Genomic DNA, 109,899 nt, shown 5'->3' with positions numbered 1-109,899 from the left:
ACTGTTATGCTACCTGTGACATCCTCCAGCATGACCTGTTTGGTGGTGGGTCAGTGATGATCTGGGGAGACATATCCTTGGAGGGTCACACAGACCTCCATGTCATAGCCAACAGTACCCTGACTGCTGTTAGGTATCAGGATGAGATCCTCAGAGCACTTATCAGACCTTACGCTGGTGCAGTGGGCCCTGGGTTCCTCCTGGTGCAGGACAATGCTCAGCCTCTTGTGGCCAGAGTATGAAGGCAGTCCCTGGAAGGCAAAGGCAATGATGACCTTTTACTGGCCCTTTCGTTCCCCCTGACTTAAATCCAATTGAGCACCTATGGGATGATATGTATCGCTGCATCCAACATCACCTAGTACCGCCACAGACTGTCCAGGTGCTGACTGATGCCCTGATCCAGGTCTGGGAGGAGATCCCCCAGGACACCATCCACTAACTCATCAAGAGCATGTCCAGATGTTGTCAGGGGTGCATACAGGCACACTGGGCCAAACGCTCTACTGAGCCACATTATGAGTTGCCGTGAAAAAATTCACTCAAGCTGGATCAGCCTGTGATTTCATTTTTTTACTTTGATTTTCAGTGTGATTTTGAATACAGCTCTCAATGGGTTGATGGTCGTGGTTTCCACTGACCATTGTTACTTCATTTTGTCCTCAACAAATCATACAATGTACATCAGTAAAGATTTTCAACTTAAATAATTCGTTCATCGGGACCTGATGTGTGATTTAAGTGTTCCCTTAATTTCTTTTTAACAGTGTATTATGGGCCAATATACACATCATATCAAGGTGTCATGTTTTCTGCATGTTAAAGATTCACATTTTAAAGTTCATAGAACCCATTCATGCTGCTCACATTAATCAAAAATCAAAGGTAAGGAAATATACAAATTAATGGATGAATTGATAAAGCAGGAGTTAAACTGAAGTAATTTTATAATCCCATAATCAGAATGACTTTAAAACTACCTGGTGACTGAATAAATTAACTGACATGAAAATGTATGGTGGTGTTTACAGTGCATGCCACATAACCTTCTCATCATCCCCATTTCCTGTCTGCCTCTTCTCTGTGCATTTTCCAATAAAAACAGAAAAAAATGAAATATCAGCATCAGAATATACTCAAAAGACCCAAAAGTAAAAGTACTCTATGCAGAATGGCCCCTTTCAGAATGATATATATTTGGACTATAATTATTGATGCATGAATGTGTTCATAACTTTAATGTTGAAGCTTGTAAATTACTTTATATACAGCTGGGTAGTTTTATCTGTACAATAAATCATAATTTATTTGTTGATTTGTAGTGTTAATAATCTGAATCTGTAAAGTAGGCCTGACTAAAAGTTTAAAATAAATGTAGTGGTGTAAAAAATACATCACCTTCTGAGATGGAGTGAAGTATAAGTACAAGATAACATAAAATGGAAATGCTCAAGTTAAAAAAGCACTGCAAAACTGTACCCAAGTACAGTACTTGAATAAATGTACCGTCTACAGATCAGTGTGTCCCTCCCTCCACCCTCCTCACCACACCTCCTCTGACAGGTGGCAGCTCCTCCCAGCTGATCCTCCTCTTTGAGCTCCTGGAAACCTGTCCTCACTTAACACTCCCAGCACACATATACACACACATGCACACACACACACATACACACACCTACATATTCACACACTCTCATACACACACACACACACACACACACACGTACACACACACATACAGGTGAAGCATGTTAGCCCTCATTGCTGCAGGCTCCATCTTCTTCCCCGGACTCTTTCTGCTGTCCAAACAGAACCTGAAGCACCTGAAGGGATGGAGCGAAGGAGACGCTGCCATTGTGTCCACACGGTAAGAACACACACACTCACACACACACACACACACACACACACACACACACACACACTTACTTACATTAATACCCCGCAGACTTTCCCCAGCCTTGTGGGGTCCTCCTTTTTGCTGGGAGCCTCCATGATAAAATCTCTCTGCACAAGCCTGAAAACTGACCTAAAATAAATAGTTTACTGCTCTTGAGCACTTTGAGAGTGATCACAGTCCTGATCCTGGTCTCTAATGACATACAGGCCTCTGTAGTTTATTATCAGAAAGTCACACTAGTTCTAAGTGACACTGAAATTTGAGAATGAAAGACTTACAGAGGTACAGTCATGTCTTAAAAGTTTCTTTCAATGTTGTGCTTCTGTTATAATATACAATCCTGCTACAAAACAAGCAACTTGTTGCCGTTCTACTGGAACCTTAAAAGTATGGTGGCCCTGAGAGCTCAATACACTGCAATTTAAGAAAACACATAAATGGTTTATTTGTGAATTTGTTTTCGTAAACGAACTATTCCCAGGCAAAGAGACAAATCATCACAAGCAGGTGACAAAAAACAATTTGCAATTATAGAAAACAGAACAGAAATAGTTTTTAAAAAAGCAATTTAATTCACTTGTTAGAAATCAACAACCAGTAATGTACTCTTCTTGTTTAAATGTTACAAATTCATGACTGAAAGGTAGGTAAACTAAGGCTGACGTTAGATGAGCAGCAAATATTAGAAATATTATCTGAATCATGCACTTAGAATATTAAAAGAAAACACACCTTACTGTGTTTTCTCATTTTCCAACAAAATGGATAGATCATCAACTTAAGTAGCTTTATGAGCCACAAACCATGGAGACAAGTTATATGCCTCAGGTGTGTTCCTCACCTTTAAGTGTCCCCCTGGAAACTTCTGCTGTCTTCTGCTGTGATCCGTACGACTTGCAGTATTTCTGTATTTGGCTGTATTTTCAGACGGTGGTGGAGGAAGTACTCAGATCCTTTATTTCAGTAAATGTAAAAAAGACTGTTACAAGTAACAGTCCTGCGTAAAAATGTTACTGAAGTAAAGGTATGTTGGTATAATCAGGAAAATGTATTTCAGAAGTAGGATTTTTCTGTTGTAGTTGGTTGAGGTGGAGCTCATTATAAAATTTTAACCAGTAATTATTTTCATTATGGATTAATCTGCTGATTATTTTCTCCATTAATTGATTGATTATTCCTCAGAATCACAGTACAAAAGGGGTTGACACAGATAGAACTGTGAAACTCTGTGCTTTCAAACAATGCATGTTTGTTAAGGTTGACTGACTGACCCAGATGCCGTCCCTCCCAGTCTGTGTTTGCTTGTTAAAGTTCAGATGAAACACCAAGAGACAGATTCTGTACTTTTACAAACACATTAATGATGATCTCCTGGATGAAAGCACACAGACTTGTTTGTTAAACAGATTATTATTTCTGTCCTCTCAGTCTGGTGTCGTCCATCCAGGCCATCATGGCCTCATCAGCAGGATGTATTATTGCCTCATCATGCAGGGATGTCATAGAGGACAGGTGAGGACTTCTTACCTTTCTTCTGCTTTTCTCTCACCTTTTAGTTTTTATTTTTGTTGTCTGTGCCACAGAGCTCCATTGTTGTCCAAAAACTTTTAAAAACACGATTGAGTCACATTGTTGCACTGGGTGACATGTTGCATCATGACCATGAACACTGTATTTATTTTGACTCAATCTCCCACACTCTGTCCTGCTGCCACAAATATTCACTAGAGCACCAAATGTGGATTAATCTGCCACTGAAAATAGTTCCCAGTCACCAGCTGTTATAGGAAATTATCGAGTCATTTTTCAACATGAAGCTTTATATTTGTGTTTTCAAACATTTATGTCCTCAGTATAATGAGCTTTGAGATTTGTTGACAATAAGAAAAATATTAAATATTGTCAGCTTTATATTTTAGTTTACATTCATCACTTTGCATCTGATGGTCCAGACTGAACTATCTCAACTACTGGATGGAGTGTGCTGAAATTATGTGTGCAGTAGATATGCATGATCCTCAGGTCATGATGAATCCCTCTGACTTTTACTCTTGCGCCACCATGGGATTCACATTTGTGGTTTTAACCGAAACATCTCAACATCTATTAGATGTGTTGTAATGAAATGTGGTTCAGACATTCATGTTCCTCACAGAGCAGCTAGTATGGTTTAAATGCATTACACTGTGTTTTCTGTCTGGGACAGCTCTCTGAATGTTTGTGATCATGTTTAGTTCCTTTATTAATAATATAGTTAAAAGTTGAAGTTTTGTAGCTTCTACTGAAAAATAATGATATCAGTAGGCCATTAGAACAAAACATCTCACACTGGGGCTACTTGTGTACATAAACCAAACCTCAGTCACTCTGTAATCTAATTAACAATCTGCAGCAGTGCAGCTATTTCAGTCTGTAAGACGCTCACAGAGATCACTAATCCTGCATGCTGAGGATGATGGGAAATGAAACGATGGAGGAGTGTGAGACAGATGACAGTGTGTGTGTGTGTGTGTGTGTCTGGGTCTGGGGGGGGGGGGACGTGTAAATCCCAGGTTTCCTCTGTTTCATTTCCCAGTCAAAGTGGAGAGGAGGTACGTCTGAGAGACATTTGTTTATCAAATCACGCCACAAACACTGACCTGCAGCAAGCGACTTTGGGAGCAGCTGCTGTCAATCACACTGTGTAGCTGCTAAACTCTAACAAGTCTCTAAATGTATTAGTGTGAAATTTAATCTTTAACACATCAACATGGAAATCTGAAACATGGCAGTACAAAATAGAAATAATGAGATTCTTAAAACTTGATTTAAGATCCACTTTTGGCTCTAATCATGTGAGCTGATAATTTGGCAGTAAGAGAATAAAATCAGTTGACTGACTCACATTCAGACTGGAGCTTGTGGATACAGTCAGAAAACAGTAAAATATCTAAAGGTCCTGTCTCATACTGTTTAAAATCTTTTAAAAAATACTGGATACACAGACACACAGCATCGCTTGTTTCATCAATATCACTGAAATATATTTTGTTTTTTTCAGAACTTCTGCTTTCTAAAAGACAAAAATCAACTACAAAACACTTTCATGTGTGACTGATGTATGCACTTCATACAGTCCTTCAGTAAATATTTCAGGTATTTTACTGGAGTCATTGCCACCCTGATACAATAGGTGCATACAATTTTGGGGGCGCCACTGCAGAGGGGGAATTCAGGTGTTGCACCAAAATAATTGGTATGTACAACTAGAATAAGAGTAGGTTAAGTACAAAATTTGAACTATACATGAGTAATTAAAGAATTAAAGTTAAGTAAGATGTACTACATTAGAGTATAGGATAGGATATAAGATATAGTATCAGGTGCAATGTAATAGTAGAAATAATAATAATATAATTTAAATCAGCCGACAGCCAGATTAGAGTTGATCAGTTCTACGATAAACACATCAATAATCAGAGTGCGTCTTATCCAGCTCTGACTCACTTCCTGTTTCTTCCTCAGTCATTGGCTGACCAACACCTACATCCTGTTTGCCACGCCGTACTTTGCCTACGACATCTATGCCATGTTCCTGTGCTACTGGCACAAGCTGCAGGTCAAAGGTCACGAGGAGGAGGGTGTCAGGTCAAAGAGAGCTGCTGTGGCCAGTTACCTGCGCAGAGAGATGCTCATGGTGCTGCATCACATCTTCTTGGTGGCCTTCTGCTTTCCCGCCTCACTGGTAACTAAGGCAACAGTAACAGTGATGTCTCACTGTAAACACTGAATGTAAAAGTAACCTTTTTTTGCTTACAATAAAACTCCACAAGTGAACTTTATTATATCTGAAAAAGTGACATTTTGCCAACTAAGTTCTGAATTACTCCTCAGTATCACTATAAACACTCAGAGTCCAGTTTATTAGGTACACCTGCCTTTTAGTCCATTTGGTGTATGCTGTCACTTGTGATGGTCTTGTCAAAGTTGTTTGATATGTCTGGACTTCAAATCTCCTGTTACAGATTTCTTAATTCTTCATTTCATCTGTGGCCCCTTTTTGAGATTTTAATATTAATTATAACTGCTGCACAGCGATGGGTCGGGTCCGGGCATTTTTAGGCAATTCTGAGCAACAAGCAGAAGAATTGGAAGACATTTAGCAACACAATCTGCCTTTTGCATCAACTGAGGCTTGAACTCACAACCTCTGAGACTAAGGATCAATTTCTATCTCACTGAGTTAATTAGTCAGTGACAATTCATGTGTAGCTTCACAAACTGACTAAGCCAGACGTGCAGGTTTAGCAGCCATCCATGCATGGAAAAGCAGATTTCAAACCACTGTAAAAAATTCAGTTATCGAAACAAAAATCTGAAAATACACATATTGCATTTAGACAGCATGGAGATGTTGGTAATTTGTTTGTAACAATGATTGATTTGCTCCATAAGTGAAAAACTGATGTTTAAAATTGCCATTTTTACACTGACTCCAATTGTTCACATTAGAGCAAAATTCAAAATGCTGTCAAAAATTCAGTTTTTGAGATAAAACTCTGAAATTTGCCACACATCATCTACATGACTCTAGAATTTTGTCATTTTTTTCATGAACATTGAAGATTTATTTAGCAAGAATTTGTATGTATATGTTTACAGCACTGTTTACAGTCAAACATTTTGATGCACTGTAGGCTCAATTTTTGATAAATCAAAAATCTGAGAAACATAGTTTGTGTAGGACAGTCTGAAGATGCTCTGTAGCAAGTTTGGTGTCAGTTGAGCAAAAATTGTGGGAGGAGATAGGTTTAAGAAGTTTTACAGTTTTTGAAAAAAACAGAGTGATGAACTTCATAATTTTTAAATGTACACGTTTCTTCAGTATTGGGGCTATAGTTTGATGAAAGTTGTGAAGTTGTAGCACGTATGGTTGATTTGTTATGAATTTTCAACGTTTTGAACTTTAGACGCTTGCTGTAGCGCCACCATCAGGACTATTGGCTTGAGTTTACAGCTGAGGATATCTGGCATGAGACGGGATCTTTGTGCAAAGTTTGGTGAGTTTTCAACCATGGGAAGTATGATTTCCTTGGAAGAAGAAAGAAGAAGAAGAAGAAGAAGAAGACCTAGGATTACAATAGTGTCCTGGCAGCTTAGCTGCCCGGACCCTAATAATGTGAGGAGCAATTGGATTAGCTAAAAACATTGTTTCAGGTGCTGTGATTTAACAAAAAAACTGACCACTGTTGGATGAGACTCAAAGTTCTGTGGTGTATTTTATTATTTTACAAGCAGCTGAAACAATGAAAAGTTTGTTGACAAATGTTTAAATGTATTTTCTTCCCTGTCTGCCTCTGTGTGTGTGTGTGTGTGTGTGTGTGTGTGTGTGTGTGTGTGTGTGTGTGTTTTTGTGTGTATGAATCAGCTGTGGAGGCAGGGGAAAGGTGACTTCTTCCAGGGCGTTTTGTTTTTGGCTGAGCTCAGCACGCCGTGTGTCTGTCTGGGGAAAGTCCTGATCCAGGTAAACAGCTAAACTGAAAGTAAAAGAGTGACACACACACACACACACACACATACAGAATAACTGTGATAACAGAAGGCTGTACAGACGCTTGTTAGGGGGGCGCACTTTGATGCAGTCTCCAAAAGAGTTTTAAATGTAAGCTATTGAAAGTAAAATTACTGAGATGGACCACAGTTGATTAAAACATAATGCATGGGTTTCATGTCATGTTTAAGGGCCACACAAAATTTTTCTGAGGGCCACCATTGGTCCGGGGGCTGCATTCAAGCAACAAATGACAAATGACATCATCTGTGTGTGTCCAGGTGTCATACAGAGATGTTAATTCATTTGGAGTTCAAGCCCAAGTATTGCAAATAAATCTAAAATATGTAGCTTTTCCTCTCTGTCGTGGAAAAGTTTACATGTACATTTACGTTTATATGTATGTAAGTAGGCTAAATAAGAGCTGAAATAAACAGACTCATACAAGCAACTATATATTTAAAGTTGAAATTTAAACTAGCTTTTCAAAACCAACTTAATGAATTTAGGTCGTATGACTTCTTTTTAAAAGCTTGAGATGGAAAAAATAAATAAAACTGCTTGTTTTGAACTTTATATTTCTCTTTTATAGTAAAGCCAAGAACAATTTCATTTAAAGTTTTCTCGAAATTAGGTTGTTTTCTCCTGATGAGAATTTATCCCTTCATGAAAAAAATGGCCTTGTCATAAGAAAACAAGATTATTAACTCACCAAAACCACAGCTTTTTGCACATTGACAAAATACAAATTATTACTATTATTTTTCAAATTTGGAGATAACAGGATTAAAAAAATGAATTATCTAAAGTAGATTACCTTTTGTCTCTCGAGAAAATGACCAGTTCTTTTCCTGAGTGAGCAAAAATAATAATGTGATAATATTGTTTGTATTATTATTATCCATCCTTTTTCGTAAACGCTTATCCTCTTGCTGGTCGCGGGGGGCTGGAGCCTATCCCAGCTGACACTGGGCGAGAGGCAGGGTACACCCTGGACAGGTCGCCAGACTATCACAGGGCTGACACATAGAGACAGACAACCATTCACACTCACATTCACACCTGGGGCCAAATTCAGCGGATGTGAAAATCTACTTGGCAGTAAATTTGTTTCTGATTCTGAAATCAACTTGTAATGCTGAAATAAAATGTGCCTTCTCAGCCTCCGTGCTCTTGTCTTGCTCAGTCTGGACTGTCTTCTTCTCTCATCAGTACAAGCAGCAGCACACTCTGCTGCACAAAGTCAACGGAGTTCTCATGTTGCTCACCTTCTTCAGCTGTCGGGTGTTGCTCTTCCCTTACCTGTACTACGCCTACAGCAGGTAACTGAGTACATAGATACTTGAATTTTACATGAGTATTCCCATTTTCTGGGACTTTATAAGCCTACTTCTACTCCACTACTGTACATCAAGGGATTTATTGCACTTTTTTATAGCACTATATTCATATTGTTACAGATTTAATGATTATGCAGATTCAGGTTATGAATACAAAATCCAATCCACTGATAGATTATGATGTGTTATTATTGATTAAACTACTTAGCAGAATATGAAGTCATTTAACGTGTACATAACCTGCCATGAGTGCAGAGTCTGATCATTTTTGGGGTTATTAAATGTATCTAAATCAAGCAAAAACATAATTATCTTAATTTCTTTTTTTGCGTGTAAACTCTTACGTGAGTTAAAACTACAGTACATCTCGTCAACCAAAATTAAACACAGATGAATGCAGTGTGTGCTGGGGCAGAATGACATATTTAAGTAAAATTAAAAAACAACAAACAAACAAACAAACAAACAAAAAAAAAAAAACGCTTAAAACCGCCTTAATCATTCCACTTTGTACACACACACACACACACACACACGTTTCAAATGTTATATCTTAATTTAATGCTTCAGTTTTTCCTTTATTTGCCAATTTAATAAACTAAAATATATTACTTTTGCACATTTTACCTTATTCATTTTAGAAACCTTTGCACACATGTATTTGTAGTATAATGAAATAGATACAGATAAATAGATATAATATGAGAGATGATTTCTAATTTGGCCCTTTACAGGGAACCTTTAATTAGAAACGTGTATGAATAGTTAGTTTGGCTCTGACAGCTTCTGCTGTATGTTTAAGGTATGCATCCATCCCAGTGTACATGGTGCCATTGGTGGCCCCGTGGCAGTGCAACTTGGGGGCTGCTCTGCTGTGGCCCCTCCAGCTCTACTGGTTCACACTGATCTGCAGAGGAGCCATCCGCCTGTCCACCACAGGATGTTCAAAACCATCATCCAAAGCTGACCATGACGGCTGCCTCACCAAGCGTAACGGCTGCAAGTCGCATCAGGAGGACTGACACTGGAGGTGAAGAATAGAAGTGACTTCAACATGAGCCAAAGCAACTCACATTGCATTTTTTCTACAGATAAAACATGTGACATGACAAGTGTTTCTCATCTAATGTAAAAAAAAATCTGAAGCAGCGAATGTCAGAGAAGAGTTTAATGAAAGGAGAGAGAGGTGAATAAAGTTGGTGGTGAAGGCCTCATAGAACCTCCAACAGTCTCAAATGGAAAAAGTCACAGAAAGTCTGACTAATGAATTGAAAATGAAGAATGATGAAATGAAGAACATATATCATGAACAAGTTTCACCAGATGAGGAACAGCGAGAAATCATAATTTTATTAGTGTTCATGTTGACATGTTCACACAGAGAGCAGGTTTCTCTCCCCAAACTGTTTTTGATCATTGGGATCAATACTGAGTGATTTTTATTAGTGAAAACAGGATGATGTGAGTGTATTTGTTAAAAAAAAGGAAAATGCTTCTCTGTCTAGGATTAATTTTTGTAACAATGTGATTACAAAAATGCTGTAAACATTCAACATTTCTTGAGAGTGGATACGACTCTTTATCATGCTGATTTTTAATTGGTTCAGCTGATTAACTCAAATAATACAAATAATAATCCCAGGCATTTATGTATTTCTCAAGACTAGATTAATATAAAACATTATTGTTGCTGTATTCAGTCATTAAAGTTTAATGAAACCCTTTTAAACTACCTTAAATACAGCTGTTGTCTTTGTGCGTTGAAGGAATTGTATTGTTCTGAAGCACTCAGATATGCAGTGGTGGACTGTAACTAAGTACATTTACTCATCAAATACTGTACTGTATTACAAATCTGTACTTTTCTGAGTTTTTTTTCCATGCCATTTCATACTCCACTACATATATCTGACAGCTTTAGTTAGGGGTGATCCGGGACGGTTATAACACTTTTTGTTCGGCACCTATAACTCGTTTAATTTTTGTGTTAGAGCTCTCAAATTTTGGCCCAAAGTAACCTCATTTCTCAACTACAAATAGCGACTTTTTCAACTTCTCCAACTATATCACAGAATTAATTAACTGATGTCAAATACAAGGACTGCCATTGTCACAACCTGCCCTGCTACCAGGGTAAGCTGTAACACAATGTGGGGTGAGTAGTAACATTAAGAGTGAAGAGCTAAAAATTACACAATAACAGAAATTACACACACATAAACTGAGAAATACACTGATAACCAATCAAACGAAGGTTCAAACTCACTAACCTGTACCTCTCAGATGCTTAGTGCCTCACATGGACTGAGTCTAAAATACAGGTCTGCTGCCTCAAAGCAAGTCTTACTGCACATTGAAGACCTTTTGACAGCTATTATAGCACACACAGGGGTGCTGTGCTGATCCTCTTTCTCAGACAGTTTGTATTTTCTATACATGTATATTTTTCCAGTATCTATTCGACGTTTCATGGCCAACCCGGTCGAATTCTGAAGTCGTCAAATACCAGCGTATGGTCAGTCAGCGTGTGGTCAGTTTCGTCAGTCAGACACTGACGAAAAAAGCCATCCTTTTACACCGGCATGATACATAGCCAGGCGCCATCAGTGTGTAATAGTGCCTGATGGTAACAATGTAAGTTAAGGGGGCAAAAAGTCAGAGTAGGGTGGGGAGAAGAGGTGTTGAATGGGTCCAACAACCACCAGCTTTCACCCAAGAGGTCAATGCTTGCTTCTCGTATGAATGTAAATCCAAACCTTGTTATTTAAAAAAAAAATTGTAACCATGTGCTTTTGTTGCCTAAACACAACCAAGAGGGTTCATTGTTGAAGGAAAAAAAATTCACTTTGCGATGTAGTACCTACATAGTTTGTTTATTTCGAAAGAGACTGTATGCAAACTGTAAATTTCCTATAAAAACGCAAGTGTATTTTGAAAAGACACAATGCATGTAACACGCTGAAATTGACCAGGCATCCTAGAACACCAACAACAGAGGCACCCTGGCTACCTTGCACATCGTATGTCACCATGGAAAGTCCACGACCAAGTGGCCATATGTGACGAGGTCAGAGTGAGAATGTGTTGACATGGCAGATAGCGGATTCTTTGGGGACAGACTTTACTGGCTTTCCCTGCCTCAAGCATACCCCTATCAGTTTTTTTAACCAACTCCAGTGGTATGCTGAGAAAAGGACTAAGATAGAGAAAATGTGTTAAGTTGTCTTTGAGGTTACTTATTATACTTTTTTAAAAGGTGTGACAACTATCCCCGCCCCTGTCAGCCTGTGTTTAGCTAGTTGTAGCAGCATGACTTCTCTCTGATCTAATACAAGTTACATAATTCTAATTTCAACAGTATCAGTGCTAATCAAATAGACTTCATTCAAAAATCACTTTCATACCTGAAAATCAGTACTTTGGCAGTAAAATCTGCGTACTTCCTCACACAGCTGTGAAATTTCACATGCAAAATTTGGAAGAAATGGGTCGTACAATAAACGTAGGCTATTACATGACTCATTGGTCGTCCCTTCTTGGTGAAAATGGTGGTGTTATGACCATCCCTAGTCTACCCTACATAGTTACTTACTTCTAGAAATTCAAGAATTTTGCACACAAATGTAGGAATTTATAAAATGTGTTGTTTTGTTATAAGTTAACCATCCCTACAGTTTATACAAGTAGCCTACAGCTGTGACAGTCAATTGATTCATAGATTAGTTGACTGACAGAAAATTAATTAGAAACTATTTTAATGGTTGAAGTGATTTTTCATGCAAAATTATTTCATGGTTCCAGCTTCAGTAATGTGAAGATTACCTACTTTTCCCTTTAATAATTGTAATGTTTTGGTAAAAATGTTGAGGTTTGGACAAAATAAACACTGTGAAGGTGTCACTTTGGGCCCTGGTTGTTATAACACCATTTTCCCACTATTTTCACTTTATTTTTAGATACCAATCAATCAATCAATTAATGAAAAAGAAAATAATCAGCAGATTAATCCATAATGAAAATAATAATTCACTCTTAGTTCAATTAGCTCCACCACAAACAACTACAAAAGTAAAATCCTGCTATTACATTTATACACGAGTCAGAATAATCTAATAATATGATAAACAAAAGTCACAAGGGACATTTTTCGACTTTAAATACTTTCAGTACATTTTCTTGATTTTAGCCGACTTACATACTTTTCCATAAATAGTATTAGTATCAATAGTATCAATGCAGGGTTTTTACTTGTAACAGAGTATTTTCACAGTGTGCTATTAGTAGCCTACTTTTACTGTAGTTTGTTTGTTTGTTTGTAAGAGAGGGATGAAAGGGTGGGAGAGGTGTGTCGGTGTACTTCTCTGGTTCCCCCGGTCGTACTACTGTTTACCCTCTCAGTTTTTGGGAAACGACTCATCCGTTTTTTTAACGGTAACTGTCAACGAACGGACACCGACCCACCGAATCAACTATCGCGAGGACCAGGGGCAGTGCGAGAAGAACGGGTCCAGGCAAAAGGCATAGCAATATTCATATTTAGCAACAACAACAACAACAATCTTTACGGAGAATGATTATTCCGTTATGTAGACTGAAAGAATGATGAAATGTGTGCCATGTTTTATCACAAAGACACGGATGAAACCAGTGGACTGTGATGTACAGGTAGAGAAAACACACACAACGTTGTGGTGAAGCAATATTGATAGCTAGCTAGCTGGTTTATTAATAGCTAAGCTAACTGGCTAACGGTTAGCTTAGCTCGCAAAGAATTTTTCGTGATAGCTGCTCGCTTGTTGGATGATTTAATGTGTGGCCATCCCGGCGACAGCTTACAGTAGCCACAACAAAATGAGATATATCTAACCAACAGTGCTAAATAACGATGCTTATTAACAACAGGTCTTAAGCAAGCTGACGTTAGTTAGCTATTGTTAGCTAGCGAACGTTAACGTTACACGTCTTAAGAGAAAGCTGAATGAGCAAGACTCACACATTGCTAGTTCATGTTAGCAAGCTAGCGGGTGAGAATGTGATGTTAAGACACATTACTTTAAGTTAGCAAGCATTAATCTGTTTAACAGTGTTGGAGAAAGTATTCAGATCTTTTACTGCAGTAAAAGTACTGATACCACACTGTAAGAATACTCTGTTTTAAGTAAAGGTCCTGCATTGAAAATGCTATTAGTATGTAAGTGTAATCAGGACATTGTAATTAAAGTATTAAAGGGAGAAAGATGCCCCCTGTGACTGTTTTACTATTATATATGATATAGTTTATTTATTTCGCACATATAAGTGTAAATGCAGGATTTTACTGTTGTAGTTGGTTGAGGTGAAGTTCATTTGAACTAATAAGTAATGATTATTTTCATCATGGATTAATCTGCTCATTTTTTCCCCCATTAATTGATAGCTTATGTGGTTTGTAAAAAATAGTGATGCTGTCACAATTACCCAGGCCCCAAAGTGGTATCTTTACAGTGTTTTTTTGTCCAAACAAGAGTCCAAACCTCAACATTATTATCAATACAAGACAGTTATTCAAATGATTAAAAGGCAAAGCAGCAAATTTTAATATTTGTGAAGCTGGAACCATGAAATGCTTTTACGTGGAAAATCACTTCAACCATCAGAATAGTGTCAAATAAATTTTCTGTCAATCAACTAAATTTTAACTGTACTTGTGCATTTTTTATATGTTTTGTTTACAAAAATCTTAATTTGTAATGTAACTGAAGCTGTCAGATAAATGTAGTGAAGTAAAAAGTACAACATTTCCCTCTGAGATATAGTGGAGTTGAAGTATAAAGTGGTTATAGGAGAAAACACTCAGATGAAGTACAAGTACCTCAAATTTGTACTTGTGTACAGTACTTGAGCAAATACATTTAATTTCCACCCCTGCCATTTGACCAACTGTTTATTTACCTCATTTGATAACGATAACAGATATAGAAAGGTTTACAATAATTACAAATAACATTTAACTGTGATACCAAGCAATAATAAACTTAGCAAGGTAAACATCAGGTCATTTAACCGGGCATGAGGCAACTTAAATGTTTCATCCTCAAAATACAACATTTTTAATGCAGGTTTGCTCTCTGTAAATGAATTGATTTGTTTAGAGTATGCAGTAGAAGTAGTAGTACTAAAATCCTTTATTCAAGTAAAAATATTCAATTACAAATAAAGGTACTCCATTAAAGGTCCAAAAGAGTCTTCCTTAAGTACAAGTATCACAATCATGACTATGATTCTGATTGCTCTTTTATAGTTTCTATTGCCTTCTATTTTTATTTCATATAATTATTTATTCCATTTCTACTCCTCTCTATTTATCTGTACTTATTTTTGTGTCCTCGTGGTGCTGCAACATCCAAAGGTCCCCTCTGGAAATCAGTGAAGGAGTAACATATCTTATCTTAAAAAGTACTCATTATGCAGCAGAACAACTTTGAACAACTCTACATGAGATTATTGGATTATAATGATTAATGCATAAACTTGTAATAAGAATTTTGATGATGTAGTTTATGGAGCTGGATCTTATTTTTATTAGTTTTTAATATGCTGCTGTGTAGTGAATGTATTATAATACTTGATAATTGTAAACTGATCATATATTTTGTTAGTCTGTAAAGTAACTCCCAACTATGGCTATCAAATAAACATAGTGGAGTAACAAATACAATGTTTTGCTATATAATGTAATGGAGTAGAGGTAAGAAAAAAAGTACCTAGTTCTGATGGCTACACAGTATCGCAGAGCCACACAGTGAAGAATGTGGCAATAGTTTTTGTTTCCTCTCTTACCTTTAAACCACATATCAAGAAGAATATTAACAAATCTGTCTTCTCCATCTATGTAACATAGTCAAACTCTGTCCTATTACAAATGCTAAAATTCTTGTCGATAAAAGGCATTTTTTGTAGTCTTACAAGAGGGAGTCCTCACAAGACTGAAGAAGTTGGCTTCCAACACAAGCCAGACCTGATTTCAAAATCCTCTGTCTCACAAGGCTCCATCCTTGTCATATATGTTCTCTCGATGCTTTTTCAGGGTTAGGGCCTTTGGAATAAACTCCTACTGCAATTCCGGGAAGCCTTGTTGAGATTTTTTTTTTAAATCCAGGCTAAAAGCCCATCTTTTTTGTTGTTGTTTTCTTTTTGTGTTGTATTCTAATAACTTTCTAAATTTCTCATTCTTAGTCCTGCTGCTGCAGTCTGTTTCATGTTTTTGTGTGGTGTCCTTCTGTTGTTAATATTTGATCCTGTTAAGAATCCAGAGACCCTCTGGGTGATTTGCAGTATAAATAAATTGAAGTTGAACTTTAGTTTGTTTCTGTGTCTTTACAGGATGTGGTCACGCTTCTCTGGATGTATGACAGACGGTGAAGAAGGGGCAGACTTTGTAAATCCCACACATCTAACCACCTCTACTCATCCATCTACTGGCTGTCTGAATCCAGTATTTTCTTATTGAAAAGATAAAGTATTTAAATTCACAAAATAATGTAGCAAAAGCTTAGCCTTGGAGATATTTGACCTCTTTTAACCCCATCTTCCATGGGTCCGGTGCATTTTATGTCTTCATTTTGGATGGGGCTGTGCACAACACTTCAATTCACACTCATTTGTAAATTATTAGACCAATGTGCTGTGTTTGCCCCCAGTCAGTTATCCCAGCTGTGCAATCACTTCAGCTCTCTGTTGTATGTTTGAAGTGATTTGATAGACCATCAAGTCAATCAGAATGAATGGCTCTCTATTAACCCCGCCCAGCCCGCGGGCGGCAAACTCCTCCCCTTTACCTCCCTCACCCTCCCCATCTCCATCCCCTCCATCTCCCTCTTTGCTGCCCCTTTCCCCTCGGCCACCCCCTCTACCCCCTTTGGTGAGCCCTCCACCCCAGGCTCACCCGTCTTCCCTGTCAGACACCCCCACACCGTCCCCCTCGCCTTGCCTGAGCTGGACCGAATTCTGTGAGCTCCATGCCCGCGTTGCAGCCGGTGACTTTGCACGCCACTTTCGAGCTTTTCTCCTGGAAAACCCCCACTACTCCCCAGATTCAGCGGCCGCCTTCTGCCGGCGCTTCACCGACCGCTTTGTTCGTCATTTTCAGAGTGAGCTGGAGGGGGCGCTCCCGCAGAGCTGTGCTTCTGGGAGGGATGACATGGCGAGCTGGGCTCCCCAGTCAGATGCTACTTCCCTGGAAGAGGAAGCAGTGTCTCCCCTGTCAGCGTCTGGGGGAGCTGTCCTCCCATGTCCACCGACTAACACGACACGGGCCTTATCCAAGCCTGCACCGGCACGGCTGGTGTTGGAGAACCGCAGTGGGGACAGGTTTCAAGATTCTTATGCCCACAGCCAAGTCCTGCCTCCATCTTCATCATCGTCATGTTGCTCCTCAGTCGGAGGGAACAACGGGAGGCGTGAGGAGAGGGGGGCTATGATTGCCCCTGGGAATGGGGAAGCACCGGTTGAGGAAGAGGAGGACAGCTGGTTAGGAGTAGCATCTGTGGGGGAAGACGTTGAGCCAGAAGAGCAGGAAGCAGAGTCTGCAGAGGTGGACAGTGCTGACCCCTCCTACACTCCTCAGATTCCACCTTCCTCTTCCTCGGTCACTCCTCCGCCTGACTCCAAAGGTAACAGTACGCCCAACTCCTCCAAAAACAAACTGAAGAAGCGCTTTTCTCTGCGGAGTGTGGGTCGTAGTGTACGGGGGAGTGTCCGAGGCATCCTGCACTGGCGAAGCTCCTCCAGTGACTCAGCCCAGAGTCAGATGCCCTCTAGTTACAGCTATACTATGGGTGTGCAGGACGCCACCTTGGTTTCAACCTCAAAGAGGAACTCTGGTACACAGCCTCCTACACCCACCTCCTCCATGCCTGTATCCCTGTCCATGCCTCTCTCCCTTCCCCACTCCTCCTCCTCCTCGCTGCCCCCCTCATCTTCAAGCAGCGCCACCTCTCTGTCTCTTTCGGAGGCTGCCCGAGATAGGCGGCGGAGCAATGGCGAAGGAGGTGAGAAGGAGAAATGGAGCCATCGTCTGGAGAAACTCAGACTGTCACGATCACCTCCTCCTGTCCTCACCCCGACCACTGCAGGCCCTCACTCCGCCTCCTCCACGCTGCCTCCAAGCAGCGCTGCTGCTGCCAACGTGGGACCTCCAAGGAAGGTGGGCCGGTTGGTGCGGGAGGGTGGGGTGACTGTTAGCTCATCCAGCGATGAGTTGAGCGGAAGCCTTGGCTTCTCTGGCTTCTCGTTTGGTCTACTGCATCACGGTACGGACAACAACAATGCTGCCTCAGCTTCATCTGCTGCAGCTCAGGCAGGTCCAGTGCAGCCTCTGCCCAGCGGAGGGAATGTGCCCTGGAGAGGAGGACGCTGGCATAAGTGTCGGCTGGTCCTCAGAGAGAGGGACAGAGAAGGTGGTGAGCGGGGAGAGGAGTACTACTTGGAATTCTTCATTCCACCTAAAGTAAGTGTGAAACATTAAAACATGTTTTCTAGAGTTGGAACAAGTTTTCATTGATTAATTAATTTATCTTTTTGAGTTGGGACAGTAAAAAAATCTCCCACTTTTTTATTTAATATATTGTTTTTAAAGAAGCATTTCACTGCTGAAAAGATGGTCTTTTCATAAAACTAGGCTGTCTATGCAGTAGAAGGATGTAAATACGTTTGAAATTGGTGCTATTTGACTAGATAACACAGAGGAAAAGGGCTGTGGCATGTGCGCTTGCTTAAGAGGCAGAAAACCAACAACTACCAGAATGCCCTGTGCCAGACCAGACCAGTAAATGCTCCTGCTGGTGTGTGACATAATTTAGCTTGGCTGTTTTTCTACAAGAAACAATATGGCAGCTGGCTTGTACCAAATTATCTCAAATTACAGTTAAACAGTAAGCTAAAATATGTTTCTGAAAACATTTTGGGTCACGTATACAGGCGACATGATAACAGAATCTTGTTTCATATTTGATCCACGCTGCTTAGTTTTACTGGTTCATAGGCCTTTTTCACAGAGGACATTTTGACTTGTCACAGTAGGAAAAACACAGGTGTGAATAATGAAATTAATGATGGCTGAATTCCATTTAGCTGCTTTTTTTCCAGGTTGCTGGTCTCTTGCATGCTTGCTACCTGTCATACTCACTGGAACACCTGATAGGGCAGAACCACCATTAGTGTTATAGTAACGCCTTATGATAGCTCAAAATGTCTGCTGTCAGAAAGGCCTATGTGACTTTGGTCTGCGTTTGAGAGAGTGAGAGAGAGGGTTGGGTCTCTCTCTCGATCTGCTTCTATACTCTTTGTGTCTGTGGTGATGGGCATCCAAAAATATGGAGGTACAATCTGTAGTTCAGGCAACAGCCCCAGAGCCAGAGAAAATTGCATCATATAGCGAATTTGAGTTAAGAGATGAGCAGGGAGATCTGGGTGCTGGTAAGATGGACTGAAGTTTACCACAGTTTATTTATACATATTCATATTACACACATTATTTTAATACAGAGCTGGTTGAAAATGGGAAAAGTATCCCTTTCAGTATTCCCTTTTCATAATGTTGGTAAGTATTTTATAGGTTTTTTTGTTCTTCGTCCTTGTCTTTTTTGCTCTATCCCAGCTGACATTGGGCAAGAGGCGGGGTACACCCTGGACAGGTCGCCAAACTATCACAGCGCTGACACATAAAGACAGACAACCATTCACACTCAGTTTCACAATTATTCACCAATTAACCTATCCCCAGCCTGCATGTCTTTGCAGGGAAAAAAGAGGGCCCAGTACTGAGCCCTGGGGTACCACACAAATCAAAGCAGTGACTAACAGTGTGTCACATCTAATGTATTTGGTTCGGTTAAAACAACCTCAGGTTCAAAATTTAAATTAAAAAAAAAAAAAGTAAATGCAATATAAACAGTGTAGCCAGATTTTCCATTTATGAAAGAATTATTTAAGTCACCCTTACAATTAAAATGCAGTTTTCTAACAACTTGAAAATTAAAATGAAAGTGTTATTGACATTTTATTTCTTACAAATTCAGATTTGTTTTTTTAAATTACGTACTTATTCAACATATTTGTCAGTAGTGTCTAAACAGAGAGACAAGCAGACACATACACACACCTGCAAGCAGACAGACAGGCAGAGACCGAGCTCTAAGCTGGTTTCAGCCTTGGCCTGGCAGTAAATGGCGCACAGCTTGTCAGACTCTAGTGGTTCCGCTAGTCTAGCATTTATAAACAAACATAATATGTTATTCACGTTGACATATTGCTTATTACTAATGCCATACAAGTGCCAAGCGCCATGACACTGTCCACACAAGTTGCTGAAGTCGGTTATTTTTTATTTAGCCACAACATTTCATAATGACAAATGCCAGTTCAACTGGTTTGCATGAAATCAAGCCAGTTTAAACTCGTATACTGGTTTGGACTTTTGACTCTGTGATGTTGTGAGGGGCATTTTTTATTTTCTTTTACATTTTATAGATTAAACAGTTAATGACAAAATCCCTGGTTGGCAAGTGTCTTTATAGGAGTAGTTTGACATTTTTAGCGATTTGCTTTCTTGCAGAAAATTAGATGTTCAGATTGATACCACTCTTGTGACTGGATGCTAAATATCAAACTGCAGCCAGCAGCTGGTTAGCTCAGTTTAGCATAAGACTGAAAACAGGGGGAAACAGCTAGCCTGACTCTGCCCAAAGGTAACAAAATCCACTTACCAGCTTCACTGAAGTTCACAGTTAACATGTTATGCCTGGCTTATTTAATCACATAAAAACAAAGTGTAAAAATAACAAGTTGTAGTTTTACAGAGGGTTATGTGTTGTACTTTTTCTTGGTTGGCAGCAGTGACTTCCTTGCAAAGACAAAAAAATTTTCCAGCCCATGACCCCCCTGTATAACAGCTATGTTTTTTACAGTTCAGTTTTTGTTGTGATAACTAAGTAGTAAACTTTAATGGAGGAACAGCAGTCGCTGATTTTGATTGGTTTGCCTCCCCAGTCATCGAAGCCCCGGCTGACTGTCCCTTGCTGCTCAATCGTGGATGTGAGGAGCACCACAGCGCTAGAGGTGCCTGATAAGGAGAACACCTTTCTGCTGCAGGTAATCACCTCTTCATCCCTCCATCAGTTCTGCTGTCTTACTTTTCTTCACCAATTACATGTGTTATTCTTCCTGTACATATATAATCCATTTACTCTAATTTACTGATACATATTTTGTATATACTCAGTGTTAACGCCTTATTTTGAAAAGCTTACCTAGTCACATTTATCCCTGGCCCTTTCATTGAATGCCAAACTCAAACTTTAGCAGCAGCTGGTTTGACCACAGAGATGCGAGTGACAGCCAGTTCAACAGCAGTCTCGCTCAGTTCCTGTGCTTCTCAGGTGGTCCAGAGGCATTGCTGATGTCTCTGCATTGTCTCTGCTGTCATGTTGATGGTTGTCGTCTCTATTAAAGAACTGAAATATTTTTGACTTCCTTCGATTTTTGCTAGACACTAAATGGTTTTTGGAGGTGTATCCTGCTGCAACTCCGTATGATACAACTGAAATAAATAATATGCAGTCATTGAAAGATAAAGAACAATGAAAAGATAAACAGTCAGATAAACAGAACAAATCTAACAGAATAATAACACCACACTATGAGAAATGCAATACTTGAATGTTACATGATTAAGGTACAATATTTCAACCTTATATGTCAAGTTTATTTATAAATACCTATGTATTTATTTTAAAAAGCAAATAAATGAAATCAGTAATTAATGCCAGTCTGGCTGGTTTGGCTAGCCCCCAATATAATGGTAGGGGAATTGCTGTGTTAGAATATGAACCAACTAAAGCACATAACCTGAAAATACAAGGATCTTTGGGTAAAAGGAGATGCAGTTTTACAGTCAGTGCACTTAGTTTAATGATGGACTGTCCACTAACCAATATCAGCTTCACCCCTCATTTTTGCCTTCTTTCTTTTAATACTTTCCAGCTGGAAGGGTCGGCACAGTACGTGATTGAGACACGCGATGCTGTACAGATGAGAGCCTGGCTGAGTGACATCAGGAACGGCATCTGTCTCAGGTACTGAAAGAATGACTGGGTGCACGTGGGGCATTAATGTTTGGGACGAGCAACGTGTGGGACAATATTAGGTTACTACCTACTTTCTCTCCACCACAGTGAACAGGAAGATGCTGAAGGTGTGTGTGTGGGGCCGTTGGACATCAGTGGGACGCCTGAGATTGTTGACCGTCTTTCACAAGGTACATCCGTGATACTGATACTGTGAGCTTTACAGTGTGTTGCAGTACAGTGGGGCTGCAGTGTTTAGAGAGTAACATAAACTTCCTTTTATTACTAGTGACACATAACATAAAAAAGTCATTTTGCCAACACTTGATCTCATAATTAGCTAGAAGATTCCACCTTGTGAATGAAACAAGCACTTCTTTAAGATGTTTTTGTTAACATGAAGGCTTTGTGAGAGAATATACACAATTTGAAAGCAGACTTGTGAAGGTGTGGCAGGTGACTTAGCAAGATCTGTGAGTAATAGTGTACAGTAGTCATTATTGTTCAGTTTGAGTGTCTTTTGTCTTGTTAAATTACCAGATATCTGGCTCTGAACCCTGGTTGTGAGACTTGTAATTGTAAACTACTTAAGCCTGGTTTGTAGCTGTAACATTTAATTCGTTTATTTTCAGAGACAGTACACATTGATCAGCATCATTGTAAATATACCAGTGTTTGCCAACAGGCACTTTTTCCAACCCTTGTCCCTTGGCCAGATGTTAAATTAGCCAATAAAACAAGAATTAAACACACAACATGTAAAACTAGAACCAGAGAAAGCAAAACAGGATAAAGAGTAAGGCAGCATCATGCAAAGTAGGACATATAAAATGCAAATGTTAAGCAGACAGTCATCAAAAGCAGTTTACATGACAACATAAAATCACATTACATCACATAAGAAAGAGGTAAAATAATGAAGGGACAAATCACAAACACAAAAAGTCAAGTAAATGGCATCTGTATGTATGTTTATCTGCTTTATGATGTAGTTTACACCTCTCTTTGGTGATTTTTTTGTTGTCTCAGTGTGTTATGGAGGTATTGGAGGCTCCTCACCTCTGATGGATCCTCTTCCACCCGAACTACCACCTCGAGCCCCTCTCGACGAACCAGACAGTCGGATTCTTGGCGGAGGTGGAGCTAGTCTGGGCACACCTTTTGCCGAGACGCCAGACGCCACAGGTGACTATGATCCAAAGACATTTTATTTAAAGAGACAGTTCACCCCCAAATGAAAAATACATATTTTCCTTTTACCTGTAGTGGTGCCTATCAGTCTAGATTGTTTTGGTGTGAGTTTTTGAATGTTGGACATGTTGGACACAACAAGGTCTGTGGATTGTCTTGAGTAACTCTGAGTGCCATATATTTTCAAGAGAAGGCAGACATCTCTTCAGCCGATATCTCTAGCACTTGGATACTTGCTTGCTTTTAAAATCCTACATGAACCATCTTTTAAACTTTAAAGCACTAAAATATTATATGTACCATTCATCCATCCAGGATCCTTCCTGTTCTCGGAGGTGACCACTGCAGAGGCAGTAGAGCACCCACTCAGTGAGTGTCAGTGGTTCCACGGCACCCTGTCCCGTCTCAAAGCTGCTCAGCTGGTGTTGGCCGGAGGCCCGGCGAGCCACGGTGTCTTCCTGGTTCGCCAGAGCGAGACAAGGCGTGGAGAATATGTCCTCACCTTTAACTTTCAGGGCAAGGCCAAGGTGAGTCCGGGAAGTCAGCTGTGTGTGTTAAGACAAATAAGTAAATGTTCTGAAATTTGTCTTACTTTGTTTTCTTCCCTTCAGCACCTTCGTCTGTCCCTGAATGAGGACGGTCAGTGCAGAGTGCAGCACCTTTGGTTCCAGTCCATCTTTGACATGTTGGAGCACTTCCGGGTGCACCCGATCCCCCTGGAGTCCGGTGGCGCCTCAGACGTCACACTCATCAGCTTCGTGGGTGCCACCGCTGTTCGACAGCCAGGTACGAGTGAACTCCACCCTCCAAATATATAAAGAAAAGATCAGTCTGTCCGATCAGTCTGTAATAATAGAAGAAAAAAGTTGTGCTGGGCAAAAAAAAGATAAATAAATCAGACCAGGACTCCCTCCTTATGTTTCAGCTGCTTGGATTATGAATATCTTTATATGCAGCATGTAAGTAAACAGTTTCAGCCTCTCGTAAACAGCAAGCAGAGTTGTGTCAGTTCATCAGTGATGCAGCCTATGAGAAAACAAAACACACTTCTTTCTTAATGTCATTATTTTCCAACCTGCAGCTGTTAATCAGCAGTGAGCACTGAGCATTGTGGCTCTCTTGCAGTCAGCAACTTTGCATAAATGAAGAAGCACATTTTCATAAAACAAAAAAAGGCAGGAATTTTTTCTTTCTTTAGATAAATAATGTGGTAATTATTAATCCTTGCGATCTGAGATTCAAAAGAGGAGATGTCTGTCATTAAATTTAAGCACCCATCAGAAACACCAACAGGCTTTGTTTGGGTGACCCAATAGCAGGTTAGTGAAACAAACGCCCTGGGCAGTGAGTCTCCAGTTCATTTCCCAGCTGGCTGGACTGTTTGCTGTATGTCATTCATTCCCTTTCCATACGTATCCTGTCTCTCTCCTCTGTTACTATCAAATAAAGGTATAAAATGCCCCCAGATTAATTTTGAAATAAAAATAAACAGGCTTTGTCTAACTCTTCCAGTGGAGAAGAACATCATTTTTGTTTGGGTATACCTGGTGGGAGGAGATAAACACAACTGGATAGAAGCTGTAAGGAAAATTAATTAAGTTAATTTTATTTGCACATAGCGTTGGTGCATCAGAGGTTAAGAGCTTTGAAGCACAGGCCACCAAGTTGTAGCATGAGTAGAAAAGTATGAAGTAAATCCACTGTAGTTTGAAACTGGTCAAATTCTGTGTTGGCTGGGCATGGGGCATATAAAAACAATATTTAAAAATAATGTGCCATGACCTTTTAAAGAACATAGTACTGAAAAAATTAAATTTTAAATATATGTGTTTATCTGTTTATTATTTTCTGCACACATGGCATGGAGCACGGGTAGCAGGAATACTCAGGGGGTTGCAGCAACTCAACAACTAAAACTAGGTCAAAATCATCAATTGAAATAGTGTAAACCATGGTTTTTCCTCTTTCTTACTGGGATACAGGTTACATGTGTAGTGCACAAGTATCTGGTGGGAAAGAGGATTTGCTTGTGTTTTTTTTCTGTTTATGTTTATATGTATTAGTCCATAATTAGTTTCCTTGCAATGCGAATGACAACCTTGAGTTGTTTAAGGTGTCAGTCTCCCAATGAATCCAAGTAACAGACATCAGGGACCAATCATCCTGTACAGCAGACCCCTAGAGAGAGTTCAGTACAGTCAGCTATTAGGGTTATAACTGTACAGAGAAATCATGGTTAGGTGCAAGTTCGGTACAGCGGAAAATGACCAAATGCATAAAGATCCTTTTTATTCATTTTGAGCAGACAATAGTGCAAGTGTCAAAGATAGACACGATCCTCTGTAGTAGCTGAAACCTGCAGGCGGGTCTCCCAAATCCGCTGTTTCATTTGTGCTTGACATAGTGTGACTGATTGCTAATCAGTTTGTTGTGCTTACTTCAGCATATGTTGCAGACTGTCTAGGCTAAAAGTTTCCAAGTGGAACTCATACTTGTGAACTTTGAGTCTACATAATGTGCATCAATCAACCTACTGTTTTTTCTGTGTGTGGTTCAATCCCTCAGAATTACAGCGGGCGAATCCATGATTTTTTTTCTTGCCCGAGTGTCCTTGTGTAGCAGTCTGTTACCTCTCTAAATTTGGAGGTTTTTGCAGGTCTGCGAATGCAGCACAGGCAGAACTCTTCTTTTTTCCTTAGCAACAGCTTTTAGAGTTTTGAGTTGTGGGATGAGTAATTGATCAGTTGATTCAGTCAGAGCTGATCAGATCAATAGACGAGAGGAGCAGCTCAGCAGTGTGTGAGTGAGAGCAAATTTTTAAACCAGTGCAATGTGCGTGTAAGTTTCACTTTCACTGTGTTTGATGTTCTGCTGCCCCATTTGCGCCTAGAGTATGCTTTGCGCTGCGACAGTGTGGAGCAACTACTGACAGTATTCCAACAGCGCTCCTAATGATCAGTCCAGCTGCAGAAATAGAAAATCAAATGTGGTGGCAGATGTTTTAAGCTTGGCAGGCCGCCACAAATAAATTAATGTGTGGGAAACCCTGAACTACATACACAAGTCAGTCAGTTCAATTGTTGTTGTGTGTTAGCATGTGCTTAGTTGGAGCTAGTCTTAAGGTGTTCACTGCCTGTAGAAATCTGGGAAATTACTATCAAGGTGTGTGTGCTCGATCTAAATCCATCAAATGTGTTTTTATCTGTGTGCACATGCATGCTGGTCACATCTTTCTCTCAGCTGTTTTTACACACATACTGCATGATATCTAACAGAAGACACCAGCCACATCTTAACTCTTTTTCCTCATCTCTCATGTCATCCTTTGCTCTTCCTCTCTTCTCCATGTAGCTGTAGATCTCAAACAACATCTGTTTGTTTATATAAGAAGCATCACACTGTGCTCGTTTATTTCTTAAATAGAAATGGCTTCACAGTAAAAGTTCAACGTGTGAAATGTGTTAAAAGTGATTGTTAGTAATAGAAACTAACCACAAATATTCACACTCACACGCAGCATTCTCCATCTGCTCATGTGTTACAGCACCCATCTCTGTTCTGACCTCTCTGTTGTTGTTGTCTGTTGTATCCGTTGGCTCATCCCTTGCAGGCCGGGACAGGGCAGGCAGTCGGCCTACAGTCTGTGATGCCATCACTACGCGCCATCCTGACTCTCCATCTACCCCCATCTCTGACTGTGTGTAAGTGAGACCGGACTCGGCTGAGAGAGAGAGCAAGAGAAAGAGAGAGAGTTTTTGTCTGGGAGTGAGTGGGTGAATAATTAATGTGCTTATTGAGATCAGACACATTGACACGTCAGGTTTTTTTGTTATTTATTTCAACACAATATGCATTTAAATTTGGCAATGTGATTCTGCAGGACAGAAGCTGATATAAATAAACTACAAAAATAAATAAAAAATGAATAAAGAAAGAAAAGAATAAATAGAGAAAATAAGACTTAAGTGCAATACTAAAAGAACTGATTGATCATTGATTACTCTTTTATTCTTTTTTTTAATCTAGAAAACTTAATTTTAATTTAAACTTGCCCACCACAGAGTTGGAACTCACCAACAAGCTGTGCAGATGTGACGTAGGCTGAACATAATGTCTTTTTCTGCACAGTGGAGAGAAATGATGGTCTGATGCCAACAGGACTGTCACTTTTTATTTCAAATTCAGAATACCGTTCAAACCTGAAAAAACTTAAGTATTCAGTCTGTATGTCACTGTTCATCTGATGCACTTCATGACCTGTTTCCTTACTAAAAAGAGCAATTATTTTTTTCTTCAATAATGTGGAGTAGATACTTATGTGAGGAAACAGTTTGGGTTGCTATAGTAATCCATCTATAGACAGTTATCTATGTGTAGATAGAGAAATGACAGATACTTGTAAGGGTGTTTGCTGCCTTACAGACTATTGTACAACTTTTAATTTAGAATTACGCTACTTGGGTTATGTTTGAATTAAACATAAAAATACTTTTTGGGTTCAAATATGTTCAGACTTAATCTTTTGAGCAAGTGACTACTTTAGAGGCCTCTTGGTGAAGGAAATTAAATTTAAAAAGCATATTCTTTTTCTGGTTATCGACATTCCGTATTAAAAGTGTGGTGGCTTGCCCATTCCCAGACATTATACTGTATGCTGCGCCTTCTTTCCGTGCTCCATCTTGTGGACAGTTGTAAATTGGAGTGATAAATTCATGCTCTGTGATTCTATTCCCCAGTGCCCCCAACTCTACATTGACTTAGTTGAGTAAAATGTGTTCTCCATCTGACAGTGACAGGCTCAGCTGTAAGTCTGCCCCTTTATATGAACAATGCTCTCCCGAATTTAAAAACAAGGGTGCTAAAACTGAATTTGTGATGTCATTAAGTATAAGAAGAAAAAATATAAGTATGAATAAGATTCATTGTCTGTGTAGCAGCTCCAGACTTTATACTTGATGACATCACAAGTTTGAGACTTCTCTGGATACTGCCGTTGAAAAAAGACCAGCTCATGTTCACAGATATTGATTAAATATTCTTGGTCATGTAAATACCATATTGGAATTCTTAATTTAGGTTTCCCTTTAAAGCTCTTATTAGTAAATGTGAAGTGAATCTAGAGTCATCGATCAGTAGATTACCTGCTGACCTGAATCAAACACATCAGTCTCATCTTACTATTAATTTAGCTGCTAGCTTTTAGTTTAATCAATTGCATATCTTTTTTTCCCCTGAAGTTTAATATTTTATCAGGATATTTAAAAGAGACATTTCATGCCCTCATTGTAATACACGCCAGGAAATCCTGGATTTAAGCATAAATTATTAGTTGGTCAAACTATTTTTATAATCAGTACATTTTTAAAGTCACATTTTTTTAAATTCTCCTGTTCCAGCTTCTCAAATGCGAAGATTTGGTGCTTTTTTTGTCTTTTCTGATGGTAAACTGAATATATTTTGGTTTTGGGCAAACAAAACAAGTTGTTTGGAAGACATCACGACGAGTTCTGGGAAATTATGAGGGACATTTTTCTGATGTGAATGAATTAATTAAAGAAGTTATCAGTAGCAGCCCTGCTCTGGATTGTCTGTGTACATCTCTACTATGGATTACATTGCCTAACAGTGTTAAAACAGTGTGTGTGTGTGTGTGTGTGTGTGTGTGTGTGTGTGTGTGTGTGTTTGTGTGTTTGTTGAATCGGACTGCCTCCATGACCCCCATGGACTCCATGACTGCAGACTTCTTCCACCTAACCAGCCACTCACTGTCACTTTCTTTTTTTCTCTCCTGCCTCTCACCCTCCTCTCCTCCGACTATGCTGTCACTTCACTCCTTCACTACACTTTTGGCCTTATTTCCTCCTCCTCCTCTGCCTCTCTTTATTTACACTTTTCTCTCATTTCCCCCTTTTTTTTCTTTCTTTTCTTTTTCTCTCATCTGTTTCTGCTCCATGCAGACTTGACCAGCAGACCCCGTAGCCCACCTCAGCCTCCTCCACTGCCGCCAGGCCGGCCGCCGCCCCCAACTCCTCCCCAGGAGAGAGGAAACGAGATGGAGGCAGGAGGAGTAGGTGGAGGAGGTGGAGGAGGAGGCGCGCCAGTGGTGACGATGGCGACGACAGGAGGAGGAGCAGGAGGAGGAGGAAGTGGAGGCAGCGGAGGTGGTAGCGGAGGAGGAGTGGAGGACTGGGAGGAGAGGGACAGGGACACTCCCCTCCGCCAACTAGAAGCTGTGGAGGGAGAAGAGAGGGACGGAGCGAGGGCGCCCCGTGCCATCGACAACCAATACTCCTTCTTCTGATGAAGGGAAGACCAGGAGGGGGAGGAGGAGTGTGTATGTGTGTTTATGTTTGAGTGTGTGTGTGTGTGAGCAAATGTGAGATTGGATGAGGCGGCGTACATCATAGCCATTCATAACCAGTATTTTTCTTTTGTTAGCAAGGTGGAGGAGAAGAGGAGGAGGAGGAGGAGGTGTAAAAGTACTAACACTATACGAGAGAGAGAGAGAAGACTAAGCAGATGGAGAGATGGGTGAGAGCAGCTTTACAACACTAACTATAGCGGTACATTTCTTTTATTTTATTTTTTTAGTCAGATAAGCTTTGTTTTTGCCGGTACGACTCACAGTAGCAGGCTCTTTCTCGTACGTGAACAGCATTGAGAGCTCGAGCGCTGTGAAGCCAGCAGTCCTGATACCTCACAGTGGTCCTGCCAAGACAGCACACGCTAGCCAGAGGCCAAACATACTCTACAGACATCTGTACTGTGGCAGGTAGACCCAAAACTTTTACTCTTACTGCTACAGAGACCACGTCTCAGCAACCTCTATTTAAAAGATTATATTGTTTCAAAGGTTCTACATGTAGCTTATTAACATCAATACATGGTTATGCTCGTTTGATTGGAAGAACTACAAGGCCAAACTGAAATGTGAATTTTGAATAAACACAATGTATGGTTGAATGTAAAATAATAATAAGAACACTAATGTTGATTTAGGTCTTAGACTGTACATAAAGATGGACGACGTGTCTCCACTTAACTCCACTGTACAAACATAAAGCCAGAATATTCTGCTATCTTGCGCTGGTGATGTCATTTGGAGCCAGAGTCTGCGCAGTAGCGATCTCCGCCGTGTCGTGTTACCACCCAAACACCTGTCCGACCAATTGTGGATTGAATTGATTCCGAAAAACAAACACTTGAACATACATCAGTATAAACATCATAAAAACTACCTAAGATTACATCATAAAAACTACCTAAGATTACAGAAACCATGGGAAAAAATTATTTGAGGTGTACCTTGAAGTTTAAAGGGATAGGGCACCCAAAAATGAAAATTTAGCCATTATCTACTCGCCCACGTCCAATCAGCTGACTTGAAGGGGGCAAGGTGTATGACCTATATTGTGGTGATCAAGATGTTTTGGCTTCATTTCGGGGGAACTGTCATATTGTCCATCTTCTCTATACAGTCTGTGATTTAAATATGTTTTCATTTATCAAGCAAAAAATATTTGTTGGATCCAGATTGTGAAATGTGAGAATTTGCTGCTTTTTGATTTACTTGATTGTAAATTTAATATCTTTAGACTTTTGTTTCAGATAAAATGTTTTGAAGACCACACCTACAGCTCTTAGAAATTTTGAACAACATTTTAAGATAAGATAAGTCTTGGAACCCATTGGCTATTGTCTGATGACGACAAAGCCTCTGGGAGTGAGGGCCAGTATTTCGGGCTGATTCGTAGTAGCCAGCGGATATTGGGGCCAACATTTCTTCCTTAGTGCTCTAGTCGTTTCGGCTAATCTCTAAAAAACAAATATCTGCATATGAATGCTGCCAATTTTTTGAAAAAGCTAACATTAACCTAACTTGTTGTTAAATGATAGCCGATGGGTTCCAAGATAGCATTTTGGCCAATGTGTTCTGCTTCTCCATAAGGACTGTTTACCTTTTGTTAAAACGTGATTGGTCAATACTACTTGGACTACAAACAGTGTACAACTGAAACCAGAACACTTCCGACACTAGACTATTGTTCCATCACCTGCAGATTCTGCATGCATATGCAGACATCTGTTTAAAGAGATTAGGATATGGTAAACCTCTATTAATCGCCAGAGGGGAAATCCAGCTTTTGCAGTGGCCCAAAGACAGCAATAGTACATATAGATTAAGTAAAAGAATGACTAAATAGAGATATATATAAAACTAAACAAGCAGAAAACATTTGGAGCAAGAAATTGCAAGTTCAAGTGACTGGTGTGTGTGTGTGTGTGTGTGTGGTTTTACACTTCTCTTGCATTTGCTAGACTAAACAATTAATAGCAAAATAACATGATGTTAGTTGCAACTCTACTGCCCATTTTCTTGAATATTAGTTGAACAAGATTGTGGTCAGATTAAAATGTTTTAAAAAGGGATTTTATCTGTATAAATGTTTCTCAAAAGAACACATTTTCCAGACAGCATAAAAGTGACTGATTTTTCAGTGGAGTTTGGTTTGACATCGCAACACAACAGAGAAATGTTTTGGGTCTAAGTGGCACATGAAGTAGAGCAGGCAGGAAACATTTACCTCAGTCACACTCAGCAGCATCACTCAGTAAATGTCTCTCTTTCTTTCTCTCTCTCTCTCTCTTCTTTTTCTCTCTGACATTAAGAAAAAAAAAGCTGAACTGGGAGAGAAATTATTGATGATACCAATAACAATAATATTGATGGAAATAATAATAATAATGATAATAATAATGACGGTCAGAATAATAGTATTAATTTTATTTGTTTTTAAGACATCTTTTTATTTTGTATGCTTACTCCATGTAACACTTGTTCCGACTCCATCTTGTAATTGAAAATGTGTTTGTGCCTTTTTTTATTTTTGGGATAAAAAGAAGGAAACAAAAATATATATAAGATTTGCTATAATGCCTCATTCTCAAGGTTACAGTATCCTCACTCTTTTCATGCTGTCTTCTCCTCCTCAACCTCATCCTCCATTCATCAAGGGTAAAAAGAATATACAATTAGCAGAAAATGTCAGTGAAAATACCTACTTTTTCTACTTGTGCCTTTCTGTGTCTGTCGTCTTCGTCATCAGCCTGCATTTGTGTTGCCCTGTCTTCATTTATCATTCAGTTTAGAGCTTGCCTGTTTCTTTATGCACCATATAACCCACCCAGTCATTTCTATCAGTCTTTTCTTTGCTCATGTATTTGTCTATATGCACCTCAACACCCCCACCCCCCCCCCCACCCCCCAGCTTAATCATCATGTTCAGTGTCCTTTTCTCAGTTTCAAAACTCTTTGTGCCTTTCTCTGTCTCTTTTCTCTCTTTGCTGGGACCGTGTGTTGAGGGCGGGCAGTGTTGTCTGTCCACCCTGTGTGGTTAGTTTCAGGTACTACATTGAATTTAATGATATAATATAAATATAGTGAAACATACAACAGCGTGTGGTCTTTTTTTTCTCACTCTCAAAGATGGAAATGTTATTTGTAAATCACATACACTATTAGGGATGCACTTCTGTTGAAAAGTTATAAATCAGCTTTTATATTGTCATTTTTCTTTTTTTCCTTCAATAATAACTATTTCACCAGATATTAAAAACAATGTAATTCACCAGTTGTATTATTCAGATTTAAAATCGTTTGGGCTCCAAAAGAAGAATGAAATGATTCAAACTTTAATTAAGTCGATGTCCCCACAGTCTTCCATTACAGGGGAAAATACTGTTGGAACTTGGCTTTTATATTTATTTTCCAATCCAGAAAAGTGTAAGTGACCCTCTGGCAACATTGAAGGATAATGGTACAACTTGACTAAATATTGAGTCTGTGCAGGTTTTTTTTCTTTCTTTCTTTGTGGGGGCCCTGTGCAGTCTACCTCATGGTCAGATTGAAGAGGTTTAGTGGTTCGAGTTCATTTCATGGATTAAATAAACAACAATTTAAACTTAAAAATCTACGAGATTTTGCGAAATACTATAGGCCTATTCCAGACACTTTTTTAGTCATTTTTGAGATTTGGTCGTCAGCGTAAAATTGATCACTTTTGCAGTCAGTAACCTGATCTAGAGCAGGGCGTCTGTGTTTATTGACAGATTGACTGTGTGAATAACACAGTAGGTCAATGTAGAGTTTAATAGGTATTATTCATAATCTCAGGGGCAAAAGGTCGTGTCTCACAAAATGTCACATTCATACAACAGCCACTGGTTTGATGTCTGGCTAATGAGGGAGAAGAACAACCAACAGACTGCCTATTCCTTGTTGTCTAAAGCTGTTGTAGTGGCCAAAAATTTAAGACTATAATGAGCTTTCAACCACATTGCACTGTCTTCCTCTGCATGTGAAAACGGTGAGATGTGGTTGAAAGATAAGGATAAAGCTATTATTATTAAAGTTATTATTTGTCTCTACTGTTTCTGAGGTCAGGAATGACATTTTATGCTGTTTTAATATTTAGTAAAATAGTAGCTATGTACTTAAAACACTTTATGTTTAGTGTATTTATAGTTTTGTTTTTCTTGTTGCTGTATTTCTTCTTTTTTCTTCATTCCCTTTTCGTCAGTTAAGAAGGAGCTTTTAAAATATTTTCTATTGCTTGTCATGGGGATAAAACTATATTTAATCCAGCTCATATTTGTGTCAATAAATTTCTAATTCGTAATTTCCTTTCTAAAACTAATGAACAACATTCTCTAGCATCAGTTTCCTCACATGACCTCTGTCAGGACAGCTCGTCGGATAAATGATTGACATGAATCTAAACCAATAAGAGAAAAATGTCAGAAATGACTGACAGGAAGTTTTGTCCAGTCAGATTTAAGATTAAATCAATAGGCGGGGTTTGCGATTGGTACGTTGGTTACAGTACCTCGGTTAAGCCCGGTATTTTTCGACTTGCACTTCATATGTGGTATGATTCCGATTTCGGCAGTACTTTCATCGTGGAAAATGGCCATTTTTAATCATAATTAAGTATTTTGTAAGTACATTTTAATATTTTCGTTGCTTTCTAACGCCTGGAACCAGCCCGTCTGCCAGAGCCGACTCGTATCACATGTACAGCAGTTGCCGGGTGTTGCCAAATCAAACGCACCTGTCGCCGTGTTTTGTTGTTTTTCAGCGGTGTATCGTGTTTTGGCCTGTCAAAACGTGTGACTTTTCACTGAAACGACGAGACTGGAATAACAGGGATGCACATGACTAAAAAGTATAACTTAAATACTTAGACTTGCTCAGCTGTCAGTTTCTAATGTGATGCCGACATCGTTTCTTGCGGTTCGTTTGTGTCTCTGTTGCTAAAAGTCGACGTCTACGCTAAGCTAGCGACGTTAGCTGACTTAGCTAGCGGATTTTTACTATTCTGTACAACAATAACATTTAGCTTTTCGTACTTTATCTTTTAGAGAGACAGTTTAGATTATAATAGCTGATTTAATTTGCACCAGATCATGCAGTGTCAACGCTTGAGGAGCTCGCATGTTAGCTAGTAAGGCTGTGGTGCTGCCTGTTTGAGGCTTGTGTTTATTGTTCTCACTGAGGGAGCAGTGGAATTGAAACCTTTTAGCTGATGTTTATTTGTTTCTCCCCCCCTCTGCAGGACCAGGAACACAATGAAGCCTCCATCACAGTCAACTCCTGTAAGCAGCTTAGTAAGTGGTGACAGCTCAGTGTATTTATTCAGAATATAAACTTGATTAATCATTTATCACAGCTAGGTGTTGTCATGTTTTCCAAGGATCCATGTGAAAAGTGAGAGTGATTTTTGTGGTCAGGGAGAATAAAAAGCTGCAGATCGTCCTGTAAACATCCAGTTCTTTAGCTGTTCTCATGACTAACAATGAAAACCCAGTCTGCCGAAGTGTCCTAATAGGCACAGTCCGTGCATCAAATGTAAACAAAAAGATGGCTTCTAAAACTGCCATCACGCCCTAAATTAATGACAGCGATCAGTCATGGAAGAAGTATTCAATTCCTTTACTTAAACTGAAGTGGCAATACTCAAGTGTAAAACGTAATTGCAAGGAAAAGTCCTGCTCATTAAATATGTAAAACAAAATGCAAGTAAAAATGAAATTCTAAGACAAATAGTGCAAAAGTTAAACTTAAGGTATAAAATGTAACATAAGAAAAGTATAAAATAAAACTAGGTATTTGTGGTGGATAGTAATTGCAGAAAGAATAATCTGCAATGTAAATAACAATTTAGTACATGTATAAGCAAAAGAGATGTACATTGTGCTGCTAATTCTTATGCATTAATATGAAAATAGCATTTTACTGTTGTAGTTCATCAAGTTTGAGCCAATTTTAATTATCTCAAATACTTTTTTAATGGTGATAAACCTCAGGAAGACCAACAGACAACTGACAGACATGCAGTATACAGAGCAGGCAGAAGTGACAAATCATAAAGTCTAAAAGAGTCTTGTGGGAGTGCAAAAGTGTTTGAAATTTAAAAAAAAAACAAAACCGTCCTGTATCCTAAAAAACAGACAAAGCACATTTGTTACATAATCTCTAACTTAGACTTATGTGTACATTAACACCTGATCAATTACTGATGACAGATACTGATAAATATTAGCTTGTGACAGATGTACTGGTATTGACTTAAATGTCAGCTGATAAGACAAATTACAAGAATTGTTCAGAAGCTGTCTCAATTACAAAGTTTGTCCACCAGAGTGTGCTGACAAGACTATTTTTACAATGTGAAGTGTCCCCAACACTAGATCTTGGTCACAATTTGTTGATAACAAAATCGGGGCTACAACTAACAACCAATTGTCATTATTGATTTATCTATAAAAGGTTGGAACATTTCTTGATTTGTGCAAACAACAGTTCAAAACCCAAATACAGTGTATTTGCTCTCATAAATGAAAAAAACAAAACTAAAAATGTATGAGGCTGGATATTAGCACATTTTGATTTTTTTCCCCCTTGAAAGATTACTTGTGAAATAATAATATAACAAAATTGCTGCCAATAATTTTTCTGTCAACTGACGAATTGATTAACAAACTAATTGTTTCAACTCAACACTTAAGTAAAAGAATATAAAAGTGTTTGCCCCTTTCATTAAAAAAAAAAGATGTTTTAAACTCTCAAATATTGTCATCAGTATTGGCCTAAAAAAGTTTATATTATTTCATTAAACAGTGTTATGGATGCTACAGAATTCTGTTGTAGCAGTTTGTTGCTGCAGTTTCTTCTCCACTGCACAACATGCTCACATATCACCTGTTCCTGCAGGTATTTGAAGGCGTCTACAACAATGCCAGAATGCTTCATTTCCTCACAGCAGTCGTGGTGAGTAGTGTACTTGTCTGTCTGTCTGAAGTCTTACCACCTAAGTCTCACCACCTACAAACAGACTGAATCTTTCCTCACTGCTGGTTTCAGGGCTCCACCTGTGATGTGAGAGTGAAAAACGGCACAGCATATGAAGGAATCTTCAAGACTTTAAGCTCTAAGGTAAAAAGTCTTGTTAAACTGCACCGATTTTCTCGGAATCCTTTACAGAAATGACACGAGTTCTCAGAGCTGCTGCAGTAACTGATATATCTGTGTGCACTCTTCTGTCTATGATCAGTGCGAGCTGGCTGTGGATGCTGTTCATAAACAGAGCGATGGAGGAGGAGGGGGGGGAGGTGAGGAAGGAGGAGGAGGAACCCAGTCCTTCCTACCCAAGATTGAAGAAATCACTGATACCATGATCTTCAGCCCCAACGACCTTGTGACCATGACCTGCCGCGATGTTGACTTAAACTTTGCTGTCAGAGGTAAACAGACACATGTAGGGGTTGTTGATCTTTATGGTGTGGAAGTAAAGTTGATATTGAAAAGTTAAAAAAGGCAGAATAACCTCCAAAGATCACCAATTAACACTTTGTATCTATTTTTTCTAATCTGTACATAACAGGGTTAAAAAAAAAAACAGTTTGTGGTTTATAAGGAGTTACATGCTGAAACCATTTCTTTGTTGTTTTCTTTTTCTAATGAATTTAAGTATATCCATGCGTCCAGTACTTCTGTCAGTCCACATGAAGTTTAAGAACTATCTTTTGATCTCACTCTTGTAAAAAAGAAAAACAAAGTTGAACTTTTCCTTTGAAGGGAAACTGAGACTGCTTTCACTGACTGCTGATGATTTGTTGTACAATTTAAAAATGAAAACATTAGCCATCTTTAGGTATAAAAAATATTTTGAGAGATGTGTCCTGGCTTTTTACGTTTTCCCTAAAGTCAAATTACCCATGAATGATTATGAAGCAATATCATGTTTTGTACTGAATGTATTATTACCTGCAGTTTCATCAGATTACACCTCCATCACACTCCTTATGAAAGAGCCAACAACAACTGTGTGCACTGAAGCTGTACAGATGTTTTTGTGTAGTTTATTGGAAGTGGCAGTGTAACAGTCTCTTTGAGAGTTAGTTTTATTTATTGTTGACCCATGTGTGTATACGTGTGTCTGTGTGTGTGCTTTCAGACACGTTCACTGACACGGCCATCAGCTCGTCGCGGGTAAATGGGGAACACCGGGAGAAGGTCCTACAGAGGTGGGACGGAAACGGGAATGGAGAGAACTTCGAGCTTGAGGCAGACACAGTAAGGACATGCACAAAAAACACACACACACACACACACGAAGACACGTACATATTACCGTGAAAGGAAGTCTGACTTTAGCCCCTTTCCACTGCACAAAACCCCCCCACTATTTTGTCTTTTTTTTTTCACAAATTTCACACATACAGACGACAAAGCAAACATTCACAATAACGCACATATTTAAAAAAATAAATAAATAAATAAGTTACAACAAACAAACAAAATGAAACAAAACACATCAGATTTGGAAAAAAAAGGACAAAATGAAAGATGATAACACCATAAATACACACAGCTATTTCATATTGATTGTGTTCCCCGATATCTAAGAAATTCGACTTGCACCGATTACAATTTTTTGGGCTGATACCGATTTCTGATTTTCAGAGTGTTTGGACGGCCGATTCCGATTTCATTTTTTTCAAACCACTTCACAGCACACAAGATATTGCTGTATTTTCTATCTTTCCTTTATCAGAACATTTTAACAGGAAAAAAAACATAAAATTCACATAGGGCTTTACATCTACAAAATGCAGTGTTAAGGACATTCTTATTTTAACAACACATTTGAACAGGCTGCCATGGAACATTCATATTTGGTGCACATTCCCCGAGGGAGTAATAAAGTATCTACCTACGTACCTACCTACCTACATTTGTACAGGCTGCCGCTCCCGTGAGAATGCTCTGGTCAGTAAGCGTGCGGATGCGGATGCGGTCCGCGCCTCGTCAGTTTCAAGCGCTCCGCTCCGCTCCGTTAAGTTTAACACGGACAATTAACAACTTTCTCCTTCTCTCTTTTGATGTGTGTGCATGAATGATTAAGGTGAGAAGCCACCCATGTTTACAGATTGTATATGCATATTTGTAAGAATTGAGTGTAAAGCTATTTTTCCTTTTGTTTATTTCAGAACCACACACACACGCTACACTTGTGAACCTCCTGCATTGAAAATTAAAGTATCCTCTCGACCCTGATTCTCTGGCCGGAATCATTTACTCCATAGTTGTTCTATTCACACCAGTGTGTCCCTGAGGCCTCCCTCCTCACATCGCTCAAGCCTGAGCTGCACTTGTGCGTGTGTGTGCACTGCTGATATTACGCGATGTCAATCATGCGGCGCGGTGGGAATTTGACCAGCATTTTAAATTGGCATATTTTAGACTGACCGGCTGGTCGGCGGTCATGGCCGATCACGTGAAACCGGCCCGATTCCGAGCACTGCCGATAAATTGGTGCAAGTCTATAAGAAATTCCAATAAAGGTTTCCATAGTTTTTCAAATTCTCCTGCCCTTCCTCTAGTTATATAAGTCAGTCTTTCCAATACGACACAAAATGCCATCTCCCTCACCCACATGCTTCTCGAAGGTCCATTTTTCTCCAAGATAGAGCTATCATTCTCCTGGCCTGCAGGAGTCCAAAGTCAATCAGAATTGTCTGTTGTGAACTAGTAGCAAAGTTCACTGGATATATGCCGAGCACACACAATTTTGCTTGATGAGGTACCTTCAGTCCAACAATCTCAGATTCAGATTCAGAAGGTTCAGATTCAGAAAACTTTATTGTCTGTTGTAACAGAAAATCTTCTTCGACGTGGCTCCACATACAAGACAAGACAATACACTGATTAGAAACAATCGCACAACACAGATTCTGAAAGCACACACAGTATGTATAGATCTTAAAAACAAGTATAAAATTAAAACTGTAAAAAAAAAAAAAAAAAAAAGATATAGTACCAACAACTGTTTTCCAGTATTTCACTATTTCCTCTCTAGTGGGAAAGGTTACAATCGGCATTCACTCCTGGGACAAATGACTCTACAATTGTAACAGGTGTTACCACCATCAGCTTCAGCTAGATTTGCTCTGATTGGCAGGGATGGAAAAATGACACCCTGGTGGACGTGCAAATTTTCGCCCATTTTCAGGCACAATGCAACGATGTGCTGCCACAAAGTCCGTTTGTCTCCGTCCAAGCAGAGCTCAAACATCATTCCTAAATTGGTCTGCTCCAAATTTGAGAGAGAGATGGAATAAGTAACTGATTCAGCTCTGGTCTACTGACATATCACTGATTTTTAGCAGGTCTTCCCAAGTCTAATAACCTGCATATATGCTCTAATTTTGGTGGAAACATGTTAAAAGTCTTACAAGCATTCTGCCTGCTGATGGCAGAATAAAGTGTGTTGCAGTAGGATCAGTGTTTTTTAACTGTGCCTTTCTACACTGTGTCCAGTATAAAGATGACTGCAGAGAGAGGGCACCTTCCATGTTTTCATTGTGTGCTTTCTTTCTCAGTCAAACGGCTGGGACGCCAACGAGATGTTTAAGTTTAATGAGGAGACGTATGGCGTGAAGTCTACCTACGACTCCAGCCTCTCCATGTACACGTGAGTCAGAGTTTCACAGTTTAATGCTTTTATGCAAAGTGACTTTATCTAGAGTAACTCGCAAAGAGAATTCATCCCTCAACACTATTACAAACAAAACCCGACTTTTCCTCCTGGGTTTATTATTTCATTGTTTTCATAGTTTACCAAATGACCCCACTTCTCACTTGATTTATTACCTCAGTAGACATTTTCCTAATGAGTATAGGGTCTCATTTACTTCTAGGACTTATTTTTTGTGTCTTGTATGGTCTCCCAGCATGCCTTTGGAGAAGGGGAACTCAGACGTTTTCCGACAGCGGGAAGCACGAGCAGCCCGCTTAGCCAATGAGATTGAGGGCAGCCTGCAGTACCGCCGGCGGGTGTCTTTGGAGAATGACGAGGGCCGGAGCGAGGAAGAAAAATACAGCTCAGTGGCTCGAGAGAGGGAGGACAGGGCGAGCCCCGGGTTCACGTCCACTGGCAGGCAAGAAGAACATACACTGATTTTGTCTGTGAGAGATAAACTTTGGAGCAGTCTGTGCCAAAAGTCCCAGAGGAAGGGGAGCAGGAGTTATTGACTGACTTAAATTTGTTTTCTTTACCAAACTTGTGATTTATAAGGTTAGCATTAATAACATGTGCTGTTAGATGACCTGTGTGTTTCCTCAGTTAGAAAAAGGGGCTGGTACAAGAACACAGATATAGAGCAGTAATAAAGAATCGTCCCATAGAACAAGAGTTGATTATGTGGTTGTCTAAATATTAGGGCTGTCACTTTATTCAAATAAGCTTAAGTTAAAATAACTCACAAAAAAATGTTTAAACTGACGTGTAGCCAGCGTACCATAATATGTATACCCTAAGCTTTTTTGTAGAATTCATCTGTTTCTGTCCATTTGCAGTGCCTCGTTATCATGTTAGCATAAAGCATTTTATAAAGTCAGCAAACAGGTTCCTCATCCGCAAGTGTTCCATTCATATTGTTCAATCTAAAATCACTCCATACATGACTTTATAGGTGTTTTGGCATCAGCACGACACCTTTTCCGTCAACAAGGAGAACAACACTTTCGTTTACTAAGGGCAACAGGACGCCAAAAGATCAGAGTGACAGTGCATTTTATGACAGCACACCAGTGAAGTACAAGGCAGAGTAGGTTACACTTGGGAAATTGTACAGATCATTACAGATTAAATATAATTTTAAAGCGAATTAATACGACCTGAGGCCTACAGTTATTTGATAGTACAGAATAAGTCTTATTCAGACAAGAATTCTTTTTTTAGATTGTCTAAATGCAACTTAGACAAAAGTTAAAATAAAACAAAGATTTTTATGTTGAAGAAAAACATTTAAATATATCAAGAGAACTTAGTTCATGGCACCATCCAGAAAAAGTCTAAAATTATATTCCTGTCTGTTTTCATTTTGAAACTTGTTCTGCTGGCTGTGCACCAGATGCACATAAATTTCTCTGTGATCAAAAACAGAACTTTATCCCATCAACTACCCAGAATTCCTCTCACTGCCTTTTTTCCTCCATCTGGTTTTCCAGGGAAGGTAAATACATTCCTCTCCCGCAGCGGGCTCGAGAGATCGGTCTGTCTGGCAGGGCTGGCACCTCCGGTCGAACTGTTCCACCTACCTCCTCCAGACACCCACCGCCTGGCTCGTCATCCCCCAAACCGCCCTCTGATAGGAGCAACCCACTGACCATCAGAACGGCCTACTCTCCTCACCAATCACAGAGCAGCCCGCCAGCTGCCGGCAGCCCTCCCTGCACCAATCACGTCCTCCCGCACTCCGTCTCCCACCCACAGGCACTGGCCGACTCATCTCGCTCGTCTGTTAACGGAGGTAACCTAAATATATATGTACATGTTATTTTATTTAAATAAAGGAGCCTCACTGTCGTGTTGAAGGCCATGCAGATCCACACAGTTAGACCTCTGCTCACCTACTCGGGTCACCAGACTTATCAAAGGTTTAAATTCTTCCGCCCATACAGGTGCAGTCAGAGATATGTCAAACACAAAAACTGCAGGAGCTAGCCAGGCTAGCAGGCATGAAAGTGTAGTTACAGTACCAAAAGGAAAAGTGCTCATGATGCGGAATGGCTCATTGCAGAATCATAAATATTATATTCCTGGGTTATAATTATTGATGCATTAATGTGTTTATCATGTGTGGAGCTCAGTTTAATTAGTTTATATACTGTTGGGCAGTTTAATCCATAATAATAATACATCATCTTTTTTTCATCTGATTATATTTTGTATTAATAATAGAAATCTGAAAGTAACTTAAGTTATCAAATAAATAAAGTGGAGCAAAAAGTACAGTTATTTCATTTCTTTTTTTCATTTGATCCACTCATGGTAATACACAACACCAGGAAGGAAAAAAGCAACTCACAGTCACAGCACAACTTGATTTACATGCTCCATTACCAACAAGGAGCAGGAAAATCTTATTTTGCCTGGTAAAGAAAGGATCATAGAGATTGATGGGTTTAAAAATTAATTTGAAGTACGATTTATTGTTAGTGTGTGTTAGTGTGTTTGTGTATGTGTGTGTTGGCTTTAACTGCTTTCTCTCTCTCTCTCTCTCTCTCTCTCTCTCTCTCTCTCTCTGCCTCTCTCTCTCTCTCTCTCTCTGCCTCTCTCTCTCTCTCTCTCTCTCTCTCTCTCTCTCTCTCTGCCTCTCTCTCTCTGCCTCTCTCTCTCAGTCTCAGTCTCAGTCACATCCAGAACTTCCCCCAAAGCCCAGAGACTTCAGAGCACCAGAAACCTGCGGACCCCAAACTCCCAGTCCTCACCTGCAGGTAGGTCCAACACACACACACACACACACACACACACACACACACACACACAGAAAGAGAGAAATTTCTTTCATGAATCTTTGATCATGAAGACAGATTCAGTTTTGCCCTCTTTCTCTTCCCTCCAGTCTCTCGTGCTCCAAAACCAGACGCCTCTTCCCAGGACCTCCCCCTGGTCGGCCCCACTTTCTTGGACTCCTCCTCTTCCTTCTCCTCCACAGTCGCCACGGCAACCACCACCACTAAACCCTCTGGCCCCACCCCGCTCTTCCCTGTCGATGGTGAGACAGTTTTTATTTTCGTTTTCAGGTCTAGGGTTATATGTATATTTCGGTAAGGCTTCAAAAAGGTTGACATTGAAACTCAGTTATATGGAGAAGTTCTTTAACCTGAAGAGTTTAAACAATTAACTGTTTGTACTCTCAATATTATGTCTATACAATTACATTTGTTGAGCCAATAGTTGTATCTCCATTTTGTTGTTGGTAAAGAAAATAAGAATTCCCATTTTCTGAATGAAAATGTTAAACCGAACAACTTTAAGTAAGCAAAGGGCTTTTTGGACTCTCAGCTCCTTAAACAACAGAAATAAGAATTTAGGAAAGATTTCATGTGTCTGCAGATAATTTTAGATGAAATAAAAGTGAAGCTCAGAAGCTGCTGTGGAGAAATAAAGTCACTGCAGCAGCAGAATAATAAGATAATTAATGCTGCAAAACATTTAATATATGAATCTGAACAGAGTGAAATTGTATTATTGACAGCATTAGAAATGGAGGTAAAAATAACAAAGAAATGAAAGAAGAACGAATTTAGGGCCATAAATAATTAGAATTTTTTGCTCAGTTAATCTCTTGATAATTTTTTTGGATGTTCAAAGATATTCAATTTACAATGAAATAAAACTGAGACAAGCAGAAAATATTCACATTTTAGAGGCAAATGTTTGGCTTTTTTCCTTTATAACCTACTATACAAAGAATTGATTATGAAAATCAATATCACAAGTGGAAAAAACTTGAAGTTAGAGCATTTAATATGCAGACAGTGTAAAATGTACACCACGACCAAGTCTTGAGAAAAATATAAACAGTAGCATGTAATTAAAAAAATCATGAGACTTCTGCAAAAGGATGAGGTGAACTAAAAGTAACGTTTTGTAAACAAGCGTGCAAGTGCTCAATCCAGAGAAGTTGAAGTCTGCTATTTAACATTTAATTAATAATTATCTGACTGGCTTTGTGGTACACGGGTTTTCTGATTGATGGAGCAGGAGAAAAACAGAGGGGATGAGTGTCTTTCTCACACTGTTGAAAAAAGTGAAAAAATACACATCACTATATTTTTTAGCAAATAACTTGATATCAATATGGTAATGACATTGTAGGGTTGACTATTGGTGCTATCATAAAATGTGTACACAATGAGTTCCTAGTATAAATTCAGTAATATGGATATAATGACTAAGTGGGTAAAGGCAAATAATAGCACAGCCATAATAGTCTACTGTAATTACTGTAATGCAGCCTTTAAAACCAGGAAAAGACAACACTGAAGATATAACAATATCCAAAATGTAAGATGATATCATGTGGTTTTGTTGAAAAGCTGTGAAAAAGTCTGTTTCTCTTAATATGTCCCCTATAAATGGAAAAATGGATGTCTAAGAGTAGTCAGAACTTGAGAATCCACAATGCTGGTATGTTCTACATGTCAGTGTTTTCTTTGTAAGTGTGTTTCAGTCCTCTCTCCATCCTCCACAGTGAATGAGATCCTCAGCACAGCAGCGAAAGAGCGAACTGAAAGTTTGTCTGAAGCAAAGAGCAGCAAAGGTAAAAGACTTGTGTCCTTCACGGCGTTTACATTCGTCCCTTTTATACTTGATGTGAGAAAACACTGACTTTAGGTAGCTGTGATCCGCACACAGTCATTCTTATGTTAGTCTTAAAAATCCCACTGTGGTGAATCTGATGAGTCATTCATCTACTTCTCTGTCTCTATCTCGCAGCTCCTTCGGTCCAGCAGAGATCCCAACTGGAGGAAGAGCTCCGCAAATTCGGCAAAGAATTCAGGGTGAGAATAATGTGATACTGAGGGGACAGGGGTCATACAGGGCTCATGTTCCTGTCTGAGGGTTCAGGAATAAATATGTGTTCATTTATTGATTTGGCAGATGCTGTTTTCTAAAGCGATGTGCATATACAGTTCAATCACAGCCACAGTAGATCAAAGTTAATGATGTTATTTCTTAAGATTTAGAGTTAATTACTGTAAATGTTAATTTATGAGTGAGTTTATTATGTTCAGAAATCTACAGGTGAGGGATTGATGGATTAATTCATGAAGGATGGAGTGGAGTGTTTAATTTTACCATTGCAATCCAATGTGTGTATTATATTTACAGTAAATTAATAAAAGAATGCATATCAAAGAAATAAGACATGGAAAAGATTTGGTTATTTGAATCAACACATAAAACAGTGATTTGGGATGGAGATGTGTGTAAAGCATCCACATTTCGCCCCAAAAATACACTTATTACCTTTCATTACATTCCTTCAAAGTCTTCATTATTACATGAGTCTTGACAGACGTGGATGCAAACTGCACCTTTACTGTGTATCAGAAGAAGTCAGCAAATAGTGAAGTTATAAAGTGTTAAAAAACAGTATCTGAGGTGTCAGTTGTTCATGTTTGTATTTCTTCCTGTATATCTCTCAGCTGCAGCCCACCTCCTCTCCATCAGCGAGCCCAGCTTCTTCAGATCCTCCTCAGCACAGCTCCTCCTCACCTGCTGACTCATCCTCCTCCTCCCCTGTACCGCTGAAACCTCTCACCTCCTCTGCCCAAGATCTTCAGCAGACAGCAGAGGCAGCTGCCCCCACCACGACCCCTGCTGCCTCGACCCCCACAGCTCCTGTCGGCCCCCAGGCCTCAGGGCCAGACGAGCTGCAGCCAGGGACAACCCAGTCGGCCCCCAGCAGTGAGGAGGGCTGTTCAGAAAGCAGTGAACGACCAGAGTCTGCGTCTGCAGCTGCAGTGTAAGTGCTGCATTACTATTACAAAGTTTTCTCTCAGGTAGTGAAAACAGGCAAACATGATAAATGAAAGGAAAGTAGACATGAATGTCAGCTTGTCACTTTCAGAAAGTTAGAGGAAAAAGTTGTAGATATCAGGAAGGTGTGGAGTGTCCATTCTGACTGTGGATCATATTAAATTTGCACAGCCTCACACGTGTAAACAAACCAGTTAGCTACAGTAGCAAATCCAGGGTGTTACTTTCTGTGTTTTACTATCAGTCAGGGTTGTGAAATAATTTCTTTAAAACTAAAGTTTATTTGGAAAACTGGAGACACTTTTCCTGAATCTCTACAGTGAAGATGGTGAAAGTTTGCATAGTCAGAATGTACATAAGTATGAGAATGGGAAACTTTGGTATTTTTCAACTTTAAGAATACCAAAATTTCCCATTCAAAACAAACTTGCTGAATTTGATTAGTGGGGGTTCATAAAGCAGCAACGCCCCAAGGCTGAAAAATTAAGCCATAGTGGAATTGCCAAAAACTGCAATTCCTCTAACGGCTACTTGAGGCTGAGGCAAAAGTAATCCTTTCTGTAACTGCGTCTGATAAACCCTGAAACTCAAAAATCTGTTACTCAAACTGGACTTCCTGAATCATTTTTCATCGTCCCACCCGTACCTTAAACAACATGGCTGTTATTTTTTAGCTGTTTGTTGTTTTTGATATACGTATATATTTAATGACCATTTCTGTTTTCTTTTTTGCAGGCAAGTGAAAAACTCAACACTGAATCCAAACGCAAAAGAATTTCTTCCCATAAAAGTTAACGCAGTCCAGGTTAGTTTGATGGTAAAACAAACACCCACTTTTTGATTTCACTTGTAGTTTGATTGTAGTTTATGAATAATTTGACACTTTAACATGATGTTTAGTTTGATTTCACGATTGTTATACAATTGATAAGTGTTGAACTGCTCTATGTGAAACCTTATATGTAGGGGTTGTATTATAGTCCAAAACTTCTAAATTCAGCTTTAGATTTTCCTCTCTGACAGTATTTCTTTCCCCGTGTTGTGACAGAAGCCTGCGCCGACCCCCACTCCTCCTCGACCAACCCCCCCGAGCCCCTCTTTAGTTCTGCCTCCTCCAGGACAGCCAGGAGGAGGCGCCATCTACAGCAACCCACCTGGGCACTACCTGTCCTACGTCTCCCCCCTCCACATCCAAGGACACCAGATCCAGGTCTGAATCCGTCTTTGTAGTGTCAGTCACCAAGACTGTTATTATACACATATATTCCATTGTTCTATCATTAATCAGATGGCAGTAGAGAGTCATCGTAAAACTTTACACAGCTGTAATTAAAGTTTCTCCCTTGACTCCTTCTCAGGCTCCTCAGATGTATCAGTACACCATGTCGACTGTCAACCAGGGCAAATACCCCAGAGCCAAAGGTAAACATACACACACAATTTTTTTTTATTTAATTCAAATTGATCATTAATGTCTGTGCAATCATGAGAATGGAGAAACGTGAGGCAAAGATACTTTGAGGTGAAAGGGACAGGTGCGTGCAGGTGTTCTAAAAACATGAAATTATTCAACATAGTTTGGTGTTCTTGGCCTGCGTATCACTGGCAATAGTTGAAGCTGCAGCAGTGTTTGTGGAAGTGATGAGGGTGCAATTTGTGCCAAAAATCATGGTCTTTCTCAGACTCATCACTCCATCTGGAGTAAATGTCTACAAATCCTCTTAAAACTGACAGAAATAAGATGGTGCAGAAGTTGCCTGAGAATCATCATGTTTTTAAGTTTTCTTCAGTATCAAAGTAATTCAGTAATAGTTGTGTGTATATCCATGGGCACACTGCAAACAGCAGCTGCTAGTAGCTAATTCAGCATGCTTTGAATGGTGAAGAAAGAGTAAACAAATACAGGCTCCCAGTGTAGCTTACAGCGTAATTCGCTGACTCCACGGCAGCATTATACTTCCTGTTTACATCCCACTGTGGTTCCAAAACATTTTTAATCACCAAGTAGATTAAAGACAAAGACTAATATTTGGAGTGACAAAATCCATTATTGTTCACCTTTTCTGTGATGTACTATCAACATTTCTTTTGACATTACTATCAACATGATTCTTACCTCTGATAGTGACCATGTGTTCTGCTGTTTCAGGTCCGGTGGTGGGACAGCGTCCAGAACACCATGCCTCCCAGGCCTCCCCCATGATCTCAGCTGCAGCCTCGGCAGCAGGACCCCCGCTGGTGGCTTCACCTTACCCCCAGTCCTACCTGCAGTACGGTCAGGTGCTCCAGGCCCTTCCTCCACACTACCACGGACAGGTACTGATATTTGACATAACACTGAAGCTCATGAAGCACATTTAACCAGTGGATCCCAACCTCTTTGGCTCATGGCTCCCTACAAAAAAGCAGTTGGAACTCCTTGTCACAGTTGTAATGTCTATTAGTTTAAAGAGACGTAACATGAAGTCTATTATCTAATCATCTGATGACCCCTCAGATTTATCTGTTGACCCTTTTGAGGGGCCCGACCCCTAGGTTGTGAACCACTGGACTAAACTAGCTTACTGTTTATAAAGTAGTTCAAATTAGCTCCACCCCGAGCAGCTACAACAGGAACATAATCTAAAATTGATGGTTCAGTATTAACTATCAAATAATGTAAATCATAAATATATCAGTCAAGGTAACTTTCTCTTTTACTATTGATACTTAAAGTTAGGGCTGGGCGATAAATCGATTTTATCGATTAATTCGAATTTGTAGTTTAGGCCGATTTGTTTTAATGAAAATCGAGTTTCTATTTAAAATCCGCCACCGCAGCTCCACGCTGGGCTCCTGTAGTTCAGAGTGGGCTCCCCCCTCACCCCCACGTGCTTAATACACAAACAACATGGCAGCGAGCGGGGGAGAACTCCTTCTCAAGAAAGGGAACAAGTTCTTCAGTGTTTTTGTGTGCTCACCTGTGTCCGTGAGTGTGTGTGTGTGCGCATCAGGGCCGAACTCCGCCGTGCAGGACACAGAGAGCAGAGGAGGATTTTAGACGTGCACCATGTAGGGACAGAAATGACATGTCCTTGTGTCAATAAGATAAATAAGTGTTACCAACGCCAAGCTGGCAGACCCCCGAACCATAGTAAAGGGACCTCTGAAGACCATTAGCTCTTTTAGCTTGTGTTAGCTCATTGTGGCAACAACACATAAACAACGGGACTTCGTCTGCGTTAAAGAACGGCACTTTATTTTCAGCACTGCAGGGATGATGCACAGCCTCTCTCATCAGTGTCTGACTTTTACATAGAGGGAATTAACTCAAAAACAGCATGCAGAACTGCGTAGGCTTCTTCACTTTGGCTGCTTGATGTAAACATAGCATAGCACATGCCTCACTTTCTTCCTGGGGCGCATCCGTCTGATGTCACACACCACACCCGGCGCACTAACGTCTCATGCTTCCTACATCAACTACACACATACACAGCTCCACACATACATATACACACACACACACACACACACACACACATACCATGCACATGCCATATGATAAGAAAGGGGTCCAGTGGAAAGCGATCACAGATGCAGTCGCCATGTATATTGCAAGAGATATGGTGCCCATATATAGGCTACCGTGGAAAAGCTGGGGTTTATTCACATGCTGAAAGTTTTGGACCTAGGTATGTGCTACCAGGCCGCAAATATTATTTTTTTTAACTAGGAGGGGGAAAAATCTATTTAAATCGTGAATCGGATTTTTTGTGAAAAAATCAGAGATTTTTTTTTTTTTTTTTTTTTTTAGGCCATATCGCCCAGCCCTACCTAAAGTAAAACTAAACCACTAGGACATTCTACTGTGACTTTGAATGTGATTCTTATTCATCGGCTAAATGTGAGTAATAGTGTGTCAAAAGCCTCTAAAATAAAAAGAAATGTATATTAGGATTGAACCACATGAAGTCAAACTATTCTTTGATGTTTGTTAAATCGTATCTTATGAAACTAAAACAAATATTTTGAGTAGTTGATAAAATCTTTGACTTGACTTTGTTTTTTGATACTCTTGTCTGGTTCTTTTGTTATTTCCAGCCTGTTTACTCAATGCTGCAGGGTGGTGCCAGGATGCTGACATCTGGGGCACCTCCTCAGCAGATGGGTCCTCCTGGCCCCCAGTACCCCGGCCAGAGTGATGGCCCGCCGGGGCCACAACAGGGCATGTATGGTAAGCTAATCTACTGAAAGGTAAAGCAACAAGTTTCCCTTAAAACTCAACAAATCATGAATGCGGTGAATACAGTTTGTTTTGTTGTGATCTGCCCTAATAATAAGTAATTTGTTGTGAATTCAGAACTCTGAGAGGAAAGGATATGATGCAGAATGTTCATGCAACCTGTGTTAGCCTACACCAAAATGTATCTCTCACGTTGAGCTCTTATCTCCATTGTAGGAAATAAACATCACTGCAGTTCTTTTTTTCACTGTGCCGTTTCGGGTTTTGAAACATGATACTCAATAATGATAACAACATTGATGATACAGTGTTTCCTATAGCTCTGAAATATTCTTGTGGTTGTAGCCGATGGAGATGGCCGCCATTACCTGCCAGCACAAATAGTGGTCTACCCGCAACAAACAACAAATCGGCTTTGTGTGACCGTTGACACAATTTTTTGATTTATTCAGTACTCCTATTACTGTTTTATACATTACATCATTATGCTCTTTTCTAATCACATGTAGAGCCAAGCTTATCTGTCACTGTTTTCCTGCTTGTGTGTGTGTGTGTGTGTGTGTGTGTGTGTGTGTGTGTGTGTGTGTCCTCTCATCTCTTTCGCTCTGTGTAGTGACAAGTATGGGGAATAAGTACTCTACATATTTAAAAAAAAAACACAATCACAAATAGCAGAAATACTAGGCTATTTCTAACAGTGGAGGGGCGGTTTTAGAAATTTTAGCACTTGGGAGGAAAAAATGCAACTCCAGGAGAACTGCAGAGAGAGGAGGGTAAATCAAACGAAATGGAAAGATGGGATGCATGTTTTTATCATATTTAAAGGTAGGGTCTGGAGGATTTTCCAGTTGCTGTTTGTAAACACACATTCAAATTTGGCCCCTCCTATCAGGCTCAACTCTCCCTGGTGTACGGAGCCCAGAGGTACAGAAGAAGGCTTCACAGATGAGGTTCAGGCAAGGCTCGCGCTGGTGCACGCTCGGACACGCTCGGGCACGGCACCTGCGCTCTCTCATTGGCTGGGGAAATCTCCGCCCAGAAGCAGTCTGAGCTCACAAAAACATCAAAATACAGTTAAAAGGCAGGAGCTCTGCAAACAGAGTCACCACCACACATGAGTAGAAGCCCATAGGTGATGATTAAGCAGGATTTCATTTGTATATGTCTATATTTTGTTTTGTTTGAAAATCCTCCAGATCCTACCTTTAATAGTAGATTCTGTATATTTTCTTCAGATTCGCCTGCAACTCTCTGAAAACATAGACCAAATGCCTAAACTGTCGCCGCAGATCCTGGGCCTGTGTTGTGTTGAAGACTGTTTCCTCGTCTATGTGTTTCCCCTTACCTAAATCTGAAGTGCAACACACACCGCCGCCGGCGTGGCGCTGTGGCCATCAAGGGCCGCCCCCCAACACACACTGGCAGCAGCGCGCATTGGCACCGTCAACATGTATTTCCCACCCCAGCCCGCTAGGTGGCTGTACCTACACTAGTTGCCAACGGTTGCCAACTGCTAGTAACAGAAGAAGAAGAGGAAAAACTTTGAGGCAACAACAACTTGAATTTCACGGGTGAGTTTCTTATTAAAGTAAAATAGAGCAGTGGGCTGAAGCAGAGCGGCGCGGCGCGTCGGCCGGTGCCAGTGTGGGTTGGTTCATAGCATATAATGGAAGCGGGCATTTTGACGCGCGGCGTACGGCGGCGGTGTGTGTTGCACTTGAGGCAACCCCAAAGGGGGTGCTACAGGAACAGTGTTTGATAGGGGGTCAGACTTAGACACAACACCGTCCCTTTAGGGTGATTCTGCCACGGCCGTGGTAGCAGAACAAGCAGGTACGGGTAGGGTAGACCAAAGGGGAATTGTCCACTAGTTATTTGATCATGGATGGCATCATCCTCTGGCGTAGATGAAATGTAGAATAAATGTAGAAAATGAATGTAGAAAAAATAAAAATGAAAAATGCTGACATGGGTTGCCAGATATACTATTTACATAAAGTCTGTGTGTGAGTTCAGTGTTGTATGAATTTAAATGAAAATATATAATAATATATACTGCGATAACAAGGTCAGTGGGAATGTAAGAAAAAAACAGTACAGAAAGACTCGTCATAGGTAAAGTTGCAGAGTAAAGTTGCAGATTTTCTGAAGCTTAGTTCAGCTCAACAGTACAGTGTCATCTGCATAAAGATGAACAATAGAAATATTGTGATTAAAATAAATGATAAAAAAGAAATGGTCCATGTATTGAACCTTGTGGGATTCCTTTGGTAATAAATAAGAATTTAGATTGAGCATTACCCACCTATATACACCGATGTCTGTCCACAGCTGAGGAAAAATCATTAATTACAATGCATTGCCAGCTCCAGGTTTAACAGTATATCAGACTGTACAGACTTGCATATCTGCAATGTTTTGTTTAAATGTTAGAAAATACCAGACCAGCTAAAAGTTGCATGTAAATGAGCAATATTCCCACTTTTACCTGTATTTTTCTCTCTCAGCTCAGTCGTTCTCTCACCACTCGGGCTCCATCCATCATCCTCAGCCCTCCACCACCCCCACTGGGAATCAGCCCCCTCCCCAGCACACAGCTCCCAGTCCAGGACACACTCAGGTAACGTTGTACTGACATTTACGGTGACTATCAGCTGCCTGGTTGATGAAATATTTTGTCCCTATGAAAAGCCTTAGTGTACTTTGTAAAATGGTCGTCAGTAATTTATACACTCTTTGTAGTAAATTCAAGACAGAACCAGGCAAAATATTATAATAAGATTACCTTGGTCATTATTTAACATAACATACAGTACTGTTCTGCAAATTGTAATCCTTAAAACTATATACAAAGAAAACAATGACAATAATAATAATAATAATAATAATAATAATACACCTTGAAGAAAACTAGGTTGACAGGTGATGTTCTGATGTAAAATCTTTGACTCTTCCTGTTAAATTACTTAATCAAACTCGGGTTGTCTTTTTTTTTTCCTGTCAGTCGAATCAGGCTGCTCCTCAGCCTCAGTCCATGTTCCACTCTGGAGGTTTGTCAGCCCCAACCCCTCCTAACCTGCAGCAGGGCCACAGCTCCCCTCAGGCCTCTTACACCATGCAGGGATACAGCCTCCCCACCCACCAGGCTCTGCCCCACGGCTTCCCCTCCATCAGCCAACTCACTCAGGTGAATATGAACCCTTAGGAAACATCGTCTTTAAGAAAATCTGAGGTGGGGTTCAGAATTTTGGAATGTAATTAAGAACATTAACTCAAGTACTTTACGTAAGTACAAATTCAAGGTACTTGTGCTTTACTATTTACATTTTATGCTACTTTAAACTTCTACTCCACTTCTCTGACTGCTTATTTTTTTAGATTAGAGTTTTTTCATACCCTTCCTGTCTATACTATTGTTCTTATTATTATTTAGTTGTGTTTTTTTTTTTCATCATTCTGTAGCTTCCCATTAGTGAACTTTATATATTAAATTCAAAAATCAAAATTTTGGTCAAAACGCGCATGTTTTAGGATCAAAATACTTTTTCCCAAACCCTTCTAAAACTTTTTCTCATATGAGCTGACACAGGTTTCTGCATGATGTAGTTGCCACATATAAACCTCCTGGCTTGCCTGATGTGCTTATTCATAACTGAGCCAAACCTTTGCGAATTGCGATCTTAAGCTCCAAGTTTGGAGAAGCAGACAGGAGTACTGGCACGGAGCATGTACTACAGCACATTCTGCTGATAATACCTGCGTATTTTTACTTAGTTAAGGTTTTGAGTTTAGGAATTTTACTTGTAGTGGAGTATTTTTACAGTGTGATTACAGTATTTTTACTAAAGTAAAGAAGCCGAATAGTTATTTCACCACTGAACATCCGTGAGGTGTCATTGATGTGTGGTTCTTAAAGCTATAGTGCGTAACTTCTGTCGCCTCCCAGCGGATAATGCGTTATTACAACTAATAAGCCAGCGGCACTTCCATGTACACAGAGTAACACTCGCCACACACCGTACACAGAGTAACACTGGCCAGTTGCCACACACCGTGTAAACAGGGCAACACTCGCTACACATCGTGTACACAGAGTAACACTCGCTTCACGCCGTGTACACAACGCTATACAACGTGGCGAACACCAGGCTGCTAACATTAAATTACGTTCATAGCACCATTTCCAAGAAAATAATAAAGTACTAGGTCCAGTACATGTAACAGCAACTCATACTACTCATAATATAATTATAAACCAAGTCACTTACTTATCCAACAGCAGCAAGCAACCGTGTCTGCCCTCAGCCCAATTTCTTCCTTCAGGGCTCTCCACCGAGGAAAAGCGACGCCAATACAAATCCTTGTTTGCCTTCTCCATCGGTCACTTTTCTTCTTTGCTAATAGACCTTCAGCCGAACGTCCAGGCTTTTTCTTTGTGGTAGGATCCACTTCTGAACTGTGTCTCGGCTGCTTCTCCGCCATGTTAGTTTCACTTTTCACCTGCGCTCTACCTCTTGCTGTGACACTCTCCACTCGTCCTCCCCCTCCCTTCTTGTTGTGAGGAAGCATTTCCTGTGCACCAGCGTGGGAATGTCGTCGGTAGACACGTATACTAAAAATGATATATATTGAAAAATACCGCGAGATGTTAGAGGAGCCAATCGGCTTAATCTGCATTGTGTCATCTCCTCTAGTAGTGGCTTGGGTGAAATGGACATTTACGGACCTGTAAAAGTTATACACTATAGCTTTAAGACATCGTCAGTTTGCAGTTTCTCATATGGCATCTTGTGTGTCCTCTGCAGGCTCATGTCACTGCAGGCATGTCAGGACCTCACCACTCTGCAGGTCACAGCCTGCCACCTGTCATGCTGCACTACGTCTCCCCTCAGCAGGGCGGAAGCTCCAACCCCCAACACGGCCCCCAGCAGGGAGCACCACAACACTTTTACATTGGACACCCACAAGGTATAACACACCCCTGGACACAGACTGACTGTGGTCCTATGGGCCACAAAAAAAAGTTATTATTATTTATTATTTAATGGAGAAAAGTTACTTTTATGCTGTTATGAGATACTATACTAAGACTTCGGATTTTTTATGACATAGTATTCCAACACTTTTTACGACATACTATACTATAACTTAAAGGGTTAGTGCACCCAAAAATGAAAATTCAGCCATTATCTACTCACCCATATGCCGACAGAGGCTCAGGTGAAGTTTTAGAGTCCTCACATCCCTTGCGGAGAGCACACCTAATGGTTGACGGCGCCCCAGACTAACGTCCAAGAACACAAAATTGAAACCACAAAATATCTCCAACATGCTCATCTGTAGTGATCCAAGTGTCCTGAAGCCCCAACATAAAAAGTTGTTTTGAAAAACGTCATATGAACTCTGTTTTTAGCCTCACTGTAGCCTGTAGCTCTGACTACTTCTCTGTGCTCTGCAGTCACGTGTGCGCGCTTACGCGAGACCAGCGAAAGCATGAGCTTTGCTTACCCGTGTTTACATCACGTGACAGTGCACTGCAGGGGAGACAACAGTAACCACAGTAGCTAAAAGATAATTTGCACTACGGTCTTTTAGCAAAAGACAGCCCAACATGTCTGAAGACTTTGAAACTGAGGAGGAACAGCATTTCTTTGTTGAGCCGTATTTGTTTGAGCCTGAGTATACGCACGGAACTCAGGATACTGGACGAAGCAGCCGTCGCAGCTCATGAGCCTAACCCTCAGCCAGCCGCAGAATACCGGAGTCGAGCACTTGAAACCTGGTGGTGTAGTTGTTTCAAATGCAAAGCAATGCCAACGGATGAGGAAAGTCTTTGCTGCTCAGACTGGGAATTGGCGATGCCTGCACTTGAGAATCTGGACATCAGTACTGACGAGACTGCTGCTCTTCAGAGACCGTGCATCACCTGAGCGCGCGCACACGTGAGCGCGGAGCACAGAGAAGCAGTCAGAGCTACAGGCTACAGTGAGGCTAAAAACAGAGTTCATATGACGTTTTTCAAAACAACTTTTTATGTCGGGGCTTCAGGACACTTGGATCACTGAGCATGAGCATGTTGGAGATATTTTGTGGTTTCAATTTTGTGTTCTTGGACGTTAGTCTGGGGCACCGTCAGCCATTAGGTGTGCTAGTCGCTCCCCCTTGGATCTCCGCAAGGGATGTGAGGACTCTAAAACTTCACCTGAGCCTCTGTCGGCATATGGGTGAGTAGATAATGGCTGAATTTTCATTTTTGGGTGCACTATCCCTTTAATATGATTTTTTTTTTATCACATACTATACTGTGACTTATGATTTTGTATGACATAGTATACTTTTTAATGTTATACTACACTTTGGCTATTTATCATATACTATATTGTGACTTTTTATATTTTTTATGTCATACTACACCATAAGTTTTTTGAACATATGATTGAGGGCCACACTGGAAAAGTGCCCACATAAAATGAAATAACGTTCCATCTCACTTCGACATTTAACTGCTCAGTTGTTCTCCAAAATCGCTAACTTTAGCTTACAGTACTAGTATGTATTACAGAAGACAATTCCTGCGACACTCACAAGTTTTCAATTGTTGTGTAATTGAAGGTGTTTGTAAATAACAGCCTTATATTCAAAATGTGTATAAATTACTTTTCAAAAAACCTTTTGTATATGTTGTGTCTTCCAGCTGTTCAGGTTCAGGCTCACCCCACCCAGCAGCTGTCCTTCCACCCCTCTGCAAACTGAACCCACTTGGTCATAGCTGGATTCAGGAGCGAGGAAGACGAGTGTTATTGTCTGATGAAAAGCCCCAGCCCCAAAACCCCAAACAACTTGTAACATTCCCACTTCCTGACATCACATTAACACGTCCTCATTTTTACCCACATCACCTTTTAGACAGAGACGTGTCTGGATTTTAAAATGTAAATACAGACTGCGTCCACACAGCTGGACTGAAGACAATAACTGGTGGAAACGTTTAGACTGACGACAGTGGAAACAGTTTTTCTCCCCGTCCCACCTCCTCTGTCCTTTTACAGACGAAACCAGTTCATTAATAATAAAACCACTGAACTAAATGCATTGTCCCTGGAAGATCATTGTTAGCTTGAACACTTAAACTACAGGTGATGTATTAACTGTCTGCCAGAGATGATCTACACTACTCTTATGTCTGTCTGTGAAATTTAAGACTACAGCCGGTTAGCCTAGCATAATGACAGGAAACAAAGGGAATTGGCTAGCCTGGTTCTACATACATCAACATACACATAAATGTAAAACATATTTTTATGAACTCACAAGCGGAGTACCACAGCAGCCTGATTTGTTTTTCTTTGTAATTTCCGCTAAAGTGTCAAAAATGTCCAAAGAAAAGTTCAGTTTGTAACAACAAAGTAGATGTTACTATGAAGGAACAAAATCAACTAGAGTTCACAGTTTTGCGAATGTTTAATGGAATTGTAGTTACTTAAAAAAAGAATTCTAGTTCACACAAGTGGATTACAGATCCAGAGACAGTGACAGTAACCATGGTAGCGACACATAAATAAACCACAAACATGAAAACGGGAATAAAGACATTCTCAGGAGTTGTCAGTAAATCAAAGTAAAGCTCAAACATGCGTACCCCACACACTGTGGAGGAAAACAATGACAAAAATGATTCTTTAAAAAACTACAGAAGTGAACACTTCTGACTGGTTTAGGAGAGTTAAATGGAGAGAGACTGAAAAGGCTAACAGGAGAAATGATTGTGTTTTTGGGGGTATTTTCATAGCTGTCCTGCTATGTGTAATTTCTCCTTAATTTAATCATTTTTAACAGTTAAATGTACAAGCAATAAAAACAAGGATTAGCCTCAAAAGGTAAACCAAATTTTGTGCAGTAGAAATGTTGTTTTCTATTTTGCAATGATGACGTGTTTGTCTCTTGATCCAGACTAAAACATCCCACCAACTGTTGGAAGGATTGTCAAGAAATTCAGTTATTTTTCATTCAAAATTGTACTCTTAATCGGACTTAAAGGGACAGTTCAACCCAAAATCAAAAAGTACATATATTTAGTGCTATTTATCAGTCTCGATCGTTTTGATGTCAGCGTTGGAGATATTGCCCGTAGAGATGTCTACCTTCTTTCTGGTATAATGGAACCAGATGTCACTCGACTTGTGGTGGCCAAAGCACCAAAAATGTGAAAAACTCAACAGCAATGTCTCTTTCCAGAAATCATAAGCCGGTTACTCAAGATAATCCACAGACCTTGTTGTGAGCAGTTCTATCTTCTTTCTACTACACTACATCCACCAACCGAATCACCACGCAGAAGGAAGCGTGCATCTACTCATAGATGATAGGGTTGTGCTCGGGACAGTGCGAAATGTAAACATTAATGCCGTCCTCCACGGCTGAGCTGTAATGTTACCTAGGCACTACACGGCGATTGTGGTTTGGGAGAAACCTGAGTGCCATCTGGTTCAATTACATAGAAGAGAAGAGAAGACAGACGTCTCTATGGCTGGTATCTCCAACACTCTGCAGCTCATACCAAAACAATCTAGTTTGTTAAATAGCACTACAGGTAATAGGAAAAATATGTATTTTGATGGCACTCAGCTTGTGGTACTCAAAGCACCAGTATTTCTGTCCCTTTAAATACTGATTTAAAACAACTTAAACATAAACATGTACTCATCTTGTCTCTCTTGAGAAAGCCAGTTGTGGTACACAGCGTGATTACCTCTCCTGCAGTCAGCTGTAGATTGATGCAATGCCACAGTCCCACAAGATGTCTTAAAGTGTCTTGTTTTGTTGCTCTTTAATGGGTGACTACAGTATATCGATCTATAGCTAACTGTGGAGGTGGAAATCAGACTGGTGCACAATTTCACTCAGTGAGAATTACATTTAATTATTATGGCTTTTTAAATCTGACAACAAGAGTACAGATGCATTGGTCATAAAACTGAAACCTCTCACTGGCAGAATATTGTTTTTTAACCGCCACAGATCATAAATCAGACAAACTCTGCCTGTTAAAGAAACGTTCCTTCAGCTGAATCTTCAGAAACTGAGAGAAAAACACTCATTCTTCATCCTCAGTTTCTTTTCTCAGTTGTTCAGCAGTTTTAAATAAACACTATTATGAGTTAAAGGTACAAGAAGACATGTAGATGGCATTTTAAAAAGCTCACTGTGGTCATTCAGTCTGTGTCCCACTCTGCACGTTTACGTAGTTCTCCTCATCGTCACTCTCCTCATCGTCATCACTGTCGCTTTGGGTTGACAGATCTGGTGTTGACCCTGCTGGAAAATGTGAAATTAAACATCACCATGAGTTCATCCATCAGATTGTAGTTCATGATAATCTGGTCATTGAATGCCTCTTGTCCAATCAAATTACTAACTGTTGTATATCATAGTAAAACAGTCACAGGGGACATTTCTCTACTTTCACTGAAGTAACACTTTTTATGGCACTTTTTACTTGTAGCAAAGTCATTTTTACAGTGTGGTATTACTATTATACTTAACAGCTCTACTGCAGCCAGATAGAAAACTAGCAGTCTTCAAATGTCTTGTTTTGTCCAACCAACTGTCTGAAACAGACAGATATTAAATAGATGGGAAGAAAAACCTTGAAGTATCTTGAGAACAGCTGTAAGTGTTATTAAAGCAAAGATGGCCTGTATACATGTTTCAGAGACCGGATGCTGAGTTCTGTGACTGAATATGACAGTGACACTTGAGAGGCACAAACTGGGGCTACAGGTGACCTCACAATAACCAGAGCTTCCTGAGTGAAACACCACCGAGAAAGAACATCACACAATGTGGAAACTGAAAACTCCAACTCACTTTGAAAGTGCAGTGGCTCCACATTCAGATAGTCTCTCTCCTCTGAGGAGACAAGAAGACGAAGGAGAAAATTCAGTTACTGTGGTGTTTTAGAGAATTCATAAGTAACTGTATGAACATGTGGAAGACTTAATAAATAGGAACATTCAAATATACAATGTTAAAATGAAGGAAGATTAAAAAAAATCCAAAGGAAATTTTAAGAGGAAAGTAAACACAGTGTGATGAAGTTATTGGCTGTTACGTGGAATTGTACACCTGCAATAAGGAATTGCAAACATGAAAAAAAACCCAACAATGCTCCTTTAGAAACTCACCTTTGCTCTCTAGGACGTTCACATAATCATGCTGAACATCTGTGGATGAAACCAAACATTTGATCAGTTCACAGGTGAGCTCTAACAGACAGGTAACAGTTTATGATCCTCAATGATGCATCAGAATACAACATGTCATACAATTTTTAAATAGTTATTTATCAACTTTTAAAAATGCATGGAAACTCTACACCCTGAGTTTGCATTTCTGTATTCCAAACCTGTACCTGAGCTGGGCGTCGAGGCCCGACTCTGATTGGTCAGAGGTGTCTCGCCTTCAGGCAACACGATTCTGCAGAAACCAGAGAAGATGAAGAAGAAGAAGAGACGATCAGATGATCTGATTTACTGCTGCAGCCTTAAAGGTTCAGTATTTAATTCTGTATAAATATAGTGGATTGTTGAGTCTTGTTCCCAGGTCATCAAATACTGAAGAATTTGGGCTGGTGGTTGGACTGAACCATTGGTCTAAAGCATAGGTATGTGATGACCTGAGACTGAGACTGAGACTCAGCAATCAACTATCTTTCTTCAGAGTTACATACTGCACCTTTAAAGGGTAACCTCTGCATTTTCCAACCTGAACCCTATTTTCCCATGCTTTTGTGTAACTGATGCGGACAATTTTTTTTTATACTGGTCCAGTATTGAGAGAGTGCTGCTGTACAACTCCCACAATGTAACCAGATGGGGCAATTGTGCACTGTCAGTATACAGTACAGGCCAAAAGTTTGGACACACCTTCTCATTCAATGCGTTTTCTTTATTTTCATGACTATTTACATTGTAGATTCTCACTGAAGGCATCAAAACTATGAATGAACACATGTGGAGTTATGTACTTAACAAAAAAAGGTGAAATAACTGAAAACATGTTTTATATTCTAGTTTCTTCAAAATAGCCACCCTTTGTTCTGATTACTGCTTTGCACACTCTTGGCATTCTCTCCATGAGCTTCAAGAGGTAGTCACCTGAAATGGTTTCCACTTCACAGGTGTGCCTTATCAGGGTTAATTAGTGGAATTTCTTGCTTTATCAATGGGGTTGGGACCATCAGTTGTGTTGTGCAGAAGTCAGGTTAATACACAGCCGACAGCCCTATTGGACAACTGTTAAAATTCATATTATGGCAAGAACCAATCAGCTAACTAAAGAAAAACGAGTGGCCATCATTACTTTAAGAAATGAAGGTCAGTCAGTCCGGAAAATTGCAAAAACTTTAAATGTGTCCCCAAGTGGAGTCGCAAAAACCATCAAGCGCTACAACCAAACTGGCACACATGAGGACCGACCCAGGAAAGGAAGACCAAGAGTCACCTCTGCTTCTGAGGATAAGTTCATCCGAGTCACCAGCCTCAGAAATGGCAAGTTAACAGCAGCTCAGATCAGAGACCAGATGAATGCCACACAGAGTTCTAGCAGCAGACCCATCTCTAGAACAACTGTTAAGAGGAGACTGCGCAAATCAGGCCTTCATGGTCAAATAGCTGCTAGGAAACCACTGCTAAGGAGAGGCAACAAGCAGAAGAGATTTGTTTGGGCCAAGAAACACAAGGAATGGACATTAGACCAGTGGAAATCTGTGCTTTGGTCTGATGAGTCCAAATTTGAGATCTTTGGTTCCAACCGCCGTGTCTTTGTGAGACGCAGAAAAGGTGAACGGATGGATTCCACATGCCTGGTTCCCACTGTGAAGCATGGAGGAGGAGGTGTGATGGTGTGGGGGTGTTTTGCTGGTGACACTGTTGGGGATTTATTCAAAATTGAAGACACACTGAACCAGCATGGCTACCACAGCATCCTGCAGCGACATGCCATCCCATCCGGTTTGCGTTTAGTTGGACGATCATTTATTTTTCAACAGGACAATGACCCCAAACACACCTCCAGGCTGTGTAAGGGCTATTTGACCAAGAAGGAGAGTGATGGAGTGCTGCGGCAGATGACCTGGCCTCCACAGTCACCGGACCTGAACCCAATCCAGATGGTTTGGGGTGAGCTGGACCGCAGAGTGAAGGCAAAGGGGCCAACAAGTGCTAAACACCTCTGGGAACTTCTTCAAGACTGTTGGAAAACCATTTCAGGTGACTACCTCTTGAAGCTCATCGAGAGAATGCCAAGAGTGTGCAAAGCAGTAATCAGAGCAAAGGGTGGCTATTTTGAAGAAACTAGAATATAAAACATGTTTTCAGTTATTTCACCTTTTTTTGTTAAGTACATAACTCCACATGTGTTCATTCATAGTTTTGATGCCTTCAGTGAGAATCTACAATGTAAATAGTCATGAAAATAAAGAAAACACATTGAATGAGAAGGTGTGTCCAAACTTTTGGCCTGTACTGTATGTCCACTTAAAGTTGTTATTTTTGCCACGGACAGGCTCAGATTATTATTTTGTTTTTTGAGGTGTCTCTTTAACTTTCACTTGATCTGGTCTGTTTGTTATTGTGTCAGAGTTTCGCTCAAGGAGAAGTCTCTCTCTGAAATCTAATGAGTGACTTGTTGCAGGAAGACAACGATGGAAATGTGAGTAAGAGGAAATTGTGTGTTGTGTTTGAGTACAGAAAGTGTAGCTCTGTGTTATCTATCAGCTTTTTTAGTGTTGTTATGGGTGATTATTTACCTGATTTCAATAACGTGGATGAGGTTTACTTGTGCCAGAGTATCTCCTGAGATATCAGCAGATCAAGCCAAAGGTTAAGAGACACTTCAGACACTTAAAATAACAATCTGAGCCTCACTGTGTCAAACATAACCCCTTTGAACGGTCAGTGATGGAGTTCAGTTGCACTGTCACATCCCAACTCGTCTAATACCGCCACTTTGTTAGTGGACCTACATGTCAAAATATGACACATTAGATACCCTCCTGCTTCAGCTTTGGAGATCCAGGGACAGCGTGTCAAGTTGTGCTTGTTACATGCATTACATCTTTTCAAAATATGCTGCTGCTTTTACAGGAAATGTACAGTTTCTGCTTGTTAAATGAATACGGCCTTTTTCGGATAAACTTAAAATGTTGAAAAAACACTTCATTTTTAGGTTTAATTCCTTAAGTTTAGGAAACAAAAGCATGTGGTCAGTTTAAAAAAAACATCATGGTTTGGCTTATCGTACATGCATAATGTCATGTGACATGTCACTAACATAAAATTGCTTTACACACTAGCACATCACCTTGTTATTGATATAACAAGCAGCCTCCCAGGTGAAAGTCCAGAGTTTGTTTGACCCATCCACCACCACTCCCGTCCAGCCTATGTAGACTTCCTCGTTCTTCATACTATGGTAGTTGCATGCAGCATCATAAACAGCAGCTGCCTGCTGCGTATCATTCCGCAGCTAAGACTGCCTCTGTGTGTCTGTGTCTGCCGCTGAGATCCACTGACAAAGCGGCGGTTTTTGACTAGTTGGGAGTGAGAACGGGCTGGGTTACCCTGCAGGCGTTGCACAGCTGCAACGCTCTTTCAATACTGGACCAACTTCAAAAGCTCTTGTCTCCATTAGTCACTTAGACACAAAATGTTACCCTTTAAAATTATGGAAAAAAACACCAGAGGTTCGTCTGAAAAAGGAAACCTACATGTATCCGGGGTCTTCTGCATCGCTCTCAGTGTTTATGTAGTCAGGACCTGCAGTAGGCAACACCTCATTAACTCATCCAACATTATCATCATCCAGTAATCAAGTCCCAAGACCAAGACAGCAACCAGATCCACTGGTTTTGTCTTCTATATCTGCTGATATTTCTCAGAGCCGTTAAAAGGAAACAGGGCTCATCATTATGATGTTTGCAGTCTCAAAATGTGCAGATAAAAATAATTACAGGTGTATAAAATAAAAGTTACTATCATCTAATATGCAGAAGGCAATGCTACAGTATGCATGACTGATTGATTATAACAGTAAAGCAGGACAGCTGCACTTTCTAAGTATCTTCATGTTGGTAAACTATAGAAGAATGCAGGATCCCTCTTCCTAATTAGACTTTCAATATGATCATTGGTCAGTTATAGAAGTTACATCTTCTGCTGCAGTTGAAGTCAACATGATCTTACCGTCTGCTGGATTCTCATAACTTGGATTACTTTCTGTAGGACGGAAAAAGTCAGATTGTTACACATATTTTTAGATTAAAGTTCAACAGCTAATATCTGAGATACGCTGACTGATATTCCTGACTAACATTACTTATGAATCATGAGTCAACAAACAGATGACAGCCTGAAGAGGACAACAACATGCTGGAGACGGACAAACACATTCAACTCAAAGTGAAAAGAAAAGCAGAATCTCACCAGTTTCTGTTGGCGTGAAGGATCTGTGTCTCCGCTGAGTTCCAGGATCAGCTAAAGGTGAGCTGTGTGTGTGAACAAAAAAAGAAAAACACATCAGATATGAAACAGTTAAACATGTTTTCTTTCCAATGTAATACTCTCTGTAGTCCCATATTTCACCTCTCAGAAACTACTAACTGTACTTAGATCTGAGCAGTGGTTAATGTGACCAAGTACTGTACTTAAGTAAAATTGTAAAGTACTTGTACTTTACTTACTTAATTTAATGCTGCTTTACACTTCTAATCTGAAAAGGAACTACTTTTCACTGCACTACATTCATCTGCCAGCTTTAGTTACTTTTCAGATTACATACAAAATTACTTTTAAAATATGATGCATAATTAGAGAGAGATTAAAGGCCATGCATGAGCCACACAGGTGTTTCATTAATGTAGCTGTGCTTAGGGTTTATATGAGGTCAACATGCATTTGTAAATAGATAAAAGTTGCAACTTGTCCCACAACAAAACTGCCCAAAACAGATGAAAAGACGTGTCATCTTTCAGGACCTTTGGGGCTCTATAATTTAACCTCTGAAATGGGTCATTCTGTACACTGAGTACTTTTACATTTTACACTTTGAATTTTGTTGGGTACTTTTATTCAAGTAGATTTTTGAGTGCATGACTTGTAAGATGCGCCTTTATTGATCCACTGAGGGGAAATTAGGGTGTTGTAGCAGCACAAAGACAGAAATGGGGCAAAGTGGCTTGCAGAAGAAGCAGCAACAGCAGACAGGCCAGAGCAGTTTAAAAAGGGTGCCCTGAATGAGATTTGCATAGAAAGGAATCATGTGATCGATCAGCTGACTTCCTTCCATCAATCAGCTGCTCTATCAGTTGATTGGGTTGTTTGAGATCAGCTGATGTAGCTGGGATGACATAGTGTCCTGCCTGAACTAAGGCTATGCTCAATAAAACATTCAAATGAAAGCAACTCACAAAGGTGACAGCAGGTTGGAGGAAAGGTGGATGGAGTTCAGATCTGTGGACGGCTGAGCTGCAACTCAACAGAGAGAAAGTCACCATCATCATCATTGTCATCACTGTCATCATCATCATCATCGTCATCGTCAACTTAAAAATTAAAACCAAGACCTACATAAATGACATCATCAGCAGAGAGTAATCGTCATAAAATTAAATAAATAAATGAAATATCATATTTTGTTAATTTCTGCACCATTAATTTGCTGTGTCCAATTCAGTTCAGCAGCCCCTCTAAACCAACTGATGTAACAACACATATATGAGCCTTCAAACTTTCCATTTTTTTTTTATACTCCCACTCACTTAAATTTCATGCTTTAATTATTTACTGGAGTTTACATCTTAAAATAACAATACATTTTATTTACAGAGCACTTTTCACACTATAAAACTAAGAAATAATAATGAAAAATAAACCAAACTCAACAATAGTTTTTTTAATCTCAAAATACAATCCTTTGGATATTAAGTCCTCTTTTATTACAGTTATTACATGAGAAATAAATAGGGTTTATTATTGTTCATGTACTATTCACCATTAAAAAAAAACAAACAGTTTAGCGGTTAGCATGTCAACATTTTTTTGGTACATTTTTCTTTTTGTATGACAATTAAATACATTAGCAACTGACAGGATGTCAGGGCAGAGACTTTGGAAGAGAACTGAGCTGCTTACTGTAACATGTTTAAATGTTTTACAGACAAAGATAGGAGCCATGAATTAAAGCGTCAGAGCTTCTCACAATAGATGCCTCTCAACCCATTCAGGTGTTTCAGACTTACATGGATGGATGATTCTGAATTCAGTGGATCTAATTGAAAGAAGAAAAAACACAGTCAGTCATCACTTCATGTGTAACTGTAGGATTTAAACTGAATTATTGTACTATAAAAACAGTATCTTTCATCTACACTATTGTTGAAAAGTTTCTAATCTCCTGCCACAAAAGCTTGATTGGGTCCAGTCAGATGTCTGAGAGAACTACTCCATATATTTAAATAGTCTTTGATGCTTTTAGGTTGTAGAAGGTCCTCTTTTCAAATAGATGATATTTTGTATGAAGGGTTCGTTTTGTACATGGAGAACAAAACACTTTACAATAGTTCAACCAGACTGACTACTGAGAGACAAAGATCCCTCTGAGCAACAGTTCAATAAAAGGGGAAGAAATCAGCAGTCACTGGTTAAAAAACTGGAAGCTTAGAAAATGTATGCAGATTTAAACAGGAACAGGTTGCTGTTTCAGTGTCATATAATAAACTGGAATTAACAGCAACGTTTGGCTTTAACAAAGCTTTTCTTCAGACTTTACAATAGAAACAGAAGGTTACTCTACGGTCAGCCCAAAAAAAACTGACAAACTCAATATTTAGAGCCAAGTAGCACAGTTGTGGTTAATGTATGATCGAGTGTCAGTGAGGCTTGTCTGGGCTGAAAAATAAATTCAAATTCCAATTTCCATCAGTTTTCTCCCACATCATGCAACACTATGGGGACATCAACTAAATCGATGTTTGAATCATTTTCTTTTTCTTCTTTTGAGGCAAAAACTATTTCAAATGTAAATCATAAAATTTGGTGTCTGAATTATATTGTTTTTATTTCTGTTGAAATGGTTATGATTGAGGGAAAAAAGAAAAACATAACTTTTCAACAGTAGTGTATGTAAAGAAAATACTTACGGCATGTACTCCTCTGAGGCGTTCACTTGCCTGATGGAGACTGGTGGAAGGAAACAGAAAAATATGAACTATTTTATTTAATTCAAATAAGGAAAATATAAAATCTATCAGCAGCTAAAACCAGAAACCACAGTGTCCACCAGAAGTGTGAAGCATTTATCTGGTTTAAAGCCACAGGATATAAGGTTAAAGTGATTGTGAAGAAGGACAGCAGCTGTTAACCACGTGTTGGTGCAGAGTGAAGTGAGACATCATCCCACCCAGAGGGCCTTTGTTCCTGCAGTTCAGACAGACGACAGCCAGGAGAACCATGGAGACGAAGATGGCGCTCACCAAAAACCAAATGAGCCAGGAGGCAGTCATGTTTCATCTGAGGAGGACAGAGGAAGATGACATAAGACCATCAGTCATTTTATTCATGCAGTTAAAATAAAATGGGTCTATTTTTCCTTAACTTTCTTCAAGACTGAAACATCTCAACCACTGTTGGATGGATTGTGATGAAATGTAGTTCGGACGGTCATGTTCCCTCATGAATTTTAACTATGGTGACCTTCTGACTTTTCATCGCCAGTTATTATTCCAATTTATCCTGAGAACATGAATGATGAACGACACTTCATCACAAGCCATCCGATATTTATTAAAATGTTTTTTTGTATGTGTGTTTATCCATCTGTCCGCAGCTAATCTGGCAAACTACTGGAACAATCAGCCTAAAATTTTGTGTGCACGTCTGACTGTATGCTCAAGGATCTGTGGTGGTTGTGTTGATTTACAGTCATTGGAAGAGCTGTTTTATTGACTGTTTTATACCATCACTGACTGCTGACTCCTTTCTTCTCTTACCGGCTGGAAGTAGCTGAAAGTTTTCCAGAAATCGGCTCAACTAAAAAAAAGCCTCAGCATTTGTTGCAGGCCACATTTTGGCTTCCTCAAGGCTCAAAATTGACATCCATAAAAAAAAGTTTGGTTTCATTTTGAACCTGAGCATCTGCAGATCAACTCCATATCTCTTACATTACGATCCACTAAACTTAGGCACAACACAGGATGAATAAATCCCCAATTTTTGTTTTCTTCAATGCCATCTTGACTGTAAGGGAGCCAGGAGGGACAGTTCTACTAGGCAAATCCTGGCTGCCATGGCTGCGACCTGTTTTTTTCTGTCTGCTGCCATGTCCGGTGTCACACCACACTGGGAGCTTTAAGGAGTGGAATAAGTTTGTAGACTTGCAGATTTTGTGTGTTTATTTGTTGGCAATCTGGAAATCCATCGGTAAAAAAAACAAACAGGCTCTGTACTTAAATGTTTTTTTTTTTTGTCTATTTCAATAGTGTTTATTGTTGTTATTTCCTCCTTTGTTGTGCTAAAAGTTAATACCTTTCAAAGTCCAGTTAAGAATGACATGGATCAAAGATTTGTGGCTGTGTTTTAGTTATCAAAAATGTATTCATCCTCAGTATCTATATTTCACATACAGTGCCTGTTAGCCGGAAACGTCTGCTCTGTGCAACTCACAGCAGCTCCATCAAAAATATATGAGGCACGTATTTCTGGGATGATTCTAAAGCGTGCTACATCGCGTCTGCTGAAATTATGCATTGGCTTCCAGTCTCAGAATTTTAAACTGCTTTTAGTCACACACAAGGCTCTCAATGATCTGGCATCGCAGTATAACTGAGTTTCTCACACAGTACCGTCCCAACAGGCCCCTCAGGTTTGCTAGAGTGGGTCGTCTAACTGTTCCAGAGTCCAGGTTAAAAACAAATGGCGATTGAGCCTTTTCAGTTCTTGCTCCTTGGCTTTGGGACAGCCTCCCACTAAGCATCAGATCAGCTGACTGTTCACGTCTTTAAATCTCGTCTGAAAACTTACCTTTACAGACTGGCCTTTCCTGATAGTTGATACTTATTGTGTGTACGGGAGAGTATGTATTTGCAGCCATGTGTGTATGTATGCATGCATACAGGTATATTTGTGTTTAAGCTTATATGTTGGTGTAGGCATATGTATATACTTCACAAAGTACTTTACAAATAAAGTTATTATTATTACAAGAATTGTCTAGAGTGGCAGCCATCAGCCTGACAGCCGTTTGGGCGCCTGGTGGAGATGTGCACTCTACTGCACTTTTCTAGTTAATGTCATGCGACAAACAGGAGGAAGCCATGATTTAAAGATGAACCCGCCCGCTCTATATTCTTCGATAAGTGGTGGTTTTTAAGTTTCCTGAAGCATCAGAAGAACATGGTGATAATCATAGAGGTGCGTCACACAGGAAGGAAAACCATCTCATCTCACACGTGGCATCACTGGCTGGTACAGATCATTTTCTTTCCTCTGAGAAGCTGAACTCTCCATTAAAAACATCACAGATCAACTCCAGAGACTGGAAAACACCTGAACCCCCTCACATAGTGAGAACATGGAAACCTCCACATAAACCTGCCACAAACACACAGTGGTGGAGGAAGTATTCAGATGATTTACTGCAGTAAAAGTACTAATGTCACACTGTGAAAATACTGACACTATTGATGATATCATTAGATTATTATGACTCATACATTAATGTAAAAGCAGGACTTTTAAATATTGTAGTTGGTTGAAGTGAAGCTCAAATTCTTAACTAATGATTATTTTCATTACATGTTAATCTGCAGATTATCTCTCCATGAATCAGTTAACTGGTTTGTGAAAATACTGGCAAATGCCGGCACAACTACCCAAAGTGTTTGTTTTGTCCAACAGCCCAAACCTTGACATTATCACCGATACATTGTAATTATTGAAAGGAAACCAGCAAATTTTCACATTCTCAAGCTGCAGCCATGAAATGTTTTTACTTTAAAAATCAATTCAACCATCAAAATACTGTCTGATTAGTTTACTGTTAACCAAATGATAAATTAATCTACTGATTATTTCAGCTGTATAAAGTGTTGGGACGTTTCAATCTATAACAAAACATGATATTTTATCAACTTTATATACGTTTTGTGTGTAAAATCCTCAATCTGTATAACTGTCAGATATGTGTAGTGTAAAAGTAGAAAGTAGCATGGAAGAAAAGACTCAAGTAAAGTACCTCAGCTTTGTACAGTACTTGAGTAAATGCTTTAATTACATTCCACCACTGCAAACACACAGCTCTGTCTCCTGATGAACTGACTTTTAATATTACTACAAAGTCTTCATGTTACTCTCTTCACAATGACCCCCCCCCCCCCCCCCCCACCACCACCCACCCACACACACACACACACACACACACACACACAACAAAACCCCCTAAAAGGTCGTACTAAATGCAGCCGCCTAAGAGAAGTTAGTGTGAAAAGGTCATAGAAAGGAAGTGTGAAAGGAAGAGACAGATACAGTCTATTAAACCTTGTTATTTAACAGGTTACAGTAATAGTTTAAAATTAAGCCCCATGATTTGATATGATTTGTGTTCTCACCCAGAGACATTGACATATGATTTATTTCTAGACTGGGTGGCAAAGTCTTTATTGTATTATCTTTACCAAAAAATTAAAAAAAAGATTTAAGAAGAGTTCAGATCCTTTACGTGTGTAAAAGTACAAATACCTCTATGTAAGTACAAGTACAAGTGCATCATAATGTCAGTATCTAAGTACATTTACTCATGCATGTCAAAACTGAACATGAGTATTTCCATTTTATTACGCTACTTCTATTCCACTAAAACCCACAGGGCAATATTGCAATTTTATCTATTTCATTTGACACCATAGTTCCTAGTTACTTTTGATGTGGTACTACACAGTACAACTTATCTAAGTACACAGAGTATCTAAAACTGGCTTCACACTGAAGCCACACTACAACATTAAAATGTATAAGTTAGGGATAAAAACAGAATAATATAATGTTGGAGCCATTCTGCATGATGAGTAGTTTTACTTTTATTACTTACAGTAAATTAAGCTTAAATTCTGTCTTGAAGTATTTTTACACTGTAGTATTAGTATTGTAGTGTAGCCAACATGAAAACATTAAAACACGCATGGCCAGTGTTTGGTTTGTCTGTTCTGGGCTACTGTAGAACAATATGGTGGACTCGGTGAAGGAGGACCCACTGTGTATGTAGATATAAATGGCTCATTCAAAGGTAACAAATAAGCAACAATTTTTATTTTCAGGTGATTATATATTAATGAAAACATAGCTATGACTGCTGTATTCTGCCTTTAAATCCTACACACTGGACCTTTAAATAAAAATAAGATCATGTATTTAATAACTGCAGCTGACAGATAAATGTAGTGGAGTCTAAGTATAAGGTGCCATAAAATGGAAATACTCAATTAAAGTATAAGTATCTCAAAACTATTCTCGGTACTATTTATAGGTATGGTACTTGAGTGTAAAAAAAAGTCAGTAAGATGAAGAGTATGGCTTAACATTTGATGCAAACTCCTCCTACAGCATCACATTCAGACTTGATTATCTTTGTGATATCAGCTCTCAAAACACTCAGCAGCTTCCTCGAGTTTCTGCTCATTTACTGGCAACTTCAACAACAGGAAGTCACTGCTCCTTGCCAAGAAAGAGTCCTGCACATAACCCCTATCAAATACTAAAGTGTTTTTTTTATACTTCAGTTATTATACAGATGAAAAACAAACAGATTAGCATGTTAATTATTGAGCTTTAGAGGTGATGGTAGGTGGATTATGTTCCCTCTGCACAGAGCCAGGCTAGCTGGTTGCCCCTTTTTTACAGTCTTTATGCTAATCTAAGCTAAGCTAAGCTAAGATAAGCTAACTGGCTTTGGCTTTATATCTAGTATACAGACCTGAGTGGAATCAATCTGGACATCTGCCTCTAATAGGTGTACTTTTGATTATGTCAAACTTTTCCTTTAAGGGACATTTTTTGAAATGGGAAATTAAACCGTGGGAAAAGTGCTTGCAGCAGCAGCAGCAGCAGCAGCAGCTCATCACACTTTGCAACTCTCAGTGTTTGTATCAGAGAGAGAGAGAGAGAGTGAGATTGACAGACAGACAGGGATTGACCTTCAAAAAAAGGTCGCCAGCCAGACCTGAAACAGAGGTGATGTGGTTTACTGTCCGCATTGCGCCGCACACCACAATACACTCTTTTTTACCGGCCGGCTGCTGTTTAAGTAAGACCTTTCAAAATGAGCTTAAAGATGGAGCCTCAACTCACAAGATGGCTGCCAGTCACTGTCGTGCTGCGAGAGGAGCTGATTTAGATCTCTGTGAATTTAGGTAAGTATGAACATCAAATGTCATGCAACCAGAGGACTCATATACCTCCAATTTGGCTGTGAGAGAGGATGCTTTAACCTCTGCAGCCATCATGTCAGGTTCAAGTAAAGAAAAGCTCAGTATATGTGAGGGAGCTTCAAAAACAAATATGAATAGTTTGCACCAAGCAGAGCAGCAGATGATCTTACATAGCAGCTCCGAGCTACATCAGAATGTTAACGTGTACAATTTATTTTCTAACTTTGGCTTTTTCTGGACTGCTTGAAATTATCTTACTGGAGCCCTGATTGGATCAGAGTGTTGAGTTATTCAGAGATCGATAGTGGTGGAATAGTATAATAAATAGTGGTAGTAAAGGTTACAATACCACAGTGTAGAAAGACTCTGCTATAAGTCCTGCATTCAAAATCTTAGTAAAAGTATAAAAGTTTTAGCATGTACCACAGTAAAAGTACTCATTATGCAGAATGGCCTGTTTCAGAATGATATATTATTGGATTATAGTTATAAATGCATTAATGCATGCATCATTTCAATGTTGATTTCTAAACTGCTGAGTAGCTTCTGAATCCCTCCCTTGGGATCAATAAAGTTTTCTTTTAACATATAACATTACATCATGTGTAATTTACTGATTATATTTTTATTATTTATCAGAATATATGAAGCAACTAAAAGTGTTAAATAAATGTAGTGCAGTAAAAAGTACAATATTTCCCTCTTAGTCATAGTGGAGTAGAAGGTAGCAGAAGATGGAAATACTCAAATGCAGTACATCAAAATTGTATCAAAGCACAGTACTTGTGAAATTTGTTCAGTTACTTTCGACCACTTGAGATACACTAAATTTCTTCCACTCCTCTCTGTAGAAATTGTTGCTGTCATGACTTCCATGTATGCGAGCATCCCACACAGACAACACCCACTGTAGAGGTTAACATATTTTGAGTCAAAGTCAAACTTTGGCTACACAACCAGGCGACAAACGTATACAGCTCTATCTCACACAGCCTCTCAGAACATAATGAACTTGAACTTATGGTGTGAAAGTCCTGTGATTCCTCATTTTTTGTTGCCTGAGAGAATGAATTAAAAGAGTGAGCGACCCAAAACGATGAGTATTTAACCCAGAGACACCTCAATGTGCCTGCCGAGAAGAAGTGAATGCTGGTTTCCTTGACTAGGCCTCAATGTGAAAACTGTACAGATCTACTTCAGTGCTCAGCTTCACCTCCTCCAGGTGCATGCTGGGAACAAACTGAGGTTCCTCCATCACATGTAAGTCACAATTAAACAAATGGGGAAATAAAAATGGTGGAGAACTCACCTACACCTCAGGACAGGACAGGGGTTGGAGAGGCGATACGTTGATGAGGAGGATGGAGGCTGGGTGAAGTTTCGGGGCCTGCTGCTGGTCTTGTGTCCCCCTGGAGTATCTGGTCCACATGAGGCGACTACTGTAACCAAACATCCACCATAGCTGAAGACTTCTTTGCTCTCGTTCTGTTCTGATCTGATCTGGAGTCTGATCTGCACCTTCAGCGACCTACTTCAGCTCCCTCCTTCCTCCCTCTTTGTCACCAACTCTCCTCCTCTGTTGTCGCTGCACCCAATCACCTTGCTTCACCTCCCGCCACAGGTCCTGCAATGCTTTGTCGTCTTCCTCAGCGTTTCCTGTGAGGAAGGCGATGATTGACCATCAACTCAGGTTTGTCCAAAGGGATGGAGCATTGGCTTCTGAAAGTTTTGAAAACACAGAGGAGAAAAAAAACACCACCTGATCAAAAATCAGAAGAAGTTACAGACTGATATGTGACAAACATCTGCAAAGGTTGACTCACCAACCAGGTGACTCACCAACCAACCAGCTACCATTCAAGTTCACAGCACTGTCTCTGTGAACGATGTGTGTGGGTTGATCAAACTGCCCTCTTTCAGTCGCTCTTAACTGCAAACTGCAACTGGAAACTGGAAAAGGGGCCCTGCAGCACAGAGCGGCAGAAAAAAAAGTTTCACACAAACATCTCGAACCAATCAGGAGATGTAACTGTGACACCTCAGAACGTCGCCGGGTGTCAAAAAGCTGCAGTGCTGTGTGAACGCTGCTGCAACCGTCTCAACATCCTCCCACCTACAAACAGGAAACCACACCGAGGGAAGGAAGCCGAGTCCTCCTCTCCTCTTCTTCACTCCTCTCCTGTTCTCGCTTGACCTTGTTTCTCCGTCTGATGAGAAGAGAGGAGAGGATAGAGAGACCGAAGAGGGGCAGAGAAGAGAAAACCCCCCATGAATAAGGGAGGCGAGGGGGACACCTGCTGAAAAGAGACTGGAAAATACACGATGAGTGTTACTAGATTTGGGCTGTTTACTGCTCAACTGAGGTTTTTGTTTGGTTGCGCAGGCTAAAAGGGTTCTGTGGAGCTCATGAAAAGTTTGGCCAGTTTTTACGACATTTTTTCCCAATAAAAAGTTAGTCCACATTCCAAAGAACCAACCTCCAGTCCCCCTTAGATGTCATCAAGTGCCGTTTTACTTCATTACAAATTATTGTTGGATCATAGTTGTGTAATAACGGCTTTATAAAATATCACATTTTTTGATTATGACAACATGAATTTGACTGGCGGTGGAAGAATTATACAGATTAGTTTTTAAGTACTCCAAAATACTCCAATACAAGTCAAAGTCCTAAACTCTTATGTTTTGAATCCAAACAACGCAAGGTGAAATTAATGTTTTATCAGGAGTTATCAAATGTTATTTTTCAGTCTTACAGGAGAAAATACTTCAAGGATGAAGAATGACTGGTTGTTTTTGCAGCACACTATAACTCCTCAGCATTTCTATGGAAACCACCTCAACCAAAATAGTTCTCTCTTCTTTTTTAGGGGTGGGGTCAAACAAACAATAAAAACAGCTTCACTGGTTTTTGTTTGACATCATTTTCCATACATCTTCAATGTTGGAACTATGTCCCCTTATTATGATTTGTCTGATGTTCCTCCAACCTTCTCAGTGGGTGTTGGATGCCAGCAGGAGGAAGTGTTCGGTTTGGGGACCTCAGAATTGCGTATGTTGCTCTTTGCAGATGATGTGGTTCTGTTGGCATTACCACACCATGACCTCCAGCACGCACTAGAGCAGTTTGTAGTCAAGTGTTGAGGTGGTCATGATGAGTCAGTACCTCCAAGTCTGAGGTCATGGTTTTCTGCTAGGAAACAGTGGATTGCCCCAAGAATCACAAAGTTTTGTTTGCAAATGAGGGTAGAATGAGGGTCAAATGGAGTGTGAGATCGACAGGCGGATTGGTGCGGCGTCAGCAGTGATGTACTGGACTATTGTGATGAAGAAGGAGCAGAGCCACAAGGCAAAGCTTTCAATTTACCAGGTGATCTAACCCTCACCTGTGCTCATGAGGTTTGGGTACTGCCTGAAAGAACATTGCAGAAACAAGTCTCTGGAAGACTCTGGAACCTCTGGGGTAGTTTGAGGAACTCAGATATCCAGAGGGAGCTCAGATCAGGATCTTCCTGGATGTCTCCTGTTTAAGGTTTTCCGGGCATGTCCAGCTGGAAAACATTGCTGGTGCGTCTTAACTACTTTGCTTAGCCTGCTGTCACCACAAGTAGACCTCAGGAGAAGAGGCAGAAAATGAATAAATGGATGATGTTCATCATATATCTGAAGCTTACTTTCTAATTTTTCCACTTCAGTTTTCTATTTTTTTTGTCTGACATCATTCAGTCACTGCTCCCTTTATAATTCACACTTGACAGTTTACGTAATGGTGAACAGTAAACTCCCTTGCTGGTTGTTTGGCAACTTGTCAGAGCAAAGAAATAGTCTGGAACATTATGGTGAATTGTTGCATTTGCACTTTGCTTTAAAACTACATGAGATATAACATGTTAATCATTGAGCTTTACAGGGACTGCTAGGCTGAGTTTATCTTTGGACAGAGCCAGGCAAGCTGTTTCCCCCCATTTACAATCTTCATGCTAAGCTAAAAGTCTCTCTGTGTGTATGAGAGTAATATCCATCTGAACATTTGACTCTCAGCAAGACAAATGTGAAGTGTATTTCCTGAAGAGTTAAACTATTCTTTTCATAAAATATAGCTGTGCCATCTTCTTCAGCTTTGCACTGAATATAAAAATAAAAATAATAAGAAAATAAATTATTTTCAATTAATCTTCTTGTTAATAACACATTTCCATCAGTACACGAACACAAACATTTGATAAGTTAATTCTTGTTTAATAAGTTCACAAAAAAGATTTGCTAAAATAATTTGAGGTTAACAAACAACTCTGATAATTAACATCCAATTAAAACTGTTTCCCCCCCCCCCCGTGTTAAATAAAACAGTATGTTCTGCAGAGCGTGCTCTACCTGCTGAGACAAACCGTCACACTAGTTTCTCACCTCGGTCGACTTGGTGAAGCTCGCTAACTAGACTGAGCTCCAAGCTGATGCAAAGAAAACCAGAAACCTGCCTGAAACAAAAGTTAAAATAAAAAACCCCAGCTTTGTAAACAGCACTCCCTCAAACACTGGGCACCTTTAAAACTAAAGCAACAGGATTTAAAAACAGCAGTTATGTCTGCAAAAGATTAAGAGATGAATAAAAATGGACTCTGACATTTTCTGGTTGTTGGACAACTGTAAGAATATTAGTGTCATAATTAAAACTAGTTCAAACATATACAAATACAGTTATGAACTGATTAATAAAGCTTCTCTTGTATATAAAATAACTTGAGGAGCACAATGCAGCCTGTTTTTTGGTTGGGGTTACAGAGGATATCAATCATACTGTCTTTATGTTTTCAGCCGGTTTCCTGTCACACCGAAGGAAAGAAAGGTATCGATCAGTTGATGATCAGGTTGTTTGGCTCCAGTCCACAAGTGTCAAATAAAACCCACAAAGCAGGCTCTGTCGTGTTTCCTCAGAGAGTCTCTCAGTATCATGTCCACTCGCAAAACATTTTCAACAAACTTGGTTTTCAAAAAATAACATCAGGAGACTAAAATGCAAAAAAGTTCTCCCAAATATGATGGCGTGTTCCCGGGCACGGTAAAATTATAAAAAAGTATAATGTCAAGAATTTAAAAATAAACATATCATAAAACTTTTCTGCATGGCAGATAGTCCAATTCGTGTGCGGTCCTAAAAACATTAAATATAATAACCACAGGTGTGTGTTAGACCAGGCTGACAGGTTTCTGTCATCAGATCAGAACACTGGAGACTGGGACTCTGGTAGATCGCCCGCTCTTAGGTACAACAATCGGCTCGTCATCTGTTAACAGAAAGAAAAGTTGTTTTTATTCTGCCTCTGCACCACTGAAAACACATCATCATCATCAACATCATCAGTACGAGAGATGCTCTGCTTTCACTCAAAGTCAGAACATCTGCTGATGCTGAGTACCAATCTGATATTATGGAGCTAGTTGTCATATATGTAACATTACATGAGATTTCAACAACATCAGTTATATATGGGAACGCCGGGTTTGTCTCACCTGTGGGGACGTAGTTCTCAGCACGGTTCCGGTCGTTTTCGATGAAGAGGGCGGTGGCAAGGAAGAAACCCCCACCTATAACGGACACGAAGGCGCAGAGCAGCAGAGAGAGCTGCAGAGAGCGGAACTGCCAGAGGAACGAGTCTCTCTTTCTCAGAGAGTCTGACACCTGAGAGACACGGAGGAGGGCAGATTTAACGACAGTGAGAGGACTGAAACCTGCTGCAGCATGCACTCAAGCAGTGGTGGGAAGTAACTAAGCACATTTACTCAAATAATGTACTTAAATACAAGTTTGAGATACTTGTATTCTAGTCAAGTATTTCCATTTAATGCTACTGCATACTTCTGCTCCGCTTTATCACAGAGGGAAATATTGTTTATTTTACTGCACGACATTTACTTGATAACTTTAGACTCTTTGCAGATTCAGATTATCAATACAGCATAACCTAATAATGATGATGTATTATTTTAGATTTAACAACCCAGCAGTATATAAAGTAGTTAAACCATCTGCAACATTAAAGTGATGAACACATTAATGAATCGCTAATTATAATCCAATAACATAATGCATCATATTCTGAAATAGGCCATTCGCCATAATGAGTGCTTCCTTTTGTTACTTGAAGTATATTTTGATTTTACTTAGGTAAGATTTTTAATGCAGGGCTTTTACTTGAGTATTTGAGTATTTCTACGCAGTAATATTACTAATTACTGAAGTAAAAGGTCTAAATACTCCATTACTTCCACCGCTGCATTCAAGTACTATACTGAAGTACAAATTTAAGGTACTTTTTCTTTTCATGCCATTTTCTATTTATACTTCCATACATCTGACAGCTTTAGTCATTGTACAAATAAACACTTCAAACATTAAACATATGAAGAGTTTATAAAATATGATGTTTTGTTATAAACTGAACTACCCAACAGTTTACACATGTACAGATTAAACAATTAGAGCATTAATTAATGAGTCGGTGACACAAAATAAATTGGACTCTTCATGTAAAGACATTTCATGGATCAGCGTCACTAATGTGAAGATTTGCTGCTTTTCCTTTCAGTAATGTAATAACTGTAATGTATTAGTAATAGATTTGGACTGCTGGTTGGACAAAAGACATACGTGTTTAGTTTTTGTCAAAGTATCTGTTAATTTCCGTGTTTCTGTGCCTGAGGAAAACCAGATGGTGCATCTCAAAGGGTTTATCCTCAAATTAACATTTCAAATAAATAAATGAGGAAATATTTTTGTACAAACTGAAACTAATATATATAATTTGGGGGATATTTGATGCATCTCTCTATAAACGCATAAAATGTCAAGCTATGTTGTCATATATTGTTTAACCAATATATGTTGTTTGTGTGTGTGTTTGTGTGCATGTGTGTGTGTGTGTGTGTAGCGACGTACCACTCCTATCAGGTATGGACTTCCTGCATCTCCCAGTAGATGTGAGATAACAATCTGCAGAGCTTCTGCTGTGGAGCGACGAGTGGGAACGACCACGTACTGAAATACAGACAAAGACAATGAGAACAAGGGGCAAGTTATTTTTATCACATACACAACAATTACAGGAAAACATTTATTGGCAACGGAAATCTCAGATCTCAGGCTACCTCCAACAGTGCTCATTAAATATGTATAAAGAAGTAAATGATTAGAGAAAATAATTTGTGGCCCTAACAGTGTAATGAAATGTGACTTTCCATGAGATGAGGAAGGAAAGGAAGGAAGGAAAGCTTAAAACTGCCTTTAAATTTAACTATTAAGAACAAAAAATTACTGTCAGATAATTAATTTTAACACCACTATATCACACTACGTAATTAATAACTAAGATGTTCTAGCAAGTGCCTCCAAGAGAGTCATGTGATGATATTGTTGTAGGTCAACAGTGTGAACAAACTCTAGCGAAAAAAGGAGACAAGTTCTCACCAGAAGAATATCAGCCACGATGGCCCAGTTCATGGACAGGAAGGTCTCCCCGAGGAAGATGAAGACCTGAGGGGACAGACATCATGATTATCAGTGGCAGAAAGTAACTAAGCATGTGTGTAAAGACCACAGATCATCTCCTACATGATCTATTTAGTGCACATGATGAAAATAAGACTTGAGGAGGACTCACGTATGTGGCAATGGTGCTGGCCTGAGCAAAGACAATGGCCAGGTAGAGGAAAGGTGCTGAGAGGAGCAGACCGGCGGCGCACACCAGCGGGTCAGCCCTGGGGTTCCTCGTCCTCAGATGCCGACTGACCTGCACGCCGCTGGCCACGCCCAGCACACCTGTGACGACGGTGATGGTCCCAAAAATCAAACTGTCAAAAGAGAAACACAGCATGAGGGTGCCGCTCCTTCTGTCAAATCCCCACACAAATCTGTTCCTCTCCAGCAGAGATCTATGTGAAAACATAATGACAAGGTGCGACTGTTCCAGGGGGTAACAGCATGTTACCTGTCGGAGGAGGCACAGTTTCCCTCCACACAGGGAGATCTCTCTCCGTTGAAGACGGCCGCTCTGAAGAGGAATGTAGGAGCCCAAAGAGCCAGAGAGCCGGTGACAAACGCCACTGCTGTGAAGCCGAAGGTGGACAACACAAAGCTGTAGCTGCAGAGGAAACAGAGACGGATCAGAAGGTGAACAACTCAAACTGTGAGACAATCTTAGGTCATTATGCGGCTAAACTCCATCAACAAACACAAAGCATAAACATTTTAGTGCTGCAACATGCATGAAAACAAAAAACCATATAAGGAGACTTGACTGTTTCTGACAGGATGTTTTATATATTATGTAAAGTTAGTTCATTAATCTGAAGATCTTTTCAGACATAAAACACGTCACATTGTTGTTCTGTGTATCTGTTAAATGACTTTCTGTCAGTCAAATGTAGGTTTCCATGATGCAGATGTTCCACGGTGACTCAGACATGACAGGATGGCTTACAGAAAGAGCCACAAAGCACCATTTCACAGAAGAAATGTGCAAAGCGCTGCAGATTGCAAACGAAGGCAGCGTCACGCTTTACAAAAATCCTCTTGCATGCTAGCACACAAGTATTGTTCCGATTCGTGAAATGCGTCAAAATAAGCAAGAAGATGAAAAGATCTCAGGTTATGAATTTGGTGAAACAGGCGGAGGTGTTTAGACTCACTGATACAGACACCTCTCAGTTCAGCTGCACCACAAATTACATCCTTAAAAACTACAATTACTGCCCCGCGGTTGCATGCCTCTACGCACCAGTCAAGTTTCTCTTACAGTTTACATCGATGTCTGTGAAAACATGGATGCTTCACACAGAAGATCTATACAATCAGCACAGTTACAAAGTGGACACCCAAGATTAGTGTCACCAATTCAGTGTCTGTTTAAACGTCTCCCCTTCTGCTCCTGACATCAAGGTATTCCCTCAAGGTATTCTTAAGATATCACATTCACAAGAAGGAGACAGACAAGGTCATTGTAACCTTGACTTTTGAGTCCAAGTGAAAATTTGTGCCAAATTTGAAGAAATTCCCTCAAGGCGTTCTTGAGACATTTGTTTACAAGAATGGGACATACATACGGACAGACGTACAGATGAACAGCCTGAAAACAGCCTCTGGCTAGTCTCGCCACCAGACAATCAGAGATCTCCGCCTTCTGATAGTCTGGGGACACTCCTTTCTAAAGTGTGTTTAACACACCGGCGAAAACGGCCGGCAACAAAGCAACGCCTCTTGCATTTTTGAAAAGGACACATCTCGGAAATGTGCGCTCCCCCTTTTCTCGTCTACAAGGACACAAACACACAGAGAGCTTGAAAATGGATGCCGAGAGATTTAACTCCGTTTTATCAAACGTGTGCTCATCCTTGAAGAAAATATTTTTTCTAGCGGATGTCTTAGTTACAACATGATTGAGCTAACTGGAGTAGTTTCATGTTGTATCCGACAACGGGAGGCTTTTAACAGATGACGTCCTGATGTTAGCTTTGCTGCTAGTGTTAGCTGTCGCTGTCAGCTGCAGCCACTGCTGCTTTCTAGACATCGTGATTTCCCAAAACTGAATAAATACCACACATGGCAACACAAAACTGTTTTGCTAGCTCAATCATGTTGTAACTAAGATATCCGCTGGAAAAGATATTTTTATCATGGACCGTTTAATGAGTTATTATCTATTACACACACTGCTAACGGCTAACAGGGCTAACAGCTAACAGTTAGCCCAGCTAAACATGCACACAGAAATGGTAATGTTTCTTCAATCATTGTGTTTATAGACTTTACAAACATCGGATTAGTCCAAATGGTGATACAGTGATGTGAAAAATGTGATATATAGGCTATATATATATATAGCTAAAAGCTCTGCTGGTTTTCTACCCGGAAGTATTTGTAAACAACAAGGCGATTCCCTCTATAGTCCGACCAGACGGATGAGTCATGGCCTTGTAAAAGATTATGTTTGTTTCTTTTAGTTGGCGAGAATGTGTCGCCGCAAACGCGACAAACATCCACTAACTTTGACGGCGTTTTCTGCGAGCGCAGCTGAGCCATTTTGTACCGCTACACGTGTTTCTAGTGGGACTATGTTTACAAGCACAAGAGTTCAGCGAGCCACCGAAGGACCGCCCTGCAGATTTACTATTGGTTCTGTAACGTAGGGAGTTTTTTTAAACTCTGAAATTGTATCCGCCCATCTAAACAAAAAATCTGGGAGAAAGTCATCAGTCTTTAGTTAAGCAAAGCGTCTAAAGACTGACTTGTGAGTCTAGCCTCTGGCTATGGCTATTGCCGGCGTGGAGGCCGATCACACTGTTGAATCAACCCCTCTGTGAAACAGCGTCAACACAAACTGAACATCATAACCTTCATGAGGGGATTTATTGGATCAGACTGCTCTTGGTTTAGCTGGGTGTTAATTCCACTATAAAAACTGAGAGGAAAAGAGCAGTAACTTATAATCAAAGACTGAGCACAGTTTATATAAAAGGAAGAATAAATGCAGGATGCTCAGGTTCATTTATGAGTACATTGTCATTGAAGTTTTGTATGTGTATTAATCTATCACACTTAACTGTATATATAACTTTAATTATGTACACATCTCATGTGGAAGCTGATGTAGGCATATTATGTCACTATGTACGTACCCTGTAGCCTCCAAGCTGCCACTAAAATAATAAGACCCTAACATTTCTAAATAAGTTTTAAAACTACAATGAGGCCACAAGATGCGCTAATGCTGCAGCACCCACATATATGATTTTGTTTTCTATTGGCGCAATTATTTTTTTTTACCAAATTTGCAGTTGATCAAATGAATGATAGCAGAAGTGTGTGATATTGAACCTACTTCTTGCTCAAGGCCTTCAGGTCAGTCAGCCAGCTAGTCTGGTGCAGGTGATGCTCTGGCCGAGCTTCAACGGCTCCTCTTTTAGGCTCCTGGACCACGAACAGCAGCAGCAGCACCGCAATCAGTCCCAACCCTGGAGTCACCTGAGGATGGGGGACAATGTGAGATTACCACCTCATGGTTGTAAAAACCAGTCAAGTTATAGTTACAGTTTACATCCATGTCTGTCAGCCATTCTTGAGAATGGGACGGACAACCTGAAAACACAATGTCTCTGGCCACAGGTGTCGCCAGCACGGACGCATAATAAAAACTGTCAGACTTACCCGCAGAGCCCAGTGCCAGTCCTTCGCTAAGTTACTGACTTGTGACCCCACGATGTATCCGAGACCACTGACAGGAAGAAAAGATATCGACAAGGTCAGATGGAACAGTTAATGTTTGACATTAATAAATAAAAAGATAAATCGTGTTCAAGTGCACATTTACACTCTTTGATTGTACGTCAATTTTACTTTAGTGAGGAGCTACCAAAGTTAACAGAAGGCAGGCAAAATAATGTTAACAGGAATAATTTAACATAATTTAACAATGGCTGTCTGACCCTCAGCAACATTTATAAGCTACAAACATGTGGATCCTGAAGTGTGTCACCAGACTTTTAACATCTAAAAAAAGTTAGCTTGAATTCTGAAATTAAAACTGCATTTAATGCAATAATAATGCAATGATAAGTAATTTAATTTTCAAAATTAATTATTTCATTTCCTTCTTCCATCTTTATATGTTGAAGTCAGCAATTTTTATTTTCAAATGGAGTCTCACAATAACAGGCCAAAACCCGCTGAAAGCTCTTCAGCTCCTCCTTTCTTAGATGATGGAGACAGGTTAGTTAAATCAGAGCAATCACAATATGGAAAAGGAATAACAAAAACAAAAGTTAAGAGTTTTCAAAGGGCTATAATCCTTCCATCAGCACCCTCCAGACTCCACAGAGGACAATATAAAATAAATAAATCTGTCAGACCCAAAGGATGTCCTGTGTATTAAACCCACCTGCCGACAGGGATGGCGAAATAAAAAATGGAGAGCATATTTGTCCTCTTTCCCTTCACGTAGAGGTCAGCAATGATGGTGGGAGCGATGGTCGAGTAACTGGCCTCGCCGACTCCAACCAGGCCTCGGGTCAGCAGCAGGGCCCAGAAATGCTGCAAAATGGGAAGAAAGGGAGGATTTCAACAATCAAATTAAAGCAAAAACTGTTTTGGCGTCAATGTGGTTCAGTATTTATGTCATCGTGCAGGAGGAAATCAAGAAGAAGAACTTACTTCTTTGGGGGTGTAGGAGCTGGCAAGAGTCACCAAAGACCAGAATGTGATGCCAACACTCATGATGATCTTCCTGTTGTACCTGTCGCCCAGGTATCCAAAGACCGGAGCCAAGAACATGTAACTGCAGATAAAAACTGGAAGGAAACAAAAAGGCGAGCACTCTCAGGAATGAAAGTAACTGAGTACATTTACTCAATCACTGTACTGAAGTTAAGTACAAGTACTTTTCACTTCTAATCTACTCCATCTAAGAGGGAAATATTATAAATATCAAATATTTACTGTACCACATTTATCTGACGGTCTAGTTATTTTACAAATTAAGATGTTACACACAAAACCCAGACAGTTTATACAAGTACAGCTGAGCCAATAAGTGGATTCATCAACATCCAGTCACAGGGGATTTTTTTTTTTATTATTATTATTTTTTTTTACTTTTAATACTTCAGGTACATTTTCCTGATCATACCTACATGCTTTTACTGAAGTTCCATTTTCAATGCAGGACTTTTACTTGTCACAGAGTACTTTTACAGTTTGGTATCAGCACTTTTACTGAAGTAAAGGATGTAAATACTTGCTCACCACTGGTATTTAGAGCAAATTTTGTATTGTTATTATAGAGATGGTAAAATCCTGTGTTAAACTCACTTACAGTCTCAGAAACATCTAGCATTACCACTTGGTGGTGCTTCACACACACATCTTCCCCCCAGCAGCACAGAAGATCTGTACAATCAGCACTGTTTCAAAGTGGACATCCAAGATTAGTGTCACCAATTCAGTATCTGACCAAATGTCTCCTCTTCTGTTTTTGAGATATGAGGCTGAGTTAAGTATAATGCTTTTGTAGAACATTGTGACATCACAGTGAAGTTGAGCTTTGACCTTTTAGATATAAAATGTCATCACTTCATTATTTTATCCTGTTAGACATTTGTGTTGAATTTTGGAAAGGAAATGGATGCATGGTCACAGTGACAGTTGACCTTTGACCACCAAAGTCTAATCAGTTCATCCTTGGTTCCACGTGGACATTTGAGCCAAATTTGAAGAAATTCCCACAAGGCATTCTTGAGATGTCGTGGTCACAAGAATAGGATGTCTGTCTGTCCGTCTGTCCATATGGATGTGCGTACGTATGGACGATCAGACAACTTGAAAACATAATGCTTCAGGCCACGGCTATCACCTGTGCAGAGGCATAAAAACAAATCTACAACATTTCAAAGTGAATGTGGTGCAAAAATATTATTGAAGTTTTCAGATAATTTTAAAATTGTTACTTCCCTGGAGTCTACTGTGACATTTTGATATCAATTAACTTTGAAAACAGAACTGTGTGGGTCATCGGTAGCGTAGTGGATAGTGCCGGCGCCCCATGTATAGAGGCGATGCCTCACTGCAGCGGTTGCAGGTTCGACTCCGGCTTGCAACCCTTTGCTGCATGTCAACCCCCACTCTCTCTCTCTCTCTCTGTCCCCATTTCACTCTGTCCTGTTCATTAAAAGGCAAAAAGCCAAAAATAATCTTTAAAAAAAAAAGAAAACAGAACTGTGAATAAATAAATATAAAACTTTGTTTATTCTGATTATCTGATAAGTATTTGTTTGAACAACAACTCCTCTATCTATATTTGAGAAAAAACAAAACAAAAACAAAAACAGTTCTTCACAGAGACTATTAATGCTCTTTTGTCGACATCCTGTCACTGATTTAAAGAAGTTGTTTTATGATATACAACAACATATAATCTTTACAGTGCGGACCTGAGGTCATTTCTGCATGGTGTTTCAGTGATGTGATGGATCTTAAACACCTTTTAGGATTGTTTTCATTGACTTCTTACCTGTTTGGAGCAAGCCTGACTTCTCATCATTAATCCCAAAATACTGCTCGATGTCGGGGAGAACACCTGGTGGAGTCAACACAGTGGTTTTATTTTTCTTCTCACGCAACAGTAAAACAACTAATCATTTTAATGATCGATTTGTTGTCATATTTAACAAAAAATGTGTATTTTGTTTCAGTAAACTAAATATTGTTTGGTCAGACAAAACAAAACATCTAAAAGTGTCAGCTTAAACTAAAGAAACTGTGATAAATCGCTGACAAAAATAATCATTAGTGCTGCCGTCATAACTTTAAGCATCTAACCCTTGAATGACGGAGCATTTAAAGACAAATCTTTTCACCTGTTGAACAAAAACATTTAAACTTCTATCAAGTATAATTTATTGCATATTCAAATGAGTCTGTTTATTCTGCTTATTGGTCCAATAAAATGGCTTTTATTTTACCAGGCTCCCAATTTCTGGAAAATTTATGAATAAATTCCAACTTTCCTAAAAAAAAAAAAACCTTTTACTTCCAAGTATTTGGTACAACGTATATGGAAAATATAGTCATTGTTAAAATTAATTTCCAGTCTTTAGTTGGTGTACAGTTATTGGCTGAAATTGTTAAAGTCCAGTATGTCCAAAGGCAAGCCCACCATTTAACATTTTAGAATAATTAAGTTTTAATAGTAAATGAATGATTAGTTAATATTTTTGGAGATTTAAATTTAGCGTTACTCTCAAGGAAATTTCTTGCTTCTTTCTTTATATCATCACTTATTATTTTTTTTTTCTCTCCAGTAAATTATTAGGAGATGACTCTAAGATAAAACATTTTCTGTTAAATATAGCTTCTTAAATCAGTCCTGCCTAAAGATTTTATTGCATAAAAACATCTTATATTGTCTGCTGGAATAAACATCTCTAATATTTACTATTATTTCAGGAAACCAGTGATCAGGGTACAATCCTTTGATTGGCTGTGACGGTGCAGCAGGAGGTGTACTGTACCTGCCACAGTGAACCTGTCCATGTAGTTGAGCAGGTTGATGTAGCAGAGGATGAAGACGGTCAGCAGCGCTCGGATGCTAGACACCCCGCTGGCCGGCTCCTCCTGGGGCCGCTGAGCCACAGCCCCGCCCTGCTCCTCTGGACCCTCTGCCTCGCTGTCATCGGAGAAGAATGGCGCAGAATCCGACGTGGGCTCGCCCAGAGACATGGCTGCCGCTGAAGAGGGAGATCAATGAAGATGATTAGTCCATCATCATGTCATTCATTTGGTTTTATTGGTTTATTGCACAATATATATATCAAATACAACATATCAGTACATCTCTACATAACTACAGCTAGAAATTAATTCATCATTGACTACGCTGCTTTTTGTTTTTCCTGTTTACTGTTTAGTGTATAAATGTCAGAAAATAGTGAAAAACGTTGAGGACAAAACCAACATCTTGTTTTGATTCATACAGTGCCCTCCAAAAGTATTGGAACAGTGAGTCCAATTCGTTTACTTTTGTTGTAGACTGAAAACATTTGGGTTTGACATCAAAAGATGAATATGAGACAAGAGATCAACATTTCAGCTTTTATTTCCAGGTATTTACATCTGGATCTGATACACAACTTAGAAGATAGCATTATTTGTAATGGAACACAAAATTTTTAGGTGAGCAAAAGTATTGGAACATATAAACTTAAAATAGATTAAAGTGAATGAGACTTAATATTTAGTTGCAAATCCTTTGCTTTCAATAACTGCATCAAGCCTGTGACCCATTGACATCACCAAACTTTTGCATTCTTCTTTTGTGATGCTGTTCCAGGCTTTCACCGCAGCCTCTTTCAGTTGTTGTTTGTTTTGGGGGGGTTACTCCCTTCAGTCTCCTCTTCAGCAGGTAAAATGCATGCTCTATTGGGTTTAAGTCTGGAGACTGACTTGGCCAGTCTAAAACCTTCCACATCTTGTCCCTGATGAACTCCTTTGTTGTTTTGGCAGTGTGTTTTGGGTCGTTATCGTGCTGCATGATGAAGGATCTCCCAATCAGTTTGGTTGCATCTTTCTTTAAATTAGCAGACAAAATGTTTCTGTAGACTTGTGAGTTCATTTTGCTGCTGCCATCATGTGTTACATCATCAATGAAGATGAAAGAGTCCGTCCCAGAAGAAGCCATGCAAGCCCAAGCTATGACATTACCTCCACCATGTTTCACAGATGAGCTTGTATGTTTGGGATCATGAGCAGATCCTTTCTTTCTCCAAACTTTCACCTTTCTATCACTTTGGAAAAAGTTAATCTTTGTCTCATCAGTCCATAAAACTTTTTCCCAGAATTTTTGAGGCTCATCTCTGTACCTTTTGGCAAATTCCAGCCTGGCCTTCCTATTCTTCTTGCTAATGAGTGGTTTGCATCATCTGGTGTAGCCTCTGTACTTTTGTTCATGAAGTCTTCTGCGAACAGTAGATTGTGATACCTTCACTCCTGCCCTCTGGAGGTTGTTGCTGATGTCACTAACAGTTGTTTTAGGGTCTTTCTTGACAGCTCTCACAATGTTTCTGTCGTCAACTGCTGATGTTTTCCTTGGTCTACCTGTTCGATGTCTGTTGCTTAGTACACCAGTGGTTTCTTTCTTCTTCAGGACATTCCAAATGGTTGTACTGGCTATGGGCAATGTTTGTGCAATGGCTCTGATTGATTGTCCATCTTCTCTCAGATTCACAATTGCTTCTTTTTCACCCATAGACAGCTCTCAAGTTTTCATGTTGGTTCCACCTCTAAATGCAGTCTGCACAGGCAAAACCTATCGTACCCAATCTGAAACTGAGCTCAGACATTTAGTGCTATTTATTGTTTGAATAATCAATGTAATTGGGAGACACCTGGGCAACAAAACACACCTGTCAGTCACATGTTCCAATACTTTTGCTCTCATGAAAAATGGGTGGGTTCAAACAAAAGTTGCTATCTTCTAAGTTGTGTATCAGATCCAGATGTAAATACCTGGAAATAAAAGCTGAAATGTTGATCTCTTGTCCCATATTCATCTTTTGATGTCAAACCCAAATATTTTCAGTCTACAACAAAAATAAAGGAATTGGCCTCACTGTTCCAATACTTTTGGAGGGCACTGTATGTCACAAAGAAAAACAGTGAATCTTCACATTTAAGAAGCTGAAACAAGGAAAGGTTTGGCATACTAGCTTAAAGAAATTACTGAAATGATTTATCCATTGTAGCTGCAAATTTATTTCCTGTCTATTATCTAATAAATAAACATGCTGTTTTCTAGAGAAAGCCGAGGACAGGATCATACCATGGAGACAGATTTTTTTTAAATATTAAGACACAGTTTGTTTCTGGGTTACCACTTTCTATAAAGCTATCGCTAAAATATTAACTGAACGCACATTTATTCCCTTTATTTCACTAATAATGCTGACTGACAGTGATTCGGATCAATGATGCTGCAGCTGTACAATACACTGAACCTCACTGATGCAACACAACCAGTAAAATCACAGTTCCTGTGCCATGCTTTTCACTGACAGATCTTCAGAGTGATGAAAGTGACGGAGGTATTGATAACAAAAAGAAGTGATTAAAGAGATTTATAAACAGAACCTTGTACACAGTTGTTTTACAAATCTGACATGGTAAAAACTCCAGCAACACATCTCCATCTTATTTATACGCTCTGGTCTCACAATGAAGTTGCTCTTACTTTACGAGTGTTGCTGGAGTTTTGACCTCTTCAGACATTTTTCCTTCTCCGTGCACCTGCAAGTCAGTGAAGTTGTGACAGAAATCACTACTTTGTTTGTATGAATCTGTGCCCTACATCCTTTTTTTTTAAAAAAAAAAATAAGAGTTTTATAGACTCCATCATTGGCTCTCGTATCTTTATAGCTCACCAACCTTTATCAACATAAAGAGAGAAATTTAGTGTGTGCTATTACAACAAATCAAAAACAAGAAACGGGAAAAAAGTGAAACACTGAGTCATGTAGACAATCTATAAATCTTTAGGGCAATAGGTAGGCTCAAACACGTTTTTAAAAAATCATCATCAAAGACGAGGATTGAAATTGTTCACGACAACTATAAATGATTTCAAAAGTACAACACAGAACAACAATGACTTGTATGGTGTGATGAAATGTTTGACCTGAAGTAGCAGTCTAAACAGTGGCAGCAGCTACACTGGAAAATCCTGTTTACCACAGTTTGATCTGGTTCCAGTACAGCCTTACAGTACAACTGAAGCAGTAGGTCATGCAAGATACTTGCATGAAAATTAAAATGGGATGCCAATCATAAAACAGTGCTTTTAAAAGTAGAACTGTTCGTGGTGTATTGTCTTGCAATATTAAATAAAAGTACATTTAAAGCTTATCAACAGAGACAGACCGTTCCCTTAAAGTTCATTATCACTTCCTCAGACAGAGACACTATATCCAGTAGTGGGAGAAGTACTCAACTTTTACTCCAGTATCATAACCACATTGTACAAATACTCTTATATATTCATTATTCATATCATTACTATTCTGTTTCACTACCATCTAAGTAGCATCTGCATGTTGTAGTGGTAGAGCTCAACTGGTTGTTTCATCTATAACAAGCATATGTAATACAATGATCACTTTTCAAAGTAACTGCGGCTGTCAGATAAATGTGGTGGAGTCAAAGTATAAAGCTGCATTAAGTGGAAATACTGAAGTGAAGTACAAGTACCTCAAAACTATTCTTGAAGGAATGCTCCAGCCACAAAATTAACCATTTGTAAAACAGTTTATCATGTTGAGTTATCTCAAATTTGAGAAGAAAGCGTTGTTTTTCTTGCATACCTCCGGGAAAAACTACAAACATAATGATTTATAAATGATTAGGGACCACGTTTAACAGAAACAGTATTTAATCCAAGTCTTATTTATCTAGACATATGCTCAGTACTTCCCAAACACATGCATTTTGACTAAAAAACCTTAGTATTAGACTCTGGCTTTGAAGAGAGCTAAGAGAAGTTTCACTTTTAGTTTAGTTAAGAATGTAAGGTGTTTTTTTAGTAAAAATACATGTGTTTGGGAAGTACCAAGCATATGACTGGACAGATGAGACTTGGATTATACTGCACGAGTTGTGTGAGAGTTTGTAAACGAATGTTTTATTATAGTTATGCTGTTAAACATTGTCCCCGACCAATCAATAAGTCAATACGTTTGCTATTATCCATGGAGGCATGCGAGAAAAACGAAGATTTCTTCACATACTGAAGGTAACAGGGCATGAATATTTCCTTTTGTGGGTGATTTAAATTTAAGTAAAGTACTTGAGGTTAAGAACATTAGATAAGATGAAAATATGGCTGAACACTTGATGTAAACTCCTCCGGCAGCAGTAACAGATTTAGACTCTGTGATATCGGTGTTACAAACACTCAAAGAGACTTCCTGGAGTTTCTGCTCATTTACTGGCAGCTTTAACAACAGCCAGGCTAGCTGTTCCCCCCTATATTCAGTCTTTGTGCTAAAAATGGTTAAAAATGACAGAACTTGAGTAAATATAAGATTCCGTGTATTATTTGAGACAAAACGGATGCAGGTGGCCTTAAAAACAACTTCACTGTCTGAAAGAGAAAAACATAAAAGCTTCTGTTGCTGCTATGAAGCTGCACTGAGCTGAAGACCCTGAGCTGGAGACCCTGAGCTGAAGAAGAGGAAGAGGCAGAGAAAGGAGAAGCCGATGTGACATGACATAATGAAACTACAGTCATGTGATCCTTCCAACATGGAACAATCATTTCTGTCGAGGAACTCATGACTAAGACATGCTGATGTGGTCAACAATTAGTGCATCCTCGTGCAGAAAAATTCTCAGAACTTATCTACAGTGCACACACATTAGTTTTCCTGTTGGAGATATTTGCATAGTTACAAATTCAGCACGCACAATAACAGCACATTCCCTCCTGGTTGTTCTTTAAAGCATTGATAAAATGTAGCCTACATTTCATTTTCCTCTCAGACACTGTGTGTGTAACCGAGGATGCTTCTGTTGTGGAGAAAGTAGCTGATATCCTGACTTCATCAGCTGACAATGATTTAGTTTACGCGGTCTTGTTCTTACTCTGTATAGCAGCTCACTGTGAACTGGATCTGACATGTTTCCTGTGCAAGACATATGAAACAACGCACAGCTGCAACAAACAAGAAAATCTGACAACGATTTTCTCGATTAATCATTTGGTCAGTAAGACATAGAAAATTGTGAAAAATGCCCAAAGTGACATCTGCAAATGACTTGTTTTTTCTTACCAGTGGAAACAAAACTCCAAAATTATTCCGTTTAAAATGACATAAATGAACAGAAAATCATCACTTTGGAAAAACTGTGGCCACAGAATGTTTGATATTTTTGCCTTGATAGACAATATAAATGAATTAAAAAATAATCAGAATTGTTGCTGGTTATTTTTTCTTGTTCAGCATGTAATAATTTCATTTCTTAAATATTATATAAAGTAGAGAATATTTATAGGTCACTTATATGTGGAAGTTATTGCACCATTGCCCATTTGCCATTTCCCTTTAAAGTCACATTTGTTTCATGTTTGCGTTGTTTTTCAAAGTTACACCTCAAATTAACACTTTGTTATACTACTGTGCATTTGTTACTTCTGTTGCGACAACTGGAATAATTCGTTTAAAGAAAAATAATCAGCAACACTAGTTAAGATCATTGATTTGTTCAAGTCATTTATAAAGCAAAAACATTAAGGATTCTGTTGTTCCAGTTCTTTAAAGATTTGATGGCTGTCTTTGTTTTCTATGATACTAAACTGCACATATTTGGGTTTTGGACTACTGGTCAGACAAAACAACACATCTAATGACATCACCGTGGACTCTACTGTTTGTCAATGTTTTATGACATTTTATTGACCAAATAATCAAACAATTAGTTTACATTAGTCACAAATCAATCATTGCTGGCCCTGTCCTTATGCTTTGACAATATCAATGTTGTAGTAATTATTTAAAAAAACTAAATTCATGTCCATCCCTTACAATCAGACACATTTAAGAGAGCTGTAAAGATTTTAACCTATAAGTAATAGCAATATACATCCTGAAAAGCTTGTCGTGACATGATTATATTATATTATTGCTCTATTCTTCTTGGACTTGGCCAATGACTAATTAAAAAGGACAGTTGTTTGTTTTCATGCTGGTCCCTTGTATTTGTTGGTCACTTGTTCTGATGTTTCCATGTGACTCACAAAAAAAAATTACTCAATTAAAAAAGAAATAAATGAATAGATTTTACAAAAAAAAGGACAGACAGCGACACTGTAGGAGTGCACTGCATGTAAAGAGTGGCCAACCAGTTGTGTTGACCTTTGCCTCATTTGCAAAAACATCTCATTTATCAAAGAGCTATGAGTACAAGATATGAGCCTCACTAATCTCAAAAGAAATACCACAGACAGAATAGCACCCCAGGCTATATTCACAATTTTGTTAGTTTTATGTATCTGGCTTTGCAACGAAAGAAACGTCACTTTGTGACAGCTGAGAAATTGTTTGGGACATTTTATGGGGTCTTATGATAAATTCGGCTGATATATTAGATGATTCAAAATGAATTAAACTAGCACAGAGAGCACAGTACTCCAAACTCAATTGAGATTGCTGGTAGTGGTGTACCTCTTTACAACCAAACGTCACTGTGTATCTATCGCGATATGACGCAAGATATTTAACAGACCCTCTGATGAACTCGGCAGACGAAATATAATCCACCAAAAGTGTATTTCAAAAGAAATGCACGCAGAAAACAGCACACCAGACTCCCACGGAAATGCGCCAGTTTTAAGCACCTCGCTTGGCCACAAATGCAACTCAGGCAAAGTTGGGCAGAGGGATGCCATGCCAGACTCCATTCGGGATTCTCTAAGTTTTATATGCCCAACCTTCAAACAAACCACACCTAACTTTTAAGAGTTTTAAGTGTGACATTTATCTCAATTTTTCGTTTACACATATCCAACAGTGCTTATTAGCCACATCGATGTCATGTGAAACTCCTTCGAAGAATGATAGAAAATACGTCCATAAAAGCTGAATGCGATGTAATAAGAAAATCGCAGTTTTTGAATGGAGTCCAGAGTGAGGTTGTCCAGACAAGGGAAATGTACGAGTCTGGGTTTATCAAACCTTTACTTCGGTTTTATGAGCCTTTACGAGCAAACAAAAATAAATTGGGTTAATTTTATTGTCCACACGAAGGTTCACAGTGCAGCTAACTAGTGTTAAGCCAGTTGCTGTAAACAGTCAAGCGGCTGTTCGCCTGTTGTTTGTGTTGTTTACCTGGGAGGATGAGTCAGGGCTGACGCTTCTTTCTTCTTTCTGCCGCCGCTCCAGGTACTTTCTCACTCACACAGAGCTGTGAATGCTATGCAGAACCCATACTGGTGGTTTACAATAAAAAGTCCTCCCGTGAACACCGTGTCTTGAATGACATTTAAATAAAACTCAATATTTACTTCAGGACACCTCAGTGATGACAATTCTGCACCGCCGCCATGTTGGATCTGACCGAACTGCCGCTCCGCAGGTCACATGACCTCCATAACAGCAAGTCACATGACACATGTTGCTGTATCAGCAGTAATAACTTCATATGTTGGACTGCAAGATCTGTCAGTTGATTGACTGATCAACAGAAAATTAATTGGCAACCATTTTTATTATTCCTTAAAAATTATAGCTGCTTTAATATCTTTAGGTTATTGACTGTGGTTTGACAAAACAAGCAATTCATTACACATTATGTACATTATTTACTATTTTCTGAAATTCTATAGACCAGACGATTAATTGATCAATTGAGAAAGTGATCGTCACATTGCTTGACAATGAAAATAATCAATTGCAGCCCTAGTTGGCTTCATGCTTGAATGTGGCAGTGGGCCATACGGACAATATTATGATACAGTATAATTTTGCTATATATTTGTGATTATACTTACAAAGCAATTTAATCAAATTATAAAGTGTTGAATTTCAGAGGGATTCATGATGAATGATAATGCTGCACTGGATCAAAAGCCTCATCAACAGGAATACGTGTAATCTCTCTGTGATGGATTTCTTGGATGAAGTTTTTTCACTACATTTGGAAAGTCAAAAAGATATAACAGCTAATAAAATAATACTCTTGGTACTTTTTGAAGGAGCTACTTTGCAAAGGTTAAGTAAACCATATGAAAAACTCAAGAAGACATTTGTGTGGACGATAGACTCGTTTTATGTTTTCAACTCATCTTCTGATTTCATGAGTTTGTTATGCATTTTGAAAATTCTGAACTTAGACAATGGCTGTAGCGCCACCATCAGGACTATTAGCCCCAAATTCTAATTGAGGAACTTTGTACTGGACATATGTGCAAAGATGAATTCATTTGCAATCATGGGAAGCGATATAATAATAATACTTATAATAATAATAATAATAATAATAATAATAATAATAATAATGATCGCAAAAAAGAGAGGGACCCAACTATAATCCTTTTCTGGAGGTTTAATAGCTCCAGCTGGGGTCAAACTGACCCTAAAGACAAGACATTAGTGAATCTGAGGATAACGGGAAGGTTAAAGGATCTACTTCCTCTTCCACTTACAGACTTACAACCTGTGAGTTTTCTTACAGAGTAACTTCAACTCCTTTAATTATTTCAATAACAGTAAAAAAGTAAGTAGTTACTGTACAGTCACAAAAAGAATTACAGTAAATTTACAATTATACAGTCATTTAATGGCTTTTATGTTTACAGTCAGATTTTTAAAAAAAGATTTGAATAGTTTGTAAACATATAATCCCATTGTCTTTGTATCTTTGTACTTTCAGCATTTAAAAATAATTGACTTTTACAAATAAAGTGACTGAACTACCAACAAGTGGTTTTCTATTTTTTTTTATATACATATTATCCATGTAATGAAATTAATCTAAATCCAAACTTCGATGATGTCTCCGTCCTCCATGTCAAGCTGAGCCGGCGTCTGGCTGTGTTTCACTTTGCAGCCATCGAAGTGGAAGCGTACCTTACTCTGAGTGTTTATCGACATCCTGGACAGGTACTGGGTGAAGATAGAGCCTAGTGGTGCGTCCTGAAACACACACAGATTATTACAACATTGGTGTGTGTCCTGCTGTTAAAACAAACAAAGTTGATGACGGAGAGAAGAGGAGCTACAAACTCTGCTTAGAGAGAACTCCTGTGAAGAGTCTCTGTCTTTGCTCTGCAGCCTCACGGTGATGCTGTTGCTGCTGCTGTCTGCTTCACTTTTATCCTCCGCTGCCATGACGACACACTCTGCACAATAAACAGAAAAAGGATTTGGGATTAGGAATTTTAATTTTCGAACCCTGCGGCCTTTTTAACGACTAATTAACAACTCACTTCAGCAGCCTGGCTCTATGGATGGAAATGTCTGTTGGACTTTGGTCCAAACTAGAGTGGCAACAATAAGTTGTTAAATTGATTAGCCGATGTTCAGAAAATTAATTGGCAACTATTCTGATAACTGAATAATCTTTCTAATAATAAAAATGTTTTCTAGCACCTTTCATACAGGCAGTGTAGCTCAAAGTGCTTTACAATAAATTGAAAATACAACAGAATAAATAAAAAAAGGCAAATTAAAACAAGTGTAAATACTGTGCGAGAAAGCCAGTGAAACTGCTCACAATATGTTCTGTGGATTAACAGCAGGACATGGCTGCCAACTGCCCCGAATAATTGCAGATTATATGAATTTGCACCACTTAAGTAAAATATCAGTTAATGTGAGTCCTAATTTACTTTGTATTGTTGCAGCCCTGTCTTGTACAGAGGCCCTGCATCATCACCTTTGTGTTGCAGATGAGTAGTGGTGTTAAGGATAATGACTTGGTGCCCTCTGGTGGTGTAATGAAAAAACTGCAACTGTGTTTGGTTTGGTCCCCGAGAATACAAGCACAAAATTGTAATGACAGATAAGAGATCTCAAAATACATAAACAACTAATGAGCTGATTAAATCTTTCACAATTCACAAGCATTCAATGTTGGAGACCATCTTTTTTAATTTCATTGTTTGTTCAAAAAGAATGTAAAAACATTGTATCATAAGCTTCACTCTGAATTTCTGAAGCATTCACGACTGAAATTCTACATTTACGTCACACAACAAAACCCAAGCAAACTCCATCCACTGAGGAAGGCCATGACATGTGGCCGAAAGCCTCAGAAACACATCCTGTGATGAGAATTGTTTATCTCACTGCTACTTACAAGTTGAAGAATGAACTTTCTAACTCAACTGTTTAAAACCACATTTTTTCATGATAAGAACAATTTGCTAAAAAAGAGAAGAACAGCTTGCATGCCATGTGACCCACCTATGATGTCAGCAATGCCGAGGCCGAGCTTGCCAACGGTGGAGTCTGTTGGAAGCTCCACTGCCTCCCTCAACAGCAGGAGGCGAGGAGGAGGAACGTTAAGGATGACGGACAGCTGGGTCACCACATCACTCAGAGGTGTCGACTAAAAGCAAACAAACCTTGTGTTAGACCCAAATAAGTGACATTATTGTGTACTACTGCATGTATCTGAATGTTTTTACTTTGTTTTTTTTTTTTAACAATATTGTCTCTGTGTACGTACAGACAGGACTGGGATCTTGTGAATGTCCGTACGACAGCGGATCTTGAGGGGGATCTCCCGGACTGACGAGCTGTACAGAGAATCCTGAAGCCCAGAGTTAGGGTTCATGATGATGACATCATCATCGTTAGGGTTCATGATGATGAGGTCATCATTGTCTTGCTCTCCTGGGGACGAGCGACCTCTGGACCTCCGGTGCTGAGGTTCAGGAGACAGGAGGGAGTTCACCGCCCGGAGCTTTTTGTCGATCTCGCTGAGGAAGAAGGTTTGCTTTATTTTTGTGCAAAGCACTTTCCATGTTCAACGAATTGTGCTCTATAAATAGTCATTAGTGTGAATGCTGAATCAGCAGCACGCATGTTTTTTGGTCAACTAATCCTGCATACATTCAGCCACAGAAACCATTCAAATATCAGAATGTTTAGTTCTTTAAGGACGTGCGCTATATATTCAGGGTCCGGGCAGCTAAGCTGCCAGGACACTATTGTAATCCTAGTTATTCTTCTTCTCCTTCCGGGGAAATCATACTTCCCATGGGTGAAAACTCACCAAACTTTGCACAAAGGTCCAGTCTCATGCCAGATATCCTCAGCTGTAAACTCAAGCCAATAGTCCTGATGGTGGCGCTACAGCAAGTGTCTAAAGTTCGAAACTTTGAAAATTCATAACAAATCAACCATATGTGCTACAACTTCATAACTTTCATCAAACTGTAGCCCCAATACTGAAGAAACTTTTGTACATTAAATCTTATAAAAAATTATGAAGTCCATCACTCTATTTTTTTTTCAAAAACTGTAAAACTTCTTAAACCTATCTCCTCCCACAATTTTTGCTCAATTGACACCAAACTTGCTACAGAGCATCTTCAAACTGTCCTACAAAAACTATGTTTTTCAGATTTTTGATTTATCAAAAATTGAGCCTACAGTGCATCAAAATGTTTGAACGGTACTGTAAACATATACATGCAAATTCTTGCTAAATAAATCTTCAATGTTCATGGAAAAAATGACAAAATTCTAGAGTCATGGTAGATGATGTGTGGCAAATTTCAGAATTTTATCTCAAAAACTGAATTTTTGACAGCATTTTGAATTTTGCTCTAATGTGAACAATTGGAGTCAATGTTAAAATGGCAATTTTAAACATCAGATTTTCACTTATGGAGCAAATCAATCATTGTTACAAACACATTACCAACATCTCCATGCTGTCTAGATGCAATAAGTGTATTTTCAGATTTTTGTCTTAATAACTGAATTTTTTACAGTGGTTTCAAATCTGCCTTTCCATGCACAGATGGCTGCTTTCCTACACAACAGTGAATGGCTTACTCAATTTGTGAAGCCACTGTTGAGTTGCTACTTGCCAATTAGCTCAGAGTGGTAGATGACCGTCTTAGGTTCCAGAGGTTGTGGATTCGAGCCTCAACTGGTGCAGAATCCACATTGTAATGTAAACATCTTCTTGTGCTCCAGCTTATTGCTCAAAATTGCCTGAGTGTGTCTGATCACTGTGCAGCATCTTCAAGTCTTTTTTCTGCTAGAAAATCTGCCTTCTCATGCTTGAAAATAAACCAAACTTTGCACAAAGATCCAGTGTCAATACTTCAGTGTGAAACCATCTGAAGCTTCTCACTTTGCACATAGCTCAACTAGTTAAACATCAGTTTTTCACTTATGAAGCAAATCAATCACTGTTAAAATATATTCCATGCATGGACGGCTGCTAAACCTGCACGTCTGGCTTAGTCAATTTGTGAAGCTACACATGAATTGTCACTGAAGAAGTTGATTCTTAGTCTCAGAGGTTGTGAGTTCAAGCGTCAGCTGATGCAAAAGGCAGATTGTGTTGCTAAATTCCTAAATATCTTCCAATTCTTCTGCTTGTTGCTCAGAATTGCCTAAAAATGCCCGGACCCGACCCATCGCTGCGCAGCAGCTATTTTATTTTTCTTGTTTCTACCTCTACCCCCTTTCTACCTGCATTTTTTAGTACACTAAGCTTTTTTCATCTTTATTCTTTATAGTGCAAGTCAATGAAAAGCATCTTGAAATTCCCTCAAACCTGGTCCACTTTGATATGCTAGTTCATGCTTACTTTCAGCTAGAGACTTCATTTAAACTTTAAACAGGTGGCAACACTTTAAACTAATAAACTTCTATGCAGCTTTCAAAAATCTTGTTATCATGGTTGACATTTTATGCTGTCTTCAGACGTTTTCTGAGTTTATTAAAGGCATGATTATTGCACTGCTAAAAGTTTGTCACATTAACTTTGATGTCACCCATTGATAATTTTCTGCCATTCTGCTTTTACAGAATTTTCTGACTTAAGGCTAATTTATGGTTGGGCTCGTAACACTTTTGAAGAAAGTTACTCGACAGAAATTAAATAGTCACAAGATGTTTTCAATTCATGCTTTGGCGAAAGGTTTAGTCATCTCTATGGTAACCAGAGGTGCCCTGCTTTTGTTTATGGTCTGAGTCTGTTTCTGTTGTTGTTAAGTAATCTGCACAGACAGCTGTTTAAATGACACAAATATACCACTGTACATGTGTCTTTATCTTATTAACCTTGACTGATCAGGTCCCACTCTGTCTTGGAGCTGCAGATTCCTCTCACTTGTTACGACAGACAGGAAAATAAAATAAGTCAAAATATACGAACACTGCTGATTTCTTCCCATGGAGCTGACATGACAATTTTATCTTCAGTAAATGCCTGCTGTCAGTCAGCCTTGTGAAGGCAGTTTGACAAGCCCATAGATGTATAATGGGCAAGCCCCTGTCCTCTCAGCTTCCCAGCAGCTGCTGCTGACACACAGCTGCTTCTGTGGACAGAGACGCTGAATGCATGGAAGAGTCGCTGTGGATTTTAAAATACTGTCTCCATGGTGACAACAGTAACACTACCAATCACACTGTGCGACAAATTATGACGATGTCCGCGACATAAGAAAATTATCCATGTGCACAACAAAAGAAAAGTTAAAGTAAAAGAAAAGTGTCAAGCAACACCTTTTTCTGGTGAAAATACGTCATGTCAATGTGCGCCCAAGCATAAATTACACTACTGTAGCTTCCAAAACATTCATTTCTCACAATTACACAACTTAAACATCAAAACGTAGATATATTTGTCCTGTGAAAGGACTGACAGTGACTAAACTTAATTCATCTCATCAAGTTCTCAATCTTTTTTCTTTTTTACCTTTATCCACACATGACATGTCTCCATCCTCAGCAAAATCTCAGTGTGCTTAACGTGAAGACTTCAGCAATACAGCTTACACTTTTTCACTTTGGATGTCTATTTTAACTAATACCGCTCTATGTGTTGTCACAAGTTACACTTCTTTTGTACATTTTTTAAATCGACTACAACTTCTGCGTACTTTTAGCTACAGAAACCATTCAAATGTCAAAACGTTATGCCTCTGATAAGCATTTATGCCTGTGTTAATCTTTTCTTAACCTCCTAAGCTTTTTAAAGTACAAAGCATTTCTTCCTTCAGCATTGTCAGTTAATTGATTTCAACTTTTAAAATGACAGTATTACAGTTTAGCTTTTAGCTTTTCTAGCATGGTATTTCAGCTTTTAGCTTCTTTAGGGTCAGCTTTACAATTTATTTTTCCAGGCTTTTCAGCAGTGCAGTGTAATGTATTTAGGCTTCAAGATTCCTGTTATTTTGCCAATGCTTTGCAATTTCACCTGTCAGCATTCACATGCATTTTCTGCAGGAAATGCATTTTATAGTTATTGTTATCATATCATGAGTGATATCAGCTATATATCTACTTCTTGGGTTTAAACTGCAAGTGAACAAAGAATCCCGACTCACCTGATCTTTTGTTTGACCTGTCTGGACTGTTTCTTAACTGGACTCTCTGGTGGAGGGGGAGATGGGCATCGAATGACTGCTCTGAAATAAAGGTAAGAAAACATGTTTATACTAAATCAATCTTAAAAGGTTTGAGTTTAAATAATTATTGTAACACTCCTGAATTCTAACAATAATAAGAATGATTATTATCATCATTTCATTTTATGTATTTAGCACTTTTCAAAAACAAGTTACAAGGTGCTCTGCAAAGACATAAAACATAATTCTACCAAAAGTAGAATTGATTCAATAATGTTGACGGCAAGGTATGACGTTCTAAAATGTAGTTAAGTATAAAAACAAGTGAAATGAAATGGAAGTATAACCAATACAAGAAAAAGCAGTTCTTTGCGCTTTTAAGAGAGATTTGAAAGAAGAATCACAGCTAGCTTGTAGGTCATTGCAGCATGTGGGGCCCTGACTCCAAAGGCTCTGTCTCTTCTGGCCATTGGATCTCTACTGGAGGATCTCAGGCTGCATTCAGGCTGATCAGGGGTTACTGAGTCAGTGATGTAATCAGGAACTAACCCCAAACATCAAACATGGTTTAAAGCAGTCATTAAAACTTTCAAATCAATTCTAAATGTACAGGTAACCTGTGTAGAGATGCTACAATAAGTGTTATGTGGACTCTTCTATTACATTTTGAGTATTTTTGCTGCAGTGTTTTGAACGAGCTGGTGTTTGGAGAGGTTGTAGTGAGTGAGACAGGAATACAACCACTTACAGTAGTCTAAGCAGGATGTAATAATAACATGGCTTACAGTTTCCAGATTCTTAGCGGATAAAATAGAACAAATCTTTAAGATATTACTAAGTTGCAGAAATGTTCTATAACTCCAAAGTGTAGTTATGTCAGAAAAGTTTTTTTTGTTGAATTTAGCTATAAAGCTGTGAGAAAGGGACCCCCAAATGTGGATTTCCTGATTTTACAGCCCACTTTTTAACTACTTACGGTTCTTTTTTCTTTGTCATTTGTTGTGGTCTGTTCTCCACATGTTCTACTTCGTCCTCCTCAGAGTCACTGAGGGCGATGACAGTTGCTGTTGGTTCTCGAGATGAAAACATTGACAACAAACTGTCGTCTGCAGCATCCTCTGTTCAGAGACACAAACAATCAGTATAGCATAAAAGCCATCTGCTATTGAGTTGAATTGTTTCGAAGTTTTTACCTGACTTTTCCTCTTCTGTGAACACAGCTGCTGCTGGCTTCAGCTGCAGACTGCTGTTTACCTGAAAACAAAACCACTCAGGTGACTTAGAATACACAGTTATTTTTGGACAAATATTTTAAGACATCAAATATATCAGCACAAACTCTCACTAAGCACTGATCCATAGTGTGGAATGATTGTTACAGTTTTTGTCAGCATTAAAAAAAAAAAAAAAAAAAAAAAATTCCAATGTTCTGGAGTCAGCCTTTACTGACCACTGGCTGTTTACCTTGTTGGAGTAAACAGGCACCGAGACGATAGCTGAGGGGTCGAGGATGCGTCGTCGTTTGGGAGGCGGCTTCACAGCCTGCTGCTCACTGTCAGACACCTATAGAACAGAGACAGAGGCGGTGTTCAGATGCTCTCTACATAAGATATATACATTTTAAATGTTTAATAAATGGTATATGATGTGCTTTTTGTAGAACTGAGTAATAGTACACTTGTTCGTTTAACTTAATTTACCTTTTTACTCTATTCCACACATGTATGAAAAAACAGGACAATTTCAATCTACAATTTCTACATAAGCGTTGCACCAAACAATGAATAAGCTATATCTCAGGAAAAAAATAATGTAGATTGAATGTACAGTGGTTGTGATGAGTATTTTTGAGTATTTTTCTTAAATGTTAGTGAAAACAAATCTCTTTATCTTAATTAAATACCCATCAAAGAAGTCACTGTAAATTTTTGTAAGAAAGGTAACTATGATGTAAGCTTTCCAGGAAACAACCTTCCAATTTACGTGGAGGGGGGTGGAGCACACAGTTATGTACACCTTGCTCAAATAGCTCTGTAATAAATCTCATCCTCATGAAGGCTGTAATGTTTTGTTTGTGTTGAAACTGTTTTAACAATGTGTTCATTCAGTTTATGGTAATTTTGTTTGTGGCGTTATTAATTTGTGTTATCCTGAAGTGCAGTGGTGAAAATTTACTAGATCAATTTACTCAAGTACAATGCTTAAGTAGTAATTCCAGGTACTTACAGTCAGGTCCATAATTATTTGGACAATGATACAGTTGTCGTCATTTTTGGCTCTGTACACCACCACAATGGGTTTTAAATGAAACAATGAATACCTGCTTAAAGTGCAGACTCTCAGCTTTCATTTAAGGCTTTTTTCAAAAATGTAGTATGAACCGTGTAGGAATTACAACTATTTCTTCACACAGTCCCCCAACTTTAAGGGCTCATAAGTATTTGGACAAACTAACATAATCATCAATTAAACAGTCAGTTTTAATACTTGGTTGCAAATCCTTTACAGTCAATGACTGCCTCAAGTGTTGGACACATAGGCATCATCAGATGCTGGGTTTCTTCCCTGGTGATGCTCTGCCAGCCCTTTACTGCAGCCGTCTGCACTTCCTGCTTGCGTTTTGGGTGTTTTGCCCTCAGTTTTGGCTTCAGCAAGAGAAATGCATGCTCAATTGGATTCAGGTCAGATGATATGACTTGGCCATTGCAGAACATTCCACTTCTTTGCCTTAAAAATGTCTTTGGTTGCTTTTGTAGTATGCTTCAGGTCATTGTCCAACTGCACTGTGAAGCATCGTCTAATGAGTTTTGAAGCATTTGGTTGAATCTGAGCAGATAATGGTGCCCCAAACACTTCAGCTTTCATCCTGCTGCTCTTCTCAGCAGTCACATCATCAATAAATACAAGAGAACCAGTTCCACTGGCAGCCATACATGGCCATGACATAACAGTACCTCCACCATGCTTCACTGATGAGGTGGTGTGCTTTGGATCATGAGCAGTTCCTTCCCTTCTTCCTTCTCTTGTCTTCCCATCATTCTGGTAGTTGATCTTTGTTTTATCTGTCCATAGTATGCTGTTCCACAACTGTACAGGCTTTTTAGATGGTTTTTGACAAACTCTAATCTGGCCTTCCATTTTTAAGGCTAACCATTGGTTTGCATCTTGTGATAAACCCTCTGTATTTATTCTAGTGAAGTCTTGTCTTGCTGACAAGAGCAGCAGGATGAAAGCTGAAGTGTTTGGGGCACCATTATCTGCTCAGATTCAACCAAATGCTTCAAAACTCATTAGACGATGCTTCACAGTGCAGTTGGACAATGACCTGAAGCATACTGCAAAAGCAACCAAAGACATTTTTAAGGCAAAGAAGTGGAATGTTCTGCAATGGCCAAGTCATATCATCTGACCTGAATCCAACTGAGCATGCATTTCTCTTGCTGAAGCCAAAACTGAGGGCAAAACACCCAAAACACAAGCAGGAAGTGCAGACGGCTGCAGTAAAGGGCTGGCAGAGCATCACCAGGGAAGAAACCCAGCATCTGATGATGCCTATGTGTCCAACACTTCAGGCAGTCATTGACTGCAAAGGATTTGCAACGAAGTATTAAAACTGACTGTTTAATTGATGATTATGTTAGTTTGTCCAAATACTTATGAGCCCTTAAAGTTGGGGGACTGTGTGAAGAAATGGTTGTCATTCCTACACGGTTCATACTACATTTTTGAAAAAAGCCTTAAATGAAAGCTGAGAGTCTGCACTTTAAGCAGGTATTCATTGTTTCATTTAAAACCCACTGCGGTGGTGTACAGAGCCAAAATGATGACAACTGTATCATTGTCCAAATAATTATGGACCTGACTGTATCTTAAGCTACATAAACTCCTTAAAAAGTGGAAAAAGAAAAAGCCAGCAAATGCATCATCTCAAAGCTGAAAACAGGGCCGTTTTTCTGACACCATGAAAAGTTGACTTTTTAGAGATATGTGGTTCTCACAGGACAGCCACACTACAAACATATGATGATCTTATAGAATATGATTTACTGCTGTAGATTAAACTACCCAACCATATAAAGGAGTTAAAATGAACACAACCTTAAACATCTACAGCAGTAAAATGCAACAAACACATTAATGCAGCAGTAATATTAATAAAATGGATAAATAAAAAACACCACATATAACAGGGAATATTTTGCTGCACAATGACTTCTTAAAACTTGTCTTACTTTAACTTCATCATGCTGTTAATACGTACACACACTTTTTTTTTTTTTAACTTTAGTAGGTTTTGAATGCAGGACTTATAGTGGAGTATTCCTGCAGCGATGTGTTAGTATTGGTACTTAAGGATCTGCTACTTTCTCCATCATCTCGGTGTCAACAAACACTGGAACCATTATAAAGGTAGGATTTAATTCCATTGTTGTGTTGGACTGCATTTGTTTGAGCTAGCTGGGTGGCACCATTAATAAAGTGAAATGTCACATTTCCAAGTGCTAATAATTAACGTTACCAAAGGTAGCGTTACTGTGAATTAGCTGAGCGTTGGCGCTGACCATTAAAAGCGTTGTTTGAGAGGGGTTCTGCGCTATACACGTTATACTAACGTCACTTGAAGCCAAACAAATCCAGTTACAACGTATTTGGTTTTGTTTACGTGGTTAAATTGGTATTTTCATAGTCATTATCGTGTCGCCGTAAACTAAAACGAAAGCAAAAGCATGCTAGCGGACCCTCTATCGCCTACGAGACCTACAGGCTTTTATTTTGAAGAACTCTGATGAGAGAGTCAAATTAACGTTAGCTAACCTCCGACTAAACTGATGCTAATTTGCACGTTGGGGGTAGTTTAATCTAATTCTGTGGTTTCACACCTTCACTGTTCAGTTTTCGCTAGTAGCGACTTAAATGACAACAACATTACATGTGTTATTTTGGACACAATTCATCAGTTAAATGGTAGTTTTATACGAAAAACAGGCAATCTGTCAAACACTCACCTCCTCTTCAGCCATGATTGTTTCTTTTTCCGCGCGCTGACGCTGCCTTCAGGGACTGTTGGAAATAATGAGGCAATAGCGGTATTGGATTTTCGGCGGGTGTATGTGGCGTTCAGGTACTAAAGGAACTACACCAAACACGGATGAAGGAGCAACTCACCAACTCACAGCTTTTTTTATTTTTTTTTTTAATTTAGTTTTATATACAGTCAGTGGGCACGTCATATGACATTTAAATACAGATCACAGTATTAATATAGCTGAGCGAGCTGTAAGACAGAAATAAATAAGAAACAAACAAACAAACAAAAAATACAAAATACAAGTCATTCCGGAATTGAAGTGCAGATATTTATAGCTAGATATTGGGCCTGTCCATTTTTATAGCATTTTACTTTTTTTGTGGAGAATTATCTTATTTAGAGAAGGAATATTGTAGGAAATATTGGGCTAAAAAACAAACAAACAAACAAAAAAACCTCATGATATTTGTAAATAAAATGTTTTGCCAAGATAAGAAAATCATTAACCCACAGGTCTCCTTTCTTGTCTTCCAGTTGGAAACAAACCTATATATATATATATATATATATATACATATATACATATAATTTAGACTCATAATATTTTGATTGTTATAATTCAGCCAATATTCCAAGAGTCTCAGGAGCTAGTTAAATTACAAGAGAAGAAATGATGAATTGGAAAAGAGAGGTATCTGGTTCTTATTTGAATTGTCAAATTACTGCTGTTTCCTTGGAAGATATGTCTTCACTTCAAAAGTGATGGGGAAACAAACTGAAGTAAGAACATTCCTTTTAGACCTATTACTGCAATTTTTTTTTAATCTAAAAAAAAAAACTACATCCATCCATAACTAATGAAGGCTCTTGTAGAATGCATAATAATTCAGCATGTCTCTAATTAATTCAATTATTGCTTATGGAATTGCCTTAATTAGGTGTTAGCCTGTCAGTACAAACAAGATTGTATTTTCCCACTAAAGTATTATATATTAAAATGTTACCATGATTATCTGATAAATGAATGAATGACCAGATACCCCTCTCTGCCTGGTCTTTGTAATAAGAAGATTTTCTCTTAATAAATATACCTTTATTATTCCAAATATGGACCATATGTGGGGCGAAGTTATGCTTATACAGTTGTGTTCAAAATGTGAGTAAAACCCAAAATCCTTATAATAGCTTTTATTGCCATACACACAAATGCATTGGGAATACTGCACATTCTAGTTATGCTTCCTGTATGGGGATGTTAATGGGAATACATCCAAGATGCTAACTGCTAATTACTGGGACAAGGAAAAAGCAACCTGTATTCAGTATTTAGTGTCATAGCTTAAGAAATGTATTGTTACAGGGGAATACAGAGGTATTTGAAATGTTCATTATTTTTATTATGAAAATACTTTACCAGAGTTGTAAGTAGGCAAAATGTTATCTCAGTCCACAGCAGGAGGATTGTGTCTTTGACACATTCATTTCTGTCTGTTCAAAGTAAATGAAAACAAACAGATCTTTTTTCCTGCCTTACTGAACTCTCGCCAATCCATGACTGCTTTGCACCGTTACACCCCTAGTGAGGAATATCAGAGGTGTGCCATATCATATTGTTAATGATAACACTGGTCGAATTTTTAATATGACATGAAAAAAATTCATATCATGATACTCGCGATATTTCAACTTGTTGATCTTCTGTGACTTTTTCAACTTTCCTGAGGGCCATGTGACTTGGTAGGATAGGATGGTGTAATCAAAGCATCGACTGATTTGGGACATTGTATATATGAATTTGTAAATAGCCCTGCTGTAAATATGTTTTTCCCATACGTGTGTGTCTGAATAGGTTGCTTTAGGAAAGAAAGCTTTACTATTATCTTTGTTTGTTTTGAGAATCCTTCCAATACAATCACAGAACACACTATTAAATAAAGTAAAAAGAAGGAGCTGCTTGTTCTCTCCATTGATAGACCTTTCACTGTGAAAGTAAACAACCTGAGGAGAATTCCACCTCATTGTGTGGCACCCATCCATCACATTTGCATCAGATGTCTTGATGATTTACAATTTCTAAATGTGTTTCATCTGTTTAGACCAGATAGGAAAAATTCTGGATGAATAAACTATTCTTGTTGTGGTACTTCAAGCCCTTTCAGTAGCAGTATCTGAAACTGTGGCTGTATTTAATCAGTAACAATTCATACACAACTGTTTTTCTACGCTTTGTTTGTACCCTCAAATATCTAAAGCCAGACACAGGTTGTGTGGGATAACTACTGTATATGGGTGTGGGGACAGCAGTGCATGTTCTTGACTGTGGGGGTGTAAGTGGTCTGGACATTCCTTTTGTATGTAAAGACAGTACATTAGGCTAGCCAGACAGTATTGTGTGACGTCAGTGGATGGATTGGTGGTATTTCAAGCCCTTTCAGTAGCAGTACTTGAAACTGTGACTGTATTTAATCCATAACAATACAGACACAACTGGTTTTCTGTGCTTTCTTTGTATGTTCACATAATGTAAAGCCAGACAATGGATGAGTGTAGGGACAAGTGTGAATGATCTTGACTTT

The 109,899-nt window shown here is 39.2% G+C and overlaps 6 protein-coding genes and 1 long non-coding RNA gene across 17 annotated transcripts; 4 read left to right on the top strand and 3 right to left on the bottom strand.

The window, feature by feature from the left end:
* The first annotated feature begins 1,636 nt into the window (after positions 1-1,636).
* LOC117268807 (ceramide synthase) lies at positions 1,637-10,624 on the top strand. The gene is made up of 6 exons (XM_033645504.2): positions 1,637-1,867; positions 3,329-3,412; positions 5,405-5,624; positions 7,308-7,403; positions 8,643-8,752; positions 9,573-10,624. Exons 1-6 carry the CDS (start codon positions 1,749-1,751, stop codon positions 9,790-9,792), a joined length of 849 nt encoding a protein of 282 aa, XP_033501395.1. The 5' UTR covers positions 1,637-1,748; the 3' UTR covers positions 9,793-10,624.
* A 2,525-nt stretch (positions 10,625-13,149) lies between these two features.
* sh2b1 (SH2B adaptor protein 1) lies at positions 13,150-32,518 on the top strand. 2 transcript variants are annotated; one of them, XM_033644858.2, is made up of 10 exons: positions 13,152-13,435; positions 16,133-18,257; positions 20,798-20,899; positions 21,791-21,882; positions 21,982-22,064; positions 22,903-23,058; positions 23,380-23,591; positions 23,676-23,850; positions 26,675-26,765; positions 29,022-29,178. In XM_033644858.2, exons 2-10 carry the CDS (start codon positions 16,530-16,532, stop codon positions 29,041-29,043), a joined length of 2,661 nt encoding a protein of 886 aa, XP_033500749.1. In that variant the 5' UTR covers positions 13,152-13,435; positions 16,133-16,529; the 3' UTR covers positions 29,044-29,178. The 2 variants fall into 2 exon arrangements, with proteins under 2 accessions (XP_033500748.1, XP_033500749.1); XM_033644857.2 differs by lacking the exon at positions 26,675-26,765 and having other exon boundaries at positions 13,150-13,435; positions 29,022-32,518.
* A 1,498-nt stretch (positions 32,519-34,016) lies between these two features.
* Positions 34,017-57,275, top strand: atxn2l (ataxin 2-like). Of its 7 annotated transcripts, none has more exons than XM_033645116.2 (23): positions 34,017-34,061; positions 34,680-34,731; positions 36,338-36,394; positions 36,488-36,559; positions 36,678-36,867; positions 37,581-37,699; positions 40,009-40,100; positions 40,360-40,566; positions 41,639-41,940; positions 42,812-42,907; positions 43,036-43,188; positions 44,671-44,739; positions 44,916-44,980; positions 45,629-45,948; positions 46,698-46,767; positions 47,011-47,172; positions 47,321-47,384; positions 48,112-48,278; positions 50,046-50,178; positions 52,695-52,807; positions 53,192-53,374; positions 54,993-55,155; positions 56,882-57,275. In XM_033645116.2, exons 2-23 carry the CDS (start codon positions 34,693-34,695, stop codon positions 56,938-56,940), a joined length of 2,895 nt encoding a protein of 964 aa, XP_033501007.2. In that variant the 5' UTR covers positions 34,017-34,061; positions 34,680-34,692; the 3' UTR covers positions 56,941-57,275. The 7 variants fall into 7 exon arrangements, with proteins under 7 accessions (XP_033501007.2, XP_078017759.1, XP_033501005.2 ...); XM_078161633.1 differs by lacking the exon at positions 34,017-34,061 and adding an exon at positions 34,160-34,289 and having other exon boundaries at positions 34,680-34,719; positions 42,824-42,907; XM_033645114.2 differs by lacking the exon at positions 34,017-34,061 and adding an exon at positions 34,160-34,289 and having other exon boundaries at positions 34,680-34,719.
* LOC144458673 (uncharacterized) lies at positions 51,422-52,148 on the top strand. The gene is made up of 2 exons (XR_013488052.1): positions 51,422-51,543; positions 51,910-52,148. It is a non-coding gene; the product is annotated as an uncharacterized LOC144458673 (long non-coding RNA).
* Positions 57,276-57,629: 354 nt separating the features above from the next.
* LOC117268862 (uncharacterized) lies at positions 57,630-74,166 on the bottom strand. 3 transcript variants are annotated; one of them, XM_033645593.2, is made up of 12 exons: positions 73,974-74,166; positions 67,645-67,754; positions 67,385-67,424; positions 66,485-66,513; positions 65,654-65,717; positions 64,671-64,732; positions 64,431-64,463; positions 63,956-64,004; positions 60,599-60,663; positions 60,372-60,410; positions 60,055-60,096; positions 57,630-59,502 (listed from the first exon to the last, which is right to left on the bottom strand). In XM_033645593.2, the coding sequence occupies exons 2-12, from the start codon at positions 67,745-67,747 to the stop codon at positions 59,396-59,398; spliced, it is 633 nt and encodes a 210-aa protein (XP_033501484.1). In that variant the 5' UTR covers positions 67,748-67,754; positions 73,974-74,166; the 3' UTR covers positions 57,630-59,395. The 3 variants fall into 3 exon arrangements, with proteins under 3 accessions (XP_033501484.1, XP_033501488.1, XP_033501487.1); XM_033645597.2 differs by having other exon boundaries at positions 65,654-65,711; XM_033645596.2 differs by having other exon boundaries at positions 59,247-59,499.
* A 2,716-nt stretch (positions 74,167-76,882) lies between these two features.
* spns1 (SPNS lysolipid transporter 1, lysophospholipid) lies at positions 76,883-95,318 on the bottom strand. The gene is made up of 13 exons (XM_033645955.2): positions 95,084-95,318; positions 87,722-87,937; positions 86,722-86,787; positions 84,867-85,003; positions 84,595-84,746; positions 83,865-83,931; positions 83,539-83,681; positions 80,650-80,802; positions 80,323-80,512; positions 80,130-80,195; positions 79,602-79,700; positions 78,176-78,344; positions 76,883-77,949 (listed from the first exon to the last, which is right to left on the bottom strand). The coding sequence occupies exons 2-13, from the start codon at positions 87,927-87,929 to the stop codon at positions 77,879-77,881; spliced, it is 1,521 nt and encodes a 506-aa protein (XP_033501846.2). The 5' UTR covers positions 87,930-87,937; positions 95,084-95,318; the 3' UTR covers positions 76,883-77,878.
* A 969-nt stretch (positions 95,319-96,287) lies between these two features.
* nfatc2ip (nuclear factor of activated T cells 2 interacting protein) lies at positions 96,288-107,372 on the bottom strand. 2 transcript variants are annotated; one of them, XM_078161634.1, is made up of 10 exons: positions 107,301-107,372; positions 103,759-103,857; positions 103,488-103,548; positions 103,271-103,412; positions 102,274-102,354; positions 98,573-98,679; positions 98,427-98,542; positions 98,162-98,306; positions 96,980-97,095; positions 96,288-96,889 (listed from the first exon to the last, which is right to left on the bottom strand). In XM_078161634.1, the coding sequence occupies exons 1-10, from the start codon at positions 107,313-107,315 to the stop codon at positions 96,728-96,730; spliced, it is 1,044 nt and encodes a 347-aa protein (XP_078017760.1). In that variant the 5' UTR covers positions 107,316-107,372; the 3' UTR covers positions 96,288-96,727. The 2 variants fall into 2 exon arrangements, with proteins under 2 accessions (XP_078017760.1, XP_033501779.2); XM_033645888.2 differs by having other exon boundaries at positions 98,427-98,679.
* Positions 107,373-109,899: the final 2,527 nt, after the last annotated feature.

Source organism: Epinephelus lanceolatus, chromosome 18, assembly GCF_041903045.1.
Source record: "Epinephelus lanceolatus isolate andai-2023 chromosome 18, ASM4190304v1, whole genome shotgun sequence".
Taxonomy (NCBI): Eukaryota; Metazoa; Chordata; class Actinopteri; order Perciformes; family Serranidae; genus Epinephelus; species Epinephelus lanceolatus.
Note: the sequence above shows the minus strand (reverse complement) of the source record. Positions and strands in the feature narration are given on the sequence as shown.

Coding starts and splice junctions, on each gene's coding strand:
- nfatc2ip (XM_033645888.2), bottom strand. Junction 103,549..103,758: donor TGCCTGTTTACTCCAACAAG/GTAAACAGCCAG, acceptor TTTTGTTTTCAG/GTAAACAGCAGTCTGCAGCT. Junction 98,680..102,273: donor CAGGTCAAACAAAAGATCAG/GTGAGTCGGGAT, acceptor CTTCTTCCTCAG/CGAGATCGACAAAAAGCTCC.
- spns1 (XM_033645955.2), bottom strand. CDS start 87,929: ATGTCTCTGGGCGAGCCCACGTCGGATTCTGCGCCATTCTTCTCCGAT. Junction 85,004..86,721: donor GTCAGGCTTGCTCCAAACAG/GTAAGAAGTCAA, acceptor GTTTCCTTCCAG/TTTTTATCTGCAGTTACATG. Junction 78,345..79,601: donor GTCCATACCTGATAGGAGTG/GTACGTCGCTAC, acceptor CGTGTCTCTCAG/GTGTCAGACTCTCTGAGAAA.
- sh2b1 (XM_033644857.2), top strand. CDS start 16,530: ATGAATGGCTCTCTATTAACCCCGCCCAGCCCGCGGGCGGCAAACTCC. Junction 21,883..21,981: donor AGGAACGGCATCTGTCTCAG/GTACTGAAAGAA, acceptor TCTCCACCACAG/TGAACAGGAAGATGCTGAAG. Junction 23,851..29,021: donor CACCGCTGTTCGACAGCCAG/GTACGAGTGAAC, acceptor TGCTCCATGCAG/ACTTGACCAGCAGACCCCGT.
- LOC117268807 (XM_033645504.2), top strand. CDS start 1,749: ATGTTAGCCCTCATTGCTGCAGGCTCCATCTTCTTCCCCGGACTCTTT. Junction 3,413..5,404: donor AGGGATGTCATAGAGGACAG/GTGAGGACTTCT, acceptor TTTCTTCCTCAG/TCATTGGCTGACCAACACCT. Junction 7,404..8,642: donor TGGGGAAAGTCCTGATCCAG/GTAAACAGCTAA, acceptor TTCTCTCATCAG/TACAAGCAGCAGCACACTCT.
- LOC117268862 (XM_033645593.2), bottom strand. CDS start 67,747: ATGACTGCCTCCTGGCTCATTTGGTTTTTGGTGAGCGCCATCTTCGTC. Junction 66,514..67,384: donor GCCTCAGAGGAGTACATGCC/GTAAGTATTTTC, acceptor TCTTTCAATTAG/ATCCACTGAATTCAGAATCA. Junction 59,503..60,054: donor GGAGCCACTGCACTTTCAAA/GTGAGTTGGAGT, acceptor CACATTTTCCAG/CAGGGTCAACACCAGATCTG.
- atxn2l (XM_033645113.2), top strand. Junction 44,981..45,628: donor AATTCGGCAAAGAATTCAGG/GTGAGAATAATG, acceptor TATATCTCTCAG/CTGCAGCCCACCTCCTCTCC. Junction 53,375..54,992: donor CCATCAGCCAACTCACTCAG/GTGAATATGAAC, acceptor TGTCCTCTGCAG/GCTCATGTCACTGCAGGCAT.